Source organism: Xenopus laevis, chromosome 4S, assembly GCF_017654675.1.
Source record: "Xenopus laevis strain J_2021 chromosome 4S, Xenopus_laevis_v10.1, whole genome shotgun sequence".
NCBI lineage: Eukaryota > Metazoa > Chordata > Amphibia > Anura > Pipidae > Xenopus > Xenopus laevis.
In genome coordinates this window covers 4,385,038-4,491,179 of record NC_054378.1, presented here as the reverse complement: position 1 = coordinate 4,491,179, position 106,142 = coordinate 4,385,038, and the positions used below count along the sequence as shown (strand labels likewise).

The 106,142-nt window shown below is 35.1% G+C and overlaps 1 protein-coding gene across 50 annotated transcripts; it reads right to left on the bottom strand.

Moving 5' to 3' along the window:
• Window positions 1–24,260: 24,260 nt before the first annotated feature.
• Window positions 24,261–101,964, bottom strand: LOC121393158 (mucin-2-like). 50 transcript variants are annotated; one of them, XM_041560801.1, is made up of 108 exons: window positions 101,880–101,964; window positions 101,007–101,268; window positions 99,660–99,774; window positions 99,279–99,369; window positions 99,053–99,168; window positions 98,030–98,243; window positions 97,285–97,410; window positions 96,213–96,330; window positions 95,040–95,178; window positions 94,635–94,751; window positions 94,467–94,536; window positions 93,243–93,380; window positions 92,406–92,570; window positions 92,202–92,296; window positions 91,498–91,624; window positions 90,334–90,589; window positions 89,545–89,591; window positions 88,804–88,901; window positions 88,235–88,386; window positions 87,989–88,127; window positions 87,447–87,557; window positions 86,608–86,790; window positions 85,306–85,545; window positions 84,520–84,676; window positions 83,901–84,032; window positions 82,193–82,337; window positions 81,268–81,405; window positions 80,618–80,755; window positions 80,086–80,223; window positions 79,042–79,179; window positions 78,528–78,665; window positions 77,576–77,713; window positions 77,055–77,192; window positions 76,036–76,173; window positions 75,366–75,503; window positions 74,837–74,974; window positions 73,828–73,965; window positions 73,292–73,429; window positions 72,759–72,896; window positions 72,116–72,253; window positions 71,678–71,815; window positions 71,160–71,297; window positions 70,521–70,658; window positions 70,270–70,407; window positions 69,763–69,900; window positions 69,092–69,229; window positions 68,564–68,701; window positions 67,559–67,696; window positions 67,048–67,185; window positions 66,514–66,651; window positions 65,825–65,962; window positions 65,297–65,434; window positions 64,780–64,917; window positions 64,138–64,275; window positions 63,887–64,024; window positions 63,378–63,515; window positions 62,707–62,844; window positions 62,179–62,316; window positions 61,164–61,301; window positions 60,663–60,800; window positions 60,132–60,269; window positions 59,454–59,591; window positions 59,016–59,153; window positions 58,322–58,459; window positions 57,788–57,925; window positions 57,299–57,436; window positions 56,691–56,828; window positions 56,189–56,326; window positions 55,714–55,851; window positions 55,182–55,319; window positions 54,649–54,786; window positions 53,970–54,107; window positions 53,441–53,578; window positions 52,912–53,049; window positions 51,797–51,934; window positions 51,264–51,401; window positions 50,729–50,866; window positions 48,924–49,061; window positions 48,393–48,530; window positions 47,719–47,856; window positions 47,199–47,336; window positions 46,881–47,018; window positions 46,209–46,346; window positions 44,949–45,083; window positions 43,952–43,995; window positions 42,789–42,923; window positions 42,693–42,740; window positions 42,549–42,602; window positions 42,249–42,458; window positions 40,901–40,960; window positions 39,802–40,067; window positions 39,494–39,668; window positions 38,001–38,248; window positions 37,678–37,861; window positions 36,427–36,616; window positions 35,309–35,484; window positions 34,764–34,833; window positions 33,259–33,371; window positions 30,938–30,969; window positions 30,474–30,651; window positions 29,907–30,011; window positions 29,460–29,500; window positions 28,840–28,950; window positions 28,555–28,653; window positions 28,244–28,372; window positions 26,726–26,765; window positions 25,616–25,739; window positions 24,261–24,659 (listed from the first exon to the last, which is right to left on the bottom strand). In XM_041560801.1, the coding sequence occupies exons 1-108, from the start codon at window positions 101,956–101,958 to the stop codon at window positions 24,485–24,487; spliced, it is 14,640 nt and encodes a 4,879-aa protein (XP_041416735.1). In that variant the 5' UTR covers window positions 101,959–101,964; the 3' UTR covers window positions 24,261–24,484. The 50 variants fall into 50 exon arrangements, with proteins under 50 accessions (XP_041416735.1, XP_041416736.1, XP_041416754.1 ...); XM_041560802.1 differs by having other exon boundaries at window positions 42,249–42,410; XM_041560820.1 differs by lacking the exon at window positions 47,719–47,856.
• Between the last annotated feature and the right edge of the window lie 4,178 nt (window positions 101,965–106,142).

Here is a 106,142-nt window from a genome sequence, read left to right as displayed (position 1 = left end):
AGGTGAAATACAAAATATATTATAAACTGCCTTATGCTAAAAGGAAAACGTGTTACAAATAATAGTATAGCATTCACCTCAGACTTTAAAGAATGTTTTGGGATTTTTTTAATGGAAAGACTAGTGGCATAATAGAATGTACTGACAATGGGGTTATTGTAAAATACATATAAAACAGGTAAGGAATCTGTTAGCCAGAAACCCATTATGCAGGAAGGTCCGAATTGCAGGAATGCCATCTCCCATAAACTCCATTTTAAACAAATAAATCAGATTTTTTTTTAAATTGATTCCCCTTTTCTCTAAAGACACAGTGCCTTGTACTTGATTCAAACTGAGATTTAGTTTATCCTTATTAGAGGCAAAACAGTCCAATTGGGTTTATCTACAGGACCGAATTTGTGGCGAGGCCACAAAATCCTGGGCCTAGGGCGGCAAGTTGGTAGGAGCGGTATGCCACCCAGCCACTTGCTGAGCCACTTTATTCGTAGAATGTGTACTTTCCAAAAATATATGGTTTTCTGGGGTGAACGTAATTTTTTGGACCTTTGCTGTCACAAAATGCTGTATATGTGCTGATTTTGCAGTATCTGGAATTACAGAACTCGTATGGGGTGTCTTCTTTCTGGGGCCCCAATATGCCACATAATTAGGTGTACCTATGCATATTGGGCATCAAACTGTTCAGCGGACACCAGAATTTCATGTTTAGGGTGCTTTAGCTTGGTATATAATGATATGTAGGAGATACAATGCTTTAGAGTTGGAGTATTGAGGAGATTTTTGTATATGTCATAAAATTGCCAAATGTAGGAAAGCTTTACGGCTTTGCACTTTGGAGTAGAAAGACGTGCATACCCATATAAGATTCTTCAGAATGTGTACTTTCCAAAAATATATGGTTTCCTGGGGTGAACATGCAACATGTAAATGTGCTGATTTTGCAGTATTTGGAAATACAGAACTGATAACTCATATGGGGTATCTTCGTTCAGGGGCCCCTAATGATATGTGGGAGATACAATGCTGTAGACTGGACACTTTGAGGTAATTTTTCAAAAATGTAACACATTTTTATAAAAACTGCTATCTTTGGGAAAGAATTGCAACTTGGTAGTTTGGAGTACAAATATATATTTACCCATTTTGAACTCGTTAGAATCTGTTCTTTCCAATAAGGTGTTGTTTTTTTAGGGTAAACCTACTGTTAGTGGAATGTTTGGCCTTGAAATCAGATGTATGCAGTTTTGTAGAGCGGTGCTTTGGAAATTTGGTAGTTAACTGCTTCGAAGTTTTAGATTTATAGAAGTAAGAAATCTCCATAAAACTATATATATTTGATATTGGCACATTCAGGAGACACAGAACTTTCCAAATCTGCCATGTTCTTGTGCATAAAATAAATTATGCTTCTATATGTGTTTTTATCATGTGAAACAGTTTTTTTTATATACACTTAGAAGCCAATATCTTTTTATAGGAGTGGAATGACAACAAAATACTAGCATATTTTGAAAGCTTAGGTTGTCATGTGAAAAACGACACCTTGTTTTTGTGGGTAAACTAAAAGACCCCCCCCCTCCCCCAGGCAAGTCCCCTAAAGTGAAAGAGCAAAAAATGTTCAAAACCGGTCTGGCAATAGAAGTTTCAACTTGGCCAAATTGGCTCGCAGTGAAAAGGCTAATATCCATGTTTCAATATCAAAAAGTTAAAAATATCAATGCATGGGTAGAAGAAACTTCCAAAAATACATCACCCTGTAACAAAATGTTCTCAATGAGCTGGAATTCTAGGTTCTAGAATGTGCTCATGGCAAGGTGTGGGCTTTGAACAAATTGACAGCTACCAATGACAACTACTTCATGGATTTATAAGTTTGCATATGATCCTCAGCACAACAATATGGAAGTACAAGGAATGGAGTTTGGATGAGATAGTGTCAATATGCTACAATCTTGCATCCAATTTAGTGCTACCTCACTTGCAAGCTTTAATATACACATTAGGATTTGGATTTGATCTGGTACACAAACAAACTTGTTTTATCTCTACACTTTAGTAGTAGTAGCAGTAGTAGTATATAAATAATGTGCTGTATAACCATTAAGAATAATGGTAATTTATCTATTAGTGATGGGTGAAACGGGCGAAAAATAAGCTAAACACAAATTTGGCGAATAAATTTGTCCATCACAATCTATCTATCTATCTATCTATCTATCTCTATCTCTATCTATCTATCTATCTATCTATCTAGCTAGCTAGCTAGCTAGCTAGCTAGCTATCATGTATCTATGATTATGTGTGTGTGTACAATAATTGGGATAAAAGGAGCTTTCATAATGCATTTATAGTTTTTGAAATTCACCTAATATTGTCAATGAGTTTTTGTCACATCACTGAACCCAATTTGTTTTTCACCGAAAACATCTGAAGAAACATATATCACCTGTGCTTGACTTCATGGGTGAGTGGCTTCCAGCATTGCATATAGTATATATTGTGCGGCGATGAAAGAAGAAAACACTTGAATACTCATAATTTACGTTGGGAAATGTTAATGACGCTTTAAAGGTGTTTTTGAATGTCAACACCGCCTCAACCCACTGAACCTCAGCCACCACCGTAAAGCCTCTTTCTATTTGGACCTGGTGGATATTGTTTCTGCAAAGATTGCTGTTGCAACTTCTAAACGAGCCCGACTTACATTTTCAAAACTATTAAAGTTATTTGCCACCCTGGGAGAACAGGTAACTGCCATCAGCTGTTTGCAAACCCTCACCTCATTGGAGAAGTGCAAAAATTCATACCATGCCAAAAGACAAAGCGCTGCATGATCCTTAAGCGCCTTCTTTCTGATGCATTTCATGTCATTGGGCATATCAGAGGTGGTGTGGCACCTCAATGGGTTTTCCTTTTTATACCAAAAGAGCATAATCAATAAATCTTACAGGACAAGATATTACCACATACTTATAAACCCATTAATGTGCTCATAGCAATCTTAAAACAATTTCCATATTACCTAAATGTGTGAATATTTAACTACCTATTTAACTTAAAAAGTTTATATATTGATCATTGGCTCATACTTAAATAAATATATTCAAATGAGTGCAAATAAAGCCTAAGGGCTAGTCCACACGGGGAGATAGCGACGCGTTTGCGGTCGCGGCGACAAAGCGCCGCGACAGTCGCCGCGACCGGCGCAGGCGACAGTTTTGTATGGGCGCCTATGTAAAAACGCCTGTGCTAACCACACGAGGCGATGCGCTTTTCAACAGTCGCCTGAAAAAGCCTGGCGAGGCATTTTCAGGCGACTGTTGAAAAGCGCATCGCCTCGCGTCGCTATCTCCCCGTGTGGACTAGCCCTAAGACATCCTGCAATAATACATATTAAATGTGCAACAGTGCAAGTGGTAAAATGCATTATTTAAGTAGCTCAAATTGCATTAAATTGAATATGCAATAAATTACAATCCTTAAACTGGTATGCACTAAATATCGGTACCTGTATATCCATATACATACACATATGAACACATCATAACACATATTTATTTCCATGTTAGCATATAAATTATAAATTCAATAAATAAAAACCACATTACATATAGTTAAAAGCACATCCAATTTCTCAGATATCTATCTTGAGGATTCATGTCAAGGTTCAATGATTGCTCACCAAGTTCAGTTGCTCTAGGTTTACTTCTATTAGATATACCATGACCTGGATGAATGAAAACCTTCATAGACATCTTGGATACCTATTCTATACACTTCAAATGTGTAGACTCTTATTTTTTTATAATATTTGTTAAAACTGATGATAGAAATAGGTTTAATTTAAAATTTGTAATTATTCCTTCTGGTATTTCAAGTAGGGGACCTGTAATACAGAATGTTTGGGACCTGGGGCTTTCAGGAAAATTGAACTTTTCCTAAATTGGATCTTCAAACCTTAAGTCTACTAGAAAATTACATAAAAATTAAATAAACCCATTAGGCTGGTTCTGCTTCCAATAATGATTAATTATATCTTAGTTTGTATCAGGTACAAGCTACTGTTTTATTATTACACAGAAAAAGGAAATCATTTTTTTTAAATCTCAATTAATTGAATGAAATGGAGTTGATGGGAAATTCACATTTCCATAATGTGGATCTTTCAGGATAATAGTTTTCCAGATAATGGATCCCACATCTGTATTGTAATATCACCTTAAATATTCATTTAGTTTCCAGTCTTAGAAGTTAAGATCTCAGGTTCACTCCACTTTTCTCCACAATTTTGTCTATTTCAAAAGGACCATGGAGCACTTAGATACCTCTGTCATTTGGTATGGTATGAATTTTGTCCGTTTTTACTTTTTATGCAACAAAAATATGTTTTTATGTATAATATTACTCATTTTGAAATTGTTACATTATTTCAGGACCTGAAGCAGTAGTTCACATGTTAAATAGACGTTTCTCTTCAAGATATTTATTTTTATTGATATTGAGTGTAATTATAGCCATACATTTTAAGTATTATTATAAATACATTTATAATTTAGGATTTTACATTTATTAATTTAGGAATTTAAACATACAAGTAGAAAGTCAAACAATATTATTCTTCTGAACGTTTCTATGAATGTCATGTAATCCCTAAACAGACATAGTGCTGAATTCAAGCACAATTAAGCAAATCAGTCATCAAGCAAACAACACATTCTCTCATGTGACTCAAATGCAACAGTGATTGTGAAAATTCCCTCCTTGCTGAGATTTCAGAATTGAGTGATGGGTAAATATCAATGGTTTAGTTTTCTTAAAGAAAATAAAAGGAAAAAGAAGTAAGAAAATAAGATGTTTCCATAAACATTTTGTTTTGTAAGTTTTTTCTACTTTCCGTCCACCATCTTAAATAATGACCCCTGTTTTGTTGTTTCCTAAATAGTTATAATTAATTATGGATTTCATAAAGTTTATATAAGTGGTACACATTCCTTCAGGAACTACTTCACATGTCTTTGCGGTGGTAGGAATAACTGGCTTTTGGAAGAACTGAAAGACTCTTAATATTTCCGTGAGACAACAAAAGTGAGCTGTAGGAAGGTATGGGTGGGGGGTGCATAATATTGAAAGACTTTTTTATATTTTAGTTTTTCACTCTTCCAGAGCCCCAGCAGTGAGCAGTGGGAGCAAATCGAAATCATGGTCAGGACAGTTGTCACTGTCTTCAAGTTCTTCAAACTTTTTTTGCGGTCAGGCCCAATAAGGCATTAGTAGAAACTACTGGAAAGGAAGTAGTAAAATCAAGTTTTTGTATGTATGTAGTATAACTTTATTTGTAAAGTGCTGTTAGAGAGCTGCAGCACTGTACAGAGCATAAAAGTACAACATACATAAAAGTATACACAGGGAAGACAAATCACATAATAAATATATACAGAATCATATCAGGACAAAATGCTTAAGTGCAATGTGGTAAGAGACTTAGTGGGGAGGATATCCCTGCACCGTAGATCTTACAATCTATGTGGATGGTAGGCTAACATACAGGTACAAATTGGAGATGAAAAAGTGCATAAGGTAAAGCATAGTCAGTAGGCACAGGACTAGGCTAATGTTCTACTGATCTAAAAAATAGAGAATCATTTTTTCTTAAAGAGATTGAGAGAGGGTTCCTTATGGAGAAATTCAGGGATAGAATTCCAGAGGTAAGGAGCAGCAAGATAGAAGGGTTTGAGAGGTGGCAGTAGATGTGATTGGCATGAAGAGAATGTGACTCTGAGAGGAGGATGACCAGGAATGTATAGTGAGACAAGAGAAGAAATGTTATGAGGAGCAGAGGAGTGAAGGGCTTTGAATGTTAGTTGAAGGGTTTTATATGCTATCCTTTTCTTAACAGGCAGCCATGCTAAGGATTTTAGTTGGGGTTGAGCAGGTTCCCTTTTAGGAGAGAGCAGAAGGATCCTGGTAGCAGAGTTTAAGATTGACTGGTGGGGAGAGAGATGGGAGTTAGAAAGACTGGTTAGGAGAAGATTGTCTAAACGGGATAAGATAAGGGCATGGATCAGTGGTTTGGCCGTTTGTTTGTGAAAGAAATTGAACATCTTGGCTATATTGTGGAGGAAGAAATAACAACATGTTTTTTCAGTATTATTAATATGATAAGAGAAGGAGAGGGGCTGGTCAAAGATGACCCCCCAAGTAGTGTGCTGAGTTAATGATCATGCCATCAATAGTAATGGTTAAAGGAAGAGAAGGACTTGGTTTGAGTGGAAAGACCATAAGCTCAGTCTTGGCCAAGTTGAGCTTGAGGTGGCGTTGGTTCATCCAGGAAGAGATAGCTACTAAGCAGTCTGCTATCTAAGTTTGAACATCAGCGGTTAGTGAGGGGGTGTCTAAATATATCTGAATGTCATCGGCATACAGGTGGTATTCAGGGCCATATAAAGAAATAAGGTCTCCTAAAGAGAGTGTACAAGAAGAACAACAGAGGTTCATGTACAGAACCCTGAGGCATCCCCACATTAAGATGGAGAGTAGGAGAAGATTTGTTTGCAAAAGTAACAGAGACGGAGTGGTCAGAAAGGTAGGAATAGAACCAGGCTGCAGCTTTATCACAGATACCAATTGAATGGATAACTTGTATTAGAACAGAATGGTTACCAGTATCAAAAGCAGAAGATAAATCCAGGAGAATGAGAATAGAGTAAGACCCTTTGGCCTTAGCAGTCTGGAGATCATTTGCAACTCTACATAAGGCAGTCTCAATGGAGTGTGCAGGTCAGAAGCCAGACTGCATAGGGTCAAGCAGATTATTGGTGCAGAAAAAGTTAGTAATACGGGAGAGTAAAAGATGTTACAGAAGTTTTTTTAACTTATTGGTTAGGCAGACACAAAGGGCCCATTAACTAACAATCAAATTTCTATTTTTTCCACACATTTTGAAAAATTATTGTTTCTTCTATATTTCTTAAAAGCTCTAAAACTTTGAGATTTATTAAGTGTAAAAACCAAAAAATCTCAAATGCAAAATTCGGATTTTTAGATGGTTTTGGATTTTTTTCCGTTAAGATTTTCTAGGAATTTTGCTAGCTTTTAGAGGTATTCGTATTTTTTAGTGCATTGTCAGCACTTTCATACATTCGTGGTTTTCTAAATATTTGTATCCTTAATATATTAATGTTAATTATTTATAATTGTTCTCATATAAAAGTTAAAACCACACTCATCTTTTTAGGCATATTTGGAGTGGCAAAACTACATGTTACTGGGACCCACAGTAAATTCAATTAAGGGCCCCAAAATTTTGAAAAGTTAATTTTTTCTATTCTAAAAGCTATTGAAATTGCTCATTCATTGGGGTCTCACTGGTCCCTCTGTACTCCTGGACCCCGGTCTCTTTCCTCTGTAGTTACACCCTGCATATTTGGTTAAATTAAATGCTTTTCCTTCATTCAATAGGCTATAGGTCCACCATTTCACGATGTGGCATATTAAACAGTTCAAACACCTCTTAGATGTGATACTAGTGTAATAAAAACAACTTGCCCTGGTGGTCCAGTGGTGCGGCGGGGACGCCCGCCACACCGTTCTTCTTCCTCCTCCATTTTGGGTTCCTAGGGCGTGTGCGCTCACATCTTGTTCTATTTATGGACGCAGACACATGGGTATTGTGACGTAGACGCACGCGCGAAATTCAAACCCCTATATAAGGCTCATTCTGGCTTCAGTACTTTGCCCGTTATTGGTTTATCCTTGTGGTGTTTTGACCGTAAGCTATCTGATTCTGATCCTGTTCCTGTTGATATCTGTTTTTGACCCAGCCTGGCTTTGACTATTCTACCTTCTGACCTTTGCCTGATTACCGACTCCGATTCTGCTTAACCCTCTGATTGACTATATGGTTTGACCCTTGCCTGCCTCACTACGATTATTCTCCGCTTACCCTGACCCGGCCTGATCTGACTACGATTCTGCCTAACGCCTTGTATTGTTACCTTCAGCCCAAAGACTTTGACTACAGTTGTGCCCCTCAGTCTGTTTAGAACCCCTTGCCTTGCACCTCTCGTTTTAAGACCTGGCGGCATCTGAGTAGCAGAGGGCTCCTCCCGAGGCCAAAGGCGGCTGCTACAGGCGGAAGCACGAGCCGAGACCAGGGTGCTTGGCATCGGTTCTAGATTTAGGGTGCCAACCGTTACAACTATCTTGTCATTGCAGCTGTAAATCTGTAGTTACTGTCACTAGATTATTATCTGGTATACATGGTATTAAATCTAGTCCATGGCACTCTCTCCAGCTCCATATCCTTCTTAAGGACTGAAGCCCAATACTGCACTGCATACTCTAGGTGAGACCTTTCCAGGGACCTATAAAAAGGCGATATTATGTTTTCATCCCTTGAGTTTATGCCCTTTTTAATGCAAGACAGAACTTTATTTGCTTTAGAATGACACTGCCTGGAATGAGAAAACTTGTTATCAACAAAAATCCCTAGATCCTACTCAGTTAAGGGAACTCCCAACACACTGCCATTTAGAGACACATTTAGCAAGATGAGAATTTTGAATTCTCACATCACATGAATTCGATTTGATTGGGGGAGATTTATTAAAAAAATAGAATATTGCAAACTCAGACGAATTTTACTGACCCGAAAACTTGAATCAAATTTGACTAAACTCGATTCGAGTTTTTTCTCAGAAAAAAACTTTAATGTCAGGAAGGCTATAAACAATTGTCCAAATTGGTCTCTGGACCACTCCCATTGACTTATACAGTAATTCGGCAGGATTTAGGTGGCGAATAGTTGAATTTGACTTCTTAAAGGGCCAGAGTATGATAAATCTCGAAAATCAAAATAACATTTTTTAAAAAAACTGGAATCGAGTTTGAATAGTTCACTAGACAAATTTGATAGTTTTGACCATAAAAAAATCCAATTTAATTCAACCCTTAATAAATCTGCCTCTTAGCGTATAACTTGCATTTATATTATTATTGCCAAAGAGCAAAACCATGCATTTATCAGCACTGAACCTCATCTTTCAGTTTGCTGCACAGTTTTCCAATTTAGTCTTTGCAAAGTGGCAGCATCCTGCATGGAACCTATAGTTTTGCACACATTTGTATCATCAGCAAAAAAAGAAACTGGACTTTCAATGCCCACCTCCAAAAAACATATACAATGTTTGAATCCATTTTCCTTAGCTTTGTTGACAATTTTTTCTCACTCCAAATGCGTTAAAATCAATAAAAAAAAATTTTTGTCTCAGTGACAATTTTTTGTCTCTGTGACTTGTTTGTACAAATGCATTAACGCCAATGAGTGTTTCTTCTTAGGGTGACTTTTTTGTCTCTGCGTCAATTTTGTCGCTGAGACTTTTTCATCAAGGCAAAATTTTCAGCAGCCAATTTTTGTTGCAGTTTCGCCAGGCGAATAAATTCGCTCATCACTAGTCACCACCCCTACAAAGTAGAGGGTTGTGGTCAACTACAGTGTGCAGTGTACATATCTAGGCAATGTCAGTTTAAAGTATTATCTGCTTACCTAGTAATAATAGCTTAACAGATCTGTGATTAATCATTGTCACTCTGAAGGTGTGTACACATTCCACAACATAATATAGCCCACGTGGGCAAATAAGGAAATAGATCACATGGTCTGACAGGCCTTTCAGTCTAAACTCAAATCTCCTACCACTATGCGGATGTGCAAATGTTGGTCCAGTGAGTAAATAATCACATCTGCGGTATCCAGTGCAATGATAACGACTCTTAAAGGAGAACTAAACCCCCTTTCTAATAAAAACCCCTACCCTCCATAGTCCCCCCTCCCTGATCCCCCTTGCACAGGAGTTAACACAAGTAAATACCCCTAAGCCGGTAATTACTCTTTGTTGCAGAGTCAGCGCAGCGGAGCTCACGGGGAAACTCACGGGGAAACTCTGTTTCCTTAAAGACACCAATGACATGAAAGTTATTAAAAGACCCAAATATAAAAAGTACAAACAAAAATAATTTATGATGCACAAGTTTTTCAAACAATTGTTAGCAAAAAAAAATCTGAAAACCCGATAGTATCATGGCAGCACCAATTGACTTTTATAGGACTTTGACCGCATTTACTTGAAGCAGTTTTGTATTTGAGTTTGTTTGGATTTGACACTAGCTAGAACTCAATTTTAGGGCTTTAGATAAATAAAAAAAAAACATTTTAGGGAAAAAATACAATTCGTGAAAATAAAGAAATCCAAATGTTAGTAAATCAGCCCGTAGTGGCTTAACTATGGGGCAGAGCTATCAAAATGTGAGATTAGAGCTTACTACAGAAAAACTCACCCACTTCTATTCATGAGAGAGAGAGAGAGAGAGAGAGAGAGAAGATAGATAGATAGATAGATAGATAGATAGATGATAGATAGATAGATAGATAGATGATAGATAATCGATAGATAGATGATAGATAGATAATTGATAGATAGATGATCGATAGATAATAGACAGATAGAGGATAGATGATAGATAGATAGATAGATAGATAGATAGATAGATAGATAGATGATAGATAGATAGATGATAGATAGATAGATAGATGATAGATAGATAGATGATAGATAGATAGATGGATAGATAGATGGATAGATAGATAGATAGATAGATAGATAGATAATAGATAGATAGATAGATAGATAGATAGATAGATAGATAGATAGATGGATAGATAGACAGATAGATAATAGATAGATAGATAGATAGATAGATAGATAGATAGATAGATAGATAGATGATAGATAGATAGATAGATAGATAGATAGATAGATAGATAGATAGATAGATAGATCAATAGATAGATGATAGATAGATAGATAGATAGATAGATAGATAGATAGATGATAGATAGATAGATGATAGATAGATAGATGGATAGATAGATAGATAGATAGATAATAGATAGATAGATAGATAGATAGATAGATAGATAGATAGATAGATAGATGTGTGCTTCCCAGGTGGATTTTGCCAGACAATTTTCTTTGGACTTGGCTGCATGGGTCTGCTCCAGCCCTAAAATAAATAGACTAATAGTTAATAAAGCTGGTAGGACTGCATGCGGCATTTGCTAATGGGCCAAGTCCTATCGGCTTCCGTAAGAGCCATTCTGTGTCAGCTGGTGCAGTGGGGAAAGCGGATAGTTTTTTTTTTCCAATTTTTTTGTGAATCACTCCTTTTTCGTCTGCCAAACTTTTCTTGGTATGGAGAACACTGAGATAGATAGATGGAGAGTTAAACATTTTATTTTAATTTGACCTCCTGAGTTAACCAGACAGCTTAATTTTCTTTAGATGATATACCATGGTCTATCTTGGACTGTGTCTTGCCTATGTGCACTGTCCCCAGGCTCCTCCTATATTAGTTTGACTTCACAAACCTGTTCTTTTAATGCGTAGGCTGTTTGCTTTTGTGCTATTTGAGGTTGGATTAAGTTCTCCATTTTAATCTCTAGTGCCTCTGTTGTGTGTCCAATTTCCATAATCTCAGTGTTAAATTCTTTCACTGTTTGTTAAATTGTATTTGCTGTTGTGTGATTGATTTTGTTAATCTGTCGAGCAGGTTTACTGATGTTTTGAATGTTACTGTTGCACATTGTGTTTAGTCTTGGAGTGATGATGTGGACAAACAGGTGAGCAGATCCCTAGTAATCAGATACAGTTTGTACTCTATATGTAGTAAGATTACACAAAAGAAGTGTACATCCTTGTTTACAAAGTTGAATTCCACCTTTAAATTTATGTTTTATTTTTTAGGTGGATTTAGGCTAGAAAATTGGTCTTGGTTAATTTTTCTCTGATGTATCAATTATTAGCTTTCCCATGCTAGCTATTAAGCATATAATTGAAAATGTAGCCCAAACAATCAAATCCTATTTATTGTAATTCTTTTTTTTTTTGCTTTGATTATATTTTCAGATCTTCTCCTAGTCATCTTTCATTCCCAGCACATAGATAATTCCAATTGGGACTAGCCCCTTAACAGTCTTATTCCAAATGAATACACAGTGTTTAGGCAGCGTGCCCCTTCATCAGGTGTTACTTATTGATTAGACATGACAATGTTTAAGTGCACATTCATGTTTACAAAGTTGAATTATACCTTTAAATTTATGTTTGTGTTATTTTATAGGTGGATTTAGGCTAGTTAATTTTTCTCTGATGTATTAATTATTAGTTTTCCCATGCTAGCTATTAAGCATATAATTGAAAATGTAGCCCCAACTAAATCCTTTTTATTGTTATTCCTTTTCTTGCTTGCTTTTATTTTCAGATCTTCTCCAAGTCATCTTCCATTCCCAGCACATAGATTCTTCCAATGGGGATTAGCCCCTTAACATTATTATGCCAAATGAACTGACAATGTTTAGGGGGGGGTGTCCCTTCATCAGGTGATACTTAGTGATTAGCCATGACAATATTTAAATGCAACCCCATCCCCTCATCAATATGTAATTTCAGTCTCAATAGTCCACATTTACAGATGAAGTCCAAAATACATAAAGTTCATCCTTAGAGCACACAATGAAAAAGGTTCAATAACCGGAGCAAAGTCCAAAATCCAAACTGAAGTCCATCCAAGGTCATTTCTGTAAAGAAAAATCTGAATTAGGTACTGTATACCTAAAACCCATCAGTTAAGTTAAAATCAAAGCCACGAGACTCCAATAGAGCCCTCTATGGGTTACTACAATCAGAAAATACATAAATTGTAAGTTTCAATTAATAGATGTAACCAAAGAACTTGCTAGAGCAAAAATATAAAGCAAAATAAGGAGTGTCTTACCCTCTTCCGTAGTAAGAACAGATCTCAAGGGAACCTAGGAGAAACATTGAGAAGTTAAAAAAAAGTTTGTCCCATTATAACAACCTTAGATACACTCAAATTGTTATAAAACACTGTTAGAAAATTGTTACAGAAAGTGGGTTAGGCTAAAGTGCTTGTTTAAACCTTGTAGGGATTATGTTTGCAGTAGCCATATCCAGTAACTCTCTTGCTGCAAGAACTGTTTACTGTACTTGCGGGACCCACACTGTTTCCAGGACTTGCCTCTTAGCTTTGTAGGAAAAGATTGGAGAGTAGGAAAAAAGGTTACCAAATTTTATATAATGTTTAAGTTTTATAGTATAGTAAGTATTAAGTTTTTTTTAATATTTATAGTATGTAAGAATAGCCTTTTTTATATAAAGTTGAGTTTGCATCATACTGTAATTTAACTGAACCTTTCTCATGTTTCTCATATGAATAAATTCATTTCTGGGGATCCTGCTTACGTCTTCTTGTACCTTCACTAATTCTTGTACCTTCACCAATAATCATAGCCTTTAGTTATAAATGTCTCCACTATTTGTTTTAGATTCAATCTTATAAAGTTTATTATTGGAGGATTTACCATCATAAGGTAAATAGATGGACTTATGAGGTTATTGTGATCAATAGGTTTAGTATACAACAAAGTAGTGAATGTTCCATTCGAACAGTGTACATTACCATCTAAAAAGTCAATGAATGGAAGTAGGGTGGAAATCCAATTGTGTAAATTGTATGGTATTATGCACTTTGTTTAAATGATCCCAAAAACTTGTTAATTGACATTGTGTACTTTTATAAATAAAGATTGTGTCATCCATGTAACACATGTACGAAACAATGAGATGGGAAAAAATATTGGCATAAGTTAGTGCCATTTCATCACCCATTGCTCAGCCTTGTATCTGTAAATAATATTCATTCCTGAATGTGAAATATTTATTTGTCAGTATATGTTCCAATAAAGTGCACAAACAATTGATTTGGTGGTTGGGTAAATGTATAAGTGAAAGATAGCTGCAAACACATTTCATTTCTCAGTATGGGGAGTTGAGGTAAATAGGTTTCACAGATCCAGGGAGCTTAATACATAATTAGTAGAAGGTATCATCATCCATTGCAATTTAACTAAAATATTGGTAGTATCTCTCAGTTAATTTTTAAGATATGAAATGATTTCCTGTAATGCATTATCCACATACATTGCTAGAGGCTGCAAACAGCAGGGTCAGACTGGGCCATTGAGACTCCAGAAAAAACCAAATGGGCCCCGCCAGCCCAGACCCACACTGCTCTCTAAACCGCCCCCCCCTTTGCAACCTCAAGGAGGAAAAAAAGTAGGCACTGAGGGGCCCGAGGGGAGGTTGTGGCAATGAGGGGGCCTGTGGTGCCTTCACCCCTGAAGTGGGAGGCCCGAGGGGCAGCAGTATTGGTGAAATATTAGCAACTTTTGTGTCAATTCTAACAGCCACCTTTAATGGAGACCTGAGATTCTGATCAGCGGGGACAACAATTAAAATGTATCAACATAATGTATCAATTTGGAACAGATACAGTCGGCGACCCCCCGATCTGCTTTAGAAAGACATAAGACGGTAAAAAAATGAAACGTTAGACTTCAATATTAGAAAACTGATCACAAATAGAAAAAAGAAAATAATTGCAAAAAAGTCTTTATTTCTAGTGAACTATCTGAAGATTAAACGGAAAAAGTGCTTGAATGTGAACGAACCCTTTAAAGAAGTCATCTCCTGTTTAAGATTATTATATTTATGGTTCCATTGCCTATGTAAATACAGTATGTGTCAACTTCCAATCTGACCAAAGACTCGAAAGCATCAAGGGAGGGATATTTTCCCTGAGGCATAAAAGTGCTTTTTTGTTGTAATTTATCCTGCAAGCTCATCTTCCTTCCTTGATGTTTCTTTGTCTGAGAAGTAACATTTTTGATATCTCATATTGTAATATACTAAAAACATTAATCACCTCTATCTGTGGTGCTTACAATGTCCCTTTGCTGTTTTTTTTTTTTTTTTTGCTTGCTTGCCCTTTCATCTTTCCTTCGGATTATTTCTAAAAAAAACACAGCCAGCATCTCTGTTGCTGTAGGTAAGGAGAAATCCAATTTGTAGGAGAGCTAGCTTTCTTCCATGAGTATATCTTCCCTCTTTCTTAGTTGCAAGTGTCTCTGTGGAACTTTATTTACTTGGTCTGTTGCAACAACAACACTGGCTGAAAAGTGGCAACAACTCGGTCTGTTGGATAACCTGTAGGCTTGGGTGAATTTGACCCATTTCGTTTCTGCAAAAATTTGCTGCCGAGACACCCATTAAAGTCTATGGGCGTCAAAATTTTTGTTGTTGTAGCTTCTTGACTGATTGTTCAGCTCTGTAAGTTTCCCACTATAATCCTTGTGACTTTCCAGTTTGAGCTTCTTCTCAGCTGCAGCCGTGTCTCTCTTACTCTTAATTCCAGTTGCACTGTAAAGGTTATTAAATCTAAATTGCAGTGAGTTAATATACCCTGCCATTTGGAAATAAATTTGTCTTTGACTCAGATGTACTCATAGTCTACATTGGATTCTTGGAGCTTTTGCATATTCAGCCAGTGTGGAGGCATGCAACATCCATGTTACCTCCATTATGTTTAGCTTTTTTAGTATGTGCAGAATATCAATGCCTGCTAAGTCAAGACAGGTAAAGTTAGGGGGTTATTTATCAAGGTCTGAATTTATCTCAATATCGGCTGCTACAAACTCCGATCTAACCCGCTCGGGTTTTTAACGCTTTATTTATTAAGTTTTCCCGAAAACCCCCTTAGGGGGTTATTTATCAAGGTCTGAATTTATCTCAATATCGGCTGCTACAAACTCCGATCCAACCCACTCGAGTTTTAATGCTTATTTATTATTACATTTTCTCTAAAATTTGCTTTGCAGGTAAAGCTCAGATTTTCACGATTTTTTTGTGAATTTTCCCTGAAATCTCAGAATTTTTCAGTTTTCATCCGAAAGCTCTGAATACATCATGAAATTGCCGAAACCCCCGACTTTCAGAGTCTACTTTTAAGACCATCAGACTTTAATAAATTCTGAAAAATTCGTAGTTTTTTTTTTAGGTTGAAAAAGATTTATTATATTCAGAGCAAATTAAATAACCCCCTAAGACCTGGCGGCACCCGAGTAGTGAAGGGCTCATCCCAAAGTGAAAGGTGGCTGTTATAAGTGGAAGATTGAGCTGCAACCGGGACCTTTGGGTTTGTTCTGGGTTTGGGATACTAATCGTAACAGTAATCAGTGCTACATTTGAGAAATCTTGCAATCTAAGCTGCAGTCAAATGTTTTCTTTTAAGGACAAGTAAATATTGCCCTTTTACATCTCTTGCCTTGAATCACCATTTTGTGAAGGTCTGTGTGCTGCCTCAGAGATCACCTGACCAGAAATACTACAGCTCTAACTGTAACAGGAAGAGATCATCTGACCAGAAATACTGCAGCTCTAACTGTAACAGGAAGAGATCAGCTGACCAGGAATGCTGCAGCTCTAACTGTAACAGGAAGAAGTCTGGGAGCCAACAACAGAACTCTGTCTGTTAATTGGCTCATATAACCTAACATGCATGGTTTGTTTGTGTGCACCGTGAATCCTAGGATCCCAGGGGTGGACTATATTTTTTAAAATGGCAATTTTCTATTTATGATTACCCAATGGCGCACACTACTAAAAAAGTATATTATTATGAAAATATTTTATTTACATGAAGCAGAATTTTACATATGAATTGTTTTATTAAATACATTTCTATAGAGACCTACCTTGTTTGTGGGGTATAGTTTTCCTTTAAGTACTGACCACATCCATGGATACAGTGATTGTATTTGGCAGGTACGAGATCCTTTACCCTTAAACCCATTGTCCATCTCTGTAGGCTCCATTTTAAGTATATAATTGTAATTAATAAAAATGATTTTATTTTTCTCTGTACTTATAAAACTGTTGACTGAGGGTAGCTCAGCAACATTAATCTACATTGGCATTGGTGCCAAAACAATCCCATTGGGTTTTTCAAATATTTAAATGATTTTTAGCAGACTTAAGTTATGGAGATCCAAATTACAAAGATGCTTTATCTGGAAAACCCCAGGTCCAAAGCATACCATATAGTTCATATACCTGTATCAATATGTTAAGTGTTGCATACATTTAACGTCAATGAGGGAAAAAAAAGTTTGTATCTTTTCTATAGTATTCCATGTGTGGGGAAATTGTGACACATTACTCAAATAAATATGATGTTGTGGGGTTTCCCCCTTGACCTTTACAGTGCCCCATCAGACAGGCTGCCCATTCAGCACTGCACAGGAGGAATAACCATCTCCACAAGGCATATATCTAGCAGAATATATTTTCCGGAGGAATATCTTATCTTTGGCATTCCTCCATCAGCTTCAAGACTCTTGGATCTGGCCTGTGTAAATATTCTGCTTCTTTCTGCACAATCAAATAGATCAAGTAAGCAGGCTGCTTATCACTCCCACCTGCTGGTGGACAGTGGGTAAAGCAGATCAGAGAATCAGGCAGGTTTGAGGAGGTTTAGCATCCCCAAGTCTTAATGAAAATCTGCCCATGCTCAACACCAACACTTCTATGAGTCAATAAAGGTTTTGCTTTGCAGCAAAGATCCTCGCTTACAATGGGAATATACTGACATATATTCAATAAGCAGAATTTTAAAGACCTCCCATGTTCCTTCTGTTTTTACCCCGTGAAAAGTCTTCCCAGAGACTGCAGAGATGCCCTTTTATAATGCCAATGTTTGTGTAATGATCAGACACAGAAGTGAAACAAACGGATGGAGGCTTGTATGGTGGGGAACCCGGGGTATACCCATATATGGCAGAACCAGTCATAGGGAAGTTAATACAGGATTTACTGAAACAAAGTAAATAAACAGGTGCACAATGAAAATATAAAAAGATATACAATCCAGAGACAGGAGAAATTGGCAGGCATAAACTCCAGTCCAGTGATCAGGCCAAAAGCTTGGGTCAGGCACCAGGCAAACAGAGTCCAAGGCCAGGCTAGAGGTTGCAGCCGGGAAATCCAAAAAGGCAGGCTAGGAGCACAGGAACAAGACTGGGAATCATAGACTGAGGAAGGGTCTCAAGAACAGGAATCAGGATGGCAAGATCTAGGCTATGAAACACAATGACCGAGCAAGGAACAATGGTCAGCGACAGGTTTATAAAGGGTCTTGATTATGAGGAACACATGGAAGTAATGAGGTGGGAGGAGACAAGGGAGCAGACAGAAAGAACACAATGGATACATAAGTAAGAGGACTGGTCAGGAACAGCCACGAGATCCTCCAGTGGCTAAATTGGTAAGTGCACAGTCCCAGGAACACACACCTCAGAGCTCAAATCCCATCTGATCCTGGCAGTTTGCATGTCCAGAATTTGTGTTTTAGTTATTTTTTATTGTAACTAAAGCATTGTCTCAAAGGAGACCATGTTATGATCACACACAGAAATGCTAAAAATTAATTCTGGATTTTTAATTATTACCAGATCCAAAATCTTTCCTAGTAGGATCTTGAACCTAATGAAATGACAAAAAATTATCATTTAATGTATTTTTAACTCCAGCATGTAATTAACTCCAGATGAAAATTACATTGGAAGATCTTTCTTTAATCAAAGCACTTAGATCCCTGAATTAACTCTTTAAGGGTCTCCATCTACCATTAATGTTGTTATTAGTTTCAATATGTGCCAAGATAGTTGGGTCATGTCCAATCTGTTTAGGACTATCCATGTTCTCTTCCACCCCACTATGCAGGATAGATGTCCCAGTCCCATTTGTCCCATTTAAAAGACTGGATTTATGGCTCATCTGTGCAGTCTGGATTAAATAGGAAAAAGAATGCAGGATTTGCCATAATGTTTAAAGTACAAAAATACAAAATGTAAAGAACATTTTTCAGGGAAGGTCTTTTTTGTATCTGCTGTTTTATAGAACATATTAAATGTGTATGTTTTACCAGACCCAACATACTGTATTGAACTTTTTGAAACTTTGAAGTTTTTTTGTGAAAAAAGTAAACCAACAGTTTTAGCTGATTATTTTATTTGAGTTGGCACTGGCAGATATGGTTTGGGTACCAAGTGTGCTGATAGATAGTGATGGGTGAATCTGACCCATTAAGCTTAACCAAAAATTCTTGAAATGGCAAAAATTCGAAAAAACTCATTGAAGTCAATGGGCAACACATTTTTTTGACGCATGACAAGTTGCACAAAATATTTTGGACGCACAACAATTTTTTTCACTCATTAGAGTCTATGGGGCAAATTCACTAAGATTCGTAGTTGCGCCAGGCGCAACTTCACCGCACTTTGCCGCACTTCGCCAGGCGTAGTTTCGCCAGCGCTCCGCAAATTCACTAAAATCCGAAGTTGCGCACAGGGGTAGCGTAAGGTTGCGAAGTTGCGCTAGCGTTGATTCACTAAGCGAAGTTTCGCTAGTGATGGTTAATTTGCATATGGCGCCAAATTCAAATTTCAATGGAGGAATACATAGAATCACTACACAAGCCTGGGAAACCTTCAAAACATCAAATATTTTTTTTTTTTGCCCTACACATGTGCCCACTGTATAGTTAAGTTGCCATGAGTCAGGAAATGTAGGGGGGAAGGAGGGGAGCCCCAAAAAAATGTTCGATCTTTTTCAGCCTATCACCTATAATATAGAAAAAACGCCAGCGTTTTTTTGGACTTAGAAAAAATTTGACCTTTTTTTGAAGCAATCCCTATCTACTCTATTGCGCTTCGCCTGGTCTGAGGTGGCGAAGGAAGTTTAGTGTAAAAGGTAGCGTTCAGTACACTGCGCGCGTTAGTGAATTTGCGTAGTTACGTCCGTAGCGAAAATTCGCCAGGCGTAAGGGTGCAAAGTAACACTAGCGAATTTACGCCACTGTTCGTTAGTGAATTTGCGAAGTAACGAAAATGCCCAACGCTAGAGAATTGACGCTAGCGTTAGGTGCTTCGGTGCTTAGTGAATTTGGGTCTATGGGTGGGAAAAAATTTGCTCATCACTACTAATAGACCAGCCAGTCTTCTAAAAAATGCCATGACTGATTTTTAAGTACAAAGAAGCTTTTATGTTCTTGCATCCTTACAGAAGAGTAATGTTTTTGGCTCCAGACTTGACTTGTTTTTATTTTCAAATCTTAAGTAGCAGTAAAGTAAATACATGAGGAAAACATCTCTGATCGCCCTATTTTAGCCATGCAAAAGATGGGATGGGGTTTAAAAATGAATTCCCCCTTACTTAATGATGAAAATTAATGATAATTTTCATACTGTTTGTAAAGTATATCAGGCAAGTGAGCACAAAACTGACACTTTAAAATGGTGTGCAATTGTTAAAGAGAGAATTATGGGTTATTTTACTAAATAAAGGAAAGAGTATAATGAACTGAACACCCAAATTAAATCTATTCGTTGATAAATTATCTGTTTGAATCTATTAGTTGTGAGCTTGCTGAAGATATATAAATCAGTTGTAAGGGATTTCTAAGGATTATAAAGGGAAAGGAGTGAGTCTTTCAGGCAAGGAGTTGTCACGACCAACGTGTACTGAGAAGGAAGAGAGGCTGAAGATCAGGAACAGGACTGAAATGGAGCAGGTTTAGACTGGAGTGAGACTGCATAGGCATAGAGACAAGGAAAGAACAGAGAAGGCATAGACAAGACTGGAACAAGAACAGGACTAGATGCACAGAGCAGAATAAGACTAATGCATAAGTTAGAACAAGAGCCAGAACAAGGAACAGAAGAGATAGGAACAAGCCACAGTGCTCAGGAAGCAAGTACAGCAGTCTGTCAAGGTTTTAGGTACTTTTCTAAAGAGAATGACTGGAAATAAACTGGCTATGAACAGTGATGGGTGAAACTGTCCTGTTTCGCTTCACTGAATAACTCGTGAAATGGCAAAAAAAACTCACAAAACAACGAAAATTCGCAAAAAGGATTGGTCAATGGGTGTCAAAATAATTTTGACACGTGATAATTTTTGACATGAGCGACAATTTTTATACGTGTGACTATTTTGTCTCTACAATTTTTATGCATAGGACAAATTTTTTTTCAGGCCAGATGGTGAAACACGGAAATTCGCTGCAAATCCATGCCTGGAGAATTTATTACTTTAAAATATTTTATTTGATTTTCATATTAAACAAATGAAATCAGGATGACAGCAAATGTTATGCAGATGAAGAAAATATGTTGCATTCGATACAATGGCATGATGCTATCAAAACTGTATACCATTTAATGGAGAATTTATTCATCCATCACTAGTTATGAAAAATAATTTAATGAGGGACTTAACTAAGAAGGGGAAGGTTTTAATGATTAAAATAGTTTTATTGGCTACTTTATTGAATGCTACCCTTACATATCCCCCATCTGTGTTGGTTTTACAACAAGTGATAAGTGCTTTGCTTTTATATGGGGATCAAATATGGAGAGGGTAAATAGAACCAGGTTAGTAGACATAAAACAGTTTTTATATACAAAGTATTTCATTTTATGGTGCACATGCTAGGCTTTGCATCTAATGTGTGTCAGTGTTGGCACCAGGCCTTAATATGGATGTTGAACATGTAGACAAGTTCCTACGTTATCTTGGCTTACTTCCAAGTTATCCAGCATTGTTTGTACCTGCTACCTTGTTGTGACCCAGCTTATTACAGCTGATTGTACCCTGCCCTTGTCTGAACTACATTTCTAATCCTGAGCTGCCTGCCCTGACCTGGAATTGCCTGACTGTGGCCTGCATAGTCCTTGATACACAGTAAGATGGTACAGTGATGTCACTAATTTGGTGCTGGATTTTTTACCCCATCATTTGGTCTTTAAATTTGTGGCATGGTCACTTTGTATTTAGCTTAAAAAAGGGACCATTTGGAACATAAAATGTTGCCTGTATGTTGCTTTAAGAGCTGAATAAAATGTTCACTGAATTTTGAATCAGATAATATGCTGCTGGACGTCTTGCTTATCTATAAGCTTGTCTCCTGTGCAAGCAGGAGACCTGTAGTGAGCACCTATCATCACCTATCAACCAACTGTTTATACATAACATCACTCAGCAGGACATCCCACAACCTCACTGCCCACCTATGCTGTTTCAAATAAAAGTTAATTTCCTTAAGTTTTAAAGAGTGGCCTCTTGTTTTTTAATTTTTTATATGGGATAAAATATCCATGCTCTTGAAAGTGCCTTTTTCAATAGAAAACGTCCTTAATAGTCTAAGCTCATATTTTAATTCTTTCATTCCTTTTAACAGATCTTTCATTACTTTTACCAGATGAGTCTAGTTGCATGTTTCTGAACTCTCTCAAGCACATAAAATGGGTTCTAAAGGCAAAATATTTTTATTGAGATTTGTCTTCAGTATAGCATTGGCATTAATATATATGATACTGTAAGCATCTATTAAAACACTTATTTTATTTAGCATGAAGTTATCATAGCTCATAATACATGAAAGTTCCTTTACTTCCAGTCTGCATATCCTCAGTAAAGTTAGACAGCCACAAGCCTTGTCTTTCCCCTGATTGTCCTAGCCACATCTCTCTCCTGCTAAAACTGTCAATTTGCAAGCCTTCCTTGATTCCAGAGATGCCAGGAATTTCATGGACTCAGACATTGCCAATCATCTTGGTACAGGTATTCCCCTTTATCCTATGTCTACAACCATCTCCTCATAATCCCTATGATTTTCCAGTTGACCCTCTTCGGAACTATACCTCCTCGAGGGTGTACTTATCCCCTGTTTTCTTCTGAGACCAAAGCCATGAGCTGACTTCTTCTTTGTGGAAAAGAAGGATGGAAGTCTTCCTCCTTGTATTGATTAGAGGGGTCCCTGTTTCCACTTCTGAGCAAAAATACAATATTGGGAATCGAGAGTTACTTGCTGTCAAATTATCTCTAGAAGAGTGGTGACATCTCCTAAAAGGTGCATTGCATGCCATCACCGTCTTTATTGACCATAACTAACTGACCAAATGGTTCTTAAATGGTCTTACATGTGTATGTTTCTTACAGCTTAGTTAAATAATAGCCTTTGAGTTCAGTAATAGAAAATTAAATGAAAATGTATAAAAACTGTTTTGAAATCTAGGGGAAAATTTGGAATAAAGTTAGGAGATACATCAAATTGAATCTGACCCATTGTACTTTAAGACCTTCTATTTTACTAAAGCTCATTACCTGATGTCAGCAGTAAGTATGTGTATGCACACACCCAATCAAATATCATTTTAGTGTATATTCGTTTGGCTCTCTCCATCCAGGACTGTTTCTTCTGTTTACTGCTTATACGCTGCCCATATACTGCCCATAACTCTGCTTGTGTACCTTTTGCCCCCTTTCTTCTAGCTGCTCACTCCAGGTGTGTTCTCATTTTCATTATCTTCTATTGGTTTGTAATTCTTTCATTTCTCATATTTATTTTTTTCTAATCCTTCACTGCCTTTTAATTATTATGTCTCTTAATAATTCTATTTTAGCATGCAACGATTAAAGCCGTCCCCATTTCATTTAACTCTTCTTCTGGCACTATCACATTACTCCCTTATTTTCTCTCTTTGATCTGAACCTTTGTGTTTTATTTCCATGTGCACTATTTTATCACTCCATCTACCTTTACCTTCTCACTCTTCTATTTAAACCCTCTCACCATCCCTCCTTTATTTTCTCTCTAAAGTTCTCTCCTCTATCCCATTGCTTCTATTTCATTGTACAATAATATGTATATTAATATATGAATCTTTTTGATAAATGCTTTCTTGGTTTAGATATTCATCTTCCTCCTGTTTGTACAGTACTATTGCCTTTGTGTGTGTGTTTTCTAAAGTCAACCATTTTTTATGTCCTTGTGCACACTACTTCCTTTCTTTATATTTATGCAACTCATTTTTTCTTCAATATTTCTCTTCTGTCCTTTTGGGCAGTTTTCTCCACATTCCTCCTTTCTGTTTACTCTACCTTTTTCTTTACCTCTTATATAGTTTATTTTTTACTCACAAAAACACCTCTAAAATATCTTTTACTATGATTTTCATTCCCTCTGCATTGTTTTGCACTGTATTCCTCTGTTGGCAGCTGCCTGAAAAGCTAATCACTGATTGGTTGCTATAGGTTACTACGCAGGTTGCCCAGACTTAATAACTCATGCAGTTGTTCAATCCATCTCTGCACCCATAATAGTTATGTTAATTTGTGTTTGAAAGCACTGAACCACCAGTAATTTCAAATAATTACTGATATAGAAGATTTCAGGTGTACTAATGTTAGAAAAAGCATAAGAATGAATCTTTCAGACCCTAGTTGTATGAGAAAGTGCTTTAATTTTAAGAGGCAAAGGTACAAATCACAAAAATCGACAACTCATTTGTTTAAATGCAAAATGATTATGGAACAACTGTTTTTTGTAACTTTTTGACTATTTTTTTTTTCTTTTTAAAATACATTGGTAAAGGTTTATATTGCCAGACTATACATTTTCATCTGAACTTGTATAGTATACATTGTTAAAGGTTTACATTGTCAGCCTATACAGTTCCATCTGGACATTTGGTACCGGTACACTGGCACTCCTGCACATCAATGTACGTATGATCAAGTAATGTTCCATCAGGGCACTGCAGCTTCACTTTAGTTGTTGTAGTCTGAACCTCTTGGCAACAAGAACATGTATGGGACATAGTCTGTGCATCAGCCGAGTACCTAGACAGAGGAAATATAGTGGAGTTAAACTTAAATTATTGTAATTATTGTGGGTATCTTACTACATTTTCAAATTTTATTTCATCCAATAATAACCAATTATTATGTAATAATATGTAATAAATAGTCTTCAGTTAGCCATTTCTGTAGTAACCCATAGCAACCAATTAGCAGATTTACTGGCCAGCTGTTTGAAAACAAAAATCGAATTAATTGCTATAGGTTACTAGATGTCAGCTTTTTATAACATTATAGGGTTCTGTGCAGTAAAATTTGCATATTTTTACTAACTTTACTACTGGCCAGCATTCAGTGAGAAAAGATCAGGATTTGTCAGTGATTTATCTGGGGGATGGTTACAAAATTATCCAGATAAGCAATAGCTTACTGAAATATTCAGTAGTAGTACTTTGTGAATATGAATTTTTCCCATCATCTTCAGTATTGAATTTTATAATTTGTATTAAATGTACTCATTGTAGTCAGACATGTAGGGAGTAATCACTAACACAGAACTCAATATATGAACTGACCCCAAGTTTTAAATCAGAGTTGACATACGGATGACATTTTTGCAATTTTAAAATATTTTCTTTCCATAAACAAAGTTGTGTTGGAATTGTATCAAGTCACACTTGCATCTAATACAACAGAAAAATAGTTTGCAAAAAATATTAAGGAATCTTAAAGTACTGTAAATCCAGAATTAAGCAAAGGTTATATTTATGAAGACTAGAAGGGAGAGCACCTGAAAAGAAAGTTTAATACAATAAGCGAAAACAATAAATCCAACGTTATGCAGTTTTAAAGGTCACTTACTCTAGCAATAAATAGGTTAAAAAACTAATTTGAAAAGAAGCAAAATAGTTGAACATAAATTAATTGGCACCATATATTTATATAGTCATGGTCTATTTTCAGTCTATATTCAGTCTGTAAGGATTAGTTTATCTTACATTGAAGAAGTTCCGCAGGATCCTTCACAGCGAGACATTTTGACCCTCGCCACTGATGTGCATCCTTGATAGATCAAGTAATCATCAAATGTCTGTACCTTGCAGGATGCATCCTTTTGGATACCTGTAGTGATAGTTATATTTAGCCATTTAAAGAAGGACTTATTTAAAGAAGGATTTATTACATCCAACATTATTTAACATATTTAACCACACACAACATACAAGATGGCAAGTTGGCAATTTTATTAATTTTTATTTTGCAATTTAATATTTTATTTCTGGTTTGCTTTCATAGGGAAGAGAAAAGACTGAGAGCACCCCAGAACTCCATGACTTACACTCTATCATGTTTTAGCTGGCCACATAAGTGGCAATTTGCCCAAATGCTTACTACATTCTAACAAATTTTAATGAGCTCTTGAACAAACTATTTATAAAGTTAGAAAGTATTTTATATAAATGCAATAAACCTGAACCTAAAAGAAAACAAATCTCTTCTGATTGCCTCGTTTGTTTGTGTAGGTGGTCAACAGCCAATTGGTAAAGAATACATCTAAACGTCCATGCAGTCATATCAATAATTAATTAAATAATAATATGAATTGTATTGACTTGTAGGCCAATGAAATTTGGATATCAATATTTGGGGCAAAATAAAATGTTTGTACTGACAGACATATCTATGTAGCCGGATGTAGCCTTGTTATTGTATAGTTTCTGAATATGTCTTGAGACTGACACAGTATGTGATTTACTTTTTTTATAAAAAAACCTGTTAAAATCCAAGAAAATGTAAAATTAGGGAAATGTATTCTGCATAATATATAGGTGGGATCACACAACAACAATGTAAAATGAGGGAGAACTCACTGTATATAGTTAGTATATTTATATTAAGTTCATTGTGATTGCACAGAATTGTGAAAAAAATGTAATCACAAACAAAAATGAATTTGTTTCATTCATTTTCAATTAAGTAGGAGAATCTAGTTAACGTTAAAAAAAATTGGCAGCTTTTAGTTGTCAATGTTTTTTATTAGACATTTTGAGATTTTTACATTCTCTTTTAAAATTGTGAAAATTTGATTATGAAAAAAAAGGACTTACATGTTTTGCAGCATCCATTGGGTGATAGCTGAACGGTCCCCTGGTATTGTGAGGGACAAATGTTAGTGTATGTTAAAAATAACTTTCAGTGTTTTAAAAAGGCTTTACAATGCTAAATTATAGGCAAGAGATTTAGGGGATTGTTTATCAAACTATGAAATTTTCTCATTTTTTTCTAAAAACCACTCCAACCAAATCTGCACAGACCTCCTATTTATTAATACATTTTCACAAATTTTTCTTGTGTGGAAAAAGTCACACTAAAATCATAAAAAAAATCCTAATCCTGCTCATTTTTTGAATTTTGCATTTGAAACCAGACAACTACGAAAATATTCATATTGGTAACAGGACATCTGCCATTGACTTTTACATGTTCTCGGTGGGTCTGAGTTGAAGTACTTTTTTCATCTGACTTTTAACACCATTGGACTTTAATAAATTTAAAATTTAGTTTTTTACTCTTTTAAAAGTCTGACTAGAAGAATTCTAAGCTCAATAAACAACCCCCTTAGTGTTGCAGCCTTCTGTTTAAAGAACTAGTAGTAGTAGAGGTACAACCTAACCTAAACACTCCCTAAAGCAACTCTGGTAACCCATGTCAGGAAAGAATTCCAGATGATAGGAGATGTGAAGCTATTACAGAAAGATAAAATTGTATACTGAAACACTTCCTGGAGTGATCAAGTACAGTAGCTTTAATAAATGACTGGAGCTTTAGAAAATGAATAAACATTATGGGGCAGATTTATCAAGGGTCGAATTTCGAAGTGATAAATACTTTGAAATTCGACCCTTGAATTGAAATACTTCCACTTCGAAGTTGAAGTATTTTTCACCGAATTTGGGCATCGAACGATCAAAGTAAAATCGAACGATTCGAACGATTTTAGCGTACGATTTTACTTTGATGTGTAAAGACTTAGAAAAATGGTCAAGAAGGTCCCCATAGGCTAATATAGCACTTTGGCAGGTTTAATTTGGTGAAGTATTGAAGTCGAAGTTTTTTTAAAGAGACAGTACTTCGATTATCTAATGGTCGAATATTCAAACTATTTTTACTTCAAATCGAATTCAAAGTAAATTCGAAGTCGTAGTATCCTATTCGATTGTCAAAGTATCCAAAAAATTACTTTGAATTTCGATTTTTTTTACTTCGAAAATTCCCTCGAATTCACTCCGGCCCTTGATAAATCTGCCCCTACATGTATGTTTTTGCTTCTGTTTTTTTGGTACAGAGACTGAAAGAAAGAGAAGGATGAAAATAGTGGACAGAGAAATGAGGTAATAGATAGAACAAGATATTTACAACAAAAATGCAAATATAAGACTGATATCACAAAATATAAAATTAGGCATGATACATGTTGTATTCTGTTTCATGCAAAGTTGCATGTAGCCTTCGATAAGCAGCTACCCATAATAATGGCACCTTATGCTTTTACAGGAAACCATTATGCAAATGAAACCATGTAAATAAGTAAGGTGCATAGAGAAACGTTCTTGTGAATTACTTACAGGCTCACAGTCTTCTTCATTTAATATGGGGCAAGAGATTTGAGAGACAGTGGTGATGAACTGATCATTGATTAATGAGCATTTGTACATTGTACAGTTATCATTCGTGGAGGGCAGAACATCTCCAGGCTGGAGAAAAATGTAGAAAAATGATTAGAATGGTAAATTGCAAGGTTAATAATTTTCATTGTGTTACATTTTAACCAAGATTTTTACTTGAAAAAATAATGGATGCATAAGCTCATGTTAGTTAAATATACGCTAGATTAATATATTTATTACTATGTAGCATTTACTATGCCTGAACTTACATTCATAAGCCGGTAGGAGCCATCATAATTCACCACACAGCTGGTTTGCTGACAGGTACCACAGCAGTCAGATGGGGAATTTGTCTTTGCCTCAAAACCCTGTTAGAGTAAATAGAAGCTGTTAATAAAATGTTTCACATTATTGTTACCTATTTATTATTAAAATTACAATCAAAGTGTTTTATTACATCTGTACAGCACATTGTATATCATAAGAGCGGATGAAAGAAGGGGATGCCCCTTGACATTATTAAAATATTCCAGTTCTCTTTGCACACTACTTACAGTTGGGCACTGAATGTTGCAGACAATTGGGTCGCAGGCAATTGTAAAATTGTTTCCATTTTGTGCACAGACACAATTTTCACAAGTCTCTGTGTAAACATGAGATCCAGGCTGTGGGAACACACAAATAAAATAATAGATAAAATAATTGATACAATAATAATAATAAAATATATAGAAGTGGCCCAATAATGTCATAAACATTTATTATAATATAATAACATCTAGTAACATCTTCTAAAAATGATTTTGGTCTATGTAAAAGGTGGTTATACGTTTATAAAAGTAATTTAGGCATATGCCCCATTTGTTATTACATGAAATAACATATAGTTGAGTGAAATGGCAAAATCACAATAAGATCTACAAAGTTTATTGGATTCTGAAGTCTGATTTAATTGGTGTCCAGCATAAAAAATACTGAACGTTAGTCAGACTATGATATAATGTGAAAAGATTCTGTTTAATTATTATTTTTATCATTTGTATTTGTTTTTATTTACTTATATAAACATATATACTAGAACTGATTTGCCAAAAGCTATAATATCTCAGATGTAGAAGTTAATGTGCTTAGTTTCTCTAATCTCTTAAAATTATCTCTTAAAATGAATACTTACCAGGTATTCAGCATTTCCACTAACACAAACTTGTTTTGGTGCTGAAAGAAAGACATGCAAAAATCAGATGTTTGATTTTAGTAACATATCTCCTAACATAGTATCCTACAAATACACTAGCATAAAAATACATATATGCTTTTGCTTTTTATGAATATTTATAGGACCAGACAAGACAAAATGTCTAGCATTGGGAGGCCATATAGCATACCCGTCAATCAAGTTTATTTTCTTGATTTGTAAATCATGGGATCCCTCTAAGAGAAATTAAAGCTGATCTAAACCCAAAACCTAAAGCAAAAACCCAAACGCTTGCTCACTGTGTCCTTTATTTCTCTATAGAAGTTCATGAAAATGTTATTACAGATACAAGAAAATCACTAATGAGAGTTCTACTAACCAAAAACTAGCATACATGTAGCATGCATTTACTTTAATTCTACTTACCACAAATATAGGTGGGACAACAATGTCCATCCTCAATTCCACCCTTAATTTCAAATCCAGGTTCACATTTGGGCAAGGTGTCTGAGCACCGACTTGGGTCACATCCTTCAAACAAGATAATAGTATTGATTTGGTATAAATATGAAATAAATTGCCCTGATTTCCAAATCTTACAAATATATTTTTCAGGGGAAAAACATAAAGAAAAAATTGCATAGATGAACAAAAGACATAAACAAATTTAGGGGGTATAACATACATTGGCTTTCAATATGTAAAGACAAAACAATATCTATGGGTAGACAAGAACTTTAAGGCACCTTATCGGGCCAACAGTTGGAACTATCAGATCCTCTTCCTTCGTTATCTCTCAATACACATTGCTTCCACCAACAAAAAGCATTGGCAGATTAAATTTAGGAATTGCAGTATGGTAGGAACTGAGCACCTGAGTTAAAAATCTAGGCTGTTGGGCAACTGGTCAAAAAAAAAAAAACAGTCAGTTTTCTTGTAATAGTCAAATATTTGCTGTTAATGCACATAACAAGATAGCAGGTGGATACTTACTGCATACAGTTTCACTGCAGCATTTGTTTGTTTCACTGACTTGAGTCACTTGGTAGAAGCCTTCCAGAGAACACACTTCATTTCTTACATTAAGACACTGTATTTTTTGGCAGGTTATTCCACGACCACCCTCCAAGCACATGCAGGTCTCACAGTTAAACTCAAAGGATTCTCCATACTGCAAAGGAAGGAACCATTAAATATTTGACACATATAACCCAAGCTATCAACAAGGTTAATCTCTTTTTTTGAAGACAACCAGGTCATCATGGGTAATTGCTACTCAAAGATAGTTATTAATTAAATAGGAAAATAGGTAGAACATTTCTTAATAATTTTTGCAAGGTTTACATTTGGCTTAGCAAAACAGGAAAGTGGGTCTAAACTAAATATTTTCTTGGTGGCAAATACCCACTAAACAACCATACTTATTTTGTTGTATATATATATAAAAAAATTCATACCGAGCGGGGAATGTTGTCTGGTCCAACGCACCCTGGAATAAATTTTTTTTTAAAAAAAAACATTAATATGTTATTACAGTTCATATGATGAAACAAAATTAATGCAGAGCACAATATTTAACTCAAGGGGGGGTCCAATTTTCACATTTTCAAATATAAACTGCCTCATATTGATTTGCCCACCCTAAACCATGAAGTTTATTTGAAAGAATGCCATCCCACTACTTTGCAAAAACAGTGAGAACTTCTGTAGGTTAACAAATGTTTTGATGGTGAAAGCTGAGTGTAAGGGGCATATTTATCAAGGGTCAAATTTAGAGTTTATGGGAGTTTATAAAAACTCCCATAAACTCGAAATTTGGAAAAATACAAATGACCAATCAAAATTTATTGAAAAATTAGATTTGAATCTAATTTGATTCTAGTTTTTTCACCAAATTTGAATTTTTTTAAAAAAAGTCCGCCAGATGGTGAATAGTCGAATTCGAATCCTTAAAGGGACAGTACATGACAAATTTTAAAATTGAATTTAGAATTCTTTTTAAACTTAAAATTTGGACTATTCCCTAGTCAAATTACACTAAAATAAACTTGAAAATCAAATTTAAAATTCAAATTTTAAATTCCACCCTTGATAAATCTGCCCCTAAGTGTTTTTTTTAATTGCATTGTACCAATTTGGCAATTATATGTATAAGTAAAATGGAGCATGATTTATGTCCTCTGTCCCTCACTCTGGACTGTGACAGCTTTTCCTCTCATGACTACGGCACCCACACTCTACACAGTAAATACATTTTGTTAGCAAATAAAAGGCCAGAAAATGGTTTATCAACCGAAAACTGCTGGGTTTTCAAGTTTTCAAGATTCAATTTGAGATGCAATTCAGTTTAAATCATATCTCACTACTTGTCATGTCTCCAGCATAAGCTTTCACCATATTTTTATTATTATTTCATGACTCAGTTTTAGTGAACTCCCTCTGCTGGCTATTTCATTTATCTATCCATCGCCTCCATTTGGTCATTGACAGTATTACATTTGAACATATATGGCTGCCTTACTCCCAACATGTGACCCAGCAGAGTGCTTTATGGGGATAAGACATCATTCTGTAGCCCATGCTGTGGAAGGAGCAAGTGCAGTTTTATCTTCTCCTCCATGGTAGCATCGCTGCTAAGAAAAAATACTTAAAGCTGTACTAAGCCACCACTACAACTGCCAGCAGCTCAGACACATTGCTGCATATATTTGCACCAACATATGTGTTTATGTTGCAGTTATATACTTATACATGTTTATATGTTGCTGTACATTGCAAATGTACATTTTCCTTTTTATTGCAGTTTCACCTCTTTTTAATATCCCAGTAAAATCTACAGACTTCACTCTCAGTCTACTTATTGGAGGTGTGGGGAGGTTTCCCTGCATGTTATATTACACACTGCCTTGGGGTAATACATAATGAGGAGAGAACACTACTGGTCACTTCAAAACCCAACTGAATTCTATTGGAAAAAAATTAACTGAATTATTAGAAGTTTTTTCTCCTCAAATTGAATCTCGTCCATAAGTTTACACATGGTAAACCATGAGAAAACTTTGTCTCACTGAATTGAATCTGGCCCAAAGTATCAGTACAAATGGATTATAATTTGTAATAATTAAAAGAAATTATTTTAGGCAGTGCTGACTGCTCTGTCTTTGCTGTAACACTGAGTAAAACCCAAAAGGAATTTAGTTTAGTTGATGGGTTTTTCCCATCGTTAGGTAATTAGTCAGCTTTCTCTTCAACCACATCAAGCAGAATGTACCCAAATGCCTTCTCTCGTGTATACACAGAGCTTAGTTAACCCATAGTTAAAGAAAATTCTGCTAGATGAGACACGGTTTATATTCACACCAAAGAGACCTTAATTGGATTTGGTATGAAGAGAAACTGTACTGTACCTTAAAGATAGCCATACACGATAAGATCCCCTCGTTTGGCGAGGTCTCCAAATGAGCAGATCTTTTGCCAATATGCCCACCAATGGCAGGGCGATATCAGGTTAATCTGAATGTTCAGCCCTAAAGCCAAACGATTGGATTACAACCAAGAGACTGGGCATCGAAAGGATGAGGACCGCATCAACTAGCCGATTGCAGCCCTGGATCGCCAGAAAAATCAAACCTTGCCCAGATATCGATTGGGAAGCACCCATACGCTGGCAGATAAACTGCCAAATGATATCAACAGCTTTAATCTGGTCGTGTATGGCCACCTTAAATCCTAAAGATAGATTAGTCTGTCTGGGTAATATACCAATACATATACTCACCACAATTGTTTACGCAGATATCAATTGCCGCGCTAAATGGCATAGTGCTGCTGGGACAGAAACATCCTTCCACGACACGTCTGTCATTTTTTAGTGCTTTGGCATCTGTTGGTCTGATAAATAATCACACAAAGATTTAGAATGTATGGACTGTAATGTAAATGTAACCAGTGTTTTGTGAATTTCACAAGATTTCCTTTGAATGAAGTATAACGTAACATTTATCAACAAAAGGCAAGAGATTAGTGAAGTAATGATCTTGATGGGATTTGTATTAAGACAAGGGAACAACTATGACTCCACTTGACCCAGAACTGCTCAAGAGATTATGTAGACAGTAATTATACTAATTATGTCTTACAATAATATAGTGAACCTGTTACATGCTCTGCTCCTTAAAAACAATGTAAGAAATCTGATTGTTTGCTTTGGGCAACATCACCAGTGATGTTTGTCTCCAGCCATAATCGCTGGCCTAGACATCATGACACATTTTATTGCAGAACATAGAACATGACAATGTATTTGTATTATTTATCTTTTCTTTTGATTCATCAGTGTGCTTAAGACTATGTGACATATGGTATTCTGCACTGTATTTGTTAAGAATAATTATCTATTCTAGATTATAAAATTTGAGGTAGCAGGGACATAAAAGTGGATACATTTTTGGGAGACAAAGGTCAGGTACTTTTAATTTTTTTGTCTTCAATGTATTCAAGAATTGCATATGTATTATTTTTGTTGCAGTTGAACAGTTAGGAATATGTAAGAATTATATTGTTTGTGTATTTCTGTTATCAATATAGAAACAGTAAGGTTTTAAGCAGTTTTCTACTTATTAGCAGTTCTTTAACTGCTTTATAAAGCTGTACCAGAAGGTACCAGGATTTGCTCGAATACCGAATCAAATCCTTATTTGCATATGCAAATTAGAGACAGTTAAGGAAAAAGTGGGAAAACAAGTTTTGTGATTCCCATTCCTGCCCCTAATTTACATATGCAAATTAGGATTCGGATTTGGTTCGGGTAGGCACAAAGATTTGGCAGAATCCCCAACTCCTTTGTGAAAGATTTGGCTGAATGCTGAATCAAAACCCTAATTTGCATATGCAAATTAGGGGCAGGAAAGAAAAAGTGGGAAAACTATTTTTACTTCCTTGTTTTGTGAAGAAAAGTTGTGTGATTTCCCTTCACATCCCTAATTTACATATTCAAATTAGGATTCAGATTTGGTTCAGGCAGGCACAAAGATTTGGCCAAATCCCCAAATCTTTTGTGAAAGATTTGGCTGAATGCTGAATCAAAATCCTAATTTGCATATGCAGATTGGGGGCAGGAAAGGAAAAAGTAGAAAAGTTTACATAAGAAAATTAGGATTTTGATTTGGTTCAGCCAGGCACAAGGATTTGGCTGAATCCGAATCCTGCTGAAAAAGGCCAAATCCCTGCCCAATCCTAGTATTTTTTCAGAAATGATTGTATCATACAGAAATGGCTACTTACGTAGTCTGGCAAGTTAAGGGGATAGCTGGACCACATGCATTGTATACTCTGTTAGAAGGACAAGTAATAGCTAAAACAAGAGAAAGAATATACATTATTAGATTCAATTGAATATGTATATTGCAAGTGAAATTTTTTTACTGCAAATGTATGTGCTTACAATATTTTTTTTATATTTTCAAAGACTTTCATTTGTTATTTATTAAGCACAAAACACATAAAAAACTTGAATGGAAAACTTTAAAACATCTAAAAGTTTAAAAGGTGATTTCAACTATTTCATAAATTTGAATTTTAAGAGTTTTTACATTTTTGTTTGAGCTTGCAAAATAGTAATTTGCGGTGTTCGGGTTTTTTCATGAGTTTAGTCAAATCTAGTTCTTTCTATTTGGACTTTTTTAATAAATAGGCAAACATTCAAGTTTTTTAAAAGTTTATTTAAAGTCTAGAAAGCCTTTAAAATTACACAAATTCAGTTTTTGATTAATAGGTCTCTTAGTAAAGAGTTTTGACCTAATGGGCAAGAGTTGCAATAGGAAACTTACGACAAGCTGAGGCCTGGCTTCTCCATGGAATACAGACACCTCGATCACCGCAGATTGAGGCATAATGTTGTAAACTTGTACATTCAATGTTTGAGTTGGCCACATTGCAGCTGTCATAAAGGCAGGCCTGGTAGAAGGGTTCTGGTGGTTGTATCGCATGGCATTTTAGGAAAAGACTTAAATAAAAAACAACAAAAAATAAGTTCACCTGAAAATGTGAAAGGGTAAATAGCTTCTGAAAGCACCGTTTTTCCAATCCTTTCTTCTATGTAAAAGTTATGAATGGTGTTCATACATCACTGAGATTAAGGGGGTTATTTATCAAAATCCAAACTAGAATCTATGATTTGTCCTTATTTATCAATAAAAAAACTAAAAAAAAAACGTATCGGGGATAAAACACGTCTTTTGTCTCACAAAAAACTCAAATTTTTCAAGTTTGAACATAAACCACTAAAAAAATTTTACCACTACTTTTTCAGGTTTTCGGCATCAATAAATAACCCCCATACTGAACAAATAAATTGCATTTTTATAGGTTGAGCATAAAGCACAGTTAGTAAAATACAATTCATTCTCATAGCTGAAATCTAAATTGGAATCTTGCAATGCTATGCACATTGAACGGTACTGATACATGCATTTTTTATTTTACTAATAAAGAAAAATCTGTGTTTTGTGATTAGAAAATCCTTTAACTCATATTTATGCTTAGTATAAAGTTGCCCTCTTGTAATCGGAAAGGATTCTCTGAAGAAAATTGAGGAGACTTCAAAATTTATTTTTGAAGATAAACATATTTTATAGATTATCAATAAATTATTTTGTTGGTTTTCTATTTCTTGCACCAAACCTCAACAAACCAAACACCAATACCGAAACAATTTTGAGCCAAAAAGTAATAGGTATCTTTTTTTTATAGTACATATACATTTAAGGCTACATGTTATAGGTTTTATAAGTAGCAGTAGCATGGTTGTGTGTTGATATATGCTCGATAGAGAATATTTTCTGAACTCGGTAACCAAATTGTTTCGACCGCTTATCAGCTATGGGCACAATGCTCGATATTCATATTATTTTATAAACTCTTTACGAATAAATCTCAAAACACTTACGGTCCCATGATGAGGTCACAGAGAGAAGATTTGCAAGTTGGACTTATTGGTTGAGGTAATTTTTTGTTGCTCTTGCATTGAGGTTTGATTGGGTCATCCACAATATAAGAATCAGCCATAGCTACACAGTTAGTTGTGATTGTACCATTAGCCATCATACAGTCATCAGCTTGGTTGTTTGTGCAAGTACCTAAGATAAAACAATAACATTGTTACAGTTTTTTGTGCACCCCCCCCATATTTGGAAAATGCTAATGTCAATAAAACAAAACACCGACTCTTAATAAACCAGCATTCACAATGTTGTAACTACAACAATATACATGTGTGGGAACTGTTATCCAGAATGCTTGGAAGCTGAGGCTTTCTGTAATTTGGCTCTTCATACCTTAAGTCAACTAGAAAATTATATAAAAATGAATTAAACCCAATAGGTTGGTTCTGCTTCCAATAAGGATTAATTATATATTAGTTTGGATCAAGTACAAGGTATTGTTTTATTACTATTAGTGATGGGTGAATTTATTTGCCAGGCGCGAGTTTGCGAATTCACCGCCGGCAAATAAATTTGTGAAACCTCCATGAAAATCAAAAATGAGAAACAGGCGCCGCTTCGAAAATTTTTTGGCGTTTCGCTTCGCCGAAAAATTTGCGAATTTCCCGCAAAATTCCAGAATTTCCCGCCGAAACGGCCCAAATTCGCCCATCAGTAATTACTATACAGAAAAAGGAAATCGCTTTTAACATTTGTATTATTAGGATAAAATGGAACCTTTGGGAGACAGCCTTTCTGTAATTCAGAGCTTTCTGGATAACAGGTTTCCAGATAATTAATCCAATATCTGTATCACAAAAGATATGTACAATCATGTTGTTAATGTAAGTGAATTCTGCACATACAGATGATTGTGGGTTTACTGAGGCATCTTCCATCACAAAACTCACCACTGAATACAATACATCTGTAGGTTTGCTTACAGCCACTCAATACATTCCCAGGTGGCACAGATTAAGGCAATCATAGCTGGCAGAAAAAAAAAGCTGCATTGTGTTGCACATGTTTTTTTATTACAACATCACAACATTACTGCACACATACTTAATGTAAAAGATAGAATACATATTAAAGAGCTAGCCAGAAACATTTTTCCACACTTCATTGGTACAGTTAGACTCATTGATACTACATCATTTACTAATGTGGTAAATCAGAAAAAAACAAAAAAAGTTCGACCTTAAATTGTCACTTACCACACTGTCCTTGTGTGTTGTTAAAAAACTTCCCATATGGCATCTTTATATTAAAGGTCACACCATTATAAGTGACATTGGTCTTAAGTTCTGGTATCTCCACCACAAAATTTACTCCAGCTTTGTAAACTTTGACTCCATATTTTGAATAAGGAAGCAACACAAGATGTCCATTTACACGAGTCTAGGATAAAAAATGTGATGAAATTAAGAGTTATTCAGTGGGTGGATGAATGTGAATATGTGTGCCCAACATTTTTTGTCTGTGTTCAATCAGCTACCTTGCCACCAGGTTACTTTAGAGGAATGTTGCTACTGCTTACCTCCAATGATACAGGTGTAAATGTTTTAGGTGAAATTAAGATTTCCTGAGTTTCATGTCGTATAGTAAGATTGCGGGGGCAGCTAATACCAGTTCTATCTCCACAGTCATAATTGTCAAGGTAAATGCCAAAGTTATCAACAGTTTTCACAATTTCTTCAACAAGAACGTAGGTGCAGTTTCCTTGATATGTATAATAGGTTCCATCAAAGGTAAGATAATGAGGATCTCCCCAGCCAGCACACATACCTAAAGAAGAATTGAAATTTTGGTAAAATGTCAACCTGAGGTCTAAAGTAGGATTTAAGTGTTTATGCATTTTTCATGTTCCAACTTGCACAACAAATGCACAATTTAATTTTTTTTTAAAAAATTTCTGTAGAGGAATGCAACATTTTACTAACTGCAGTTCAGAGTTTAGTACACTCCCACAATTACCATTAACATCATCCATCTAAATTGGATGAGACTGAATTGTATTTTGTTCTTGGATTCCTATGAACGCTTTCATCTAAGTTCTGGATGCAATGATGATGTTTTACGGTGCAAAACATGACTTTTGTCATCTTTGTTTTATGGCTAGTAAAAAATTTAACAATATGTAAATCAAAAAAATTTGATTCGATTTTGCCTAATAAAGGTATTACAAATACATAGATCTAGATATGTATAAAGTTGATATCATTATGAGCAACTTTCCAGTATATATGAATTAAAAAATACCAGCCATTTTGAATTTATTAGCAATTTTCGTTAAAGGCTTTACTTTCTGCAGCACTCTAGTAGTCAGCTCTTCCTCAGGAAAGACGCAATTGCACACAATGCCTAAACTTCTCTGTGGATAAGTACAAAATTAAGTCTATTATTTTAAACTAAATATGCCTGCGCTATTATATGCCTTTACCCTTTCAATAGGAATACTTGACCACATCATGGACTCAGCCTAAACTTGGTGTATACATTCTACTGTAGTAGTTGCAGCAGCCCTCGATTCAGAGCAAAAGGCAGAAGGACTGAGCAGCACCAAGCACAACTATAAAGAAGGTCAAGAGTGCGTTTTGATGCAATTTTCTAAAATGAAAGAGGTTTTACGTGCATCCAATTGCTGGAAAATTGCAGGGACCACAACTTGTGGACATACATTAACCTTATTATCAAGTGATGTGTTTTGGTAACTGCATAGGCAGGAAATTTATGAAGCAGGACACAATATTTTTCAATTAATATGAGAATGATTTTGCTTCTTTTTGTTGCTTTTCTTGTCTATAGGATTCTTTGATATTTATTGATAATACCTTTATCTTCAGAGATATGGTGTTATTATTGTCGCATATTTATAAACACCTATTGTACAATTAAAAGGACATGGTCATTTTCTCTGTAATTGGTTAATATAAAAAAACAATTTGAGTTTTACTAAATAAATAATAACAGATAACATTTTAAATATGTTTTGCTTTAAGAGCTAACTTTATGATGTTTAGATATACTCACATGGGCACTCCCAATGCCAGCAGCATAAGTCATCATCTGGCACGGCAAGTGGCGCCATTCTATTGGCACAAGTAATTGCTGGTGGAGGTGTGCAACCCTTTTGAACAATCTGTAGTTGACCTGCTGAATTGCATACTGCTTTGGTGCAGTTACACATCTGCCAGTTTGTGTAGGGCTGAAAAATGTGTACATAGACATTAGTATGATAGTATTTTTGAAATATTTTTTAAAGAATTAGGCATCATCAGCGTAAGGCTACAAAACACATATTCTGGATATCATACAAACAAATCTTGACAAGAACTCACCACACAAGGAGTAGTTGTACTGATTGTAGTGACGGTGGTTGACTTGGTGGTTGTTTTAGTTGTGGTTGGTGTTGTCGTTTTGGTAGTTGTTGGTGTTGTAGTTGTTGTAGTTGTTGTAGTTGTTGGTGTTGTAGTTGGTGTTGTAGTTATTGTAGTTGTTGGTGTTGTATCACAAGGTATTTCAATTGCAGGTGTTTGCCCACAACTGCCATCACATATGACTGTGTAGCATTTTCCAAGAATGGTACTTTTTATGATTTCCTGACCTGTAAGAAGTTCTCTGTTTTACGGTTTGTCAAAATACTATATGTTCTGGGTAGCTGCACTACTCTGTATAAAAGTACTGTCCCACTGCCTCTTCTTCCCTAGGGCTGAACGATCGTATTACAATGAAGAGAATGGGGGCCGATGGGTCGTAGGACCGCATCAACAAGCTGATGTGGTCCTCAATTTCAGGAAAAATTAAACTTGCCTGATTGATATCAGGATGATTTTTGGCCTGATATTGATCAGGGGACTCATCAGAAGCCCACACACAGGAAGATAAGCTGCCAATAATCGATCTAAAGGACCATTATGGGCAGCTTCAATCTGTCTGTGTATGGTCACCTTTACCTGCACTCTGGGGGCTCATCTATTCATCATACAGACCTCTGTTCACTGGGCAAAGGTTGTGTAATGTTACACTGTGCAGAGATGAATACATCATAAAGCTTGCTCATGCTATTTTCTTTTTGTTTACAGGAATATCAAGATGTCAATCAAATAAGATAAAAAAAATCATAATCTGCATATTATTACAAAATATGGGGAGGCCCATTTAGCAAAGGTCTCATTTCAAGGAGGCTGCAAATCAATAATGATCCCTGGACATCTCCCTATTGACTTAAACAGCGATTTGCCAGGTTTTAGGTGGCGAATAGTCAAATTCAAGTTCTTCAAGGGACAGAGTATGATAAATCTTGAAAATCAAATTTATTTTTTGAAAAACTCGAATCGAACTTGAATAACAAAAAAACTTGAAAATTCAAATTTCAAATTAGAATTTTCACTTTGACCCTTGATAAATCTGCCCCTAAATGTAATTTTTATCCCTTACCTGGTTCATATACTGTTCCATTATAATTACACGAACATATTGTGGTAGTCACAGTTGTTGCTGTTGGAGTAAATAAGAAATAAATTAGACATTGCTAACAGGATATAAAATAATGTCTAGTGCAAAATAAAACCACATCCCTCACATTGTATTTAATATGCGAATGGGGAATATGTATTTTCCCACTTACATATTTATCAAAATGTGAGATTTAGAGCTTGCCAAAGAAAAATGAACTCACTGTCTAATCAGTCCTATGGAATTTTTTGAATTGTATTAATCAGTGGGTGAAAGATTAAAAGGTAAAAGGTGACACTTCTAAAAACCCATAGAAATGTATAGAAAGTTTTTCTATGGTGACCTCTAATGTCATTTTATATATATTTTTGGCCCCTAGTCTTGGTTCCCATTTTCTTGAAGGGGCAACAGAAATAAAGTTATGCCCATGTGTAATTATTTTTCCATCCTGCCTAATCAGTTTCATCCTGCCTAATCTCTAACTGTCATTCAGGCAAAAATATACAGAATGGTAGCACTCATTATTTGGAAAGCATACAATATAAATTATGCATTGCAGTTGAAAGCATGGCTTCATCTATAACATATACACATTTCAAGGAGAAAGTCTATTTTAAAACAATATGGTAGAGAGTAAAAAATCTGATGGTTTTATTTTATATTTGTTTTCATTTGCTACTATCACAATAGTGTTCTTCATGCAAAATCCTGCGCTGAAATCAAATATTTTTATATTTAATTTTGACATTAAACATGAGCAAACCATTTTCTTACATTGCCAAGTCCCCTCATCCTGTGCTTTGATGAGCATAAGTCTTTATTGATGTGATATCAATGCCCTCTACCCTCAACTGGCTAATAGCATACAAGTCATGCTATCAATAGAACTATGGGCAGGAGGTAACACCTCTCCTGCAGGATCAGGGCAGCTCCCATTGACTATAGCACCTTGACAACTTTTACTTGCCAAAGTTTTCCCTTAGAGGTTTTTGTGGTTTTACACATAAATCTCAAATTTAATGTTTACAGCTTTTTAGAAATATAGGAAAAGCCACAGGCTTTTCGCTTGTTAGTAAATGGACCCCCTTTTATTTATATTAACATTATATTAATGTTGCATCTATCACATCAATGTTCCATTGAGTCTATTAGGTTTAAATAGAAATACGATTTGAAAAATCTTTACATACGTTTGCAAAAAAAAAGGCATTTAGACTTGTTTACCCTTCCTTGGCTATCTGTAAAGGCTCAGATGTATCCTATTTTCTGCTTTACATAGTTTCAATGAAGTCAATTCACCGATATATTTTCTTATTTCTAGAAATCTTACCAGGAGTTATGTGAGTAGTTGTTGGAATTGAGCAAAGGGTGGTAGTTTGAAGTACTTTTCCATTGACGCATATCCTCTGAGCACAGAGTACTGGTGAACTGTGTGTTGAAATTAGGGTATTTGGAGGTAATAACGTTGACGTTGAGCCAGTATTGCTGCCATGTGATCCTGATGGTGATAACGTTGACGTTGAGCCAGTATTGCTGTCATGTGATCCTGATGGTGATAACGTTGACGTTGAGCCAGTACTGCTGTCATGTGATCCTGATGGTGGTAACGTTGAGCCAGTATTGCTGTCATGTGATCCTGATGGTGATAACGTTGACGTTGAGCCAGTACTGCTGTCATGTGATCCTGATGGTGGTAACGTTGAGCCAGTATTGCTGTCATGTGATCCTGATGGTGATAACGTTGACGTTGAGCCAGTACTGCTGTCATGTGATCCTGATGGTGGTAACGTTGACGTTGAGCCAGTATTGCTGTCATGTGATCCTGATGGTGATAACGTTGACGTTGAGCCAGTATTGCTGTCATGTGATCCTGATGGTGATAACGTTGACGTTGAGCCAGTATTGCCGTCATGTGATCCTGATGGAGTGGAAATACTGCTGCCACCTGGTGGCCCTGTATGATCTATTGATGGTGTTGTAAAATCGTCATCCATTTTGCAGCATGCTGGCAAAAGATAAAAGGAAATAAATAGGTTCATTGGCATCCATTGGTACTGTAGAAACCCAATTGCTTTATTAGATACATTGACTTACATTGATACATTGACTTAGCACATGAGGGGTAAGAAAATAATTTACAATCCAACTACAGGGAATTGTAGATTTGGAGAAGAGAAAGTACAAAGCTAGCGAACGCAGCTGATGGCTAATATATAAATAATATATATTCATCCTATGATCATTCAGAATTTGTGGAACATATATTTTCCACCATTCTCCCAATAGCCTTTGAATTTTGAAAGGATTTTGGAAGTTGTATTTTAACAAAAGCTAAATTCCTGATGCATGATGGAAGCATTTAATGTCCTTAGTATTAATATTCTTTCTCCAGTCCAAGGAGCCCCTGGTTACTTAAGACAAATTAACTTTCCAATTTGCCCTAATATCACATGTGTGACCTGTGCAGTGTAATATAGAAGCTGGCACCTCAATGACCATGTTATTTCCTTATTTATAGTGTGAGTGAATTTTTTCGGCAGGAATGGTTTCACATAGAAATTCTGCATTTGGCATCTGCAAATTTTTTCATGAAACTGGGGCCAAAATAAAAATCGCTTTGACAAAAAAAGTCACCAAGACAAATTGGTTGCAGAGATAACAAAGTCGACCATAAAAAAAAAACGCCCATTGACAAGTTGAAGAGACAAAAAATTTGCCACAAGAAAAAACACCCATTGAATTAAATGCAATTGGAGTGAGAAAAAAAAGTTGTGCCCACATTTTCACAGCCAGATTCGCTGTCACTACTTATTTATGTGCATATAATTTTGTTGTGTTGCAATTTTTTGTAAATTATGTTCTAATTGTTGAAAGGTGATATTACACCAATAATACCATTGACTTTCAGACTGACTTGGCAACCTACCAATTTGTACTGAGTATTAATATTATTTAGCAGCAATAGTGACCTTGTAAATAATTATACTTTATAATTTGATGAGACAAATTACCCAGATGCCCATGTTTCAATACCTGGGTTTGGAGAACAGCTTAGTTGTCGGTTAGCATCACATACACTGAAAGAGAAAAATAAAAGGCAAAACAGCTTTGATTGACCACAGTAACAACAACACATTTAACTTAAAAAAAAAAGCATGATGACACCGTCATCACATGATAGATATATGGTTTCCAGCCCAAACACTGTAGATTTATGTGTTAAATTTGTTTCTATAAAAAGGGGTTATGACTGGAAGTGCAGTTTTTGAGTTTCTCTCTTTGTTTCGTATAACACTACTCTCTGGGGGTTGATATAAATTGGCAACATTTTGTCAAAATTCTGGCATACATCTTTAGTAAACCTCTAACCTTTTGAAACTCATTGATCACACCCTTAAATGCCAACTTCAAAGGCCACTGTGGTACAGAACATGGTACATCAGCCATGTTTAAGAAAATTATTTGGTCTTGTATAATGAAAAAAACAATGACAACTCCATTTATATTCTACCAAAGAACCCAGAATGAAAAAAGGAACTGGAAAAGGTATAGAATGAAAATGTTTCAAAAAGTGAAAGGCACTGATACAGCTGCCTAGTAATTATTCCCACTGAACTATGCAGAATACCTGATAATTTAGAAATATTTTAGGTAACACTTAGTAACATCAAATAGAAGAAAAGGGGTTGGTGGTTAGTACCGAATTCAAAATAAAATACGTGTATGTCCAATTCCTTAATGGTTGCTCTATGCTGCAACTTCTTAGTTGAATCCAAAATAGAACAAGAAAAAGGAGCTCCAGCAGTGATTACTGCAAATAAACTTGTATTACGAGTGGTGGCAACACAACATGTTTCAGATACAATACCCTTTATCACTTGATAAAGGGTATTGTACCCAAAACATGTCAACCCCAATATTCTGGATAATATTCTGGATAACAGGTCCCATACTGTTTAATATTCTAATAACATCATGGATACTATGTGCCAAAATATTCTATTAAACAGCAGCAATATCTCCTATTTACCATATTCTACAGGGGTCATTGGAAGGTACACGTTCACCACGCTGATAAGATGTGTTGTCAATAATGCAAGTGATACATTTCTCTGGAGGATTTGGGTCAGGAGAACAATGCAACTGCCGGTCAACACCACACAAGCTGAAAAAGAAAGGGCAAAAATGTATGAATAAACACCGTAAAACAAAATATTATTGAAAAAAGTATATTCCACTTCAGCTTTGAAAACCGTATTAAAAAATGAGTCCTATGATAGCTATGTATATCAAGCCTCAGAATGGTATATTCAGCTTGTTACAGTGTTAATTAACATTAATTCATACCATCCGAAATAGAGAATGGCCTAGAGATACACAAAATTATAGTATATATATTTAGATAGACAGGAAGATAGCAACATTTTTGAAAAAAAAACCCTGCCCAAATTGCTTGCATTTTGTTAATTTTAACGCAAGGACTGTGAAATGTTGAGAACTTAATGAGTCAATGGAATGCTGTAATTCTGCTGGAACAATGTTTTGTTCACAGGCTAAACATTTATACACAAATATCTCAGAAATATATGAAGATGCTGGGAATACCCTCTTGATTGCACAGTTTCAAAGAATACAATTTGATCTCAGGATATTGAGCAACTTTTTCAATTTTTTGTGGTATTGAGTTGATCTCAAAAGCATTTCAAGTAAAAGTCAGGAAAACTTTCAACAGTTATTTTTTTTTCTCTTTTACAGTTCCCTGGCTGGCATGAAGGATGGGTTTAACAAAAAGAAGTATGACTAGCATGAATACAGTCAATTAGGTAAAAATGACACCCCTTAATCCAGCAGTAAATCAAATTTTCCCAAAACTCATTAAATGTATGCATTCTATTATAATGCCATGCCAGTAAGCATTCTATTCGTTTTCTGCACTATATTTCTTTCTGCAAATCCTATTATGTAGGTATGGCTTGTTTTTTCCATTGCCGGCACGGAAATCTCCTTGCCACTGTCAAAATTGACTTTATCAGTTTCCTAGCTGGCTTCCAAGATTTCATTATTGGCCTACCCAGGTCAACCTTATGTATATTAGTCCGAAATAGACTGTGGAGGAGCTTGCGTGCTGTCCCCAAGAAAGGAGTGACCTCAGGGAAATTCCATAAAGTGTGGGACAAAGTTCCAAATTCTCCACATTTGTGCCAGCATCAATTTGACACTGAGGTGAGGGGAGTATTTTATACAACCTTGCCAAATAATTGTTGGGGCAGCAGTTGTTTCTTTTACTTACCATGTGGAACATTCATCTGTGCTAGGTACAGCATCATTAATGTTGTAGGTTTGGCCATTGATGACACATACTGGAAGACATCTTGCTGGAGGATTGTTAATAGTATCACAATACACTTGTTGGTTAGTATCACACTTACTGAAAGAAAAGAAGAAAAACAAAACAGCGTAAAGGGATTCTGTCATGATTTTTATTGTGTGGTTTTTATTTCTAAATTATTTCTAAATTATTTGTTTACACAGCAAATAATTAACTCTGCCATGTTAAATTTCATTTCTAACCAAGCAAGTGCAGTTTAAGTTTTAATATTGGTGTAGGTGGCCATCTCAGGTCATTTTGCCTGCTCATGTGCTTTCAGAAAGAGCCAGTGCTGCACTAATGAAGTGCATTCTGACTCAATCTAACTGAAGGTGTCTCAGTGGGACATGGATTTTTACTATTGTTTGCTGTTCTTATATCTACCAGGGAGCTATTATCTGGTTAATGTCCCATTGTGCTGCTGGGGGAAGGGGGAAGGATGGGGTGATATCACCCAACTTGCAGTGCAGCAGTAAAGAGTAACTGAAGATTATAAGAGCATAAGTCACATGACTGAAGGCAATAGGTACAATAAGATTTTTTAAAGAACCTTCTAAAATATATGGAAGGGTAGCAGCTATTTCTCTTACTTACCATGTGGAACACTCATCTGTGCTAGGTACCACATCATTAACATTGTAAGAAAGACCATTGATGTAGCATTTGGGGAGACAACTTGCTGGAGGGTTGCTCATAGCAACACAAGTCACTGTCTTAGTAGTATCACACTTACTGTAAGAGTAAAAGACAATGCAAAACAGCTAAAGTTATCAAATAGAAAAAGTACAGCCATCAATCATGTAATCAACTCAAGGATGTGTTTCCCAATATATGTTCTAACCAATGTTTTGAAAATTAAGGTACACTACTTGTCAAATAATTGCTTGGGCAGCAGTTATTTCTCTTACTTACCATGTGGAACAACCGTCTGTGCTGGGTACAGCATCATTAATGTTGTAGGTTTGGCCATTGAAATAACATACGGGGAGACAGCTTGGTGGAGGGTTGCTCATAGCAACACAAGTCACTGTCTTGGTAACATCACACTTACTGAAAGAGAAAAAGGCAAGAGAAAACAGATTAATGACAAAACATGATAAAAATGTTTATTTGACAAAATAAAATAAAAGGTATTACAGTGCTGATTTACAAACATGTTATAATTACATAAAAACTCAAAACAATTGCAGGACCACTAGATATAAGCTGTATGTTTAAAGAACCTTTTTTTAATTACTGCATGTTGTGTGTTTTTTGTTTTTGTTATCAAGTAAAAAAATAGAATAAGTACAGTCCTTAATCATGCACTGAACTTAAGGGGGTGTTTCCCAATTTATGTTTCCCAATTTTGAAAGGTACACTGCTTCCACTAACTTATTTTAAGCAACCTTGCCAAATAAGTGTTTTGGCAGCAGCTATTTCTCTTTCTTACCATGTGGAACAGCCATCTGGGCTAGGTACATCGTCATTGATTTTGTAGATTTGGCCATCGATGACACATACGGGGAGACATCTTGTTGGAGGATTGTTAATAGTAGCACAAGTCACTTGATGGTTAGTATCACACTTACTGAAAGAAAAAAAGAAAAAACAAAACAGTGTAAATAGATTCTGTGAATTTTATGGTGTATTTTTTTTTCTAAATTATACTGTTTACACAGCAAATAATTAACTCTGCCATTCTTAACCAAGCAAGTGTATTTTTAGTTGTAATATTGATGTGTAGGTAGACATCTCAGGTCATTTTGCCTGTTCATGTGCTTTCAGAAAGAGTCAGTGCTGCACTATGGAACTACTTTCTGACAGGCTGTTGTTTCTCTTACTAAATGTAACTGAATGTGTCTCAGTGGGACATGGATTTTTACTATTGAGTGCTGTTCTTAGATCTACCAGGGAGCTGTTATCTGGTTAACTATCTGTTGTTCTGCTGATGTGCTGCTGGGGAGAGAGGGGGATGGATAGGTGATATCACCCAACTTGCAGTACAGCAGTAACTGAAGATTATAAGAGCACAAGTCACATGAGTGGGGACAATAGGTACACTAAGATTTTTCTATACAATCTTCTAAGAAATGTGGAAGGGTAGCAGATTTTTCTCATACTTACCATGTGGAACAGTCGTCTGAGCTAGGTACCTCGTCATTAACATTGTAAGCTTGGCCATCGATGTAGCATTTGGGGAGACAACTTGCTGGAGGGTTGCTGATAGCAACACAAGTCACTGTCTTGGTTGTATCACACTTACTGAAATAGAAAAAGACAAGAGAAAACAGCTAGATGACTAAACACAGAAAAAAATGCTTATTTGACTAAATCAAATAAAACAAATTGCAATGTTGCATTACAAACATACTGTATTATAACTTCATAAACACACATTTCAATCACAGGGCTGTTAGATGTTTGCTATATGTTTTAAGCTTTATTTTAAAATTTCTGCACAATATGATTTTTTGTTTTTATAAAGTTATCAAATAGAATAAGTACAGCTATTGAACGTGTAATTAACTCAAGGATGTGTTTCCCAATATATGTTCTAACCAACATTTTGAAAATGAAGATACACTACTTCCAGTAACATATTGTATACAACCTTGCCAAATAATTGCTTGGGCAGCAGCTATTTCTCTTACTTACCATGTGGAACAAGCGTCTGTGCTGGGTACATCGTCATTAATGTTGTAGGTTTGGCCATTGATGACACATACAGGGAGACAACTTTTTGGAGGATTGCTCAGAGGAGCACAATACACTTGTTGGTTAGTATCACACTTACTGAAAGAAAAAGAGAAAAAACAAAACAGTGTAAAGGGTGTGAGGCTAAGTTATGCCATATTCATTTTTCATGTGTATAAGAATGAGAATAATTAAATCTAAGTATATAGTTTGAATTATATTTTACAGAATAATGACAGCCTAGTTGTTTACATTATAAGGATTGTACACTTAGGTTTTGGAGAAGAGCTGTTTGACTTGTAATGTACTTGCTGAGATATTATCATTATTATCGTCATCACATATGTCTCAAGTCCCTCAAAATGTTCCAGACAAGATTATCATCTGAGACCAGATGGCCTAGAGCATTCGTCACAGAACATAAACTAAAATAAACAAGGGCTTTAACCTTTGATTCTCCAGAACTGAAGCCTTTGGAGACCCCCTTACAGGGGTATAAAAGGACCAACACTGGAGGACTGTTTTTGGAATGCTTATGTACAACTTGTGTTATTTGTGAGTGTCATTACCCGCCTGAATAAACCTTATCTGATTTCTTTATCTCATAATTCTAGGAGGCATTACTTCGTGGAGGAGATTTACTCAGTAAATAAAGAGACTGGTTGCCTGACATTTTGGTGCCCCTACATGCAGAAGAAGATTACATCCTTGAGTTGTACCCTGCATAAGAAACAAGTGACCCATTTGAGCAAATGTCTACTGGCCAGGTAAAAAACAATTTTTGTTCTTATGCAAAATTTTCTTGAAGTGGCAAGCTTAGTTGGACAGGGAGCACTCAGGATGGACTTCTTGAACAGGTAATGCCACCTACGGGAATTAAAGCGGTTCTGTATTATGTAATGCCTCTGTCTTCATTCTGTATAAAGATAATAGGGCTTAATCCTCTTCATGTTTTACTGCTACCACCTACTGGTAGCTGAGTGAAATAACATCATTAACCCTTTCTCAAGAGTTGTGAGTGTTGCGTGAGGAGGCTCCTTCATGAGCAGAGTGAGATAAGGTCCCCGCATTTCCGTTGTCAGAGACAGTGAGATACAGCTGGCAAAAGTCAGGGGTCTAGGCCATTAGAGTGTGGTGAATGAGTTAGTAGGATATCCTATCTCTGTGGTAATTGACTAACCTAAAGTAATGCTCATATGTGTAATCATTGAAGTACTGGGAATTGCTATGATAGTTGGTATACTTTTCGTATTATTAGGATAATCTGTCATGATTTTTCACTGTGTAGTTTTTATTTCTAAATGACTCTGTTTACATAGCAAATAATTAACTCTGCCATGCTAAATTTCATTCCTGAACAAGCAAGTGTATTTTTAGTTGTGATATTAGTGTGTAGGGGCATTCCCGGTCATTTTGCCTGCACATGTGCTTTCAGAAAGAGCCAGTGCTGCACTTTGGAACTGCTTTTGTTTCTCCAACTTAATGTAACTGAAGGTGTCTCAGTGGGACCTGAATTGTACTATTTACTGCTGTTCTTATATCTACCAGGGAGCTGTTATCTGGTTTAATTCCCATTGTTCTGCTGATGTGCTTTTGGGGGTGGAGATGGATGGGGTGATTTCATCTAACCTGCTGTGCAGCAGTAAAGAGTAACTGAAGTTTAAAAAAACACAAGTCACTTGACTGGGGGGCAATAGGTACATTAAGATTTTTCTAAAGAACCTTCTAAAAAATGTGGAAGGGTAGCAGTTATTTCTCGTACTTACCATGTGTAACAGTCATCTGAGCTAGGTACCACGTCATTAACATTGTAGGAAAGGCCATTGATGTAGCATTTGGGGAGACAACTTGCTGGAGGGTTGCTCATAGCAACACAAGTCACTGACTTGGTAACATCACACTTACTGAAATAGAAAAAGACAATACAAAACAGCTAAATGACCGAAAACAGAAAAAATACTAATTTGACTAAATCAAATAAAACATATTGTAATTTTGCATTACAAACATATTATAAATACATAAACACACACTACAATCACAGTGCTATTAGATATTTACTATATGGTTTACAGCTTGATTTTTTTTTTTTTTATATTTTGGCACATTATGTTTTTTTGTTTTTATAAAGTCATCAAATAGAATAAGTACAGCCATTGATCATGTAAGGAACTAAAGGATGTGTTTCCCAATATTTGTTCTATCCAATGTTTTGAAAATGAATTTACACTACTTCCAGTAACATATTATATACAACCTTGCCAAATAATTGCTTGGGCAGCAGCTATTTCTCTTACTTACCATGTGGAACAAGCGTCTGTGCTGGGTACAGCGTCATTAATGTTGTAGGTTTGGCCATTGAAATAACATACGGGGACACAGCTTGCTGGAGGGTTGATCATTCGAACACAAGTCACTGTCTTGGTAACATCACACTTACTGAAATAGAAAAAGACAAGACAAAACAGATTAATGACAAAACCCGATAAAAATGCTTAATTGACAAAATAAAATAAAAGGTATTACAGTGCTGATTTACAAACATGTTATAATTACATAAACACTCATTACAATCACAGGACCACTAGATATAAGCTGTATGTTCAAAGAACCTTATGTTAATTACTGCATGTTATGTGTTTTTTGTTTTTGTTATCAAGTAATCAAATAGAATAAGTACATTCATTTATCATTACTATACTTAACTCATGGGTGTGTTTCCTAATTCATGTTCTAACCAACATTTTGAAAATTAAGGTACACTGCATCTACTAACTTATTTTATGCAACTTTGTCAAATAATTGCTTGAGCAACAGCTTTTTCTTTTACGTACCATGTGGAACAGCTATCTGGGCTAGGTACATCGTCATTAATGTTGTAGATTTGGCCATTGATGACACATACGGGGAGACATTTTGTTGGAGGATTGTCAATAGGAGCACAAGTCACTTGTTGGTAAGTATCACATTTACTGAAAGAAAAAGAGAAAAAACAAAACAATGTAAAGGGATTCTGTCAAGAATTTTATAATGTCATTTTTATTTCTGAATTACACTGTGTACACAGCAAACAATTAACTCTGCTATGTAAAATTTCATTCCTAACCCGGCAAGTGCATATTTTAGTTGTAATATTGGCGTGTAGGGGCATCGGCAGTCATTTTGCTTGTTCATGTGCTTTCAGAAAGAGCCAGTGCTGCACTATGGAACTGCTTTCTGATGGGCTGTTTCTCCAACTCAATGAACTGAAGGTTTCCCAGTGGAACATGGATTTTAACTATTGAGTGCTTTTAACATATCTACCAGGGAGCTGGTTAACTTCTCATTGTTCTGCTGATGTGCTGCTGGGGGGAGGGAGATGGATAGTTGATATTACCCAACTTGCAGTGCAACAGTAAATAAAAGAGTAACTGAAGTTTATAAGAGCACAAGTCACATGACTGGGGCACCTGGGAAACTGACAAAATTTGGGCCACATGTCAGATTTCAAAATTATATACAAATAAAAACTGTTTACTCTTTTGAAACATAGATATCAGTGCAGACGTCTACAGGAACAGCACTATTAACTGATGTATGTTTAAAAAAAAAACATTTTTTAATGATAGTATCCATTGAATGACTAAACACAGTAATAAAAAAGTAGTATTTTGCAAAAAAATATTACAGTGCTGCTTTACAAACACAATATACTCATATAAACAGACACTACAGTCATATGATATATATATATATATGTATATATATATATATATATATATATATATATATATATATATATATATATCTTTCTTTCTTTCTTTCTTTCTTTCTTTCTACAGTTCTTATTCTGTAGGTATGGCTCGCTGTTTCCATTTCCAACAGAGCAATAGGTAAACTGCTTCCACTAATATTTTTCTAAACAACCTCTAAAAAATATGGAAGGGTAGCAGTTATTTCTCTTACTTACCATGTGGAACAGTCATCTGTGCTAGGTACCACGTCATTAACATTGTAGGGAATGCCATTGACGTAGCATTTGGGGAGACAACTTGCTGGAGGGTTGCTCATAGCAACACAAGTCACTGTCTTGGTAATATCACACTTACTGAAATAGAAAAATAAAAGACAAAACAGCTAAATGACTGAACACAGAAAAAAATGCTTATTTGACTAAATAAAACATATTGCAATGTTGCATTACGAACATATTATAATTACATAGACACACACTACAATCACAGGAACGTTAGATAATTGTTATATGTTGAAAGCCTGAACACTCTTTTAAAAAAATTCTTCACATTATGTCTTTTTGTTTTTATCAAGTTTTCAAATAGAATAATTACAGCCATCGATCATGAAATCAACTCAAGGATGTGTTTCCCAATATATGTTCTAGCCAACGTTTTGAAAATGAAGATACACTACTTCCAGTAACATATTGTATACAACCTTGCCAAATAATTGCTTCGGCGGCAGCTACTTCTCTTACTTACCATGTGGAACAAGCGTCTGTGCTGGGTACAGCGTCATTAATGTTGTAGGTTTGGCCATTGACGACACATACGGGGAGACAACTTGCTGGAGGGTTGCTCATAGCAACACAAGTCACAGTCTTGGTAATATCACACTTACTGAAATAGAAAAAAACAAGACAAAACAGATTAATGACAAAACACAATAAAAATGATTATTTGACAGAATAAAATAATAGGTATTAAAGTGCTGCTTTACAAACATGTTATAATTACATAAACACTCATTACAATCACAGGACCACTAGATATAAGCTGTATGTTTAAAGAACCTTTTTTTAATGACTGCATGTTATGTGTTTTTTGTTTTTGTTCTCAAGTATTCAAATAGAATAAGTACAGTCATTGATAATGTACTGAACTCAAGGGTGTGTTTCCCAATTTATGTTCTAACCAACATTTTGAAAATTAAGGTACACTGCTTCCACTAACTTATTTTATGCAACTTTGCCAAATAATTATTCGGACAGCAGCTATTTCTCTTACTTACCATGTGGAACAAGCGTCTGTGCTGGGTACAGCGTCATTAATGTTGTAGGTTTGGCCATTGAAGACACATACGGGGAGACATTTTGTTGGAGGATTGTTCATAGGAGCACAATACACTTGTTGGTTAGTATCACACTTACTGAAAGGAAAAAAGAAACACAAAACAGTGTAAAGGGATTGTGTCATGATTTTTATTGTGTAGTTTTTATTTCTTAATTATACTGTTTACACAGCAAATAATTAACTCTGCCATGTTAAATTTCATTCCTAACCCAGCAAGTGGAATTTATTGGTGTGTAGGTGCATCTCAGGTCATTTTGCCTGCTCATGTGCTTTCAGAAAGAGCCAGTGCTGCATTATGTAACTGCTTTCTGATTGGCTGTTGTTTTTCCAATACATTTAACTAAAGGTGTTTCTGTCAGACCTGGATTTTAGTATTGATTGCTGTTCTTATATCTACCAGAGAGCAATTATCTGGTTTAATTCCCATTGTTCTGCTGATGTGCTATTGGGGTTGGGGAATGGATGGAGTGAAATGAAATAGCCTGCAGTGCAGCAGTAAAGAGTAACTGAAGTTTATAAAAGCACAAAGCGCTTGACTGGGGCAATAGGTACACTAAGATTTTTCTATACAACCTTCTAAAAAATGTGGAAGGGTAACAGTTGTGTCTTGTATTTACCATGTGGAACAGTCATCTGAGCTAGGTACCACGTCATTAACATTGTAGGAAAGGCCATTGATGTAACATTTGGGGAGACAACTTGCTGGAGGGTTGCTCATAGCAACACACGTCACTGTCTTGGTAATATCACACTTACTGAAATAGAAAAACACAATAAAAAAAAAGCTAAATGACTGAAAACAGAAAAAATACTAATTTGACTAAATCAAATAAAACATATCGTAATGTTGCATTACAAATACATTATAAAAACAAAGAAACACACTAGAATCACAGGGCTGTTAGATATTTACTATATGTTTAAAGCTTAAATATTTTTTTTTTCCATTTTGGCACATTATGTTTTTTTGTTTTTATAAAACTATCAAATAGAATAAGTACAGCCATCGATCATGTAATGAACTCAGGATATGTTTCCGAAAATTTGTTCTAGCCAATGTTTTGAAAATGAAGGTACACTATTTCCAGTAACATATTATATACAACCTTGCCAAATAATTGCTTGCGCAGCAGCTATTTCTCTTACTTACCATGTGGAACAAGCGTCTGTGCTGGGTACAGCGTCATTAATGTTGTAGGTTTGGCCATTGAAATAACATACGGGGAGACAACTTGGTGGAGGGTTGCTCATAGCAACACAAGTCACTGTCTTGGTAATATCACACTTACTGAAAAAGAAAAAGACACGACAAAACAGATAAATGACAAAACCCAATAAAATGCTTATTTGACAAAAAAAAATAAAAGGTATTACAATGCTGCTTTACAAACATGGTATAATTACATAAACACTCAGTACAATCACAGGACCACTAGATATAAGCTGTATGTTTAAAGGACATTTTGTTAATTACTGTATGTTATGTGTTTTTTGTTTTTGTTATCAAGTAATTCAATTGAATAAGTAAAGTCATTGATCATTACTATACTAAACTCAAGGGTGTGTTTCCCAATTTATGTTCTAACCAACATTTTGAACATTATGGTACACTGCTTCCACTAACTTATTTTATCCAACCTTGCCAAATAATTACTTGGGCAGCAGCATTTTCTTTCACTTACCATGTGGAACAGCTATCTGGGCTAGGTACATCGTCATTGATTTTGTAGATTTGGCCATTGAAGACACATACGGGGAGACATCTTGTTGGAGGATTGGTAATAGTTGCACAAGCCACTTCTTGGTTAGTATCACACTTACTGAAAGAAAAAAAGAAAAAACAAAACAGCGTAAAGGGATTTTGTCGTGATTTTTATGATGTCGTTTTTATTTCTAAATTACACTGTAAAAACGGGTACATAATTAACTCTGCCATGTAAAATTTAATTCCTAAACCAGCAAGTGCATTTTGTTAGTTACTAAAAAAAGACACTACAATCATATGATAAATATATATTTCTTTCTACAGTTCTTATTCTGTAGGTATGGCTTGCTATTTCCATTTCCAACAGAGCAATAGGTAAATTGTTTCCACTAAGATTTTTCTGTACAATCTCTAAAAATTGAGGAAGGGCAGCAGTTATTTCTCATACTTACCATGTGGAACAGTCATCTGTGCTAGGTACCACGTCATTAACATTGTAGGCAATGCCATTGATGTAGCATTTGGGCAGACAACTTGCTGGAGGGTTGCTCATAGCAACACAAGTCACTGACTTGGTAATATCACACTTACTGAAAGAAAAAAAGACAAGGCAAAACAGATTAATGATAAAATGCTTGTTTGACAAACTAAAATAAAGGGTATTACAATGCTACTTTACAAACATGTTAAAATTACATAAACACTCATTACAATCACAGGACCACTAGATATAAGCTGTATGTTTAAAGAACTTTTTTAATTACTGCATGTTATGCGTGTTAAGCAATCAAATAGAATAAGCAAATTCATTGATCATGTACCGAACTCAAGGGTGTGTTTCCCAATTTTTGTTCTAACCAACATTTTGAAAATTAAGGTACACTGCTTCAAATTACTTAATTTATACAACCTTGCCAAATAATTACTTGGGCAGCAGCTATTTCTCTTACTTACCATGTGGAACAGCCATCTGGGCTAGGTACAGCGTCATTAATGTTGTAGGTTTGGCCATTGATGACACATATGGGGAGACATCTTGTTGGAGGATTGTCAATAGGAGCACAAGTCACTTGTTGGTTAGTATCACACTTACTGGAAAAAAAAAGAAAAACAAAAGAGCGTAAAGGGGTGTGGTTTTTATTTCTAAATTATACTGTTTACACAGCAAATACTTAACTCTGAAATGTGATCCATGTGATATTTCATTCCTAACTAAGCAAGTGCAGTTTAAGTTTTAATATTGGTGTAGGCGCCATCTCAGGTCATTTTGATTCAGAAAGAGCCAGTGCTGCACTATGGAACTGCTTTCTAACAGGCTGTTGTTTCTGCCTACTCTATGTAACTGAAGGTGTCTCAGTGGGAAATGGATTTTTACTATTGTTTGCTGTTCTTATATCTATCAAGGAGCTGTTATCTGGTTAACGTCCCATTGTGCTGCTGGGGGAAGGGAGATGGATGGAGTGATATCACCCAACTTGCAGAGCAGCAGTAAAGAGTAACTGAAGTTTATAAGAGCACAAGTCAACAAATATGGAAGGGTATCAGTTATTTCTCTTACTTACCATGTGGAACAATCATCTGAGCTAGGTACCAAGTCATTAACATTGTAAGAAAGACCATTGACGTAGCATTTGGGGAGACAACTTGCTGGAGGGTTGCTCATAGCAACACAAGTCACTGTCCTTGTAGTATCACACTTACTGAAATAGAAAAAGACAATGCAAAACAGCTAAATGACTGAACACTGAAAAAATGCTGATTTGAATAAATCAAATAAAACATTTTGCGAACATATTATAACTACATAAACACACACTACAATCACAGGCCTGTTAGATATTTGCTATATGTTTACAGCCAGAACATTTCTAAATATCTGCACATTATGTTTTTTGTTTGTATAAAGTTATCAAATAGAATAAGTACAGCCATCAATCATGTAATCAACTGAAGGATGTGTTTCCCATTATATGTTCTAACCAATGTTTTGAAAATTAAGGTACACTACTTGTCAAATAATTGCTTGGGCAGCAGCTATTTCTCTTACTTACCATGTGGAACAACCGTCTGTGCTGGGTACAGCGTCATTAATGTTGTAGGTTTGGCCATTGAAATAACATACGGGGAGACAACTTGCTGGAGGGTTGCTCATAGCAACACAAGTCACTGTCTTGGTAACATCACACTTACTGAAAGAGAAAAAGACAAGACAAAACAGATTAATGACAAAACACAAAAAAAATGACAAAATGTTTCTTTGGCAAAATAAAATAAAAGGTATTACAGGGCTAATTTACAAACATGTTATAATTACATAAACACTCATTACAATCACAGGACCACTAGATATAAGCTGTATGTTTAAAGAACCTTTTTATAATTACTGCATGTTATGTGTTTTTTGTTTGTTATCAAGTAATCAAATAGAATAAGTACAGTCATTAATCATGTACTGAACTCAAGGGTGTGTTTCGCAATTTATGTTCTAACCAACAATTTAAAATTAAGGTACACTGCTTCAAATAACTTCTTTCATGCAACCTTGTGAAATAATTGTTTTTGTAGCAGCTATTTCTCGTACTTACCATGTGGAACAAGCGTCTGTGCTGGGTACAGCGTCATTAATGTTGTAGGTTTGGCCATTGATGACACATACGGGGAGACATCTTGTTGGAGGATTGGTAATAGGAGCACAATACACTTGTTGGTTAGTATCACACTTACTGAAAGGGAAAAAGAAAAAACAAAAGATTGTAAAGGGATTCTGTCATGATTTGTACGGGGTAGTTTTTAATTCTAAATTACACTGTTTACACAGCAAATCATTAACTCTGCCTTGTTAGATTGTATTCCTTACCCAGCAAGTAAATTTTTAGTTGTAAAATTGGTGTGTAGGTGCATCTCAGGTCATTTTGCCTGTTCGTGTGCTTTCAGACAGAGCCAGTGCTGCATTATGTAACTACTTTCTAACAGGATGTTGTTTCTCTTTCAAAATATAACTGAAGGTGTCTCAGTGGGACCTGGATTTTTACTATTGAGTACGGTCTTTATATCTATCAGGGAGCTGTTATCTGGTTACCTTTCCATTAGTCTTCTGCTGTGCTGCTTGGGGTAGGAGGATGGATGGGGTTATATCACCCAACTTGTAGTGCAGCAATAATGAGTAACAGAGGTTTATAAGAGCACAAGTCACTTGACTGGGGGCAATAGGTACACTAAGATTTCTCTATACAACCTTCTAAAAAAGGTGGAAGGGAAGCAGGTTTTTCTTGTACTTACCATGTGGAACAGTCGTCTGAGCTAGGTACCACATCATTAATATTGTAGGCTTGACCATTGATGTAGCATTTGGGGAGACAACTTGCTGGAGGGTTGCTCAAAGCAACACACGTCACTGTCTTGGTAGTATCACACTTACTGAAATAGAAAAAGACAATAGAAAATAGCTAAATGACTAATCACATAAAAAAATGCTTATTTGAATAAATCAAATATTGCAATGTTGCATTACAAACATATTATAACTACATAAACACACAAATCAAACTTAACAAATAGAATAAGTTCAGCCATCGAACGTGTAATCAACTCAAGGATGTGTTTCATAATATATGTTCTAACCAATATTTTGAAAATGAAGGTACACTACTTCCAGTAATATATTATATGCAACCTTGCCAAATAATTGCTTGGGCAGCAGCTATTTTTCTTACTTACCATGTGGAACAAGCGTCTGTGCTGGGTACAGCGTCATTAATGTTGTAGGTTTGGCCATTGATGACACATACGGGGAGACAACTTTTTGGAGGATTGTTCAGAGGAGCACAATACACTTGTTGGTTAGTATCACACTTACTGAAAGGAAAAGAGAAAAAACATAAGAGCGTAAAGGGATTCTGTCATTATTTTTTATCGTGTCGTTTTTATTTCTAAATTACACTATTACACAGCAAATAATTTAACTCTGCCATGTTAAATTTCATTTTTAAACCAGCAAGAGCATTTTTAGTTGTGAAATTAGTGTGTTGGTGCATTCCAGGTCATTTTGCCTGCTCATGTGCTCTCAGAAAGAGCCAGTGTTGCACTATGGAACTGCTTTCTGATAGGCTGTTGTTTCCCCTACTCAATGTAACTGAAGGTGTCTCAGTGGGACCTGGATTTTACTATTGATTGCTTTTCTTATATCTACAGGGAGCTGTTATTTGGTTAACTTCCCATTGTTCTGCAGATGTGCTAATGAGGGGGAGGGGAATGGATGGAGTGAAATCAAATAGCCTGCAGAGCAGCAGTAAAGAGTAACTGAAGTCACTTGACTGCGGGCAATAGGTACACTAAGATTTTTCTTTAGAACCTTCTAAAAAATGTGGAAGGGTAGCAGTTGTTTCTAGTATTTACCATGTGGAACAGTCATCTGAGCTAGGTACCACGTCATTAACATTGTATGAAAGGCCATTGACGTAGCATTTGGGGAGACAACTTGCTGGAGGGTTGCTCATAGCAACACAAGTCACTGTCTTGGTAGTATCACACTTACTGAAATAGAAAAAGACAATACAAAACAACTAAATGACTGAACACAGAAAAAAATACTAATTTGACTAAATCAAATAAAACATATTGTAATGTTGCATTACAAACATATTATAAATACATACACACACAACAATCACAGGGCCATTAGATATTTACTATATGTTTAAAGCTTGATAATTTTTTTTTACATTTCATCACATTATGTTTTTTTGTTTTTATAAAGTTATCAAATAGAATAAGTATAACCATCGATCATGTAATTAACTCAAGGATGTGTTTCCCAATATTTGTTCTAGTCAATGTTTTAAAAATGAAGGTACACTACTTCTAGTAATATATTGTATACAACCTTGCCAAATAATTGCTTGGGCAGCAGCTATTTCTCTTACTTACCATGTGGAACAACCGTCTGTGCTAGGTACAGCGTCATTAATGTTGTAGGTTTGGCCATTGAAATAACATACGGGGAGACAACTTGCTGGAGGGTTGCTCATTCGAACACAAGTCACTGTCTTGGTAACATCACACTTACTGAAATAGAAGAAGACAAGACAAAACAGAATAAAAATACTTATTTGACAAAATAAAATAAAAGGTATTACAGTGCTGTTATAATTACATAAACACACATTACAATCACAGGACCACTCTATATAAGCTGTATGTAAACTTTTGTTAATTACTTCATGTTACAGTATGTGTTTTTTTTGTTTCTGTTATCAAGTAATCAAATAGAATAAGTACAGTCATTAATCATGCACTAAACTCAAGGGTGTGTTTCCCAACATATGTTCTAACCAACATTTTGAAAATTATGGTACACTGATTCCACTAATTTATTTTATGCAACCTTGCCAAATAATTGCTTGGCCAACAGCTTTTGCTTTTACTTACCATGTGGAACAGCTATCTGGGCTAGGTACATCGTCATTAATGTTGTAGATTTGGCCATTGATGACACATACGGGGAGACATTTTGTTGGAGGATTGTCAATAGGAGCACAAGACACTTCTTGGTTAGTATCACACTTACTGAAAGAAAAAAAGAAAAAACAAAACAGTGTAAAGGGATTATATCATGATTTTATGATGTTTTTATTTCTAAATTACACTGTGTACACAGCAAACAATTAACTCTGCCATGTAAAATTTAATTCCTAAACCAGCAAGTGCATTTTTTTAGTTGTAATATTAGTGTGTAGGCGCCATCTCAGGTGATTTTTCCTGTTCCTGTGAAAGAGCCAGTGCTGCACTATAGAACTGCTTTCTGATGTTTCTCCTACTTTATGTAAATGAAGGTGACTCAGTGGGACATGAATTTTTACTATTCAGTACTTTTCATATATCTACCAGGGAGCTGTTATCTGGTTAACTTTCCATTGTTCATCTGATGTGCTGCTGGGGGGGTGGATGGGGTGATATCACTCAACTTGCAGTGCAACGGTTAAGAATAACTGAGGTTTATAAGAGCACAAGTCACATGACTGGGGCACCTGGGAAACTGACAATAGGTTGAGCCACATGTCAGATTTCAAAATTATATACAAATAAAATCTGTTTACTCTTTTGAAATATAGATTTCAGTGCAGACGTCTGCAGGAACAGAACTTTTAACTGATGTTTATTTAAAAAAAGTTTTTCTCATGACAGTATCCCTTGAATGTCTAAACACAATAATAAAAAAAGTAGTATTTCGCTGCTTTACAAACACAATATACTCATATAAACAGACACTACAAGGCTATGATATATTTATATATATATATATATTTCTTTCTACAGTTCTTCTTCTGTAGGTATGGCTTGCTGTTTCCATTTCCAACAGACCAATATGTAAGCTGTTTCCACGAAGATTATCTATACAACCTCTAAAAAATATGGAAAAGCAGCAGTTATTTCTCATGCTTACCATGTGGAACAGTCATCTGAGCAAGGTACAGCGTCATTAATGTTGTAGGCCTGGCCATTGATGTAACATTTGGGGAGACAACTTGCTGGAGGGTTGCTCATAGCAACACAAGTCACTGTCCTGGTAATATCACACTTACTGAAATAGAAAAAGATGAGACAAAACAGATTAATGACAAATCACAATAGAATGCTTATTTGACAAAATAAAATAAAAGTTATTACAGCGCTGCTTTACAAACATTTTATATTTACATAAACACTCCTTATAATCACAGGACCATTAGATATAAGCTGTATGTTTAAAGAACCCTTTTTTAATTACTGAATGTTATGTGTTTTTTGTTTTTGTTATCAAGTATTCAAATAGAATAAGCAAATTGATTGACCATGAACTGAACTCAAGGGTGTGTTTTCCAATTTATGTTCTAACCAAAATTTTGAAAATGAAGGTACACTGCTTCAAATAACTTAGTTTATGCAACCTTGCCAAATAATTACTTGGGCAACAGTTTTTTCTTTTACTTACCATGTGGAACAGTCATCTGGGCTAGGTACCTCATCATTAATTTTGTAGACTTGGTAATCGATGATACATATGGGAAGACATTTTAATGGAGGATTGCTAATAGTCTCACAAGTCACTTGTTGGTTAGTATCACACTTGCTGAAAGAAAAAAAGAAAAAAAAACAGGGTAAAGGGATTCTGTCATGATTTTTATAGTGTAGTTTTTATTTCTAAATGATGCTGTTGACACAGCAAATCATTAACTCTGCCATGTTAAATTTCCTTCCTAAACCAGCAAGTGCAGTTTAACTTTTAATATTGGCGTAGGTGCCATCTTAGGTAATTTTACCTGCTCATGTGCTGTGAGAAAGAGCCAGTGCTGCACTATGGAACTGCTTTCTGACAGGCTTTTGTTTCTCCTGCTCAATGTAACTGAAGGTGTCTCAGTGGGACATGGATTTTTACTAATCTTTGCTGTTCTTATATCTGTCAGGGAGTTGTTATCTGGTTAACGTCCCATTGTTCTGCTAATGTGCTGCTGGGGGAAGGGGGAAGTATGGGGTAATATCACCCAACTTGCAGTGCAGCAGTAAGAGCACAAGTCACATGACTGAAGGCAATAGGTACACAAATATTTTTCTCTTGAACCTTCTAAGAAATATGGAAGGGTAGCAGTTATTTTGCTTACTTACCATGTGGAACAGTCGTCTGAGCTAGGTACCACGTCATTAACATTGTAAGAAAGACCATTGACGTAGCATTTGGGGAGACAACTTGCTGGAGGGTTGCTCATAGCAACACAAGTCACTGTCTTGGTAACATCACACTTACTGAAATAGAAAAAGACAATGCAAAACAGCTAAATGACTGAACACAGAAACTTGTTTTATTTGAATAAATCAAATAAAACATATTGCAATGTTACATTACGAACATATTATAACTACATAAACACAAACTACAATCACACGGCCATAAGATATTTGCTATATGTTTACAGCCAGAACATTTTTTTTTTTTACATTTCTGCACATTATGATTTTGGTTTTTATAAAGTTATCAAATAGAATAAGTACAGCCATCAATCATGTAATCAACTCAAGGATGTGTTTCCCAATATATGTTCTAATCAATGTTTTGAAAATTAAGGTACACTACTTGTCAAAAAATTACTAGGGCAGCAGCTATTTCTCTTACTTACCATGTGGAACAACCGTCAGTGCTGGGTACAGCGTCATTAATGTTGTAGGTTTGGCCATTGAAATAACATTTGGGGAGACAGCTTGCTGGAGGGTTGCTCATAGCAACACAAGTCACTGTCTTGGTAACATCACACTTACTGAAATAGAAAATTACAAGACAAAACAGATTAATGACAACACATGATAAAAAATGTTATTTGACAAAATAAAATAAAAGGTATTACAGGGCTGATTTGCAAACTTTACTTACCATGTGGAACAAGCGTCTGGGCTAGGTACAGCGTCATTAATGTTGTAGGTTTGGCCATTGATGACACATACGGGGAGACATTTTGTTGGAGGATTGTTCATAGGAGCACAATACACTTGTTGGTTAGTATCACACTTACTGAAAGGGAAAAAGAAAAAACAAAAGATTGTAAAGGGATTCTGTCATGATTTGTACGGGGTAGTTTTTAATTCTAAATTACACTGTTTACACAGCAAATCATTAATTTTGCCATGTAAAATGTTATTCCTAACACAGCAAGTGCTTTCTTTTAGTTGTAATATTGGTTTGTAGGTGCATCTCAGCTAATTTTCCAGTTTATGTGATTTTGGAAAGAGAACTTATGTATGTTTAAAAAAATAAAAATAAAAAAAATTCTCATCACGGTGTCCCTTTGTTGACTAAACGTAGTAATAAAAAACTAGTATTTCTCTAAAAAATATTACAGTGCTTCTTTACAATCACAATACACTCATATAAACAGACACTACGATCATATTATTCTGTAGGTATGGCTCGCTGTTTCCATTTCCGACAGAGCAATGGGTAGACTGTTTCCACTAATATTTTTCTATACAACCTTCTAAAAAATATGGAAAGGTAGCAGTTATTTCTCATACTTACCATGTGGAACAGTCATCTGTGCTAGGTACCACGTCATTAACATTGTAGGGAATGCCATTGATGTAACATTTGGGGAGACAACTTGCTGGAGGGTTGCTCATAGCAACACAAGTCACTGTCTTGGTAATATCACACTTACTGAAATAGAAAAAGACAAGACAAAATATCTAAATGACTGAACACAGAAAACATAATTCTTATAGGACCAAATAAAACACATATGAACATATTATAACTACATAAACACATTATAATCACAGGACCATTAGATATGTAATATATGTTTAAAGCCTGAACTTTTTTTTAAATTTCTGCGCATTATGTTTTGTTTTGTTTTTTTAAAAAAGTTATCAAATAGAATAAGTACAGCCATCGATCATGTAATCAACTCAAGGATGTGTTTCCCAATATATGTTCTAACCAACATTTTGAAAATGAAGATACACTACTTCCAGTAACATATTGTATACAACCTTGCCAAATAATTGCTTGGGCAGCAGCTATTTCTCTTACTTACCATGTGGAACAACCGTCTGTGCTGGGTACAGCGTCATTAATGTTGTAGGTTTGGCCATTGATGACACATACGGGAAGACAACTTGCTGGAGGGTTGCTCATAGCAACACAAGTCACAGTCTTGGTAATATCACACTTACTGAAAGAGAAAAAAACAAGACAAAACAGATTAATGACAAAACACAATAAAAATGATTATTTGACAGAATAAAATAATAGGTATTAAAGTGCTGCTTTCCAAACATGTTATAATTACATAAACACTCATTACAATCACATGACCACTAGATATAAGCTGTATGTTTAAAGAACCTTTTTTAATTACTGCATGTTGTGTGTTTTTTGTTTTTGTTGTCAAGTAATCAAATAGAATAAGTACAGTCATTAATCATGTACTGAACTCAAGGGTGTGTGTCCCAATTTATGTTCTAACCAACATTTTGAAAATTAAGGTACACTGCTTCAAATAACTTATTTTATGCAACTTTGCCAAATAATTATTCGGACAGCAGCTATTTCTCTTACTTACCATGTGGAACAAGCGTCTGTGCTGGGTACAGCGTCATTAATGTTGTAGGTTTGGCCATTGAAGACACATACGGGGAGACATTTTGTTGGAGGATTGTTCATAGGAGCACAATACACTTGTTGGTTAGTATCACACTTACTGAAAGGAAAAAAGAAACACAAAACAGTGTAAAGGGATTGTGTCATGATTTTTATTGTGTCGTTTTTATTTCTAAATTATACTATTAGCACAGCAAATAATTAACTCTGCCATGTTAAATTTCATTCCTAACCCAGCAAGTGGAGTTTAAGTATTAATATTGGTGTGTAGGTGCATCTCAGGTCATTTTCCCTGCTCATGTGCTTTCAGAAAGAGCCAGTGCTGCATTATGTAACTGCTTTCTGATAGGCTGTTGTTTTTCCTATACATTTAACTAAAGGTGTTTCAGTCAGACCTGGATTTTACTATTGATTGCTGTTCTTATATCTACCAGAGAGCAATTATCTGGTTTAATTCCCATTGTTCTGCTGATGTGCTATTGGGGGAGGGGAATGGATGGAGTGAAATGAAATAGCCTGCAGTGCAGCTGTAAAGGGTAACTGAAGTTTATAAAAGCACAAATCACTTGACTGGGGCAATAGGTCCACTAAGATTTTTCTATACAACCTTCTAAAAAATGTGGAAGGGTAGCAGTTATGTCTTGTACTTACCATGTGGAACAGTCATCTGAGCTAGGTACCACATCATTAACATTGTAGGAAAGGCCATTGATGTAACATTTGGGGAGACAACTTGCTGGAGGGTTGCTCATAGCAACACAAGTCACTGTCTTGGTAATATCACACTTACTGAAATAGAAAAACACAATAAAAAAACAGCTAAATGACTGAAAACAGAAAAAATACTAATTTGACTAAATCAAATAAAACATATTGTAAGGTTGCATTACAAATACATTATAAATACAAAGAAACACACTAGAATCACAGGGATGTTAGATATTTACTATATTTTTAAAGCTTAAATATTTTTTTTTCCATTTTGGCACATTATGTTTTTTTGTTTTTATAAAACTATCAAATAGAATAAGTACAGCCATCGATCATGTAATGAACTCAGGGATATGTTTCCGAAAATTTGTTCTAGCCAATGTTTTGAAAATTAAGGTACACTAGTAACCAGTAACATATTTTATCCAAACTTGCCAAATAATTGCTTGGGCAGTAGTTATTTCTCTTTCTTACCATGTGGAACAAACGTCTGTGCTAGGTACAGCGTCATTAATGTTGTAGGTTTGGCCATTGAAATAACATACAGGGAGACAACTTGCTGGAGGGTTGCTCATTCGAACACAAGTCACTGTCTTGGTAACATCACACTTACTGAAATAGAAAAAGAAAAGACAAAACAGATTAATGACAAAACACAATAAAAATACTTATTTGACAAAATAAAAAAATAGGTATTACAGTGCTGTTATAATTACATAAACACACATTACAATCACAGGACCACTCTATATAAGCTGTATGCAAACTTTTGTTAATTACTTCATGTTATGTGTTTTTTTGTTTTTGTTATCAAGTAATCAAATAGAATAAGTACAGTCATTAATCATGCACTAAACTCAAGGTTGTGTTTCCCAACATATGTTCTAACCAACATTTTGAAAATGATGGTACACTGATTCCACTAATTTATTTTATCCAACCTTGCCAAATAATTGCTTGGCCAACAGCTTTTTCTTTTACTTACCATGTGGAACAGCCATCTGGGCTAGGTACATCGTCATTAATGTTGTAGGTTTGGCCATTGATGACACATACGGGGAGACATTTTGTTGGAGGATTGTCAATAGGAGCACAATACACTTCTTGGTTAGTATCACACTTACTGAAAGAAAAAAAGAAAAAAAAACAGTGTAAAGGGATTATATCATGATTTTATGATGTTTTTATTTCTAAATTACAATGTGTACACAGCAAACAATTAACTCTGCCATGTAAAATGTAATTCCTAAACCAGCAAGTGAATTTTTTTAGTTGTAATATTAGTGTGTAGGCGCCATCTCAGGTGATTTTTCCTGTTCCTGTGCTTTCAGAAAGAGCCAGTGCTGCACTATAGAACTGCTTTCTGATGTTTCTCCTACTTTATGTTAATAAAGGTGACTCAGTGGGACATGAATTTTTACTATTCAGTACTTTTCATATATCTACCAGGGAGCTGTTTTCTGGTTAACTTTCCATTGTTCATCTGATGTGCTGCTGGGGGGGGATGGGGTGATATCACTCAACTTGCAGTGCAACGGTTAAGAATAACTGAGGTTTATAAGAGCACAAGTCACATGACTGGGGCACCTGGGAAACTGACAATAGGTTGAGCCACATGTCAGATTTCAAAATTATATACAAATAAAATCTGTTTAGTCTTTTGAAATATAGATTTCAGTGCAGACGTCTGCAAGAACAGCACTTTTAACTGATGTTTATTTAAAAAAAGTTTTTCTCATGACAGTATCCCTTGAATGTCTAAACGCAATAATAAAAAAGTAGTATTTCGCTGCTTTACAAACACAATATACTCATATAAACAGACACTACAAGGCTATGATATATATATATTTCTTTCTACAGTTCTTATTCTGTAGGTATGGCTTGCTGTTTCCATTTCCAACAGATCAATAGGTAAGCTGTTTCCACGAAGATTATCTATACAACCTTTAAAAAATATGGAAAAGCAGCAGTTATTTCTCATACTTACCATGTGGAACAGTCATCTGAGCAAGGTACAGCGTCATTAATGTTGTAGGCCTGGCCATTGATGTAACATTTGGGGAGACAACTTGCTGGAGGGTTGCTCATAGCAACACAAGTCACTGTCCTGGTAATATCACACTTACTGAAAGAGAAAAAGATGAGACAAAACAGATTAATGACAAATCACAATAGAATGCTTATTTGACAAAATAAAATAAAAGGTATTACAGCGCTGCTTTACAAACATGTTATAATTACATAAACACTCTTTATACTGACAGGACCACTAGATATAAGCTGTATGTTGAAAGAACCCTTTTTTAATTGCTGAATGTTATGTGTTTTTTGTTTTTGTTATCAAGTATTCAAATAGAATAAGCAAATTGATTAACCATGAACTGAACTCAAGGGTGTGTTTTCCAATTTATGTTCTAACCAAAATTTTGAAAATGAAGGTACACTGCTTCAAATAACTTAATTTATGCAATCTTGCCAAATAATTACTTGGGCGACAGTTTTTTCTTTTACTTACCATGTGGAACAGTCATCTGGGCTAGGTACCTCATCATTAATTTTGTAGACTTGGTAATCGATGATACATATGGGAAGACATTTTAATGGAGGATTGCTAATAGTATCACAAGTCACTTGTTGGTTAGTATCACACTTGCTGAAAGAAAAAAAGAAAAAAAAACAGGGTAAAGGGATTCTGTCATGATTTTTATAGTGTAGTTTTTATTTCTAAATGATGCTGTTGACACAGCAAATCATTAACTCTGCCATGTTAAATTTCCTTCCTAAACCAGCAAGTGCAGTTTAACTTTTAATATTGGCGTAGGTGCCATCTCAGGTCATTTTACCTGCTCATGTGCTATGAGAAAGAGCCAGTGCTGCACTATGGAACTGCTTTCTGATAGGCTTTTGTTTCTCCTGCTCAATAAAACTGAAGGTGTCTCAGTGGGACATGGATTTTTACTAATCTTTGCTGTTCTTATATCTGTCAGGGAGTTGTTATCTGGTTAACGTCCCATTGTTCTGCTAATGTGCTGCTGGGCGAAGGGGGAAGTATGGGGTAATATCACCCAACTTGCAGTGCAGCAGTAAGAGCACAAGTCACATGACTGAAGGCAATAGGTACACAAATATTATACTCTTGAACCTTCTAAGAAATATGGAAGGGTAGCAGTTATTTCTCTTACTTACCATGTGGAACAGTCGTCTGAGCTAGGTACCACGTCATTAACATTGTAAGAAAGACCATTGACGTAGCATTTGGGGAGACAACTTGCTGGAGGGTTGCTCATAGCAACACAAGTCACTGTCTTGGTAACATCACACTTACTGAAATAGAAAAAGACAATGCAAAACAGCTAAATGACTGAACACAGAAACTTGTTTTATTTGAATAAATCAAATAAAACATATTGCAATGTTACATTACGAACATATTATAACTACATAAACACAACTACAATCACACGGCCATAAGATATTTGCTATATGTTTACAGCCAGAACATTTTTTTTTTTACATTTCTGCACATTATGATTTTGGTTTTTATAAAGTTATCAAATAGAATAAGTACAGCCATCAATCATGTAATCAACTCAAGGATGTGTTTCCTAATAAATGTTCTAACCAATGTTTTGAAAATTAAGGTGCACTACTTGTCAAAAAATTACTAGGGCAGCAGCTATTTCTCTTACTTACCATGTGGAACAACCGTCAGTGCTGGGTACAGCGTCATTAATGTTGTAGGTTTGGCCATTGAAATAACATTTGGGGAGACAACTTGCTGGAGGGTTGCTCATAGCAACACAAGTCACTGTCTTGGTAACATCACACTTACTGAAAGAGAAAATTACAAGACAAAACAGATTAATGACAACACATGATAAAAAATGTTATTTGACAAAATAAAATAAAAGGTATTACAGGGCTGATTTGCAAACTTTACTTACCATGTGGAACAAGCGTCTGGGCTAGGTACAGCGTCATTAATGTTGTAGGTTTGGCCATTGATGACACATACGGGGAGACATTTTGTTGGAGGATTGTTCATAGGAGCACAATACACTTGTTGGTTAGTATCACACTTACTGAAAGGGAAAAAGAAAAAAACAAAAGATTGTAAAGGGATTCTGTCATGATTTGTACGGGGTAGTTTTTAATTCTAAATTACACTGTTTACACAGCAAATCATTAATTTTGCCACATAAAATGTTATTCCTAACACAGCAAGTGCTTTCTTTTAGTTGTAATATTGGTTTGTAGGTGCATCTCAGCTAATTTTCCTGCTTATGTGATTTTGGAAAGAGAACTTATGTATGTTTAAAAAAAAATAAAAAAAATTCTCATCACGGTGTCCCTTTGTTGACTAAACGTAGTAATAAAAAACTAGTATTTCTCTAAAAAATATTACAGTGCTCCGTTACAATCACAATACACTCATATAAACAGACACTACGATCATATTATTCTGTAGGTATGGCTCGCTGTTTCCATTTCCGACAGAGCAATGGGTAGACTGTTTCCACTAATATTTTTCTATACAACCTTCTAAAAAATATGGAAAGGTAGCAGTTATTTCTCTTACTTACCATGTGGAACAGTCATCTGTGCTAGGTACCACGTCATTAACATTGTAGGGAATGCCATTGATGTAGCATTTGGGGAGACAACTTGCTGGAGGGTTGCTCATAGCAACACAAGTCACTGTCTTGGTAACATCACACTTACTGAAATAGAAAAAGACAAGACAAAATATCTAAATGACTGAACACAGAAAACATAATTCTTATAGGACCAAATAAAACACATACGAACATATTATAACTACATAAACACACATTATAATCACAGGACCATTAGATATGTAATATATTTTAAAGCCTGAACTTTTTTTTAAATTTCTGCGCATTATGTTTTGTTTTTGTTTTTTTAAAAAGTTATCAAATAGAATAAGTACAGCCATCGATCATGTAATCAACTCAAGGATGTGTTTCCCAATATATGTTCTAACCAACATTTTGAAAATGAAGATACACTACTTCCAGTAACATATTGTATACAACCTTGTCAAATAATTGCTTGGGCAGCAGCTATTTCTCTTACTTACCATGTGGAACAACCGTCTGTGCTGGGTACAGCGTCATTAATGTTGTAGGTTTGGCCATTGATGACACATACGGGGAGACAGCTTGCTGGAGGGTTGCTCATAGCAACGCAAGTCACTGTCTTGGTAGTATCACACTTACTGAAATAGAAAAAGACAAGAGAAAACAGCTAAATGACTAATCACATAAAAAAATGCTTATTTGAATAAATCAAATATTGCAATGTTGCATTACAAACATATTATAACTACATAAACACACAAATCAAACTTAACAAATAGAACAAGTTCAGCCATCGAACGTGTAATCAACTCAAGGATGTGTTTCATAATATATGTTCTAACCAATATTTTGAAAATGAAGTTACACTACTTCCAGTGACATATTATATACAACCTTGCCAAATAATTGATTGGGCAGCAGCTATTTCTCTTACTTACCATGTGGAACAAGCGTCTGTGCTGGGTACAGCGTCATTAATGTTGTAGGTTTGGCCATTGATGACACATACGGGGAGACAACTTTTTGGAGGATTGTTCAGAGGAGCACAATACACTTGTTGGTTAGTATCACACTTACTGAAAGGAAAAGAGAAAAAACATAAGAGCGTAAAGGGATTCTGTCATGATTTTTTATCGTGTCGTTTTTATTTCTAAATTACACTGTTACAAAGCAAATAATTTAACTCTGCCGTGTTAGATTTAATTTTTAAACCAGCAAGAGCATTTTTAGTTGTGAAATCAGTGTGTTGGTGCATTCCAGGTCATTTTGCCTGCTCATGTGCTCTCAGAAAGAGCCAGTGCTGCACTATGGAACTGCTTTCTGATAGGCTGTTGTTTTCCCTACTTTTCTTATATCTACAGGGAGCTGTTATTTGGTTAACTTCCCATTGTTCTGCAGATGAGCTAATGAGGGGGAGGGGAATGGATGGAGTGAAATCAAATAGCCTGCAGAGCAGCAGAAAAGAGTAACTGAAGTTTATAAAAGCACAAGTCACTTGACTGCGGGCAATAGGTACACTAAGATTTTAATTTAGAACCTTCTAAAAAATGTGGAAGGGTAGCAGTTGTTTCTAGTACTTACCATGTGAAACAGTCATCTGAGCTAGGTACCATGTCATTAACATTGTATGAAAGGCCATTGACGTAGCATTTGGGGAGACAACTTGCTGGAGGGTTGCTCATAGCAACACAAGTCACTGTCTTGGTAGTATCACACTTACTAAAATAGAAAAAGACAATACAAAACAGCTAAACGACTGAACACAGAAAAAAATACTAATTTGACTAAATCAAATAAAACATATTGTAATGTTGCATTACAAACATATTATAAATACATAAACACACACAACAATCACAGGGCCATTAGATATTTACTATATGTTTAAAGCTTGATAATTTTTTTTTACATTTCATCACATTATGTTTTTTTGTTTTTATAAAGCAATCAAATAGAATAAGTATAACCATCGATCATGTAATTAACTCAAGGATGTGTTTCCCAATATTTGTTCTAGTCAATGTTTTAAAAATGAAGGTACACTACTTCTAGTAACATATTGTATACAACCTTGCCAAATAATTGCTTGGGCAGCAGTTATTTCTCTTACTTACCATGTGGAACAAGCGTCTGTGCTGGGTACAGCGTCATTAATGTTGTAGGTTTGGCCATTGAAATAACATACGGGGAGACAACTTGCTGGAGGGTTGCTCATTCGAACACAAGTCACTGTCTTGGTAACATCACACTTACTGAAATAGAAGAAGACAAGACAAAACAGATTAATGACAAAACACAATAAAAATAATTATTTGACAAAATAAAAAAATAGGTATTACAGTGCTGTTATAATTACATAAACACACATTACAATCACAGGACCACTCTATATAAGCTGTATGTAAACTTTTGTTAATTACTTCATGTTATATGTTTTTTTTTATGTTTTTTTAATTAATAATGATTAATGATTAAGACTGTACTTATAACGAATAAGTACAGTCATTAATCATGCACTAAACTCAAGGGTGTGTTTCCCAACATATGTTCTAACCAACATTTTGAAAATTAAGGTACACTGATTCCACTAATTTATTTTATGCAACCTTGCCAAATAATTGTTTGGCCAACAGCTTTTGCTTTTACTTACCATGTGGAACAGCTATCTGGGCTAGGTACATCGTCATTAATGTTGTAGGTTTGGCCATTGATGACACATACGGGGAGACATTTTGTTGGAGGATTGTCAATAGGAGCACAAGACACTTCTTGGTTAGTATCACATTTACTGAAAGAAAAAAAGAAAAAACAAAACAGTGTAAAGGGATTATATCATGATTTTTATGATGTTTTTATTTCTAAATTACACTGTGTACACAGCAAACAATTAACTCTGCCATGTAAAATTTAATTCCTAAACCAGCAAGTGAATTTTTTTAGTTGTAATATTAGTGTGTAGGCGCCATCTCAGGTGATTTTTCCTGTTCCTGTGAAAGAGCCAGTGCTGCACTATAGAACTGCTTTCTGATGTTTCTCCTACTTTATGTAAATGAAGGTGACTCAATGGGACATTAATTTTTACTATTCAGTACTTTTCATATATCTACCAGGGAGCTGTTTTCTGGTTAACTTTCCATTGTTCATCTGATGTGCTGCTGGGGGGGGGATGGGGTGATATCACTCAACTTGCAGTGCAACGGTTAAGAATAACTGAGGTTTATAAGAGCACAAGTCACATGACTGGGGCACCTGGGAAACTGACAATAGGTTGAGCCACATGTCAGATTTCAAAATTATATACAAATAAAATCTGTTTACTCTTTTCAAATACAGATTTCAGTGCAGACGTCTGCAGGAACAGAACTTTTAACTGATGTTTATTTAAAAAAAGTTTTTCTCATGACAGTATCCCTTGAATGTCTAAACACAATAATAAAAAAAGTAGTATTTCGCTGCTTTACAAACACAATATACTCATATAAACAGACACTACAAGGCTATGATATATATATATATATATTTCTTTCTACAGTTCTTATTCTGTAGGTATGGCTTGCTGTTTCCATTTCCAACAGACCAATAGGTAAGCTGTTTCCACGAAGATTATCTATACAACCTCTAAAAAATATGGAAAAGCAGCAGTTATTTCTCATACTTACCATGTGGAACAGTCATCTGAGCAAGGTACAGCGTCATTAATGTTGTAGGCCTGGCCATTGATGTAACATTTGGGGAGACAGCTTGCTGGAGGGTTGCTCATAGCAACACAAGTCACTGTCCTGGTAATATCACACTTACTGAAAGAGAAAAAGATGAGACAAAACAGATTAATAACAAATCACAATAGAATGCTTATTTGACAAAATAAAATAAAAGGTATTAGAGCGCTGCTTTACAAACATTTTATATTTACATAAACACTCCTTATAATCACAGGACCACTAGATATAAGCTGTATGTTTAAAGAACCCTTTTTTTAATTACTGAATGTTATGTGTTTTTTGTTTTTGTTATCAAGTATTCAAATAGAATAAGCAAATTGATTGACCATGAACTGAACTCAAGGGTGTGTTCCCCAATTTATGTTCTAACCAAAATTTTGAAAATGAAGGTACACTGCTTCAAATAACTTAATTTATGCAACCTTGCCAAATAATTACTTGGGCAACAGTTTTTTCTTTTACTTACCATGTGGAACAGTCATCTGGGCTAGGTACCTCATCATTAATTTTGTAGACTTGGTAATCGATGATACATATGGGAAGACATTTTAATGGAGGATTGCTAATAGTATCACAAGTCACTTGTTGGTTAGTATCACACTTGCTGAAAGAAAAAAAGAAAAAAAACAAGGTAAAGGGATTCTGTCATGATTTTTATAGTGTAGTTTTTATTTCTAAATGATGCTGTTGACACAGCAAATCATTAACTCTGCCATGTTAAATTTCCTTCCTAAACCAGCAAGTGCAGTTTAACTTTTAATATTGGCGTAGGTGCCATCTCAGGTCATTTTACCTGCTCATGTGCTGTGAGAAAGAGCCAGTGCTGCACTATGGAACTGCTTTCTGACAGGCTTTTGTTTCTCCTACTCAATGTAACTGAAGGTGTCTCAGTGGGACATGGATTTTTACTAATCTTTGCTATTCTTATATCTGTCAGGGAGTTGTTATCTGTTTAACGTCCCATTGTTCTGCTAATGTGCTGCTGGGGGAAGGGGGAAGTATGGGGTAATATCACCCAACTTGCAGTGCAGCAGTAAGAGCACAAGTCACATGACTGAAGGCAATAGGTACACAAATATTTTTCTCTTGAACCTTCTAAGAAATATGGAAGGGTAGCAGTTATTTTGCTTACTTACCATGTGGAACAGTCGTCTGAGCTAGGTACCACGTCATTAACATTGTATGAAAGGCCATTGACGTAGCATTTGGGGAGACAACTTGCTGGAGGGTTGCTCATAGCAACACAAGTCACTGTCTTGGTAACATCACACTTACTGAAATAGAAAAAGACAAAACAAAACAGCTAAATGACTGAACACAGAAACTTGTTTTATTTGAATAAATCAAATAAAACATATTGCAATGTTGCATTACGAACATATTTTAACTACATAATCACAAACTACAATCATACGGCCATTAGATATTTGCTATATGTTTAAAGCCAGAAATTTTTTTTTTTAAATTTCTGCACATTATGATTTTGGTTTTTATAAAGTTATCAAATAGAATAAGTACAACCATTGGTCATGTAATCAACTCAAGGATGTGTATAACAATATGGGGCAGATTTACTATGGGTCGAATATCGAGGGTTAATTAACCCTCGATATTCGACTAGGAACTAAAATCGTTCGACTTCGAATATCGAAGTCGAACGATTCAGCGCAAATCCTGCGATCGAACGATCGAAGGATTATTCATTCGATCGAACGATTAAATCATTCGAATCGAACGATTCAAAGGATTTTAATACAACGATCGAAGGAATATCCTTCGATAAAAAAATCACAGGCAAGCCTATGGGGACCTTCCCCATAGGCTAACATTGACTTCGGTAGCTTTTAGCTGCCAAAGTAGGGGGTCGAAGTTTTTCTTAAAGAGACAGTACTTCGACTATCGAATGGTCAAATAGTCGAACGATTTTTAGTTCGAATCGTTCGATTCGTAGTCGAAGTCGTAGTCGAAGGTCGAAGTAGCCCATTCGATGGTCGAAGTAGCCAAAAAAACACTTCGAAATTCGAAGTTTTTTTAATTCGAATCCTTCACTCGAGCTTTGTAAATGTGCCCCTTAATGTTCTAACCAATGTTTTGAAAATTAAGGTACATTACTTGTCAATTAATTGCTTGAGCAGAAGGTATTTCTCTTTCTTACCATGTGGAACAACCGTCTGTGCTGGGTACAGCGTCATTAATGTTGTAGGTTTGGCCATTGAAATAACATACGGGGAGACAACTTGCTGGAGGGTTGATCATAGCAACACAAGTCACTGTCTTGGTAACGTCACACTTACTGAAAGAGAAAAAGACAAGACAGATTAATGACAAAACACAATAAAAATGATTATTTGACAAAATAAAATAAAAGGTATTACAGTGCTGCTTTACAAACATGTTATAATTACATAAACACTTATTAGAATTGCAGGACCACTAGATATAAGCTGTATGTTTAAAGAACCTTTTTTTAATTACTGTATGTTATGTGTTTTTTTTTATTATCAAGTAAGCAAATAGAATTATTACAGTCATTGATTATGTACTAAACTCAAGGGTGTGTTTCCCAATATATGTTGTAACCAACATTTTGAAAATTAAGGTAAACTGTTTCAAATAACTTATTTCATGCCATCGTGCAAAATTATTGTTTTGGCAGCAGCTATTTCTGTTAATTACCATGTGGAACAAGCGTCTGTGCTGGGTACAGCGTCATTAATGTTGTAGGTTTGGCCATTGACGACACATACGGGGAGACATTTTGTTGGAGGGTTGTTCATAGGAGCACAATACACTTCTTGGTTAGTATCACACTTACTAAAAGATAAAAAGAAAAAACAAAACAGTGTAAATAGAATCTGTCATGATTTGTATTTCGTAGTTTTTATATTTAAATTACACTGTTTACAAAGTAAATTATTAACTCTGCCATTGAAAATTTAATTTCTAACCCAGCAAGTGCATTATTTTAGTTTTAATATTAGTGTATAGGCGCCATCTCAGGTAATTTTTCCTGTTCATGTGCTTTCAGAAAGAGCCAGTGCTGCACTATGGACCTGCTTTCTGACAGGCTGTTGTTTCTCTTACTCAATATAACTGAAAGTGTCTCAGCGGGACCTGGATTTTTACTATTGAGTGCTGTTTTATATCTACCAGGGAGCTGTTATCTGGTTAACTATCGATTGTTCTGCTGATGTGCTGCTGGGGGGAGGGAAATGGATGGAGTGATATCACCCAACTTGCAGTGCAGCAGTAAATATTAACTGAAGTTTATAAGAGCAAAAGTCACATGACTGGGGCACTTGGGAAACTGACAATATGTTTAACCACATGTCAAATTTCAAAATTAAACAAAGAAAATCTTTTTACTTTTTGGAAATATAGATTTCACTGAAGACGTCTGCTGGAGCAGCACTATTAACTGATGTATGTTAAAAAAAATCTCATTACATTATCCCTTTGAAGACTAAATGCAGTAATAAAAAAGTATTATTTTGCTGGAAAAAAAATATAGTGCTGCTTTACAATCACACTCTTTTAGACAGAGCAATAGGTCTAATGTTTCCACTAAGATTTTTCTATACAACCGTCCAAAAAATATGGAAAGGTAGCAGTTATTTCTCATACTTACCATGTGGAACAGTCGTCTGTGCTAGGTACCACGTCATTAACATTGTAGGGAATGCCATTGACGTAGCATTTGGGGAGACAACTTGCTGGAGGGTTGCTCATAGCAACACAAGTCACTGTCTTGGTAACATCACACTTACTAAAATAGAAAAAGACAAGACAAAATATCTAAATGACTGAACAGAAAAGGACCAAATAAAACACATTGCAATGTTGCATTACGAACATATTATAACAACATAAACACACATTATAGTCACAGGGCCATTAGATATGTAATAAATGTTTAGAGCCCGAACTTTTTTTTAAATTTCTGCTCATTATGTTTTTTTTGTTTTTAAAAAGTTATCAAATAGAATAATTACAGCCATCGATCATGTAATCAACTCAAGGATGTGTTTCCCAATATATGTTTTAACCAACATTTTGAAAATGAAGTTACACTACTTCTAGTAATATATTATATACAACCTTGCCAAATAATTGCTTGGGCAGCAGCTATTTCTCTTACTTACCATGTGGAACAACCATCTGTGCTGGGTACAGCGTCATTAATGTTGTAGGTTTGGCCATTGATGACACATACGGGGAGACATTTTGTTGGAGGATTGGTAATAAGAACACAAGTCACTTCTTGGTTAGTATCACACTTACTGGAAAAAAAAGAAAAAAAAAACAGTGTAAATGGATTCTATCATGATATGTATGGTGTAGTTTTAATTATACACTATATATATTTACACAGCAAATAATTAACTTTGCCATGTAAAATTTCATTCCTAACCCAGCAAGGGCATTCTTTTAGCTGTAATATTGGTGTGTAGGTGCTATTTTTCAGGTAATTTTCCATCTTATGTGCTTTCAGAAAAAGCCAGTGTTGCATTACGGAACTGCTTTCTGACAGGCTGTTGTTTCTCCTACTCAATGTAACTGAAGGTGTATCAGTGGGACATGGATTTTCACAATTGAGTGCTGTTTTTATATCTACCAGGGAGCTATTATGTCGTTAAATTCCCATTGTTTTGCTGATGCGCTGCTGGGGGGAGGGAGATGGATGGAATGATATCACCCAACTTGCATTGCAGCAGTAAGGAGCGACTGAAGTCTAAAAGAGCACAAGTCACATGACTGAGGCACCTGGGAAACTGACAATATATTTGGCCACATATCAGAATTCAAAATTAAACATAAAGAAAATCTGTTTACTTTTTTTAAATATAAATTTCACTGAAGACGTCTGCTGGAGCAGCACTATTATCTGATGTATGTTAGAGAAAAATTGTCATTACAGTATACCTTTGAAGACTAAACGCAGTAAAAAAAAAAAGATAGTATTTTGCTAAAAAATATTACAGTGCTTCATTACAATCACAATATACTCATACAAACAGACACTACAATCAATGATTGATATATATATATTTCTTTCTACAGTTCTTATTCTGTAGGTATGGCTTGCTGTTTCCATTTTAGAGCAATAGGTCTACTGTTTCCACTAAGATTTTTCTACACAACCTTCCAAAAAATATGGAAAGGTAGCAGTTATTTCTCTTACTTACCATGTGGAACAGTCATCTGTGCTAGGTACCACATCATTGACATTGTAGGGAAGGCCATTGACGTAGCATTTGGGGAGACAACTTGCTGGAGGGTTGCTCATAGCAACACAAGTCACGGTCTTGGTAACATCACACTTACTGAAATTGAATAAGACAAGACAAAACAGCTAAATGACTCAACACAGAAAAAAATGCTTATTTGACCAATTAAAACACATTACAATGTTGCATTACGAACATATTATAACTACATAAACACACATTATAATCACAGGGCCATTAGATATGTGTTATAGGTTTAAAGCCTGAACATTGTTTTTTTTTAAATTCCTGCACATTATGTTTTTTTTATTTTTAGAAATGTATCAAATAGAATAAGTACAGGCATCGATCATGTAATTAACTCAAGGATGTGTTTCCCATTATATGTTCTAACCAACATTTTGAAAATGAAGGTACACTTCTTCCAGTAACATATTGTATACAACCTTGCCAAATAATTGCTTGGGCAGCAGCGATTTCTCTTACTTACCATGTGGAACAAACGTCTGTGCTGGGTACAGCGTCATTAATGTTGTAGGTTTGGCCATTGAAATAACATTTGGGGAGACAACTTGCTGGAGGGTTGATCATAGCAACACAAGTCACTGTCTTGGTAACATCACACTTACTGAAAGAGAAAAAGACAAGACAAAACAGATTAATGACAAAACACAATAAAAATGCTTATTTGACAGAATAAAATAAAAGGTATTACAGGGCTGCTTTACAAACATGTTATAATTACATAAACACTCATTACAATCACAGGACCACTAGATATAAGCTGTATGTTTAAAGAACCTTTTTTTAATCACTGTATGTTATGTGTTTTTTGTTTTTGTTATCAAGTAATCAAATAGAATAAGTACAGTCATTTATTATGTACTGAACTCAAGGTCGAGTCTGTTTAAAATCTAAACATTTCTTGTACATTTCTGCACATTATTATTTTTTGTTGTTTTTATCAAGTTATGAAATAGAATAAGTACAGCCATCGATCATGTATTCAACTCATGGACGTGTTTCCCAATATATGTTCTAACCAATGTTTTGAAAATTAAGGTACACTACTTCTAGTGATATATTGAATACAACCTTGCCAAAAAATTGACTTGGTCAGCAGGTATTTCTCTTGCTTACCATGTGGAACAGTCGTCAGTGCTAGGTACCTCATCATTAATGTTGTAGGCTTGGCCATTGATGTAGCATTTGGGGAGACAACTTGCTGGAGGATTGTCAATGGAAGAACAACTCAGTTGTCGGTTAGTATCACATTTACTAAATAACAAGAAAGACAAAACAGATTTATGATTAAAAACATTAAAACAAAAAGGATATTCTACAAAAAGAATATCCACAATTTAATGATTTAGAGAGATCTTTTTTATTTTGCAACCAGAAATGTATATTAAGAGAAAACTTTTTTATTTTGTCACTTAATTTTCACAAATTTTTTATATATCATAAGTTTAGCCATTGTTCATATAATTAAGTAGTCACAATGTTTAGACCTGTAAATTATGGCAACTACGTAAGAAGTATATAAGAAAAGGTTTGGAGCAATGGTATGGGACCTGTTATCCATAATGCTCGGGACCTAGGGTTTTCCAGACAATGGTTCTTTCTGTAATTTGGGTCTTTATACCTTAAGTCTACTAGAAATTCATGTAAACATTAAATAAACCCAATAGGCTGGTTTTGCCTCCAATAAGGATTAATTATATCTCAGTTTGTATCATGCACAAGGTACTGTTTTATTCTTACAGAGAAAAGGGAAATCATTTTTCATTATTCAGATAATTTGAATAACATGAAGTCTATGGGAGACAGCCTTTCCATAATTTGGATCTTTCTGAATAATGGGTTTCCAGATAATGGATCCCGTACCTGTGCTTGAGAATTTTGCACATACAAAGTACAGAGCAATTTCTCAGACTTTGCTTAATTATTATATTATAGTTTTAATTTATGTTATATTCATTTTTTAAGGGTGTACTGTTTTCACTAACGTTGAATTTAAGTTGGTAAAATGTTTTAATGCGTAATCGAAATTTCTCTTGCTTACCATGTTTGACAGGGGTCATTAGTAGGAACAGGATCATTAATCTCATAGATTCTGTTATTGATAAAGCAGGAGTCACATTCTTCAATACATGATTTGTTTCTTTCATCATAATATGGACGTTCAGGTGGACAAACCGGATAGCAGCCTTTTAAAAACAAATAGACTTTTTTGTAATTTCTCTCAATCTCTTTGCCTAAATTTCAATCTATTATTTCAAAGTGTACTATCATAATGGTCATGAAACATGAGTCATGAATAACACTATTTATATTGTTTCAGGATTATTTTAAAACGAATACTTATGTTAAAACTGACCCACACACAATGAAATGGTAATATTTAAAAATATAAATATTATGTTATATAAATTATATAAATTATATTTATTTTGTATATGTCTATGGTGGAAATAAAAATTACTGCATTTGTTCCTGAAAAGAGAAGGAAAGCTTCCAAGGCAGTTTATTGCCAATAGATTATCCACAATAGTGCAAGCTGGAATGCTTTATCTATTCTGTAAAATGCTTAACCATACCTGAGTGAACAGCTCTAGAAGCTCTCTCTGTTTGTTTAGGATAGTAGCTGCCATTTTAGCTTGGCGTGACATCACTTCCTGTTTGAGTCTCTAATAGCTCTAGGTTCAGATTATAGGAGGGAGGGGAAGAGGGAGGAAGGAGAAGGGAGGGGGATAGAGGAACAAACTGAGCATGCTCAAGCCCTAGCCCTGGAGGTTTAAGATGGAAACAGGAAGTCTGATACAGAAGCCCATGAGTACACAATAGAAGGAAAGAAATGTGATGTTTCTTTTGACAGAGGACTCAGATCAACATTACTTTGAGAGTTTGTTGGTGTATTTATTTAGACCTTTCTAATAAAGCTTACTTATTTTTCCTTCTCCTTTAACACACTTGTCAGTTCTCTCACAGCTAGGCTTAAGCTGCATACTACAAAATTCGTACTTTGAATCATACGATTTTATCATACGATCATACGATTTTCCTTAGAAATATGCTCTGGAAGGTCCCCATAAGCTAACATAGCACTTCGGCAGGTTTAAGTTGGCGAAGTATTGAAGTCAAAGTTTTTTTAAAGAGACAGTACTTCGATTATCGAATGGTCGAATATTTCAACGATTTTACTTTGAATCGAAGGTCGAAGTCGAAGTAGCCTATTCGATGGTCGAAGTATCCAAAAATGACTTTGAATTTCGAATTTTTTAACTTCGATTTCACTTCAACCCATGATAAATCTGCCCCTTAAACTCATATCAAATTGTGATTTAATGAATCTAGCCAGACTACATACACCACAAGACAGGTTGTCACTGAGACAGAAAAAAATATTCTGTGAAGAAAATAATAAAATAATGTTTACATTATTACTGAATATACCCAGTTCTAAGAAAAACAATGTCAAACGATTAGAGATGATCACGGAAAAACGCACCCAATTTGTAATAATTTCTATGGTATTTTTTAAAAGAGTATTTATCAAACAATGAACTCTCATCCATTGATATATAGGCTTTTAAACTTTTTTTTTTTTTTTTGCCCTAAAGTTTGCTCTGTCTTATAGAATGCTTTTCTAGGATTCAATCTTTCCATCCCAGAATGAAAACAGGGCATGCAACATTGGGGACATTTCAAAACAATTTGTTTTGTTCTTTCAGCAGTCAGTCAGGTCAGACAGGATTAAGGTAAAAACCTACCTTCCAGGTGAGTGACAGGGGGTGAAAAGCAGTACTTGGTGATGTGCTCAAAGGTGCTGTACTGTGGGCCACAGGACATGTAGTGCCACATACATTCATTCTCATTATCATTGTAATAGTCACAGTATATTGCTAGAGGTGTGAAGAAAGAACAGAATTCATGTTACTATATATGATCATTTTCAATCAAGCATTGGCAGAATGTTATCCAGAAACACATTATCCTGTAAGGCCCAAAGTTAAATTCTAAGACACTTTTTATTTAATTTGATTAAGTATAAATTAATTTTGATTAATTAATTCATGCATTTTAATGTCTATTAGATATGAATTTGCAGTGCCCCCTCCCCCTGTTTAACATAAGTCCAATAATGGAACTTTTTTGCCCATTGTTTTATTTATTTGATGTAGATTGTTTGTATTTAAGACAGTAGCCAAAAAGTATGTTCAACACGGACCTGTTCAAGGAATTCATGTTAAACAAGAGGGTTTACTTCCCCTTTATGCAACGATCCCTTATCTGCAAACTATACATGGAATCAAATCTGTATTTTAGGAAAGCAATGACTTTTTCCAAAGTAACACATTTCTCTTTATAATGTCTTATTACAATACTTACGACAAATTTCTGGTGTTCTCCAGTCAACACAGACATCTACTTTAGAGCATTGTTGAGCGTAGGCAGACAGAGCAGTACAGAAGCACTCGCAGTCTCCACCAGTGTCACAGGAGCAGACATCATTTACACAAGAGTCATAGAAGGGTTTTGGATCCACCTACAAAAAAAATGACATATTATATAGTGCATGATAGTTTACTAAAGGGAACCTAATCCTTCCACAGCATTGTTGGTTCACCCAAAACTTACAGCCTGTGTGAGCACATGTGCCATAGTGCAGGTGATTCAGTTATTGATTTGAGCTGTGGATTCGAATTGCTCCTTAGATTGTGGGTGGGCGAATGCCGCCCCTAAAATCTTGCCACCCTAGGCCTGGGCCTTTGTGACCTCACCACAAATCTGGACCTGGCACCAGAAGATTGCACCACCTTCAAGGATTTCTTTAGAGTTCACAATACACAATTAAAATTTGCAATGCAATAAAATATTAATAGAATATTGCATTGCGAAATGCAAATTCTTGTTTTTGTAAATTTGTTGTTTTAGATTTATATTTAGCCAGTACAACACTGTTGGAATTATAGTTTCAGGTTATCTAATGTAAAATTATCTTTTGACAAGTATCCTAGTGGTGTGTGGGCTAAAGTGAATTTAATGGCTTGTGCAAATTTACTTTTGATTTATAAATCAAGCTTTTCTGATTTTTATTGAATTAAAATACTAATAACCAGCTAAATCCAAGTAGTAATATAACAACTCCCTTTGGAATATAAAAATAACATGTACCTTGCCGTGGCAGCTTAGAAAAACATTGCTGTTGATAATGTCACACTTCTTTTCAGCCCAAGATCTACGATGGGGAGCTGCAAAGCATGGCTGGGGAATACTTTCTGCATCAGGGCAAATATTACTGCGCTTCCAGCTGTTTCCAAAATCCATTACATTGCTGGCTTGAATCATTTGGCTGGTCAGGAAGTCATTGTTGGCATTATCATCAAAATTTCCACACAGGCCACAAACGTTGCCCTATAAAATATAATTATCATCAAGAAGAAAGGAATGAAAGACCTTATACATACAAGATATCAGAACCAGAATAAGTGCATACATTTAGGGGCACATTTACTAAGGGTCGAAGTGAATTTTAAAATTTAAAAACTTCAATTTCGAAGTAATTTTTGGGTACTTCGACCATCGAATAGACCAAAATTAGATTGGAATAGAAAAAACTTTGACCATTCGATAACCGAAGTACTGTCTCTTTAAAAAACTTTGAATTCGACACTTCGCCATCTTAAAACTGCCAAATTGATGTTTAGCCTATGGGGGAACCTCCTATAACCTATATGAGCCGTTGGCTAAGTTTTGAGATTTTTTTGTAAAATCGTACGATCGTACGATTACATCGCACGAATCGAACGATTCAAAGGATTTCATTGTGCGATCGAACGATTTTAATCTTAAGGAAAAAACCTTCGACTTCGACTATCATACTACACCTATTCAATGGTCGAATTTTGAAGTTTTTTCACTTCAAAATTCGACCCTTGATAAATCTGCCCCTTAAAGTTGTTTTGTGAGTCTGATTATATTGAAACCCCCAAAAAATCAAATATAGTTATTATTAGAAATAAAGTTACATAAAAATAGCATAATGATCAGGCACTATAACGCCATCAATTTAAAAGTCATACATCTACAGTATGTGATATTAAAAACGTTGTCAAAATCTAAGTAGACCACCTCTACTGCAATGTCTTGTAGTAATAATAATAATAATAATAATAATAATAATAATAATTTTTATACCCAAGGGTAATGGATAATGTCAATACACTAAGTAATTTTCAGGTTGCAATTGTGCATTAATTTGAAGCAGCCTCCAATTGAATAACCTTGATAAGTGAAGGTGATTTAGAAAGAGTATAGTCAAACAGAGGCAGGCAGGCGCTAACTTGTGGTGGGCAGGAATATGTTTAATGTAGTACATTAAATTCTGAACGGGAGGCAGGATGGACCAAGCAGCATTGAGCAAAATCATGTGAAAGCTTGAGCTTAAGCTTAAAGTCTTAACCCTTCATATCTTACCTTGTATGAGGAAGGCAACCTGATTAACAATGACGTTTTTTTGTCCCAGATGAAGAAAACATCATCTCTTGTATGGATTACTATGTAAAGGCCAACTTCCCGAGCTCTGAATTCTTCCTCTTCACTTGAAAGATCCCCTACAGTTTTCTCCATTTGCTCATCTGCCAACTTAAGTTCTGTATTCTGAATGGTTAAACAAACAAGGGTTTTATATTAAATGTAGCACCTGCAAGTCATATCCCAGTGGTCTAACTAACCCTTCTTACATAATTGACCATACACTCTCAGTGTCCACTGTTTGCAACTTCCCTAATAACCCACAGCAACAAATCAATAAGTAGCATTTACCGGTCAGGTATTTAAATACAAATGCAGTATTTCATTTGTTGCTATGGGCTACTAGATGAGGGCAAACTTTAGGTATTTTTATTATATTACCATGCATGTATGTGTTTAAGGGGGAGTTTACTAAGGTTTGAATGGTAAATTTGAATTCAAATTTTCAAATAGATTTTTTGGTCAAAACTCACATTTCTCACAAAACAGTTCTAATTTGATACTTTGCCACCTAAAACCTGCCGAGTTCATGTAGAAGTCAATGGCAGAGGTTCGATGAACTATTTGAAGAATAGCCTTCCTGACATTTGAGGGGTTTTTTTTTGAGAAAAACTTTATTTAAATTTTTCGGGTCATTCCTAATCCTTTTTGGGTCATTCCTATTTTTAGGAAAATCTTACCAGATTACGGCCTTTAACTAATTTTCCAAATGTCCCTCTATCCAAAGTAAATAGTCTTACTACTAATTCATATTTAACAGAGTTCAATAGTACAATACTTACCCTTAAATATATTTTGATAGACTTTGAACATGTTACTCCAGTGGTGCCACAAGGGATATTCTCTGTGATTATTCTAAAAGTACCGTTTGATGCAATATTTCCGCAATAGTCCTATGATGTAAATCAATGGTTAATTTTGAGCATTATAAGACCATAATAAAATGATGAAAAACAAGTGATATTTTTGCATTTCAAAGAATTTGATTGTACTTACTCGCTTAATACCGTATATACTAACTTGTTCAGATAAAAAAACGTAAAAATTTAAATCTTGTCAATTATTTTACTTATAGAAACAAAACTGATCCACGTAGTCAAACAACATTTTTTTATTTATTTAAATATTTTGAGCTTTTTTTTCTGCAATTAAACTGAAAACAGAATTCTGCTATACATAATATGATGTGGTCAATGTATATTGTTTTAGACAATTATAGAGCCCTTGCTGATCTAGAATTGCTTTATACAATATGAAATCCTACATAAGTCTAAAATCGTTTCAAAAAATTGTAACATATATAGACAGGTTAATAGTTGCTTACCTGGGCAACAACAAATTCACAACTTCCATCAAAGTCATAAAATTTCTTGTCAAAGGTAATATAATGGCCGCTTCCATAGATGGCACATGTTCCATAACAAGGTGTTTGTATGCATGACCAAAGTCCACTCTTGCATTCGCTGCATAAAGAACATTATATTACAAACTAATTCTCTATTGATTACAATTTGTAATTATCTTATAGTACATTTTAAAGGGGAATTTCAAAGTTTGAAAATAATCTCACCAGTATTTGCATTCTTCATTGAGGGTAGATCCATGAGGAAAAACTTGATTATTGTAAGTGCAAGGACAGTAACTCTCAAGAACACAACCTCCATTGCCATCATCAAGAAGCCCATTTGGACAAACACAACCTGAGATACATTCTGGCCATACCTATCAGAAAAATTTAAAAAAGATAAGATAAATATGTGTAAAGCAATAATTTGGTAATTTAGTAATCATTTAAAAATAATAAAGTTATTATAGAGATTTGGGTTTACTTTGGGCATAGAGGGGAAGTTACAATATAACAAAATATTTGTGTGACATGTTTTAGGTTTTCAGGCACATGAATGCCATTGGCCATGAATTCTGAGTTTGATGTGTCCTGCTACTATCATTGGATTGATCCTGGTTTCTTCTTCTCTTCCTTTTCATCTCTCTCTCTCTATTTGTTTATATTCCTACAGTATGTATATGCCTATTTAAATGCTGCATTTTTGCACTTCATGGTGGGTAACCCACTGGGTAACTGATAACAAAAACATCTACCCAATGTATAATAATAACAAAAATATAAAGAAAACATACAGGTCCGATATTCAGAGTCCGACAGCTCCTATGTTGCGGAATGCTAGCTCCTTTCTCGACCGAGCTGCAGTCAAAGAAGACTTTCCCATTGATACAAGCTGCAAAAAGACTTTGCATTAGACCATGGTATTCAATATTATTACAAGATAATAAAAACTTTCTAAAAAAATAAAAAAAATATTTGAATCCAAGCTACTGCTCGTTAGTTTGAAATAAAAATGCTAAAAAGGGTCAGGCAATGTTCATGTTCTGTAGTGTAAAAACCATCAAATATAAGTATATATGTATGCTGTGGTTGGCTCTATATAAGATACAGCAAGCAAGAATTATGGGCTCATTTATGACTGCAAGTGCAGTCGATGTCCTGCAAATTTCCCCAGAGTCCATAAAACCCCTTTGAGTAAAAGCAGTTGCATCCAAATGTGCTCCTTGCATTTCCATGTGGAGGTCCCTCGCACCCCAAACTATAGAATATAATACTAGGTGGACCAATGGCTTTAAAAATACAAGCACTGTTGCATGCAAATTGCAGAATTGGATTAAATTGTGCCAGGCAATGACTATGGAATTCTGGCAAAAAAAACACTGTATTGTGTGAGAAAAAAACATGGTGATTGTGCTCAAAATTAAATTTTGCTCACTACATTTGTGGATGCAATTAAGCCCCCATATATCTTTAAAATGGTCCTGGGAAATGGAAATACATATAGGAAAAACACCATTGTACTATTTCATACTTACTCTCATTGACAAAACTAGCGCAGGTGAGTTTTCCTTCAGCACAAGAACTGGTGAGAAACATAACAATCTGTATTTAGGCTCTTAGGTCAATAGCATTCTGTTTTTGTTCTGCTGGTGGCATTTGCTCTACTTAAAGGAACAGTAACACCAAAAAATTAAAGTGTTTTAAAGTAATGAAAATATAATATACTGTGGTGATGCACTGGTAAAATGGGTGTGTTTGTTTCAGAAACTCTACTATTGTTTATATAAATAAGCTTCTGTTTAGCCACGGGGGCAGCCATTCAAAGCTGAAAAAGTAGAAAAGGCACAGGTTGCACAATGGGATTCTACACAGCTTATCTGTTATCTACTGCGTAGTCTGTGCTGAAATGGCTGCCCCCATGACTACACAACAGATGTTATATAAACTATAATTGTGTTTCAGAACCAAATACACCAGTTTTATCAATGCAGGGTCTTTCCATTAAGACATTTTCATTTTTTGGTGTTACTGTAAAATGTATATTTCCCATACCCTATTTATTTATAACCACAAAAAATCATTTAGAGGGGTCATAGGTGTGGCCTCCAATGAGACCAATTTGAAGACTGGTGGAAAACAAAGCATTGCTCTTTATTTCTCAAAAGATCTGAGAATAGTGTACTCTTTCTTCTTTATGTATTCTTTATGTCTATATATTACTTGAACCTGTAATAGTGCAAACAATAAATCGACAGGTTGGGTTTCAATAGAAGGAGTGATAAAGGGAGAATGAACTTGTTTCTTTATATGTTACATATACTTACCAGCGTTCATCCCTTTTGTAGAAAACTTCATATGGCCTAAGATACATTCCTTGGTGGTAGCAAGAACATTCTGATAGGGAAACACATTCATGTCTTTCATTGACATACATCCCATCTGGGCACCCACAGCCATCAATTGGGGTGAATTCACTATCACATTCTTTTTCTCCAAGTGCCCGGGAGCGGCAAGTAGACTGACAAGTAGTAAGGTTATACAAGTATATCTGTGAGGATGGGCAGCTGGGAATGTCTTTTTCTGAAAAGAATATTGGAGCATGATTAGAAAAATGGAAATTGAAAAAAAAACAAAACATCTGTTTGGGTTCATGTTCTCCGGGAGACGGAGGTGTCAGTCGGAAGCAGTACTGCGCTATCGGAGCCGATTGAGGTGCTGTCAAAGTAATGCTTTGTGAGTTGTTGGAAGAAGAGATCCCTGTGATGGTCACATGCCAACGTTGCACGATATGGTGGGTAGGCGATTGTTGCCGAATGTTTTTAACTCAGACCACAGATGTTGGGCTGGAGGCCCACTGATGCTTTTAACCCCACACCTGGGCACAATGTATTTGATTGCACTCGGATGAAATTATATTAATACTGGGGATTATATGATACACTATGATTGAAACACTTTGTTGTATAATGTATACTGAAGTTGTCAATGTTAAGAAGCTCAGACCACGCCCACCAAGTATGTCACACAACCCTTGGCACCATTTTGGAGAGGGTTTAAATAGGAGTGTTTGTTATGCACAATTTTCTAGTCCTGAAGACGGCTCAATTGAGGAGCCGAAATGTTGAATAAATATTTTTTCACTATTTTTCAAGACCTAATTGGTGCGGTCTTTTCATTGTGGTATATATATATTCCTGCCTTACAACACACCATAATTATAACAATGGCTTGTATTGTAGGTATTTTAAAACTATTTACACTACATGTCAAGCAGTTTATATGGACTTAACTAAAACCAGACTTAATTGGACATATTAATTTGTACAAGTGCACACGTGAATGCACTCTTAAATAACGGAGCACCCAGTGCTCCCTAGGATGCTCCCTAGGATGCGGCAGGGCAGAATGCCGCCCCTAAAATTTTGCCATTTTGCCATCTTAGGCCTTGCCACAAATCCGGGCCTGTATGTGAATTAAAATTGTCTTACCACAGGTTCCATTTCTCCAGCCCCACAAGATCTTTCCTTTAGCTGCACAGGTTCTGGCATATGAGGACATTGCAGCACACATGCAGACATCGCTACGACTACAGCTGCAGGTATCAGTCAGACATCGCTATGGGAGGAAAAATATCTTGAGTTTCTTGAGGTTCATATGTATTTAATCTTTTATATTGATACAATTGACAACTTTATATATATATCAGTAGAACCCCCATTTTATGTTTTTCAGGGGACCAGAAAAAAATGGTGTGAAATCAAGGAAAATGTAAAATCAGGGAAATGTATTATGCATAATGCATAGGTGGGACCACAAAACAACAATGTAAAATGAGAGAAAACTTAAAACCGGGTGATTTAAAATCGAGGTTCCACATTTTATATTTGCCAATTTTTCTTTTTTGGGTTCACATCTCCTGTTCCTATTTCCTGTATGAGGAACTAAACATACATTTATCATGTGTAAAACACACCTTTCTGTTTTACACATGATAAAGGGTCCTTTGTGACATACAGTGGAAATAAAAAAATATTCATGACACAGCTGCTACCACAGTGTGGTTATTGTGCTACTGAAACGCTACTTGAGAATTTTTAATGGTTACAAGAATTATAAAAGAAAAGCCTGTATTAACTTAAAATTACCATAACACTATAAGATATTGGTGAAGTTAAAGCTTGTCAAGAATTACCTTGTAATATTCATCTGGGTCTACTTTATCATGGCATGTGCCAAAAATGGAATCTGCATCTTTTAATTTAGAACACCAGTACTCAGCATACGTTTCTGCAGAAGACAAATTAAAATACTGAAGGTGGAGAAATAACAGATCTATAAGAAATTGCATAAGCCATAAAGAACAGTTGTAACTGGCACAAACGAATAAGGTGCTTACTGGTCTCAACACTGAAGCTGCATGGATCTCCTAACATCTCTGAGGAGTCTTGGCAGGTAGTCTGCATTTTCCAGGTGTTGGCAAAGGCGGATGCTGTTGCTTCTTCTATACCTCCAGATGTTTTGAAGTCATCTCCTTCTATGTAATTAAAGTTACCGCAAAGACCTACGAAGGAGAAAATATATTTACATACTTTTTTTGCTTAGTGTGGCTCAAGATGCGAAATACATTGAAAGTATAAACTTTATTAGGGTTAGTTGTCCTTTTTTAGTATGTTAAAGAGACTTTTATTAACTATCCCAGTGTGCTTCTTAACCATGTTGTCTAGTTGACGAGAACACACAATGGAATACTGTATTAATCTACTGCTCGTAACAGGAAAAAAACAAAACAAATGGCACATATTTTGGACACAATGATTTTTTTTTACTGTACAACTCACAGGAAACCAGTGAAAGTGGATTATTTCTAATGGTCTCAAATCCACCTTCACATGTTTGTAGATTAGGTTACCTGGTGATCACTGGATGGGAGTTAACTCACTCTTTCCAAAAGTCATAATAAAATACCAGTAGATAAGAGTTCAAGAGTTCATTTATTTACTTGTCTTTTGGGACATATATGTGACCCTTTTAAAAGCAAACAGTGATTAAAAAGGAAACAAGTGCTGTAAAAGTCTATAAATTAATGTTATTGTTGTGTGTTTTTAGAAAGCAAAATTATTTTCTTTTATTCTTTTATAGGTATTTAAGGGTGAGTGAAATTATTCCTGAATGTACACCTTGATTATAGATTAGATGGATATCAGAAAATTCTGTTCTCGCAATATGAACCCACCTTCCAATGTATTCTCCTCAGAATTATCCATTCTAATATACACCTGCATTAATGGTAGGAACTGGACTTGAATTTGGAGACCAAAACTTGACTCCACAATGACAAATGATCCAGAGGGCTGTACAACTGAAAAACTTCCTAAAAATTAGAAATTATTTAAAATCAATACAACAGCAGAAAAATACAATAAAAGGCCAGTATAGAACAACATTTGCATGAAGTAATTCTGTGTTGGTTGTTTTGTTGTAATTTATTACAATAATATTATGCAAAATTGTAAAAGGATATCATGTAATACATGGTGTAAGTTTGCTACAGTTCTAATCATTTATAGCACCCTAACCACAAGTATTAGTCACCAACTTAAAAAGCATACATCTTATTGATTGCTTTGGGTTACGTCACTATGGGTCTTGGAGACTCTGAAGAACCAAAACATTTTTAGTAGGAGAGAGTATCCAGCCAATTAGAAACTCACAATTTATTTTTATTAAATAAGTACTTTGCCTCTGAATTAATGTTTAGTGTAATGTAGATATTCTGAGACAACTTGTAATTAGTCTTGTTTTTTTGTATATTGTGGGTTTTTGCAGCTATTAAGCTTTTTGTTCAGTAACCCTCTAATCTGGAATTTGCATCCAGACAGGGGTTTGAATGAAATACTGTAAGATGAACAAGAGACAGAATATATAGAATGATAAGTAGTAAAAATCAGCAATTTTGAAAGCCATTTGAAAGCTGAAAAGAGACAGAGGAGGAAGGCAAGTTATTAAACTATAAAAAATGTTGAAAACCAATAGGGATTGGTGAATTTGATTAGTTTCGGTAAAAATTTGTCGCCGGTGAAATGTCTTTGACGCCCATTAAAGTCTATGGGCGTCAAAAAAATGTTGATGCCAAAAGCCATACAGGTCTATGAGCGGCATTTTTTCGGCGAAACGAGGCGAAAAAATTCGCCCATCCCTAAAAACCAATTAAAATGTTGCTAAGAATAGGATACTTATAGTTTACTCAAAGATAAACTGTCACTTTACATTGGTCAAAAAAGTGAAAGTAGTGAATTCTTCTGAGTTAGAAATATCATCAAAAATGTCCTTGCTGACATCTTTTTTGTTTTTTCAGCAAAAAGTGCATTAAATTCCTTTTCTGCATATGTATCTGCATTTAGTAAAATGAATGATATTTTTCATTTATATTCCATGCCTACAGTATAAAGGATCTTACCTGTAACATGAGGGATGCTTACTTGGAGATCATTTAATAGAACAGATCCATCGGCTCTTATGGACACAACCTGCATAATTTAAGAAATGTTATTATAACAGTTCTCAAAGGTATGAATAATAATAAAAAACCATAGAATAGAAATAAATGTGCTTTCAGCAAACCCACATTTTTCCCATTGTCTGTGTAGTACTTGATGCTTTTTAGACAAGTTTCACGTGAATAAGCGTTACATGGAGTCAGCTCGGCTGCAATTGTGTGGGTCTCGCCATTGTTTAAGTCGATCTAGAGGAGAAAACAATATACATCATCATGGCACCAAATGTGAAGAAACGCCACAGATTTTGGTCATAGATAGAAAATGTGGCCAAAACACAGTACAAATAATATAACCTACATTTAAATGTACACAATGTATTTGTTCTTCAAAATTTTACAACGTAAGGTGCAAATCACAAGTCTACATTTTTATTCCCCCAAGTATTATTGCATAAGTACCTTAATATAGATTTAACATTGATGGCTTATTAAAGATTGGTTTTATTGCAAATATAATATTGAATAATGCCTTGCCTTAGATAGCAAATAGTAACAGCTGCCATAGAAATCATATGACTTTCCATCAAATGTTTTGAAATGAGCTCCTCCTTCAATGGAACAAACTTTGGGGCAGGTTCCACCTGTGCACATCCATTTTCCTGCATTACAAGAGCTAAAAAAAGAAGAAGGAATAATCAGTTTTGAATCTTAACTAAGACATAGAACACCACTGCATAAATGCTTATAAGTTGGCTACACGGCCTTTAACTTGCTATGACAAAAATGATATGTAATAACTGTATTTCCCCTTTGCAACCTGTCACCAAACTTTCTCCCAGAGCACTCTCTAGTGGATGGTCTTTGGAAATATTTTCAGTGAGAATAATCTGTGTTGCTTTTTAGCTCATTTCAAGATATTCATGACTCAAGAGTAGTGATGGGCGAATTTGGGGCGTTTTGCGTCGACGAAAAATTCGCAAATTTCCAGAGAAATTCGCGAAACGGCAAAAAATTCACGAAACGTTGCCTGCATCTCATTTTTTACACAGGCGTCCGTTTTTGACGAAATTGCACCAGCGTCCAAAAAAAAACAGATGCCAGCATCCATTTTTTTTTGACGCCAACAAATTTTTGCGGCTGGTTTCACAAATTTAATTGCGGGAATTCGACGTGAATTTGCGCCTGGCGAATAAATTCGCCGATCACTAATCAAGAACCTACTGCCCCATGGTAAATATTTAAGTGCTGCTGAAATGTGATTTAAGTAACATATTAATAAACTGTAATTACAATATCAACAGCACATTAATCTCTTAGTCTTTGATGGAAACTACGTAAATCTATAGAGCATTATTTAACCGATGGAAACTGCAGATATATGTAAGAATTAAATATTACTACTTCAACGCTAAATAAACAGGGGCCATAATGTATAAAGCTACATTAATATTTATTCCATATATTTGTCTTTGAGAGTACTGTGAGCTAGTTTAAGATAAACATTAACTAAAATGGTACCTTTACACTATATATAAAATATCACCCTTAACAATATGTTTACAAGTGATACATTGTAATTTTTTTTTGCAATTATTATTTTATGAATAAATTAAATATAAATACAGAATTTAAAATCAACTGTGCTTACATTTATACATACTAGGGTACAACTAAAGTTTTTTGACATGGTCTATGCAGTAAACTTACCATTCATCGCAATCATTTATGACCTTTGATCCAGGAGCATAGAATTCTTCTTGAAACTTGCAATAACATTCACTTGTTGAAATACAGCCTGCGTTATTGTAATCATCCCACACTGTGCCTAAAAAAAGCCAAATGAAAAGGTCGGTTGCCATTTTTTTTTAAGAATAGACTTTTTGCACACTCACCCATTATTTCGTTATTTCCCTGGTGCCATTAGGAAAACATTTTTTAATAAATATCGCACAGTTTACAGTCTATCTTATAGTGACTGACATGTAGAGAGATTTTTCTTAAGGGCAAAACTAATTGGATTAGATCCTTCTAAATCAGAGATGAACGTGGAAGAACATTGTGTACCCTGTGATTTCTATATATAATTTTTTTATATGTGGATATGTGGATGAACTGTATTATTATATTATATTAGTGCCTTTAAAGTAAGATTGAATGCATTATTTCAATTTGTTAACTTAAATCTGACTGTGGACCAACACCCCATTACTGTGTATTTTCTCTCAACTCCTAATTTACAATTAATACAGGTGCCCTATTGTGGGTTCCCACAGACTTCATTTATATACCTCCCACTTGAAGATAGCAAAGGCCAATTTTATATTATGTTTAGTATGCTATACAATGTTGGGTTGGGAAAGTTTTGATTAGTGTGTTATCATCTCAGACTAATACCATAAATGATACCACAGATTAATTGAAATAGATGTTCCACAACTCCAGAAAAAGTTTATTTGCCAATATTTAATAACAGCTTTTGCAACTTCTGAGAAAGGCTTATGTTATATAAAATCACTTGTTTTATCCCTCTCTATCTCTCTAGTATCTTATAATAATTATCACGTGCTCCATCTATTGTTCCTTAGTATAACAGACTTTACTCTCATTCTCTGTTGTTTTGCAATACATGTTTCATGCACCATTTGTCATTCATCAGTATAACAGATGCAATAAAACATTGTAACAGAAGGTGTAACTTAAGCCAGCCATTGAAGAGCTAGGCAAAAGTAATTATTAATAATATTTCTTTGCAGAGATTTAATTTAGTAGCAAGACTTACCATCAGGACAGAAACAGCCATCTACATCATGTTCCTCACAAAGGCTTTTTACTTCACGATGAGAACATGTACTTATACATGGGGATCCACTCTCCTTGTATACCATGTTTCCAGGGCACTGCTTAGCTATAAAAAATAAAATAAAATGTTAATTCTTGCTGCATTTATTCAAAGAAAATATTTTCCTTAATACATAAAAACATGAATTGTACATTTAGAGGCAGATTTATTAAGGGTCAAAATTTGAAATTTTAATTTGTAAGTTTTTTATGGTCAAAACTGTCAAATTCAACTAGGGAGTTATTCAAATTCAATGCGAGTTTTTAAAAAAAATTGAATTCGATTTTAGAGATTTATCACACTCTGGCCCTTTAAGAACTTAAATTCGACTATTTGCCACCTAAAATCTGCCGAGTTGCTGTTTAAGTCAATGGGAGAGGTCCAGGGATCACTTTTGAGTTGTTTGCAGCCTTTCTGACATTCAAGTTTTTTTCGGAGAAAAAACTCAAATCTAGTTTTTTAATTTTGAATCAAATGCAATTCAAATTCGTTCAAATTTTCGGGTCGATTCTATTCACCTGAGTTTTAAAAACTTGATTTTGTTTTTTATAAATTCTGAAATTCTCAAAAAACTCACTCAAAATTCAACCCTTGATAAATGTGCCTCCCCATATATAAATCATTATAATAAAGCAATTGTATAAAGAACTAGGCTATGAGGATTTATAAACATGAAAATACTTACGACAGAGGGTATCAGTTCTCCAGTTCTGTGGTTGCCCTCCTGCATGAGTGCATTGCCTTGAAAACTCAGTTAATGTACTGCATAGACATGAGACATCGCCACTGCTACAGGAGCACACATCAAGCATACAGGCCATAATGTAATCTGATACATCGAGAAGTTCAAGGCATGATGAAAAAGCACTTTGGCTGAGATAACTCTTGCACACAGAGTACTGGAAAAGGAACAAAGAAAATCTATGTTATTTTCAAATGTAATTCATAATATATACAGTATTCTAGAGTGGTTATTTTCTGATATAGTATCCTTGGAACTAAGGGAAAAAGAACTGTTCTATGGAAACTTGTTTTAATGTGGTTTCACAAATCAATCCATTGTTAACGCAGCATATTAGAATTATACTTTCTATAAGTGAAATCATTACTGACAAACATTTTACAGCACTTCCAACACTTCTAATACGTTTCCTTTTGTCTTTGTTTAATTTTACCTTGGCTACTCACTAATATATAATTACAAATGAAAGGAAACAATAAGTGGCAAACCACTGAATTATGACTGGTTACAGCAAATTTAATTCATTGAAAGCATATCAGATGCCATGTTCCTTAAACCGTCAAAAGAAAGCAGTAAACAGAGAATAGAATAAATACCTTTAGAAAAAATGCATTACTTATAGACATATATACTTTAATTACTTATACATCTGATCCATTTTTATGTAGGAGTAAATTTAATACTAGTTTCATTGGATCCTTAGGCTTCTTGACACAACTAGGCTTTATGTTTCTATTTCCCTAGAATGCAGGAATCCATTGGCCTTACTTTATTTCATGACTAACAACCAAACATAAGTTTGGTAACATTACTGTTACTGCACTAAACTTAAAAAACCTAAATTCTGATGATTTTGCTGTGATTTGGTTTCTATTGCTAAGTAAATTTTTATTATGGCTCATTATAAATCTGCACATGTACATTTATAACATATTGCAAGAAAGGATCAAAAAGAAATATACTTACGTATTGCCGACAATTAGAAGCATCAAATTGCTGGTTCTCGTTTACATTTCTGCAGGTAATAGTTGGATCATTGACATTTTGCATATTTCCAAACTGGAGAGGGGTGAGTGACATATCTGACAATGAAAATACCCATAAATAACAGAAAATGGAAAGCTACGCCCAAAAAAATCTGAACTGAAAGTAAAATATTTGCTCCATGAACTAATTCAGGAAGCAAACGTACCATTCATATAGAATTCATTACTGACTGGCATGCCATTGTAATCTCCACAGAGTCCACACATCTTGCCATTATACTTGGAATCCAGCTCTAACTGTGAAATGAAAAAAATACATTTTGGTCAACTTAAATATTAAAATAAGAATAGGCTTAGAATGTCATTGTTTTTTAAAACATGGAAATGTCAATGAATACACAGGCAGAATTGATTCCAAGGAAAGGACTCTTTTATAAAGATCACAAATTAGTCACATATATTGTTGAATTCATCCTTATAATGAAAAGTAACCTTTTCATATTGACAAAGCAGCTTATTTTTTCTTGCAGATAATAACTTACAGATATACAGTAGTACGAAATAGTGTTTTCATTCAACATACTCACCATAACTGAATCTTCTTGGTTCCATGTGAGGGTCAGCCCAATCTTTGTAATCACCTTTGTGTAGCCATCCTTCTTGTTTATGAGAATCCCATAGCTGAAGTAAGGGGCCTCAAAGCTGAGGAATAATATAAATTAATATAACAAAAATATCATAAAAGTAGTAACAAAGGAAAAACAAAAATATTATTTAGAATTGAACTAAATTGAGTAAGATACTCTTTAACCATGAGTTCAAGAATCCCATGTAATTAACTCCAGTTTTGAATGTTCTCATGCAATGAAATCTCTATTTCAAAACTGGTTACACAGTCTTGAATTAGCTGAAACATGTATGCCAGGTTGTAGTCCAACTCGGGTACTGAGTATACTGTGTATACACTCAGTTCACTTCATGGGTGAATATTAGTAACATTTTGTTGCTTTGATGTATTTTGGTTAGAATTATTGGGTTGTACATAGCAAAGTCTAACATTTCAAAAATATGACTTTAAACTAGACACTATCATTTAGATGTTCTTCCAAATATGTGTAATTTGTGTTTGTAAGGTAAGATATACATAGCCATTGCTGATCCATCCTAGTCATGCCTAGGAAACATGATTATTGAATATTACTGGACTGAAATTCCCCAAACCCCCTACACTACTCTGTGATTACATTATTGAGAAAAGCTACATTCTAACAGGAAATACCAATACTTGTTAGGTTATTAAAGGTGCCCAATGGGGCTACTGTGAGTCTGCCTTGTCATGGCAAATCCCAAAAAGAGGAAATTCCATATAAATTAAGGTGGAGTTTACATGTACTCCCATTGCATTTTTTAGAAACTGCCCTGTTTATAGCAATAGGCTTCCCGATCTATATGTAAATCCAACATATGAAATTGGAAATGACTTGTCCACTATAAAATCATGTATTGCAATAATTAGTGCAATCGTATTATTAGAAAAAACCATTTGCTCTTTTAGGGGGTTATTTATTAAAGGTCGAATTTTGAAGTTATGTGAAGTTTTTTTTAACTCTTATAAATTCAAATGTACTCACAAGCTGTGATAAATCTCACATTTAAATTTGAATTGTTGGTTTTAAATTCGAAATTGTGAGTTTTGACTAAAAAAAACGATTCAAAAATTCGAATTCTAATTTACCTTTTCGAACCATAGAAAATCTGCCCTTTAATATCAAGACAAGAGTAACTGCTGACTTAAAATTAGACATTTATGGAAAAAGATACATTTTAAGGTACAGTGGAAAAACTGATACAATAGCATGTAGCATAGAATTATAATTCAAAAAACATTCTTTAGAAATAATTAAAAAAAACTGCAAAATGTGCATTTGACTTACATTTCCCCATTCAGCTTCTCAGAATCTCTCCTGAGCTCAATGGTGACATCCTTGATTTGCATAAGGATTTGATTAATTATTGGGCTATCATTCTCAGTGGAACGCTGGATGTGGACAGAAAACTCACGATAGGAGTCCCCACAGTCTGAAGCCAAATTATAGTTGCAGGTACCAGGAAACTGATAGATAACTCCATCAAATGTCTTGTAATGGAAGTTTCCCCATGAACTGCAGATAGACTGGGTGTGATCGATAGGTCTACCTACAGTATTTGGTAAAGACAAAAAAGTTAGGCCTGTATGTTCTTGAATATAGTAATGTGAAATAATATGAGAAACTCGTACATAAAATAACACAGGAATGTAGTATACATGATTTATTTTTTATCACATTTGTTAATGGCTATCTTAAGTATATTACAAAAAATGGTTATTATCAGATATATGGGGTAAAAGCATGACTGACTCAAATGTTATTGTTACATTTGTACTAGAATAAGAAAAGAAAGAACTAAAATTGTGTTCTTTTTTTTCTCAGACATTTCTGATTTCATTCTATATTGAGATTTTTTGGATGTACGCAAATACCCACACATGCATAAAGAAAAATATACACACTCTCCGTTGTGATGTATAAAATACATTACAAATGTGGAGATCTGTGCGATGCAAATAAATCTGTTTAAATATTTTCTTTGTTCCTATAAATTATGCATTTTACATCAGTGCAATTCAACATATTTTACTAATCAATATGAAATTAATACTCTAGAATATTAGAGTGCGAAAGATATTATTTTCTTTCTTAGTTTGCAGTTTTAGGCTCTATCATTATAACAGACTACATAATAAAGCAACACAGATTAAAGTTTACCTGGAACAATGTCATAGGCACTTGAGATAGAAAGTGTCAAGGCTAACCACACCAAGATCTCAGAATTCTGGTACCCCATGGTTTGCTCTTGGCCAAGCAATGACAACCTGCTTCTCTCATCTCTTCCCTTTTATACAGCTCACCAGGACCTTCTCTGACCTCATCATAGGCTGGACATGGAAATATCCATTATTTACAATCAAGGTAAACATTATGTTTTTTAACAAAAACAAAATCATTAGAAAGAGACCTGTGGAAAAACATATGGAAACCTTTCAGAAAAATCCCCATATTTTGTAAAGACTAACATTTTGCTCCACTGGAAATTTACCTGGAACAAGTCATTCATGTAAAATAAAGAATAAATCTTACTCTCACTCTTAAAGGCAAAAATTAACAAAAGCCACTAAAAAACACCATTCAACTCAGACTTGTGAGAATATTTTTTATTTGTTTTCTCTAAAGGCTACTACTGATTATTTCTAATTTATTATAGAATATTCTCAAGCTGAAATTGATGTAACAAACAAGGATATTATATAGGACTACTGTAATGCCCATATCAAAAGAAAAGTCTAGAAATATCCATAAACAGGCAATAAAAAATGTGCCTGTAATTCCTTAACTCTGTAACTTTTGCCAAATGTTCTGTGTTTAGAATTGAAGATCCTAGAAAGAAGGAGTGCCCTATAGAAATATGATGAGAGGATAATTGTTGGTATATGTAAATCAGATTAAACTAGAACAAGGCAAACATTCCATAGTCCATTTGCAAAATAGAAATATAGTCACACTTTTCTCTGAAATCATATCTAGTAACATTTAACATTTTGTTTAATATTTTTATTAACTCTTGACTTAAAAAATGTTCACTGAGTAAAAAAGAAAACCATATAGACTGTGCAATAAAATGTCAAGGAAGCGGTTACTCATAAAAATAACTGGAAAACATGTACAGGTTCAGGCTTCTGCATGAATGGCATCAGTATTACTGGGTATATAAACCCTTTTAGACTGTAACGGTCCACATCTCTGAATTAAGGGGGTTATTTATGTAAGGTCAAATTTCAAAGTTATGTGATTTTTTTTAACATTTTTTAATACATTTGACAATAAGGGGCACATTTACTTAGCTCAAGTGAAGGAATAGAAGAAAAAATACTTCGAATTCCGAAAGTTTTTTGGGCTACTTCGACCATCGAATTGGCCACTTCGACCTTCGACTTCGAATTGAATGATTCACTAAAAATCGTTCAACTATTCGACCATTCGATAGTCGAAGTACTGTCTCTTTAAAAAAACTTCGACCCCCCTACTTCGCCAAGTAAAACCTACCGAGGTGCAAAGTTAGCCTATGGGGAAGGTCCCCATAGGCTTCCTAACAAATTTTTGTTCGAAGGAAAATCGTTCGATCAATGGATTAAAATCGAATTGCAGTAAATCCTTCGACTTCGATATTCGAAGTCGAAGGATTTAACTTTGACAGTCGAATATCGAGGGTTAATTAACCCTCGATATTCGACCCTAAGTAAATCTGCCCCTAAATGTACTTACAACTCCAATGGGAGGTTATTTATGAAAAAACTTGAATGTCTAACATTCAATCGAATTAGAATTGAGTTTTCCTCCGAAAAAAACCTTGAATGTCAGAAAGGCTATTAAAATCTTCCTCTGCCGTTGATTTCTTTATGTATTTGAGAAATATCTAATTAGACTGTGTCCAGGGTCTAGGTGTGATAACTCTCATATTTAAATTCAAATTTGAGTTGGTAGTTTTAAATTCAAATTTGTGAATTTTGGCCAAAACAAAAAAACATAATTTCATGACATGCCTTGATGTAGAATAATACACTGTTTTACACACATACAATATGGTACTGAAACATTGTACCTCTATTAGAAAAATATAAAAGAAAAACAAATTTGAAGACTGAACACAAACAGTAGCCAAATATCAATCGGAATCCCAAATCCTTCCTGTACAGTACACTTATCAGCCCATACGTGGGACGATAAAAACAAATATAAATCTGTCCTGTTGAAACCCTAATGTCTGACAAAGGGGACTGCCCCCAAAACATTACATCTTTAGCCAAATACACATTCAAGGGGCATGTCTTCCTTGTAATGTCCATGTTGTGCTGATTTTTGCTCTTGTATCCAAGTGTTTGTTGGGGGGAGTGCCAATCCCTTGTAATTACTAATTACTTTCCTTATTGCTGAGACCCTAGTTCCCTATAAAAGACAAAAAAAAATTATTACACGTGAAAGAGAATTCTACTGCCCATAAGCATAATTATAAATTAAGCAATGCATTCACTTTTATAATACTGCATTTTGCTGTTAAGTTACATATGGAGAATGGATGATGGTATGGATGATTGATTACATTGACTGTAATCAAACATGCAGAAAAAAAGAAATACTTGTTCTGTAGTAGGAAAAATATGCTTCATGCTGACAACTCTGATTGCAAGAACAAACAACAAGAATATACAGGATATACAGAGATCGGGTGGAATTTTCATGAGTGGAGACATTTGAATTGTAATTGGGTTTGTAGTCCAAAACTGTGAGTAAATGTGCAGTGCAACGGTATTTAGATCTCATTTAATGCTAGGATCAAAAAAGCATGCAACTGTGGCATTTCCAAGTAACTCTTTAACTAGGTGCTTGTGATGGGTGGAATTTAACATGTTATTCTATATGCGTTGTGCTGGACCATTTTATTTTTATCCTTTACTCTTTGCTCTGTTAGCAAATTGCTATGATTAGCCCTCTTCTCTAGATTTTTCACAAATACAAGAGTGTACTAGGAGCAGGTCAAATTAAAGGGCACCTGTCATCCCAAACTTTTTTTGGTGAAGGGTCATAGAGCCTGCACTCTAGTGCAGGGAAGCAATAGTTTTTATTTTTAAAAATGTCATTACTGAGACTAGGCCACCAACACTGGGAGAGAGTTTCTGGTGTGGGCGGCCATATTGTGGCACTGAAAATAGTACCAGATCTTTAGCTTATTAAGCGAATATATGTGATATCATAATGAGCAGGCCAGGCTAAGCACTCATTTACATGCATGCCACTAAACATGGCTGCGGCACCAGAAGCTCACAAGGGGTAAAAAAGTTTTGTTTCTAGTGATGAGCAAAATTTTACGGCAAATGTTGACACAAAAATGATGGTTAGACTCTAATGGGAGAAAACAATTGTCGTCCATCAAAAACAATTTGGTTGCCCATAGACTTCGCTGTTTAGCGATTTTTCTCGTAAAGCAAAACGGGTCAGAGTCGCCCATCACTAGACTTGTTTCCTCTATTAGGGTAAACCTCTAGTTGGAGAAACAATTTTATAGTGACAAGTGCCCTTTATTAAAGGTATCTAGCCAAAAATGAAAAATGCATCAATGCACATTTCTTGACTATAAATTTTACCAGTTTTGCGCATGGATAAAAAGATATAGATAAAAAGTGGGAAGGCAGAGGTTATGTGACCTATAACTTGGCCAGCAATACTAATTAGAATTACTTTGATTCAGTATTCAGACAGACATTGTTTTGTGTATAGATATAATTTTATTTTGGATTATGCCTACTTCAAACGTTATGTATTAGACTGATTAGTAGTGATGGACAAATTTATTCGCCAGGCGAAATTCGCAGCAATTTTCTGCGTTTTGTCGAGAGCGAATAAATTTGCAGACGAAAATTCACCGGCATCAAAATTTTTTTGACGCCGGTGATGGAATCGACACCAGCAATGATTTGCAGACACCTATTGACTTTAATTGTCACTGGCGTAAAAATCTGAGTTTCGCAAATTTTTCATCAGTTTTGCGAATTTTCGAAATTTGTGGCGAAGTGAAACAGGACAAATTGGCCCATCACTACTGATAATGTTTACCTGTATTGATTTTTTATTTGTTGTTTTATTAGGAATAGATGCTTAGTTCCCCACCTATCTCATAATTCCCATCTGCAGTATATAAATACATTTTGTTACTACAGGTATGGCAGCCAGAATGCACTGGAACCTGAGGTTTTCCAGATAATGGATCTTTCCGTAATTTGGTTTTTCATACCTTAAATCTACTAGAAAATTATATAAAAATGAAATAAACCCAACAGGCTGGTTTTCCTTCCAGTAAGGTTTAATTATATCTTAGTTTGGATCAAGTACAAGCTACTGTTTTATTATTACAGAGAAAAAGAAAATAGTTTTAAAAAAATTACATTATTTGGATTAAATGGAGTCTATGGGAGATGC

Excerpts from the sequence above, each read along its gene's own strand:
- LOC121393158 (XM_041560801.1), bottom strand. The coding sequence starts at position 101,958 with ATGGGGTACCAGAATTCTGAGATCTTGGTGTGGTTAGCCTTGACACTT. Across the intron at positions 58,460-59,015 it reads TCAGACGACTGTTCCACATG|TAAGTGTGATACTAACCAAC; the intron begins GTAAGTACAAGA and ends TTTCCCTTTCAG. Across the intron at positions 55,852-56,188 it reads ACAGATGACTGTTCCACATG|TAAGTGTGATACTAACCAAG; the intron begins GTAAGTATGAGA and ends TTTTTCTTTCAG.